Source organism: Hemiscyllium ocellatum, chromosome 28 (assembly GCF_020745735.1).
Source record: "Hemiscyllium ocellatum isolate sHemOce1 chromosome 28, sHemOce1.pat.X.cur, whole genome shotgun sequence".
Classification (NCBI taxonomy): domain Eukaryota; kingdom Metazoa; phylum Chordata; class Chondrichthyes; order Orectolobiformes; family Hemiscylliidae; genus Hemiscyllium; species Hemiscyllium ocellatum.
This window is the reverse complement of record NC_083428.1, coordinates 5111906-5256084: the sequence shown is the minus strand read 5'-3', so window position 1 is coordinate 5256084 and position 144179 is coordinate 5111906. Positions and strand designations below refer to the sequence as shown.

Here is a 144179-nt window from a genome sequence, read left to right as displayed (position 1 = left end):
TAGGGAGACCACCTCCATGCTTCTTTGAGTAGTTCCATCCATTTATTTTACTTTCATGCCAACATAGTCAGCGATGTAATGCTCCCTCAGTACTGGAAGTCTCCAAACTGGACTTTAATGTTCAGCTCTGAGAACCCACAACTTTCTGACTTGGAAGCAACAAACTTGGCTTTACCTGACAATAAGTAACTGTACAGAGTTATAAGATTAAACAAAGTAGAAAATCTCTGAAAAAAAGCTGTCTGTCCAAAGTGGCAGCGTGGAGTGACAAGGATGACGGAAAAAGTTGATGTCTCCAAGAAGTGGTGTCCTTTCTGCTTGAAGACCAGAGCAAAAAATGAAGCTGTCATCTTCAGCAGGCAGTAAACCATCCATTGGTAACCTACTGATATAAGGACAACAGGTACGACAAATGATAAGGAAGGCAAGTAGCATGTTGGCCTTTATGGTAAGGGAATTGCAGTCCAACAAGAATAAAGAACTCTTGCTACAATTGTATGATGAGAGATGGTCTATGTGTGGGACTACAGGACATGGGAGAGATACTAAACGAATATTTGCTTCATATTTTTATTGTGGAGAAAGACATGGAAGCTCAGAACGCAGGGAAATAAATATTTATGTCTTGAACACAGTCCACGTTACAGAAGAGATAGTTCTGGAGATCTTTCAAAAAGCATAAACGTAGATATATCTCCGGGACCTGATCAAGTTTATCCGAGGACACTGTGGGATGCTAGGGAATTTATTTAAAAGGGATCCGAGGAGTAACGTTATCACATAGAGGGCGGTTCATATGTGGAATGAACTGCCAGAGGAAGTGGTCGATGCAGGTACAGTTGTAACTTTTAAAAGACCTTTGGACAGGTATATGAATAGGAAAGGTTTAGAGGGAAATGGGTGAAACACAGCCGAAATGGATATGTTTAGTTTGGGAAAGTTGGTCAGCATGGATGAGTTGGACTGAAGGGTCTGCTTCCATGCTGTATGACTTTATGACCCTGTAACAATGTGTTCATTTATGAGGAAGACTATAGTTGCCCCAGAGATTCACTTGATGAGACAGTCGTCCTGCAGAGAGAGAATGGATACATCAGGCTTACACTCATCATTGAAATATACAAACATCTTGTTTGTTGGGGTTTGACGGGATGGACACTGAGAGGCTGTTACCCCCATTAGGGAATCTATAAAAGGAGAAATTGATTATTTTGAACTATGATAAAGAGTCATGATTTGGAGATGCCAGTGTTGGCCTGGAGTGTACAAAGTTAAAAATCACACAACACCATATTATAGTCCAACAGGTTTAATTGGAAGCACACTAGCTTTCGGAGCGACGCTCCTTCATCAGGTGACAGTGGAGGGCTCGATCGTAACACAGAATTTACAGCAAAAATTTACAGTGTGATGTAACTGAAATTATACATTGAAAGAAGTGAAACTATCACTGTATTCTAACAGATGAAAGGCTTAACAGACAATCAATTTTTCAATGTATAATTTCAGTTACATCACACTGCAAATTTTTGCTATAAATTCTGTGTTACGATCGAGCCCTCCACTATCACCTGATGAAGGAGCGTCGCTCCGAAAGCTAGTGTGCTTCCAATTAAACCTGTTGGACTATAACCTGGTGTTGTGTGATTTTTAGCTTATGATTAAGAGAGATGTTTCTTCATTCAAAGTGTTTCTGAGTCTATGAAATTCTTTACTCCACTCAGTTATGGATACTCCATTGTTGAGTATGTGCAATACTGAAATTTATAGATTATTGATCTCTCAGAGAATCAATCCAATCGGCTGGTCAAAAACAACCATTTCATTCTTCTAATCCCATTTCCCAGCATTTGGCCCACGATTTGTGTGCCTTGGTATTGCAAGTGCACATCTCAATACTTCTCCCACCCTTGCAGGCAGTGAATTCCAGATTCCTCCACCCTCTGGGTAATAACATATTTCCTCACATCTTCTCTAAAGCTCTGCCCTTTACCTTAAATCTATGTCCCTCTGTCATTGACTCCTTCCTAAGGAGAAAAGGTCCTTCCTGTCTATGCTTCTCATAACATGGTACATCTTAAACACATCCCCTAATAATCTCATCTACTCCAAAGAAAACAACTCCAGTCTGTCCAAAGAGTCTTCTTAAGAGATCTTCCAGCCCAGGCAACATCCTGGTAAATCTCCTCTGCATCCTCTTCTGTTGAGACAGAAGATTGGCCATGATCATATCGAAGGAGCCAATTCATCGACACCTGCTCCATTTTTAATTTGCAACAAATAAAAAAAAATTTCTCTGGAACCCAGAAGCTGATTTTAAATACAGTATTTATTTATGTGAAATTGGGCTTTGGTGGAACTAGATAGAATTGATTTGACTCATTCTACTCTTTGTCCAATTTTCTTTTTGATTGACTTCAGTATTGTTGACATTTTGTTGAGGCCTTTCATCTTGTACTCATCAGGACATTTCGCAAGAATACAAATTCAAGGGAAAAACCAACCAATCAGAGTCAACGTAATAAAGATAAAACACTGCAGTTGCAGGAGATTTGAAATATAAACAGAAAGTGCTGGAGAAACTCAGCAGGTCTGGCAGTATCTGTGGAGAGAGAAACAGAGACAATATTTCAAGTCCAATCACTCTTCTTCAGAATCAGAGTCAAATTGCCTGTTCAAAATTTAAACAAAGCCAGACTGTTAACTGTCAATCAGCATTAATGGATGCATTCTCCATGACAACATCCCGACAAATCAGAATCTACTTGCCAAACACTTCCAGTTGCCTCATGAGGAAAGGCTAGACTGTATCCCCTATTGCAGAGAATCTAGAACTAGGGGTCATAGTTTAAAACTAAGGGGTTTCCCATTTAAGTCAAAGATGAGGAAATGTTTTCTCTCCCAGACAGTTGTGAGTCTTTGGAATTCCCTTTATCAGAAGGCAGAGATCACAGTCTGTTTAAATATTTTTAATGCAGAAGCAGATAGGTTCTTGATTACCAAGGAGATGTAAGATTGTTGGGGATGTATGGGAATGTAGAGTTGAGGTTAAATCAGATCAGCCATGACCTTATTGAATGGGGGAGCAGACTTAAAGTGGCTTTCTCTTGTTCCTTTCCAATTAGCACATCAAGTATAACTGTTGGCTTCTTCTTGCATTAATATTCTTGCAAGTTGTCTTGACGAGTAAAAGATGACAAAATCTGCCTTTTATCAGCAATGCTCAATTTCTGTGCTACCAAATGACTAGCTATTGATTTCATTGGTGTTCAGTTAAAAATCCTGGAATTCCCTCCTCAACAGGACAGTGTGAACTGCCTGGTGCAGACGCTTCCACTTGTTCCAAATGATGCTCGACTAACTTCTCAAGGAGAGCTCATCTGCAGACTGGGCTCAAATCCCATCTCTGTCACTTGAGCACTTAATGAAGGATGAGCCTTCAGGGACAGGACTAAAGGAATGCAACATCGTTAGACATGTTGTCATTCGATTGAGGTGACAAACAGTTCTGTATTACAACTGTGACTGAACTTCAGATGTACATTAATTGGCAGTAATACCGTTCTGGGAGGTCGTGGGGTTGTGTGAAGTGCTATGCCAATGCAAGTCGCTCTTGCTTTAAAACCCAACAGGTTCATAAAGTCCTTTAGGAAAGGAAGCCTGAGTCCTGAGCTGGCCTGCTGTACATGTGACTCCAGACTCACACCATTGTAGTTGACTCAGAAGCACCTGGGAAGTGGCCTTAGTCAGGGTGAGTAGAGATGGACACTAAGTGTCAGCTTTCCCAGCAATGCACACTCACTGGAAATGAATAACCAACAGAAATTGTGTGTGGTGGGGAAGGACAAAGTGGAACTTTCTGCTGTGTTGACTCTTAAGGTCCATTGGTATGTGACGACACTCATAGTCTAGGCTGATGCAGGTGGGTCAGGAGGTAGTGTGGGTCTTAACAGAGAGCTGAGGAGAGGATGAAGAAGAAAGATGTGATGGGTGAGTGCTGTGTGTGCTGGAGGGTTGTAGGGAATGGTTGGGAAATGTTATTTCTCAGGAAATTGTACAGAAAAAGAAAATTCTGGTGATAACTGTTCTCAGGTTGCGCCCAACCTATAATACCAAGTGCTCACAAACATTCACAGATGGCACAGCTCAAAGTGTGTGTGTGTATGTGTGTGTTTTCCAAACACTATATGAGAAATATTGTGCTGGGATATTAAATTATTTCAGTAAAGAGTTTAAACAAGACCGGACTAAGTTTCAGCTTGTTATGCTGACAGAGTGGGGAATGGGGAACTTGCTATTCAGGAGGTTGATGCAGGGGTCTAAAGGTGCATGGAGTTCACAGGGGCCTCTTCTTTGTCATGTTAATATTCCAGAATATAAAAAAAACACGCAGACTTCATTCAATAGACCATGAAATACAAATGATTTCTTAGGGAATGTCCATGAAAAAGTTAAAAATATGCAGCAAGAGGGAACAGAGAAAAAGAAACTGAATTGAAAACAGGAACACTGGCTCAAGTTTTGCGTTGAGAAAAATAACTTAAACTTGATGAGGGAAAGAATATGCTTTCAGTGCTTTTGGCGAGGCAGTGTTTGGAGGTGCATATTAAAGACATGCTGCACTGTGTATACAACTTACACAAAGGATGCTATTATAATCACTGGAACTAATGCTGGGCCTTGAGAATTTAAGGATCTCCAGACAGTATAGCATTTAATTTTGCACCAAGAACAAAGAGAAGATGGATGGACCATGGGCATGTGCAAACAAAGAGCCTCCAGAATCTATTTTACATCAAGTACAATTCATAAATTAGCATCCATGAACTGCATGAACTAGATCTTCCACTACAGTCGCACCCCCTACTGAGTCAGTTTTGTTTCAGCTCCCAATTTTTCTTTTGAAGGGAAGGGTTTGTTGTGTTATGAAATTCTGCTATGCATGATGTCTAACTTAATACCTAGTGTTAAACTCTAAAATATTTTAACAAAGAACTGTACCAGATGGTCATGGAATGCAGAAGTCTATAAGTTTTGTCAATACAAAATAGTTTTGTACAAATCTGATAAAAAGGGAATAAGAACCTGAAGTTGGAAGTGGATATTTTGTTTTTTAAGCTGTAAAATACAAGATATAAATAAATGTAAAAGGGAGAATTCCGTGTTACAGTTCAGTTAGCCTGCTTGATTGGCACCCTATCCACTATCTTCAAGATCCACTCCCTCTAATACCAGCACTCAGTAGCAGCAGTGTGTACTATCTACAAGATGTGGATGTGTTGGTGTTGGACAGGGATGGACAAAGTTAAAACTCACACAACACCAGGTTATAGTCCAGCAGGTTTATTTGGAAGTACTAGCTTTCAGAATGCTGCTCTGAAAGCTAGCACATACTTCCAAATAAACCTGTTGGACTATAACCTGGTGTTGTGTGATTTTTAACTCTATCTGCAACATGCACTACAGAAACTCACCAAGCATCCTGTAGCAGCATCTTCTCAACCCATGACCACAATCGCATGGAAGGACAAGAGTTGCAGATGCATGGGAGATCCACCCCATTGCAAGATCCCCTCCAAGCCACACATCATCCTGATTTGAGCTATATCGTCATTTCTTTCACCATCACCAGGTCAAAATCCTGGAACTTCCTAAACAATGTTGTTGATGTACCGACCACCAACCACAAACACTGCAGCAGTTCAAGAGGCATATCACACGACCTTTTCAAGGGCAACTAAGTCTGGGCAATAAATGCTGGCCTAGCCAGGAACACCCACATCCTATGAACAAATAAAGAAAATTATAATTTTTTTTCAAATTAATTCTTGAGATGTTAGTGGTGCTGACAAAACCTTTAGCACCCATTACTCAGAAAGTAATGGTGAACCATTTTGAATTGTTAACATTTTCATACAACTGAATGACTTGCTACTTCAGAGGACAGTTAAGAAAGAACTGCATTTCTGTGGGGGAGTTATATGTAGGTTAACCAGGTAAGGACGACAGATTTCCTTTCTTAAAGGGCATTAGTAAACCAAGTAGGTATTTATAATATTGTTACATGATCTCCATGAGACTAGTCTTTTTAAAAAGTCCAAATTCTATTGAACGCAAATTTCGCTGGTCATGATGAGATATGGCCTAGACATCCCAGACATTCACCCCAAGTCTGGATTACCGGTTTGGGGCATTACAACTACACTAGTGCCTTGCCAATGGAGTGACCAGGAGTCCACAATCTGGTTAGCCATGATTTTATCAAATGACAAAGCAGACTTAAGGGGCCAAATGGCCAACTTCAGTTTATAACTTTGTGTATACAATGCCAAACCTAGTGAGGATGGCATATTTCTTCCCCTAATGCACATTAGTGAACCACTTGGATATTTAAATATAACCCAACAGTTTTATGGTCAATTTAACCCAACAACTTTATGGACTGACTTGTTAGTAGTCGGGTATTTAATACTGAATTTTAATTTTCATGATGGGATTTGAGCTGATGTGCTCTAGATTACCCAGTATATAACAGGCTACACCACCATATCCTAGTCAGCTAAAAGCTCCATGATGTATAGCAACAGGAGCCACTGATGGATGTGTGAGAGAACCATTCTGGAAACTGTAGCAGGTTCCCTCTAGTTGGCACTGTAATCTGCTTCTAAAAATACAAAAGAGCTTTCAAATGCAGAAAGCAATGCAACGTTTCCAAGGTTTCAAAGTAGGCCTTAGGCTTTTAACTCCCACCAAACCCCAAGAGTTGAACATTCACATTGGAGAATCTCTTCTAGAAATCCTGTAATCCTTGAAAAAATGCGACAAAAAACCCTCTGTTGAGAATTGCCTGTTACCCTCCAGCTGCCGTGCTATCTCTTTAATGTCAAAATATGTGTGTCTTTTCTAAAGTCAAGTCAATATTGTTGTGGTCACCACTCCTTCCTTGTTCCTTTACACCCTGCCAATCCTTCTGACTCAAGATACTGACTTGAAAGTCAGTATTACACTACTTCCTAGCCTAACTCATGCTTTCTTGAGGTCTGTTAAAAAGAATTCTTTGGCTCCCTCAGTCTTCCAGAAAATAGGAAGATGGAAATTTCCAGACAAAAATAAAAGGCTGCAATTCATTTATTTTGCTTTCTCCCACTTTTGTAGGAACACAACACTACAATTGTCTAAGGAAGGGTCACTCGACATGAAACGTTAACTCTGATTTCTCTCCATACATGCTGCCAGACCCTGCTGAGTTTTCTCAGCAATTTCTGTTATTGCTTCTGATTTACAACGTCTACAGTCCTTTTTGGTTTTTACCACAATTATCTAAATATAGCAACAAATCTCTATCAATGCGTTTACAGCAGATTCAGGTATGACCTAAGGAAAAGGATCTGTGATGGTTTGCAAACTTTACCTCAAAGTTGCAACATGTTCTATCAATCATTCAAGCTGTCTGCACTCAAACTTCAAGTCTGGCCATTTGTTATTCTAAAGCTTTGAATTCAATTTTGGGTTAATTTAAAACATTGTAAAAAGGAAGCAATGGGCTGAGGCCTCTCATCCAGACTAGCACTCAAGACGGAGACACCATGTTAAATATTACCTAATCTACCATTCAGTAATGTTATTACACAGCTCTGGAATGGTTGGGACTTGAATCCAGGCGTCCTAACCAAGAGGTAGGGACACTACCATACTGATGCTTGAGCATAGGTATTTATCAATCTGAGACCAATCTGGAAATTAAAAACCCGTGTCAGTAAAATGTGGACATGATTCTTATGAAAAGCCCAGGTGGCTCATTCAGAAAGATGATGGTGATGTCATTAAATTGATGTCAGCATCTGCAGACCTCACTTTTTACTCATTAAATTGACAGTCTGGGAGGTCCATAAGGACTATCTGGAATAGACAGTTGTTCTTGCAGTGACCACAAAACATTTGCATTGAAAACCCACCTGGTTCACTAATGTCCTTAAGGGAAGGAAATCTGCTGTCCTCACCTGGGTAAAAACAATGACTGCAGATGCTGGAAACCAGATTCTGGAAGAGCACAGCGGTTCAGGCACCATCCAACGAGCAGCGAAATCGACGTTTTGGGCAAAAGCCCTTCACCTGGTCTGGCCCACAACAATATGGTTGACTTGTAACTTCTCTCTGGGCAATTAAAGATGGACAATAAATGCTGACCTAACCAGTGACAAACACAACCTGCAAAATAAGTTTTAAAAACTAATATTTCTAAAGAGAGTAAATCTTCTGCCCTTGCCCTGCCTGGGCCTCCATGTGACTTCAGTCCCACACTTACTTAAATGCCCTCAGATGCAGCTAAATAAGCCTCTCAGTCAGGGAAAGCCAGTCTGGACAATAAATTCCAGCCTTGTTCTCACCCCAGGCATGAACTCTTTTGTACCGAAAAGACAGAGATGAAGACAGAGGACATCTGGTAGAAAGAAAATACAGAAGGCACTCGGATGAAAGACATTGAGGAGAGAGTATGAAAGAAATGCTGGGGTGTAGGGGGAGAGATGGAGAGGAGTCGAGCAAACTGGACTTTGAGGGAGAGGAAAGAGAGAATGTAACAGAGAGGGAGTGAGGCACAGAGAGATGTTAAAAGAGACAGAGAAGAGAAAGGAAGGGGCCTGTCAAATATTATTTCATTTACTGGATGTTCAGTCACCTACAGTGTTCTGGAAACATCTAAGAGACAGCCCAGGGATTTGATACTCCTTTGCATAGGCAGAAAGAGAGAGAGAGAGTGAGAGAGCATGAATGTGTTTGAAGAAGCAAGCAATTACAGATAGGCTTCCCAGTGGCGAGGGCACTGATTCCTTTTCATGTTGACGGGATGCAAGGACTACATTCTAACACTTTCCTATAGGGCTGTACCTGTCACTAAAATTTCAGATGAACTGTGCTTTCTCCCCACTTGTGTTTGTGTGCGCACATTTTTGAATTTTCTCTGTAAATGGCCTAAAACATCTGAGGAATGGGCTGAATGAAACTAATCTACATACATTTGTACAAAACTGCAGGATCAGGCAAAAATCCTGATGAGATCTTGCTTCACAGCCCTTTCTGTTGAAAGTGTCATATTATATTATGAGGAGCTCTGCTGCTTTTGTGTTTTTACCCACCTTTGTTTTATTCATCTGGGTTTCTTCAAATATCATTTTCAGCTTTCATTCTCTCTTCATCACTGTATTTGTTTTCAAATCCCTTCATGTACTTAGCCCTACCTCTCTATAACCTCCTCCATCTCCTTAACCCTCCATTTATTTGTAACTTCCTCCAGCCCGACAACCCTCCCTATTTCTGTCAATTCCTCCAGATTCACAAGCCTGCATTCCTCAAGTCTGATTTTATATATTTTTCAATATTATTTGATCCACTATTGGCTATCTGCTTAGGCTGTTAGCTCTTGAGCTTCCTCCCTAAATCTCTCCACATCTGTTTGCTCCTTTAAGATGCTCCTTATAATCCATCTCCTATGTCCTAATATATCTTTATATAATTTGTTTTCAGGATTCACATCCAGGTCCCCAGAACATTATCCGGGTCTTTGGTTTTAACAGGAGAAAGTGAGTACTACAGATGCTGGAGATCAAAGTCAAAAAGTGTGGGGCAGCAGGTCAGGCAGCAACCAAGAGCAGGAGAGTCAAAGTTTTGGGCATAAGCCCTTCATCAGGAATGTCCTTTAGGGAGTGCAGAGGAGATTCCTCAGGATGTTGCATGGAATGAAGCATTTCACCCCCACACATTCCTGATGAAGGGCTATGGCCGAAACGTCGACTCTCCTGCTCCTTGGATGCTGCCTGACCTACTGTGCTTTTCCAGTGCCACACTTTTTGCCTCTCTGTATTAATAGTCCAGCGATAATACCACTAGGCCATCGAACCCCCACATGGCTTTGAATGTTATGTCACATTCAAGTACTTTTTAAAGTTTTGAGATTTCCTGCCTCGACTACTCTCCTGGGCAGTGCATTCCAGATTCCCACCACCTTCTGGTTGAAAACACTTTTCCTCAAATCCTCTCTAAACCTCCTGCCTTGTATTTTAAAATTATGTTTCATTGTTATTGATACGTCAACTATGGGAAGTAGTTGCTTTCTAACCACCTGTCCACACTTCTCATAATCTTATACATCTCTGTCATGTCCCCTCTCAGCTTTCTAAGAAACAACTTAAGCTTATCCAGTCTCTCTTCATTGCTGAAATGCTCCATTCCATGGAAAGTCCCGATGAATCTCCTCTGCACCCCCTGCACGACAATTACATCTTTCCTATAGTGTGGTGACCAGACCTGCGCACAGTACTCTGGTCATGGCCTAACCAAAGTTTTGTACAGTTCCAACATAACTTACATGCTCCTATAATCTATGCCACAATTGATAAAGGCAAGTGTCCCGCGTGCCTTCTTAACCACCTTACTAACCTGTCCTGCCACCTTCAGAGATTTTGTGAACAAGCTCCCCAAGATTCCTCTATTCCCCTGAGGTTCCTTGTGTCTGCCATTCATTGAGTACTCCCTTATCTTGTTACTTCTTTTAAAGTGCATCACCTCACATCTTTCCATTTGCTCATCTGACAGATTCATCCACATCCTTCTGCACAACCTGAGACCAATATATCACCCGTGAGATTCAGCATTGTATTGACCATTGGTTTAATCTTTTTCTCAAGAGAATCTTGCAATGGGAAAATTTCAGTAAGGTCATATCAAGGCACAATCCAAATTGAACTAGAAGAATGGTTGCAGTGGAGTAAATGCTGTTGTTGATAAACTACGTTACTTCTACTGTGTCTTAAAAGCAATAATAGTGAGAATTTTGTAAAGCATCCCTAATGCATTCTTACATAGGGGCAAAAAACTAGCAGGAAGATCATAAAGAATAGTTGGGTGGCCAAAATATTTACAAACAAATTTCTTTCAATGAGATTTAAGATGAAGTGCATTTCATATTTCCCCAAGTTTTAATGTAAACACTGATTTTAAAAAAATCTATTTATAAATGGCACTATCCCCTTAAACTTTAGCCAAAAATAAATCAGGCAGTGCGACTTTAAATGCTCCTCAAAGCTTTCCTTTTATGGAAATTTCAAAGATACTATACTAAACAGTTGCAGTTATTGAGGCAATGCTGTTCCGTGCAAATTAATTGTATTGGTGCAACATTGAGAATAAGCTTGTCAAAAGTTCGCAGAAGTTTTATTTAAGTTTCATCCAAATCTTAATAAACAGGCTGGAGTTTGAAGCAAGGGTGTACAGCAGTGGGGTTAGCGCAAGGGGTTCTGGATGTTGTAGTTCTCCATGTGACGCCTCACGCAGAGCGTCACGGGACGGATCACGTGAAGAACTACAATTCCCAGAATCCATACGGCACGCGTCCGCGCAGCTCAAGCGCTCTTGATAGCATCGTGCGCCTAACCGCATGCCGATTGGTCAATAACGTAAAGTCCCACCTTCTCCATGAGTCTCAGTTGGTTTATCTGCCCCGATAACAGCCAATCAAACAGACGAACAGTCTGACAGGTCAGAGTCACGTCAATCACTCTGAGCCCACCGTGCGATTGGTGATTCGGTCTGTCAGTCATTGCTCAAGCTAGGTTGAGTTTAAAAGCGAGCGATGGCGTTAAGGCGGCTGAGAGGAGAAGGTTTAATTCAGTTTTGAAGTGAGATTGAGTTGGCAGAGAGATGGTAAGGAGGGAGATCTTGTGGCACGTAGTGCTGCTTTCACCCTTGCCACCTTCAGCACGGTATAACAGTGGCATGCTTCAATTATCGTTGCTGCAACTAAAAATAGTCTTTGGGTGGGGGAAGGGAAGGTGTTCTGACCCTGTTCCCCCCCACCCCCCCTCCCCCACTGTGGGGTAACGGCAAATCTGAGACTTAGGCCTCGATCTAGACCTGGGAGATCGAACAAGTTGTTATTGCAAGCTTCCAGTGTTCATTTGCAGCAATACTCTTAAAGGGGGTATTGGGTGGTGGGGGTGTTCCCCATTGACAGGTCACAATATGTCTCTGGTTTGTCATCATTGTAACAGTTTCCACTATTCCATGTGGTTGAGTATTGATAGGCTATTCGACCATCGGGGGGCAGTCCTCATCCTTGCATTGCCCAGTGTCCAAAACCTTCCATCCAGGTTGTCATCACCCTCCTAGCTCTAAAGTTACCAAATGGAAATGATGCATGTCTTGATATAACGTATTTGCATTTATATAGTACCTTTCAGAAGGGCTGTTGTGGGTAGTGCCCCTATCTCTGACCCTAGTTTCAAGTCCCACCAGCTCCAGAGGTGTGTAATACTACCTCTGAACAGGTTGGTTAGGAAAGTTATCCAGCATTTTTCAGGATGTCCCAAAAAGTGTTAAAACCACTGTTTTGAAATGTAGTCATTGTTGTAAAGAAATCTATCATGACAGCTAATTGATACACACTACTCATGAACAGAAGCAGCCTGTGTGCAAATGTAGAAAAACCTGGATTATAAGTGGCAAGTAATATTCACTCCATACAAGTGCCAGGCAATGACAATCTAAAACAAGAGAATCTTATCAACCATCTCTTGTCATTCAATAGTATTACCACCGCTGAATCCTCCATGATCAGCATTCCAGGGGTTACAACTGACCAGAAACCAAATTGGACTAACCATATCAATGCTGGTGAATAGGTCAACCCCATCTCTCCAAAGCTTACAACGTTCAAGCTAGAAATGTGATTTTTCCATTTCCTTTGAGAAGTGCAGCTCCAACAATACTCGGCTCAGTGGTTAGCACTGCTGCCTCACAGCACCACGTACTTGGATTTGATTCCAGCTTTGGGCGACTGTCAGTGTGGAGTTTGCACGTTCTCCCAGTGTCTGCGTGGGTTTTCTCCAGGTGCTGTGGTTTCCTCCCACAGTCCATAAATGTGCAAGTTAGGTGCATTGGCTATGCTAAATTGCCCACAGTGTTCAGGTGCATTAGTACATGTGTACATTAGGTGCATAAGTCAGGGGAAGTGTAAAGTGATAGGGTGGGGGAAAGAGTCTGGGTGGGCTACTCTTTGGAGGGTCAGTATGGACTTCTTGGGCCAAATGGCCTGTCTCCACACTGTAGGGTTTCAGTGATGAACCCTCAAACTCAAAACCATTGTGGACCAGGCATCACATCCATTTCAGTAAAGTCTTGCCATTTGCATGTCTGTTTTGTAATTTTTGCTTATGTGCATATAATATACTGCACGTTTCTGTTCCATTCAAATCCATTCTTTGCTCTTTTGCAGCTGTAAATAAAATAAATGAAAAGCAATCTTACTTCCTGGAGCAGAAAGTGTGCACTATGCATCTATTGTAAATCACAATTTACAAAGTTTTTTTTAGGAGTGTCACCACGAGAACCAGCAGGACCTTAACTGTACCTTAAACATTCACTCCCTCCACCACTGATACTTAGTAGCAGCAATGTGTACCATCTACAAGATGCACTGTAGCAATACGCCAAGACTCTTTCAACTCTTTCAGCACCTTCCAAACCCGCATCTCATAGAACTAGGGCAGCAGGTGATGGGAGCACCATCACCTACAAGTTCCTGTCCAAGCCTTGCACAATTCTGATTTGCAAAAATATCTTTCATTGTCACTGGGTCAAAATCCTGGAGTTCTCTTCCTAATAGCACGTGGAGTGCAGCAGTTCAAGAAGACAGCTCACCACCAACTTCTCGAGGGCAATTTGGGATGGGAAGGAAATGCTGGCTTAGCAACTGGTGAAGGGAACAGCTTAGGATCTCGAAGGAAAGAGACTTAACATCCAGTTCTTCCCAAAGTCTTGAGCTATGTCTATCATTATTGGTGTAACTTGTAATATGCAATAACCTATATCTTGTTAACCAGAAGAGACTCATCTAGTTAGACCAGGGCCTTTGCCTGAAATGTCAATTTTCCTGCTTCTCGGGTGCTGCCTGACCTGCTGTGCTTTTCCAGCACCACTCTAATCTAGACTCTGATCTCCAGTCTAGACTGCAGACTCCATCTGCAGTCCTCACTTTTGCCTTGTAGTTTTCCTCTTACCCTATTAGATCAGTCAGGCTGTGTAGTTCGCTGCATATTATAAGAGAATGTTGACAATAATCTTCACCATGAGCAGCAGCTCACACATTGCAAGGAGCTGATATACCCATACTCCAGGGTGAAGGATAAATGTTGGCACAAATTGAGGAGAATTGCCCTTTTGCACCCACCATTGGGGGTAGCCAGAACTTTAGGAAAAGGTAGCACCTTTGACATTGCAGTGTTCCTTTGGTGCTGCACTAAAATGTCGTCCCGGGTTTTTTGCTTGACTCTTTACACTGGTCTCAAATCCAAAGCCCTCAGACTCAATGTAGAATGTTGCATTGAGCCACGACTGAAACCTGTTTTAAAATGTGGTTGATTGTAAGAGAAAGAGAAACTGAGAAGTAAAAGGTTCCTCAGTTTTGGGTTTCTGGGAAAGGATAAGTTGCTGTAGGAGACAGGTATGGTGCAGTGAGTGTTAACATGGGGAGGAAGTGAGTGTTAACATGGGGAGGAAGAACATAAAGAATAAGATATGAAGAGTGAGGTTTACAGGAACAATTAATAAAATACAAATGAGAAAATTGTGGTAAGATTAACAGGTGCTGACTGAATGGAAACTCTGTTGTTATTATTGATGATTTTCTTTCTCTCAGGGTGTTATTGGGGTTCAGCTGGTTGTGAGTTTGCTGATGGCGACCCTAATGCAGAGATTAGCACCTCATTACTCCATAGGTCGCTGGCTGCTCTGTAATGGGAGGTAAGATATCTAACTTGGTTAAATTACTTTTTGCCCATTTTAAAATCTCCTCTCCGGAAGCTGCTGGCTGTCTCGAGGAGACAGGTCACACGGATACCGACAACTCTCTGAAACCTACATGAAACTGCCATTCTTTGTGAGTTTTGGGAACTGAGTGCCAATCAGTTACTGTGCTACAGTCTGCTCCACTCCTACATCCTTGATTGGCATCCCCATTCGCTCCCATCGTTCAGCAGCAGCAGTGTGTACCATCTACATGTTACACTGTACTAGCTCACCAAAGTTCCTTGGGCAGCACCTTCCAAACCCATAATCTCTATCATACAGAAGGATAAGGACAGTAGATACAAGGAAACACCATCACTGAAGTTCCCCTCCAAGTCACATGCCTTCTGAATGTGTAATATGGCTGTTTCTTCAGTATTGCTGGGTGAAAATCCTGGAACTTGTTTCCTACAACAGCCCCAACAACTCAAGGACGACAGAAGTTTAAGATGGCGGTCATCAGCACCTTCTTCAGGGTAGTCATGGGTGGACAAGAAAAGCTGTCCCAACTAGCACCACGTCCTGTGAACAGATACATTTGAAAAATCTAAATGTATAAACATAGTGTGGGAGTGGGACACAATGACCACTATAATTGTCCATTAAATCCCAAACATTTCACTAATGTCCCCTTATTGTTGCATCCTCACCCAGACTTCTCAATATGTGACTGCAGCTCCACACCCAACATTTACAAAACTCAGTCTCTCAGGGGCATCACATTTTAGAAACAATTAACTGGATTGCTTTTTGAAAGATCTGTATAGACACAGTGGGCTGAATGGCCTCCTGTGCTGTACTGTTCTTGGGATTTTATGACTTTTGGCTGCTCTTTGAAGTGGCCACGGGTAGTTGTGTCAAGCTACAGTCACCAGGTCAAATAAAGGTCACTCATTGCCTTCTCAAGGGAGACCATGTGGAAGGCAATAAATGCTGACCCTGTCAGTGATGGTCCTTCTGGGTAAGTGTGTTAAACAGTGGGTCTGACTAGTCTCAGCCTTTTTCTGTAGCAGGATCTCACTCTGCGTTGATGCCTCTGTCAATATAAACACTGACACAGACAATAAAACCCTTCCTGGAAAATGTTGACTGTTTTGGTTTATAAATGAATTGAACCAGTCGGGATGTGAGAGTTCTGGTGACTACCTGGTCTGTTTTCTTGGCAGCCTTTTCCGATATAAACACCCATCGGATGAAGAACTCCGAGCCTTGGCTGGAAAACAGAAACCCAAAGTGAAGAGAGACAGGTGGGTCGAAAGTTTTAATGCCTGCCTTTCAGTGGAAATAGTTTCTGTGTGAGATTATTCTGCCTGAATCTCAGTATTTTTGAGCTGTCTACTATTTTTCCTGGTCACTGGCATGGGAAATGCAGGGTTACAGGGATAGGGTAGAGAGATGGATCTGGGTGGGATGCTGTTTGGAGGGTCGGTGTTAACCTGATGGGCCAAATGGCCTGTTTCCACATTGTAGTAATTCTGTGGTTCTGTGAATAACAATAGGAATTTTGATTAATCACAGCAATCCATATCTTCTCACATCCAGCACTTAAATGTGAGGCAGGAAAATCCCCATTAGTGGCTGTTCATATATAGCATAGAGAATATTTTAAGGTTACTGATATTTTAAAAGGACAGGAACATAAAACACAGAGCTATAATCTAGATTCTGAGTTTCAGTGTACATTTAATCCCAAAGTGGAAACCACGGGATACAAAAGTGAAGAAATGCGGTGGAAAATTTCACACTGAAGAATCTGAACAGGGCCAAACCAGCACAGCAACTAACTTGTGTGTGTGGAAGGAAAATGGGATGAGCGGCAAATTTTCGGCAAGTTGTTGATGATAATAAAATAGAGAGGAATGAGACAGGATAGTTTTCACTGCAGGGAGACGAGGAAAGAGTGGAGATTTTGTCAACTCACCCCCACCCCCTTGCCAACAATGAAGAGCAGCAGGACAGGTGGAGAGTGCAGTAAATAAACCACACACTGTTTTCAGCCTTACAAACAGAGGCATAGAAAAGATCAGCAAGGAGGTGATGCTGAAACACTTGTAAGACGTCACCTTGAGTACTGTGCACAGTTGTGGGGCGCACACCACAAGAAATTTGTGAACGCATTAGAGAGAGCGCAAACCGACTTACTAGAATGATTCCAGATGATGTTAAAATAAGCAGAAAAGTAAGTTGCAATGAAGAAACAAGAAATTTATAAATGGATATGGATGGGTTAGGTGAAAGAGCAAAGATTTGGCAGATGTAATCTAACGTGGATAAGTGTGCGGGTATCCATTTTGGTCAGAGAAATAGAAAGACAATTTATCTAAATGGAGAGAAACTTCAGAGTGCTTCGGTGCAGAGTGTCATCATGAATGAGTCACAGAAAATTAGTATGCAGGTACAGCAGGTAATAAGGAAGGAAATTGAAATCTTGCCAATTATTGCTAAACAAATCAAGTATAAAATTAGGGAAGTGTTGCAGTAACTGTACCATGTGTAAGTGAGACCGCAGTTGGAATATTGCAAACAGTTGTGGTCCCCACACTTGAGGAGGGATGGAGTTACATTGGAGGTAGCTCAGAGGAGGTGAAGCTAAGGCCAAGATGTGATCAGCCAGGTTTGCATTAAAGGCTGAGCAGGCTTGGACTGAACTGTGTATTGCTGTTCATAGTTTTTAATGTTCTTATGTGTGAGAAGCTTCAGCTTTGAGGATCATTTGAAGAAGTTGGGAATTTTTCTTCCTGGAGAGAAGGCTGTAAGGAGATCTGATTGAGGTTTTCAACATCATGAACAGGCTGGACAGAGTAGATAGGTGAAGCTGTTCCTGCTCATTGAAGAAACAAGATTGAGAGGGCAAAGATTGAAAGTGATGCGCAAATGAAGGAAGCATGAGATGAGAAAGAACTTTTTTAAGACATCAAGTAGTTAGGGTCTGGAATGCAATAGCTGGAAATGTGATGGAGGCAGGTTTAATTGAGGCATTCAAGAGGTGCATTAGATGATTGTTTGGATAGTAATGATGAGCAAGGATATGGGGAAAAAGGCAGAAGATTGGCAATAGAGAATAGAGCTGGTATGGGCACAACAGACTGAATGGCCTCATTCTGCACCCTAATACTTCTGAGAGTCGGGGATAAATGCATGCCGAGCTAGTGATGCCAACATTACAAGAGAAATTCAAAAAAAACTCTCAGAAAAACACTATTCCCATATGCAAACAGTGATGTAGGATGGGTGCTAGCTGGACCACGTCAAATATGACTTAGACGGACTTGGACATTATCAAGAGAGAATTGATGAGAGAATCTTTTTGCATAAGAATCATGTGACCCAGCGTCTTGAAGGCAGCTTCAGGACCACAAATCATGTAGGAATTTGATTTGAGAGCAAGATCAAGAAAGGAAGGATAAAATGTTAAGCCAGCAGAGTCATAAAGGTTTAGATGCTGGTTGGATTTGAAACAAAATACAGAGAGAAAGATCATATGAGCAGGAGTAGGCCATTCAGTCCCCCAGCCTACTGCACCATTCAATAAGATGGTTGACCGTAGCCCTGGTCAATCAAAGTTCTGACTGACTGAATCCTGAACTATATTCAGTGACCCAGCCTTCGCTGCTCTGCGTGGGAGAGAATTCCAAGTACTAATGTGAAGAAATCCCTGCTCGATCCTGTCTAAATGGGAGACCACTTATTTAGAAATCGGACCTTCTCGTTCTGTACATACTCCCCCCGCATGAGGGGAAACCTCCTCTAAGCATCCACCCTGCCAAGCCCCCTCAGAGTCTTGTGTTATTTTGTTATGTTTTAATTACCTTAATTTTCATGATGTTGTGTATTAATAAGTCATTGGTTTATTCTGATTTTCTGTACACTCTTACTTCATTGTCTTTTGCTGACAGGAGGCAAAATGGCATGACAGAAACCAAACAAGAGAGAGTGCCCAAGGACATCAACCTGTGTCTGGAAGCAAAACCAATCACTCCTCTTGATGCCCTGGGTAAGGAGCATGTGACAACCTGAAATTATCACTATTATAAGGGTTAGCAATGAGAGTTAGACTGAATAAATTGGGTGATAATTCATCTCCCTTCTCCTGAACCTAGGTACTGACAGTTCCACTGATACTGGCCATATCCTAACTTACACCAATTCCATTAGCTCATTTCACCCTTTTTTTGTTTGTGGACCGTGATTGGCTCTCTGTCAAGGAATGCCTCTATTGTAAAATTCTTACCCTTTGTTTTCAAATCTCTCCATATCTTTACCCCCCCCCCCCCCCCCGCCCCCCTCAAATCTATGAAATTTCCTCCAGCCTTACAAAATTTCTGCACTCCTCCAATTCCGGCCTCTTGATGATCCCTTGTCGTCTTCGCCCTGCAATGGATAGTTGTGCCTTCAGCTGCTTTGGCCCCAAACTCTGGAATTCTTTCCTAAAACATCTTCGTCACTCTATGCCTTCCATGGCTTAGTCTCACAAGCCGCCTGATACTCACTTGGTCATACAACTGAAGCAGGCACCATGGTAACTTTGAAGAACACATTAGAAAACTAGTTTGAAGGAAAAGCAGCTGAAGTATTGCGGGAATGTGGTGAACATATGGAATTAGGTTACAGTTGCTATGGAGAATGAACACTATCACAGTGGGCCAGATGTGTGTAATTTTGGTGATTTTGTGAAACAGAACTAAGATTAATTTGTTAAGTCATTTGGTTGTACAGATATTGCGTGTAACTAAAAAAGACGTTTTGTCGAAGCGTTTCTCTTACACTCACAAAATCACAGATATATTAGGATGCAGAAGGAAACTATTCAATCATTGTAGCTGCACCAGCTTGTTAAATGCGCATCATTCCTCATGCTCATCTGCTTTTTCTCCAGAACCTTTTCTGTCCAAGTAATTACCCAACATCCTCTTGAATGCCTCAGATGAACCTATTTCCACCCCCTTTCCAGGCAGTGCATTCCACAGCCTAACTACTTGCTGTTGAGAACGCTTTTTTAATAACATTTAGGGCAGAGTGATGGCTCAGTGGTTAGCATCTGGGTTCAATTCCAACCTCTGTCTTTGTGGAGTTTGCATGTTCTCCCCATGTCTGCGTGGGTTTCCTCTGGGTGCTCATGTTTCCTCCCACAGTAAAAAGTGAGGTCTGCAGATGCTGGAGATCAGAGCTGAAAATGTGTTGCTGGTTAAAGCGCAGCAGGTCAGGCAGCATCCAAGGAACAGGAAATTCGACGTTTCAGGCACAAGCCCTTCATCAGGAATGAGATTCCTGATCCTTGGATGCTGCCTGACCTGCTGCGCTTTAACCAGCAACACATTTTCAGCTCTTTCCTCCCACAGTCCAAAGATGCGCAGGTTAGATAGCTTGGCCATGCTAAATTGCCCTTAGTGCGCAGGGATGTGCAGGCTGGGTGGAATAGTCATAGGAAATGCAGAGTTACAGGGATATGGATATGAGTCTGGGTGGGATACTGTTTGAACTTGATTGGCCAAATAGCGTGCTTCCACACTAGAGGGAGTCTATGATGCTTCACATATCACTTTAATCAGGATCATTTGCAAGATATATCAAAATAAAAGAAAAAAAATGCACTGTGAGTGGAAAGTGTTAATCTTTATTTCCTGTTTTTCCCTTCTGTTTAGTTCTGCGTTACTTCCTAGACTACCTGTGGCTCATGGATTTTGTCTTGTATGCGACTCTGGTTTACATATTTACTGAGGCCTACTACAGCCTGCTCCCTGTACAGGGAGAGGTGAATGTCGGTGTGCTCTGGTGCCTGCTCACGTTAGCCTTTAGCATGTATCCTTCTTGTCACACCCCTGCATCCCCCAGATACAACATGCATTAAACAAACTAACGTGAGCAAAGGGGATGCAGACTTATCATTTAGGTTCAGTGTCAACTAAAGTTCATTTGGTAGCTCACTCACTTAAAAGTCAAAACTTCTTTGGTTAAAGTGCAACTGCAGACCCTCTGGATAAAATCTAGGGTGATATTTCCCATGCAATACTGAGGGAGGGCTGCATTGTCAGAGGGTTAGTACTGAGGGAGTGCCATAGCGTCGGAGGGTCAGTGCTGAGGGAGAACAGCACTGTCGGAGGCTCAATACTGAGGGAGTGCGACACTGTTGAGGGTCAGTACTGAGTGAATGCCACACTGTTGAGGGTCAGTACTGAGTGAGTGCCACACTGTTGGAGGGTCAGTACTGAGGGAATGCAGCACTGTTGGAGGGTCAGTACTGAGGGATTGCAGCACTGTTGGAGGGTTAGTACTAAGGGATTGCTGCACTGTCGGAGGGTCAGTACTGAGGGAGGGCTGCAAAGTTGGAGGGTTAGTGCTGAGGGAGTGCCACACTGTCGGAAGGTTAGTACTGAGGGAGTGCTGCACAGTCGAAAGGTCAGTGCTAAGGGAGTGCTGCACTGTCGGAGGGTCATATATAGCAAATGTGGCATGCAGTCAGCGCACAACAAGATCCCACTAACTTAAAGGGGAATGAATGACCATTTTGTGACCTTTTTGATGACATTGGCTTTGCAGGGAATATTGTCCACCACGCTACTGGTAACAAGGAGCCTCTGTGAAATGGAGACTATCTTGCCCCCAGCCAAAAGAGCTGACCATACCTTGGTTTAATGCTTCATCGGTAAGCAAGCACAAGTCTACAACAGTCCGTAACTCCCTGAGTGCTGCAGCACAGTGTCAGCCTGGATCATGTGCTCTGGAGTGGTTCTGATCTCCCAGGATCTTCTGACTCTGAAGAACTGAATGCTGCCAGCTAAATTAACGAATATTTATTTAAAGGAAGGACTAGTTCTCAGATTTGAGGCTGCTTGTTGTTTTAGGAGAACTGTAGGGCTTGTTATTGTTACAAATTATTGCTGTTCAGGTGAAAAGATTCAGTTTTTTTATAGAGAAGATCTCTCCAGTGGGTTTCTGATAAGTCCATAAAACTTATTTGCAGTTCACATCAAGGAGAGAGACTGTCACCATCCTCCCTTTCAGTCAGTTGAAATGTTTTAATTTATTGGATAACCATTGACTCTCTGAAAAGCAGTAAAAGTGGTTAATGGCATTGTCCCCTGCTGAGAGCTGTCGGAGGGATGAATTGAGTGTTTACAGCCCTGCTAATCTTCCTCCTCAAGTAATCAGTGGGGATAAACAAACTGACCTGCTGCTACATAAAAAAGAGCAGTCAACTAGGACAGCTTTCTGGGTCAGAGCCCTCTCCTCCTCCAGCCAGCAATCCAGCCACTTCCACAGACACGTTGGAACAGCTGTTGGAGTTGTAACAACCAGAGGTTCCAACAAGTCTCCGCAGCTGGTCAGGTACAACTGGAATTGGGCAGGAAAAAGGGAAGTGTGTGATTTTACAAGGCAGGCTGTTTCGGGTGAAACTAGCAAGTTTTGTTTTACACAAAGGGTAGTGGATATCTGAAGCTTTTGTTCCCTAAAAGATTGGCTGGGGGTGGGAGTGGTCGATTTAAATTTCCAAGATTTTTGTTACATAAAATAATTAAGGGATGTGGAGTCAAGTCGGGGTAAATCGAGTTAAGGTGCAGATCAGACATGGTCTGATTAAATGGTAGCCATGATGTAGAGGTGCAGGTGTTGGACTGGGGTGGACAAAGGCAACAGTGAGGACTACAGATGCTGGAAACCAGAGTCTAGATTGGAGTGGTGCTGGAAAAGCACAGCAGGTCAGGCAACATCTGAGGAGCAGGAAAATCAATGTTTTGGGCAAAAGTTCCTTAATCAGAAGTGGAGGGGTGGACAAAGTCAAAAATCCCAACTTGGGACTGTCTCCTTTAATAAAATGAGAATGGATAAGTAACACTATCTTAAACTGACAGTAAATCCCATAAAATGGGCTGTGTTTTGATTCAGTTCTAATGTGAAACCCCTTTGTTTGCCTTGACACTATCTGCACAGTAAGGTTCTCTTCTCTCTGATGACACATTACTTCAGGACAGAGGAAGGAGGTGAGCGCTCTGTCTGCCTGACTTTTGCGTTCCTCTTTGTCCTAATTGCGATGCTGGTTCTGGTCGTGCGGGAGGATTATCTGGAGTTTGGCCTTGAGCCTGGTAAGTCTGTTGGAAGTTTTTCACTTGTATCCGACACGCTGAAGGGTATGATAACCAGGTGGTCAAATGGGCTTGTACCTGGCATTTCATTGAGTTCCAAAGGCAAATACAGGAACAGCCCAACCCAAACTCAGCACCTCCACCACCAGAGAAGACAGGGACAGCAGGCACATGCTTCCCCTCCAAGTCACACACAATCCTAACTTGTATGTATACTGGCTGTGCCTTCATTGTCACAAAGTAAACATTCTGGAATCCAGATCATAACAATTGGATATCTCCTCACCACATGGTCTCCGGTCCCTTGAGAAGACAGTCACCACCACATTCTCAAGGGTATAGCTTGGCCTCAAATGCCAGCCTTTACAGAGATGCCCATTTGCTGAAAACTACTATTTATGTGCAGTAGTTTGGTAGTTATGGTACTGTTCTAAAGATTGCAGTTTAAATTCCACCCACTGCTAGTGGTGTACCATAAAGATCTGTGCTTTAGTCCCAACTATTCGATACATAGAGAAATGAGCTGGATAAAGGAAACAAATGCAATATTTCCAAATTTGCTGACAACACAAGGTGGGATTGTGAGTTGGGAGGAGGATGCAGAGGTGATCTATACAAGTTAAGTGTGTGGGCAAACACGTGGCAGATGCAGTACAAGGTGGTTATATAGTTTGGTGTGAAAAATGAAAAGGAAGAGCATTATTTAAAGGCTGATATATTGGTAGTTGTGGATGTGCAAAGAGAAATGGATGTCCTTTTGGAGTGGTTAATGGAAGTAGACCGGCAGGTGCAGCAGCAGTTATGAAGAAGAAGATGTACTGGTCTTCGTTACAAGAGTATTTGAGCTCAGAAGTAAGGGTGTCTTACTGTAGTTATAGAGGGCCTTGGTAAGACCACCTGGAATATTGTGAGCATGTTTAGTCTCCTGATTTAACAGTGGATACATCTGCCATAGAGGGAGTGCAGCAGACGTTCTCCAGGCTGATACTGGGGATGGCAGTACTGTCCTATTTGGAGAGAGTGGTTCGTCTGAGCCTGATTTCATTAAAGTTTAGAAGAATGAGAAGGGAAATGTATAAATTCTAACAGGACTGGACAGACTGGATGGACAGAGGATGCTTCCCTGGGGGGGGAATCTAGAACCAGAGGATACAGTCTCAGGATACAGAATAGCCATCTAGGACTACACCGAGGATGGTCAGTCTGTGGATTCACTAGCACATAAGGCCAGGCCACTAAGGAGCACTTAGTGAAGAAAACATTCCTATTAACGAAGGAACACTTGTCCTTTGGGGAACAGAATTCAGCCAGGCAAGTAGTCTCTGACTTTGTGGTTGACTTTCATTTCACTCTGAAGTGGTTTGGCGAAGCTAATGTGTTACACAAGTAGTGTCGAGGAACAAGAAAGCCATTACTGAAAAGATGATGGATGGACAATTGATGCTTCTCCAGCATGGTTCACATCCACAGAGTGAAACCACAATTAAACAAATTGCAGAGTGAAACTTCACTGGCTTGCTTCAGATACCCCTGTGTACAGAACCAGCAGTCTGAGCGTCTCTCTATGTCTATCTCTCCAATGTGTTGCACAGAACACCTTGTGGAGACCCTTGGATCAAAAATCTATTGATTTCAGTTAATTTCCAGTACCTGTCTCCCATCAACCAGCTTACTCCTAGGAATATCATATCCAAACTAACACTAGCCTCTTCCATGCTAATTGTATGCACATATCCTTGGAGCACATTGGGTTAGGATAAGGAGCTGAGACTCTGGCTTTCTGTCTCCTCTCCCTACTGAGCCTCCCTCCAATCTCCCTGTCAATGTCAGTAGCACCGAGGTCATTGTATAGCCCTCTTGACTGAGATTACTAAGTCAGTAGCAACCCTGGGCAGCGCATTTACCAAATAAAGTCCGTGACAAGTTGACACTGTGATAGTAGAAGTGGGTCGACAAGCAGGGGTATCTGTGGAAGCTTAAACAAAAGTAGAAGCTAAAATAAAATGACAAAAAAGCACAAATGCTGGAGATCTGTAATAAAAACAATGTGTTGGAGAAACACAGCAGGTCTGGCAGCATCTATGAAGAGTGCAACAGTTAACATTTCAAGTGTGGTATAATTTCTCTTGCAGTTTCTCCAGCAATTTATTTTTATCTCTGTAAACGTTGCCAATCTCTAAGTGTCTCATTTCTCTTCTCTAGGTTTTGCCAATTTGTATGAAAATGTGGAGGTCTTTCTAAAGCAACAGGGGGTGGACATCTGGCCGTGAGTATTATTTCTTTTATTTAATATTGTATCATGTCATTATAAATGTTTCTCCTTAAGTTTTCCTTGGTTCAGTGGGTATCCCTTCAGTCAGAAGTTCAGATACCACCTTAGTGACTTTAACCCATAAATCCAGGCTGACCGTCCCAGTGCAATACTGAAGGAGTGCTGCATTGTCAGAGGTGTGATTCTTTGGACAAAAGTTTAATCTGAGGCCTCATCTGCTGTCTCATGTGGACTTGAAAAATGTCATGTTTCTCATCTGTGAAAAGCAGGGACACTATCCCTGAAATCCTGACCAACATTTATCCCTCTATCAATATCACTGAAGCAGATTATCTGATTATTACTACATTGTTAATTGTAGGAGGTAGGGTCAGTTAAGTCAGATGATGATAGTGAGTTTGAGGCTTGATGACTATGATGGTGTAGGTTCAATCCTGAGACTGGCTAAGTTAGTCTTGCAACCTGACACCTGTACTTGCTTCTTTCCTAATGGTGGTGCAGCAGTAGTGTCACTGGCCTAGTAATTCCAAGACCAGGCTAATGCTCTGGGGAGACAGGTTCAAATCCTACCACAGCAACTATTGGAATCTAAATTAAATTAATAAAATCTAAAAATGACCACGGAACTGTGATTGACTGGTCTTTTTTGCATACACTAATGTCTTTTAGAGAAGAAAATCTGCCCTCCTTACCCTGCTTGGCCTACATGTTACTCCTAGGAATATCATATCCAAACTAACACTAGCCTCTTCCATGCTAATTGTATGCACATATCCTTGGACATGTGTCCAATTTTTAACTGCCCTCTGGAATGGCCAAGCCAGACATTGACTTCAGAAGCAGTTAGGGATGGGCAACAAATGCTGGCCTTGCCTGTGAAAGAATTTTTTAAAAATTGTGATAAATTTGCATTATTTGAACCACAACCAGCGAGCATCAGACAATGGGGATTCTATCTGGAGAGAGTGAGAATTATTAGAGGTTGCAGTGTGCAGTATTTGCCTCATTTCCTACAAAACAACAACTTCAAAAGTCCTTTGTTGGCTTTAAAGTATTTTGGGACATCCTGAGGTAGTGTAGCAGCCAGGTGGTTAGCCAGGAGGCTGCTGAGATGAAGGAATTAAACACCACCCAACCTGAGTAAGTACCAATGGAATAACTACATTGATCAGTGCGATATTGAACCAAATTCCACTTGCCGATAGATGTAATCTCATGGTACCGCTCAAAGGGGAACAGGTACCATTTATCTCTCAACAAACACCTATAAAATAAAAGATGATTAATGCATCATTTGTCTGAAGAATAGAACAGATTTTAGGGGCTGAATGGCTTCTCCCTGATCCTACAACAATAACTGCAACAGGAAGTGGCTTGAAAGAGGGTGTTTGGTAGCAATGTGGGTAACAACATTGAGTTTGACTTATTGCAGTCTCAGTAAGGCCTATACAGTTGCTACAGGACATCCTCGTTCTTGTACACAAATCCTCTTGCACTAAAAACTGACTCACCAGTAACCTTCCTAATCACTTGCTGCCTCTGCACATCAACTTTCAGTGACTTAGGAACAAGGACGACCAACTATATCCTTCTGCTCATCAGCATATTAATTGCTCATAACTGAAGAAATACTTAATCGCAAAATAGTATGGATCTGACAGATGTCATTTATCCCATTGTACCTGCACTGGCCCGTCTGCTGTTTATTCTGACCGTAGCCCCTTTTTGAAAATGCCTGGTCAAGTCTGTTACCCTTCTCCTATCATTTATCCTGTGCTCACCTCTAACTCTCCATTCCACTGCCATCAAATTTTTTTGTGGTGACATATCCACTTGGTGGATACAGGCTGATATGTATGTGTTTCGGTTTCAGTTACTCAGTCTCCAGACTTGTCTTTAAGCTTGTAATAGTTGGACTTTCGTCATTTATTGGAGCATGTTTAACCTTCCCGGGCCTCCGATTATCACAGACCCATTTAGATGCCCTCAAGATGACTGCGGACAAACCTCTGATACAGTGAGTAATTCAGCAGAGCATAAATATTATTGTGGTGCTTGACAGAATGAGTGTTGTAATGAGGTGCTAATGGAGAAGAGAATGGAGCAGGATCAAAGGGTTTTTATGGCACAGAATGGGGCTATTCAGCCTATTATGTCTGCACCATATTATTGAGTATCATTACTTAGTTCTAATCTCCTGCTATTCCCCATATTACTCTACCCCATTTTTATCCAAATAATCATCCAATGCCCTCCTGAATGCCTCAGTTGCACCTGCCTCCACCATATTTAAGGGCAGTGCGTTCTATACCCCAACTACTTGCTTGGTGAGAAAGTAATTCCTGTTTTCCTCCTTGCTTCTTTAGCAGATGATTGCACCATGTTCAGCACCATTCGTGACTCCTCAGTTACTGATCAGTCGATGTCCAAATGCAACAAGACCTGGACAATATCTAGGCTTGGGCAAGTAATATTCGAGCCACACAAATGCCAGGCAATGACCATCACCAATAAGAAACAATCTAACCACCGGCCCTTAATATTCGATAGCATTACAGTCAATGCCTTCTCATTGTTGTTCCATTTAAGAGTGGGAACAGTTTCTCCCTACCTACTATATCCAGCAAGCTCATGATGTTGAAAAGGGCCCAGCGTGTCAATTCCTTCTGCAGCACAGTTCTAATCTTTCTCAAACTAAATCAGACGGCTGAAGCATGGCATTCCAACTTCTAAAAGAGTCAGAAGGTGTAGCCATTGCATGAGGAAAAAAAAATCCTGATTCCTGAACTTCACTGGTCCCTCCCTGCAGCACAGAAAGAGATGAAATGTTAAACTGGGATCACCAACAACCAGTTTGGGAGATGGAAAAGATTTTGCTCAATAATAACTCCTTTGCAGCTCCTTGAGATGTTTAAGAATGAGATAGATGTTTAAACTGCACACACTATCCAAAGTTTTAGAATACCTCTCCCTAAAGCTTTCTCACTTTGTCTCAGCCTTTGTTAGCTCATTGGTGCCATTGTGCAGAGTTGCGACACTGGTCGAGTTTTGTTTCATGTTGTTCTCATTATCTCTTATTTCTGCCCTCCTCCCAGGATCCTGTTGCAGGCCAACTTCCTGTCTCCCATCATAGTGTTGCTGCTGTGGGTTAAACCAATCACCAGGGACTTTGTGATGAAAACTCCACTTGGAAAAGAGCAAATACAACTGTGAGTGTCCAGCAATGCCTCACAATATTTCAAAAGCACCTTCCTGCTTTCCCATCCTCTGACAAATAACCACTTCTTCTCATCAAAACAGCATTAGTTCCAAAACTCTCAGTATTGCTTCAGCAGTGAGCGATTACTGTATTGATGTGCAGCAGGACCTAGTTGGTCACCCTTGTTCATAGGTCACTGAAAGTTAACGTGCAGAGGCTGCAGATGATTAGGAAAGCAAATGGTATGTCGGCCTTTATTGCTAGAGGATTTGCGTACAAGAGCAAGGATGTTCTGCTGCAACTGTATATGCCTTACTGAGACTGTGTTAAGTCATTGTTACCTAAACATCTGCCCAACCCCTCCCCCAAGCCAGTTGTACTTCCTGCTGCAGTCTTTGCTTTAGGATCAAGGGAAGGCCATTCAGCCCTTTAAACTTGTTCTATCCTTCAGACAGATGGTTAATTTTTTCTCAACTCCATCCTTGGTCACATAACCCTTGATATTGTTACTCAATAAAGTTTTATCACTTTGGCTTTGATATTTTCAGTCAAGCCCAGCAATCTGGGGGAGAGAAACATCTAAACTTCCACCGCTTACAATATGAAGTAGTCTTTTCTTGACATGACCTCTGAATGACTTCATTTAAATTTTAAGATTCAGTCCCTACCTTCTCCCACCATCCCCAGCTCCCAGCAGAATATATCGTTTTTTTCTCTCTCATTGTCTCTCATTCTCTCACAACTCCACCCTTCTCAATTAGATCTTCTGTATTCGAGCAAATACTGAGTAATAATGTTGTAATGCTGTACTGTTCTGAGTTTGGGCTCCCTTGTTCATTTGATTCTGAAGGATGTCTGACACAACATACAACACGGTGCGTCTGTGGATAATCATCGTGCTGTGTGCCCTGCGTCTTACCATGACCCGCTACCATCTGCAGGCGTACCTAAACCTGGCGGAAAAGGGGGTAGACCTAATGAAGAAGGAGGCTGGAAACATTCCCATGATTGAAATCCAGAGGAAGGTATGTCTCAGGAAATATGGGAATCGAGCAAAAAGCTGCAGATGCTGGAAATCTGAAACAAAAGCTGTTAAGTGCGAGAGAAATTCAGCAGGTCTAGCAGCACTTATGGATACAGATATAGAGTTAACTTTTCAAATCCAAAGTCTCATCTTCAGAACACATTTCCGAAGCAGAATCGGATCATACTTGAAAGGTTAATTCACTTTCTCTCTCTCCACAGATGCTGCCTGACCCTCAATTTCTCCAGCATTCTTCTGTTTTATTGAAGAGGATTTATTTGGTCCTGAATGACTGTGTGTGTGTGTGTGTGTGTGTGTGTGTGTGTGTGTGTGTGTGTGTGTGTGTGTGTGTGTGTGTGTGTGTGTGTGTGTGTGTGTGTGTGTGTTGAATAATAATGTACCGTGGAGATGGGGGAGTTAAAATTTTAAACTTTAGTATCAAATATCCAGTTTAAGTTTTCTAAATTAACTTTTGGTGCTTGAATTTCCTATACATTTTCAAACAAGTCTCAGCAATGACTTGAAAGTAATTAGCTTCTAATTTATACACAGACTGGAATCTAAATGGAGCAACTGGATGGCTTATGTAGAGAGTAACATACTCAGAGTTGGAATAGGATGGGATTGTGATTTTGGTCTCAGGCAGCTGTGACTTTGGGATCCTCTAATGTGTAGATTATAAACATGTCTTGATCAGGTTGGAACTCTGTTGTTTGTGACTGATGGGATGTTGTTGCCCCCTGCTGCAGGTTTCTCGAGTATTCTGCTACCTGTGTGTAGTCACCATGCAGTACTTGGGCCCCGTAATCCTGCTTCTGCACTCCACTCTGCTGCTGAAAGTGTTGGGTATGTAACTGACTTAACAATAAACTAATTCTGTGGTCTGAAACAAAAACAGCAAATTGCTGGAAAAACTCATTAGGTCTGGCAGCATCTGTGAGGAGAAACCAGAGTTAATGTTTTGGACCTGAAACTTTGACTCTGATTTCTCTTCATAGTTGGTGCCAGACCTGCTGAGCTCTTCCAGCAAGTTTTGTTTTTGTTTCTGAGTTATAGCATCTGCAGTTCTTTCGGTTATTAATACCATGGCCTCTTACATTGAGCACAATTTCAAATTGATCCAGCACTTGTGGACATATGAATAAGAATAGGCCATTCAGCCCTTCGAGATTGCTGTGCCATACAATAATATTGTGACTGATGTGATTATAGTCTCAAATCCACATTCCTGCCTGCCCCTAATAACCTTTTGTTCTTTGCTGAACAAGAATCTATTCACCTTTGCTTTGAAAATATTCTGTTTCCACCCCCTTCTCAGGAAGTGAGTTCTAAAGACTCACAACCCTCAGAGAAAATAATTACACCTCATCTCTGTTTTAAATGGGCGAGCCCTGATTTCTAAACAGTGACCTGCCCTTAATTAGATCATTGCTGATTTTAACTTCAATTCCAATTACACCCCATCCCACCTCTGCTCTATTTCCTTGATACACAACAAATATCGATCAGTCTCTGTCTTGAAAACTTCTATTGACCACATCCTCAATAGCAGTGTTGTTGGCAGATGAATTCCAGATTCTCACTGCTCTTTGTTAAACATGGAAGTGTTGCTTCCTGACACTTCTGAACAGCATTGCCATAATTTTGTCCCTGGACCACCACCAGTTTGCTCTGTTCTACTGTTGTCCGAAGGTGCACTCATTCAGGAGGGCATTTGTCTCTGAGTATGAGCTATGTGGATTGGAGGGACCCACCGTAGATCTGCCTGTGCTGGAGGGAGCCAGTTGTAACAGCACTGGGTTAGTAATCTACAGGGGCCTTAGATTCAAACCCCACCAGGGCAGACAGTGAAATTTAAATTCTAATACAAAAAAAAGCTATCCTAATGTGATCATGTAACCACTGTTGTTGTAAAAAAAACCTGCCTATTCACTAATGCCCTTCAGGGAATGAAATCTGTCATCCTTATCTGGTCTATGATTCCAGATCCACAGCAAAGCGATTCACTCTTAACTGCCCTCTGGGTAATTAGGAACGGTCAGCAACAAATGAATGAATAATACAAAATGATAACACACTAAATGCACTGCATTCAGTCAGACTTACTGTCTAGGTGCTAGAAGTATATGCAGCACAGCACAACAATGTCACGCTGACACAAACCTCATGCCTTAGTTTTCCTTGTTCACTTGAATAAAAGCAAATATTGAGGAAGCTAGAAATCTGTAACAATCATAGAATGCTGGAATAACTCAGCAGGTCTGTGGAGAGAGAAACAGTATTAACATTTCAAATCCACTATGATTCAAAAATGTGAAGAAGAGTCATACTGGACTCAACTATCTGTCTCTCCCTATCTGCAGTTGATAGCAGATCTGTTCAGTTGCTCCAGTATTCTGTGTTCCTTCCTTTTCCCCTCATACTTCTGTAGCTTTTTTTTAAATGCATACTGTCAGCATGGACCACTTGGGTCGAACGTCCTGCTTCAGTTCTGTCGATTCAGTGCGGCTCATTGCGTGCTTGTTGTTCTTAGGTGATTACTCGTGGGGCTTTTACCCAGAGTCCCCTCAAGTGTCTCCAGCTCTGGATATTACCTCGGAATTCTCTGGAACAGCTCCCAATGAGGAGGAGAGATACGAAGTGACAGTCTCTCGGATCAAAGCATTCCTGAGCACCGTCTTTCACATTTTCACACCCCTCTTTTACCGTGGCCTCTTCTCCTTCCTGACATGGTGGCTGGCGGCCTGTCAAGTGGTGACAAACCTGTTCGGTCTTTACTTCCATCAGTACATGATGACCTCGTAGGAAAACTGAGACTGGGACATGAGAATGAAACACACTGGAAAATATTGATTCTCCTGTCGTGTTGGAGAATGAGTGAATGATGATGAGTCCAAAATATTTCCTTTAATATATTCAGCTTTTTTTTAAAATCCACTCCAGCTCCCCACATCCAAATCTTTTCCACTTTTTTTGCCCAAAGGTGCTGACATCTACCATCAACGAGCTGCCTGCAGGCTGTTCTATACCTCACACCTGTTTGGCTGCTTTAGATTAGATTATATTACCTACAGTGTGGAAACAGGCCCTTCGGCCCAACAAGTCTACACCAACCTGCCGAAGCGCAACCCACCCATACCCCTACACTTAACCCTTCACCTAACACTTCGGGCAGTTTAGCATGGCCAATTCACTTGACCTGTTTACCCGGAGAGCAGGTACAAACGAGGCTTTGCAGCTCTTGATCTTTTTCCGTTGATGCTCAGTCAGGACAGGGTTGAGCTGGAGTGTGATGCCTCCGGTGTTGAACAATCTCCCACCTTGGCATTGGGACAAGGTACCAGAAGGCTTGCTGCTGTGAAGCTACGCAAGGCGTGGGGAGAGTGGCAGAAAGCTAGCAGGAGGTAGACTGTTCGGCATCCTTTGTCACAAATATTATGGTCCTGTATCTGAAGGGCAGGGGTCAGTTAGCTCAGTTGGCTGGTCAGCTGTTTTGCAGTAGAATGATGCCAGTGGGTTCAATTTGTGCTCTGGCATGAAGGACTCTTTTTCTCAACCTGCCCCCTTGGTTGAGACATGGTGATTCTCAGGTTAAACACCCACCAGTCATCTCTCTCTAATGAGAGAGCTGCCCTGTGGTCCTCTGAGACAATGGTAACTATCTGAAGGCCAATCGAATAATTCTCAATTTTTCATCAATTGTTTAGTGTCCTAATTTGGGAACCTTTCCCAGTGCCCTTTTTCATCTTCCCTAATCCTTCACTTGCAGAGGGAAAATGCCTAAATTATTCTATCTCAGAATGGAAGGTCAAAAGATGATATTTAAGGATAAATCTCCCTAAGAAATAGACATTAAGATGGGGATGAAAATCTTGACCGTGGGTGGGGTGCAGCTCAAACTGGAGTTTGGAAAGAAGGATCCAAATTTTTCACGTTACCAACACAATTAAGCAAATTGAGGCAGATTAGATTCCCTACAGTGTGGAAACATGCCATTTGGCCCAACAAGTCAACACTGACCCTCTGAAGAGTAACCCACCCAGACCCATTTCCTTCTGACTAATGCACCTCACACTATGGGCAATTTAGCATGGCCAATTCAACTGACCTGCACATCTTTGGGCTGTGGGAGGAAATTCACACAGACGTGGGGAGAATGTGCAAACTCCACACAGACAGTCACCAGAGACTGAAATCGAATCTGCGTCTCTGGCGCTGTGAGGCAGCAGTGCTAACCACTGAGCCACCATACCACTCTAAACTGTTAGTGTTTAAAATCTTTGCAACCCTCCTCTCCCTACATCCTTGGAAAAGCACCTCTCTGAGGTGACCCAAGGAATTCCGATCACGCTCACAAACAGGTTAAGCACTGCTTTGTCCATCGATAAGTTGCCTATTTTTAATCATCAGAGCTACGCCCCCACCCCAGGCAGATCACCCAGACATCTCTAACCTTAAAAACCATTCTGGAATTTTGGAAGGGGCAGAGGAGGGGGTGGTGAGTGGTAAGGGGCTTATTACCCTCATGGGTCCCCTCCCCTATTTCTCAGTTCCAGGGCGAAGTGGGGTCCTGGATCAGTGTCAGTGCCTAGATGTCCTGTGTTAATCATAGAATCTCTGCTCTGTGGAAGCAGGCCATGTGGTTCATCAAGTCCATACCAATCTGCTGAAGATCATCCCACCCAGACCCAAACCCTGTAGCCCCACATTTCACATGGCTAATTCTCTTACACTGCACATCTGGGGTGGCACAGTGGCTCAATGGTTAGCACTGTTGCCTCACAGCACCAGGGACCCAGGTTCGATTCCAGGCTCGGGCAACTGTCTGTGTGGAGTTTGCACGTTCTCCCTATGTCTGTGTGGGCTTCCTCTGGGTGCTCCAGTTTCCTCCCACAGCCCAAAGATGTGCAGGTCAGGTGAATTGGCCATGCTAAATTGCCCATAGTGTTAGGTGTGTTAGTTACAAGGAAATGGGTCGGAGGGTTGTTGTGGACTTATTGGACAGAAGGACCTGTTTCCACACTGTAGGGAATCTAATCTAATCTTTGGACAGTGCAAGGAAACCAACACAGACAATGTGCAAACTCCAAGAGTGGAATTGAACCCGGGTTCTTGGGTGCTGTGAGGCAGCAGTGCTAACCACTAAGTCTCTATGCTGCTGTCATTGGAATGCCATTGTGAGGTTCTTGCTATTAAACATGACTGAAGACATTTAAGGAAGATATTCTGCCCATGAGGAAATATAGAAGTCATCAGTAGGGCACTGGCGAAATGGGGAAATGGTAGAGAGGGGAGATTTATGGGTGGCATGGTGGCACAGTGGTTAGCACTGCTGCCTCACAGCGCCAGAGACCCGGGTTCAATTCCTGCCTCAGGCGACTGACTGTGTGGAGTTTGCACATTCTCCCCGTGTCTGCGTGGGTTTCCTCCGGGTGCTCCGGTTTCCTCCCACAGTCCAAATATGTGCAGGTCAGGTAAATTGGTCATGCTAAATTGCCTGTAGTGTTAGATTAGGGGAAAATGTAGGGGTATGGGTGGGTTGCGCTTCGGTGGGTCGGTGTGGACTTGTTGGGCCGAAGGGCCTGTTTCCACACTGTAAGTAATCTATCTAATTGCAGCTCATTTTGACCAATTGATGGTAAGCCAGTGTAAGCAGATTGTGTTCTGAACACATGGAAATACAAGTGAAGTGTGAGCAGAAGGTTTGGGTAGCCTATAAATCACCTTATCGAGCACCATTCACAATTCTGGGGCACTTGACAGGGTTTTAGAATCTAAGAACTTCTGAATTGTGAACAAAGGTAAGAAATGCTGCTGCTGCCAATTAGCACACAGAATATTTCCAGAAACAACAACATGATGACCATCTGTTGGTGTTGGGTGAGAGATGAATGTTGCCTGGGGAAAACTTTCCTGCTCCCTGCTGTGGGATCCTTTACATCCCCTCTTCTGAAAATTGGCATCTCCAACAGCGCAACGCTCCCTCAGTAATACTGCATGAGGGTCGGCTGAGATTTTGTTGTTTAGGTTTCTGCAGTTGGACATGAACCCACAATATTTGGTCTGAAAGGTTCCCCAACAGAGTGTTAGAAAGGTTGATGGCCGAGATGGAGAGCAGCCCCTAATGACATTTAGCATGAGAGCAGAAGAATTGTTAACAAAGTGAGCCGAAAGCTCCTCATGCTGCCATTTTTGTGTTTATCATGCTGCCATTTTAATCAACAGATTAAATAACAGCCATTGCACAGCAAGCCCACTCTACATTATATTCAAAGCAAAATGCTTGTGGACACTGGAAATCTGAAATAGAAAGTGCTGGAGAAACTCAGCAGGTCTTGCAGCATCTGTGGAGTGAAAAATAGAGTTCATGTTCTAAGTCAAGTTGAGTTTCTCTCTACAAGTGCTGCCAGACCTGCTGAGTTTCTCCTATCATTTCTGTTTAAGTTGTAAGATATTATTCCTGTGACATATTTTAAAAATGTTTTAAGAACGGACTGAATTGTTTATATGAACTTATGCATATAGTTAGTCTAAAACAAAGTAATGAATTATCTGTCTTACAGCACAAGATGAAATCACGTTATGAATGTGTTTAAGTAACTGTTACAAAACAATGGTCTCTGCTGAAAAGATAACTTTAAGGCACCTACATTAAACATCACTTTCCATATTCTTCATGGAAAAGAATATTGGGGCATGAAGATGCAACCATTAATTACTTTTTTCAGGGATATGGTGTCCCCTTCAAACACTCCCAGGAAGGACAGCATGGGGTTAGATATAGAGTGAAATTCCCTCAACAGACATTGTCCCCCATCAGACAGTCCCAGGATTGGTACAGCATAGGGTTAAATACAGAGTGAAGCTTCCCCTATACTGTCTCAATGTATTTGAACAAGAATTGTGTGTTGAGGCGACCCAAACTCGTTTTATGTTGGACCTTTCCTGACAGGAGCTCTACTCTATTAGCATCTTAAGTTTTTTTTGTTAAAAATGTAACTGAAATTGTGACCTTTAAATATGGCATCCTCTCCCTGTTTTACATCTGCCTCTCTCATACAATTTACGCCTGCACCCTTTTCTCCTCTCAGACCCTGTCTACTATCATCCCAACTCCCTTTCATAACTCCATTTCCCTAATTAAAAGACATGGTCGAGGCAATTGCCGTAATTGTAAAACCACACACCTCTCACACCCCCTTTTATTGCGGCTAACTGTAAATTGCTTTCAGTTAGGACCCAGAAAACCATCTGATCTAGGTCCCTTGGTGACACTTTTTTTTTGTTTCTCCCAGCCTGTGTGCAAAAGACTCTGACTCCAGCCTTTAATTTGTGTCTGGGGCACATGCTGCTTTGGGGATACAGGCCCCTGCAGACTCCCAGGAGACTCCTAATTCACTGATCTGTCTGATTCCACTCAAATGACTTAATTATAAAGCTGTATGCGTTAAAGGGCTAGTCCACCTCAACCAGATATGAATTAAACACATGAAGCTGGCCTGCTATTCATTTCCTGAAGCCAAATTTCAATCTTAAATATCATTAAGCATAATACTGTTGCGCACTGAAATAGTGAGAATGTTTGATATTTTTACCTACTTGTCAAGCTGTACATTGATACATTTCTGGGGGTAGGGGGGACTTGAACCCAGACCTTCTGGCCAAGAGGTAGGAACACTATCACTGAGCCACAAAAGTATTTACGAGTGTCATATTTAATACTGTGGTTGAGAGCACGAAGAGAAAGGAGTGGGGAGCAAACAGGATTCCTGCTTCTGATCGCCATCTGGTGTTGGAAAGGTTGTGCATACATCAAGTCAAGATTAGATTTTGTTTGTGCCATGATGACTTTACTGTCAAATAGCCTGCCGAAGCTCACTGACTGGACTCTATGTACAGAATAGCAATGTGCTCAAGCTCTTACCAGAGACCAAAAATGGTGCCTGGGGAAAATAAGTCAGTGCCTTCAGGTGATCAGGGGTGACAGTGGAAAGATATAATTATTTTTAAAATTATGTAGAACAGTTATTATTTTTCTGTGCTAAAGTGGAATTGTGTGGTTTGTGAGACTTTATGGAGACAAATTAAAAATTGGTAAAATTAATCACGGGTTTGTGTTTTTGTATGAAAAGATATAACAGGTAATAAAAGAACTTTTACAGCGTCTTCACAGCATCAGAACAGCATCAATAGTGTACTTACTGTTGTAGGAAATGTGGTAGCCAGTTGTGCACAGCAGCCGCTTGCAAGTTGCAAAGTAATAACAACCAGATATTCTGATTTTAGTGATCTTGGCTGAGGGAAGGAGACACCAGGAATAAACTCCCCTTTATTCTTCAAATTGTGGCTACTCTTAAATCTCTTATATCTATCCGACAGATGCTCCCTTTAAAGTTCTGGATGAAAAGGTGATACCTGTGACAGTGCAGCACTTCATCAGCACTGGCTTTGCATTTGTCTCTAACACTTGTCCAAGAGGGACTGAGACAACTTCGCACGGAATAAATAAGTGTCCTAGCAACAGTGGCTTGTGATCTCACCTAAAGAATCAAAAAGTGAGAGAGCAGACTAGGAACATTATTTGTTTCCTGATTTTTAATTTAACAACTTTTCTTGAATTTAGTTTAGGCATTACTATAAATATTTCATCAACCAAGTTACACTGACTCTTTCATTATTAATTCTCTGTGATCATGCTACTAACATGAGTCTTGTTTCTTTGCAATCTTGGCCACTCGCTGTCTCCCAACACTGTCCCTGTGCTCTTTCAGTTCTGATGTCTTGTACATTTCAGAATTTCATCATCTCTGTGCCTTCACCTGTCTGGGCACTAAAACCCTGGAGTATGTTCACCAATTCCTCCTCGGTCCCCTCTCTCATTTTTTATTTCGGATCCTCTTACTTTGACCAAGTGTTTGATCACTTTGTAGAGCTTGGTTTCCAATTCAATTTGGTAATACTCCCATGAAGCTCCTCAGAAAGTTTTACAATGTTAAAAAGGCTATATGCTTTTCACTACTGTGGTAGGCCACTGAGCTACAATAAAATGTACTTTTTAAAATGATGTTTCTACATCCATCTCAGACATATTCCTTAACATACAGGAGTAGAAGAGTGTTCCAAACCTCTTTTGTGTAAATACTGGGCTGGAATAGATCCTGAATTCATAAACAAAAACGAAAGTTGCTGGAAACAGCAGGTCTGGCAGCATCCGTGAAGTGAAATCAGAGTTAAAGTTTCGGATCCAGGTGACCTTTCCTCAGAACGGGATTCATATCCAATCACAGCGAACTTCTGAACTGACCACAAGAATTCTTCTCAAAGTCTGTAAATCTGCCTCTTTCCCCTTGTCCATATGTAACTCCAGTCCCACACTTGCCTCTAGACCAACAAGGGACGGTCAACAAATGCAAATTAACCATTACTCAACCAAAAGAAAGAAAATGGACTCTGCCTCAATGGGCTTTTGATAAAATTTGTTACAAGTTTTTTTTATTATAATTTGTCTTCAGCTGAGTTCCCTGAACGAAGGTGAAAACTGTTAGTGGAGGATCCTTGTGGTGCAGTGGTAATGTCCCTACCTCTGAGCTGAAGCCCATCCCACAGCTCACCTGCTCCACAGGTGTGTAGTAACACATCTGAACAATTTGATTAAATAATAAATAGGTAGCTATGCCTGGTCACTGTCCAGTGACCCCACACTCCACCCCATCCTCACACAATTGCATAAAGCTTGGTTTGGACTCAGGAGGGTAATGGACTGACTATGGTGCCAACTGCAGTCAAATAAGCTACAGAAAATGCTTGAGTTACGTGATAAAAATGGCCAGCTGGTTAAAGGACAGGATTCTCAGTGCACCTTTTGCAATTAGTTCTTCAGGAGATAAAGAGAGAAGATCAGCAATGTGGCAGGTTAGTGGTAACACTGACAAAGTATTTACTGGCATTATTTACAACAGTAAAATAATTTTTGGGTGAGTTGGCAGTGTGGGAGAGTAGGGAAGAAGAATCACAGGGTTGAAGATGTTAAACTCTTATACATTGGAGAATAAAAAGCAACAACTAAAAAATCCCCCCTATTATAATTTGATTGCCAACTCACCCAGTGCCTTTTGTGAGCAGCTGGGGGGGTGCTATACTGACAGGATGATGAACAGGTTGTGACGTAAGGAAGTCATGTAGAATATTGAGCAGTGATGGGCAGTCTAGAGACTCTAAGACCGTGAGAGTGTCTGGGGTGCTCTGATGATTTATAAAGGGGTGTTGTTCAATGCAAGATGTTGATTTAAAGCAACACAATAGTCTAGTCGCATACACACCCATGGAAGGACGACTGTTCTTGCAAATTAATTAGATTACTGGCAACATTTTCAGACAATTTTAACTCTTTCATTCAAAAGCAAACTCACCTAAGGTGCAAATGAATGGTTGTCGACATAGTTTTAATATCGCTTTTTTATTTTTGAACTAAAACAGAGAAACTAAAAATTTTCAGACAGTACCAAGGGTGAAAATGAAAGGTGGATGGAAAGGTGAATCTAATGAGGGGTATGTAATAACAGGCATGGCTTTAACATTATACCATGTTTTCATGTTGTGAGAGCAGATTTTGTTTCCCCTAACTTCCACATTTTACAGATTCATGGAGTCCACAAAGTGCAGGAAAGGCCGTTAAGCTCATCAAGTTTGTACCGACAAACACTACCCCTAAAGGTGCACGAGTCCCAAGTTCCTGCACTTGTCCCATATCCCTGAACATTATGACATTTGAAGTATAGATAAGCAGATGTGTTGAAAGAGCTTGGAAATTACTGTAGGTTCAGCATGGATGGCAAGATCGGCAAACGACAAAGTATGGTAGGCCGGTTTTGACCATCCCACTGGCAAACCATACAACAATTCAGTGGCTGCTGCAAATGAGAAATAAAAATAGAAAATGTTCAGAACACTCAGTAAGTCAGGCAGCATCTTTTGGGCAAGAAACTGAGTTAGCGTTCAAGGTTGATGATCTATTCTGTTGAAAAGATCATTGGTCTGAAACATTAACCCCGTGGATGTAGGTTTGCTCGCTGAACTGAAAGGTTTGTTTTCGAATGAACCTTCCAACTCAGCAAGCAAACCTACATCCAGAACCTCAATCTGAGCTACAAACCTCAAATCTCGCTAACATTAGCCCTGCTTCTCTCTCCACAGATGTTGCCAGATCTGCTGAGTTTCTGCAGCATTTACTTATTCCTTTATAGTATTACTGGCTAGGCTTGCCATATCAGGTTCCTTTCTGAATGTGACCTTGTTCTGCAGCAGCACATCCCAAACACACAATCTCCACCACCGAGGGTAAAGCGTGCACGGGAACATTTGAGCTCCTTTCCAAATCACTCACCTTTCAAACTTTGATATACAATCATTCTTTCATTGGTGCTAGTGCTCTCTCCCGGTGTAAGAGCACTTTCACCCAACTTCTCAAGGACAGCAAGTTGGGACTGTTCAATAGGACAACATTGCATATCTTTGCATGGAGTTGCTTTTCTGGACTGTGCTCTCAGCGAGATGACTTGTGGCAATTTAACCTGAGAGTCACCTCAAACAAGGGGAGAGGTTCTGAAGGAGAGTCCTTCAAGGCAGTTTCAGCCAAGAATGGAACTAAACCCATGCTGATAGTGTTAACCTGCATTGCTAGCCAGCCATCCAGCCAACTGAGCTAACTGACCTCCATCTCTTAATTTAGCAAATTATCATAAGGTGTTCACAGGAATGTTACTGTAACTCAGACAAGTCTCATTCATCCGTGCATTGCCATGCATTGACCCCTATCCTGTAACTCAGAGTTACACATCATAGAAACAAACCCTTTGGTCCAACTCATCCACACTGACATCATATTCTGACCTAGTCCCATTTGTCAACATTTGGCCTTCCCATTCATATACACACCCAGATGACTTTTAAATGTTGTAATTGTACCAGCCTCCACCACTTCCTCTGGCAGCTCATTCCATACAACCTCTGGGTAAAAAAAGTTACCCCTTAGGTCCCTATTAAATCGTTCCCCTCTCACCTATGCCCTCTGGTTTTGGACCCCCAACCACCCTAGGAAGACAACCTTGGCCGATTCATCCAATGCATGCCCCTCATGATTTTATTGTGATGGACCAGACCAACTCCATCAAGATATATTAACACGATCGTCTATATCCTAACATTTTCTTATTTTAAAGACAAGTGTAAGGCATTGTGTGTCGCAGATACAATTTGATTGGTCAAACTACTCAACTTTAAGCAAAACATACTTTATTTTATTTTTATGTTAAAGTACAGACAAAATAAAAACAAAATAGAAGAACTGGCTTAACTGTAACTCTATTAGAATGCTTAACAAAATAATAATATATAATATTTTAACATCTCAGAAACACACCTTTGGCAATGAATGCTTAACAAAATAATATATAAACTGCTATTAATGAACTGTTCCAATATTTTAACATCTCAGAAACACACCTTTGGCAATGGCAAATTCAATAAAATAGATTGTCTCACATACAATTCTAGCAGCAGGAAGAGAACCCCAACTTTTGGCTAGAACAGAGAGAAGAATGAGAGTCTCCACATCCAGCTTCAAGACCCCAACAACTGCAGAAAGCCAAAAGGTAAAAACCTGGTTCTGTGGGAGCTTGACCCCACCCATTCAGACTGCTTCTATTGTTCCAACTTTTCTAAAAAGAAACACCCTGACACCTCACAAACTGTTTATTGGCTTTGAGCAGACCACTTGGTAGCTTTGTCTAAATCTTAAGAAACAGGACAAAATAGACCTCTTAAAGCCATAGTATCGTCACACTGGCCCCCTCCCCCCAAAAAATATACAAATAATGTTTTTAATTTTTAAAAACCTTGCGCCTTCCACTGTTAGCACACTACAACACATACACATTATATTGACTCTAAGCATGCAAACATTCCCTCTGGAAGAAAACTCAGTTTGATAACTTCTTTATTGCCTAATTTAATTTGAATAATGTCCAATCTAGAATCACATTTTGCTTCCCTTCCCAATCAAAATGCCTTTTGAGCATATTCACATGACTCACTCATTTCTGTATATCTAGTATTTTTATCAAATAAGTCAACTCACTAAACTTCCCTGCTTTTAAAGGTTGACCTATCACAGAGTAACATTAACCTCTTACCTCAACTAGCAAAATTACAAAATTTTGATTTGTCTGCTTCCTGTTTTATCACATGTTGTGTTACTTTCAAATGTTATCCGGCCAACTCACCCGCTGTAGTTTATCTTTCCCTAAAATTTGACACATCCAAATATGTGGTCTCTGAACTCGGACTCACCAATTTCTCCTTAATTTCAGTGGTCCTCTTAACTTGTGCCTAAAAACTAATTCAAATGGTGAGTTTAGTTGATTCATTAGGTGCATCCCTAATTGCAAACAGTGCAAATGGAATGCCATTATCTCACACCTTTAGATATTGTTGACTGTAAGTCCTCAACATGGTCTTTAAAGTTTAAACCCACCATTCTAATGTTTCCTGAGATTATGGATGGTACACAGTGGATTTGAATTGTTTTATTTCTAAACTGTCCATAAATTCCTCAAATAATTTTGATGTAAAATTTGAGTAACTCTTCAACAATCCTTTTAGCTGTGATACTATATAATGGAATGACCTCTGGAAATCTCGTGGACACATCCATTCTGGTCAACTAATAGCATTTTCACATTTTGCTTTATGTTGGGGTCCTGCATAAAAGCTCCCTCAAATGTGAGAATGGGGATTAAGGGTGTGCTGGTTTTATCACTGCTTGAGGTTTTCTAATTACCCGACATGTATGACATGTCCAGCAAAAGTCAACCACATCCGTATGCAATCCAGACCAATAAATATGTTTTTCTTCTATTCTGGCTTGAGTTTTCCCAACCTCCTACTGGTAATTCATGTGCTACCCTCAACACCGCCTTTCTAAAACCCATTTGTAATACAACTTGATGAACATCTGCCCATTTTTTATCTGTCTGAATGTGAGTTGGTCTCTATATCCTTATTAAGATATCATTTTTAAGATAGTAACATTCTGGGATACACAGAAGAAGAATTTGAGCGTATGCTTTTTGACATGAGTGATTTAGCTTTTCATCTTTCTGTTATAACTCAGCTAAGTTCTCTGAATTGCCCTCCACCTGTTCTTGTTTTTTTCTCAACCATTTGTTCCAACATAGTGAAGTTTTAATTATCAGAAACTTTCTGTATTCTTCGATTTCTCCTCCTGTTTCCACCAGTGGCTATGCACTTGAATTTTAGCTATTTCCAATGATTCCTTATTACCACAGTCAGGAAATATCTATCTTCCCAGTGCTTTTTCTAAACCACCGACACTGTGACTTCATATGGCCTACTTTATTATAATGAAAACTCCTGAGCTTTTTTTTTACTTCTCTTTCCCCATCATGGGTTTCCTTTTTTTGGTAAACAACCTTTACTATCTTCAATGAAATCTCTTTATCCCTTACCATCTGAGGATTTTCCTTTTCCCCAATTTCCATCCCTCAGATTGAAATTGATGTCAGACGCCAAACTTTGATTTATGAACCAACTCAATCATCAGTCATTTCTGCTGCTAATCTGGCAGTTTTAACTCTCTGCTCTTCCACAAGTTCTCACTACTTCAGAAAGTGAATTTTCCCCCTCTAATGTTTGATCTATTTTCAATGCCCTTATCCACCCCATAAAATTATTGTTTGATTCTTTCAAACTATGTACAATTGACCAGGTTTCTTCCTTAGATTCCTAACACGATGTCTGTAGGCTTCTTGGTAGTAGATCATATGCATTTTATATGGCTTTTTTCACCACATCATACTCCCCAGATACCTCCGCTGATACCTCACTAGCTCTACCTTCCAACTCTGTTTGAATCAACAATACCCACATGGTCACCAGCCAGCTCATTTGTTTCGCCACTTTCTCAAATGAAATGAAAAAGGCTTCTACCCCCCTTCTTGTCAAACTCTGGCAAAGGTTGAACATATTTAAACAGGTCTTTGGCTATGATTATATTGGTCTCCAGCACTATCCTCATCACTACTCTTACTTTTTTTATTCATTTGAGAGACTTGGGCATTGTTGACTGGTCAGCATTGATAGCCCATCCTATATGCCCTTGAGAAGGTGGTGGTGAGCTGCCTTCTTGAATCGCTGCAGTCCACTTGCTGTGGGTTGACCCACAATGCCAGTAAGAAAGAAATTCCAGGTGATCTATTTCCAAGTCTGGGTGGTGAGTGGCTTGGAGGGGAACTTGCAGGAGGTGGTGTTTCCAAGTACCTGCTGCCCTTGTCCTTCTAGCTGGAAGTGGTCGTGGATTTGGAAGGTGCTAAGGATCTTCGGTGAAATTCACCACTACCTCCACCATTTTAAATCAACTTTTGAGTTTTCAAATTCAACCTCAAATTCAAAAACACTTGCTTCCTCCGTTTCTTCTGTTAGGGTCTTCCATTGCTTTTCTGTGTTTTTTTTTCAGGGCTATTATTTCCGATTCCCTCTCTAGAGCTATTCTTTCTTTCTGCTTTCAACTGTAATTCAAACTGTTTCATTTCCTTTTCGTGTTCAAGCTGCTTCATTTGCAACGAATTTTAGCCATTTCCAAAGATTCCGATGGTAATTTCGGTCATTGTAAATGTTGAGCTGTTGCTACAATGACCTCCCCTTTTAGCGCAAAGGCAAGCCCAACTCCAGCTCTGGTCTGCCAACTCCAAATGCTTTGCCTGGCTCACTTTCTGTAAAACTTCCAAAGTGACTTCTTCTAACCCTAGAAATCTCTTAGTGACTGAAACAGCTATTACTACACAAGTTACACACTATTTACCAACCAATACAACACCGAAAAAGAGAACACCAACCCCACTGTGAATCCAATAATCCCAAACCCAATCTGGAATTGAAGATTTTGATTCTGACAAGAGCCCCCAATTTATGATGGAGCAGACCCAACCCTTTCAAAATACATTATGATACCTTTAAAATAAGAAAAGGTTAGTAACAAGGCTAAGTGTTAGGCAACACGTTCCAGACGCAATTTGTTTGGTCAAACAAACTTTATTTCTACACTACATTTAAAATATAGACAAAATAAAAAGAACAGAATCAACTTAATCATAACTCTAATGAAATAGAATCCCTACAGAATGGAAGCAGGTCATTCGGCCCATCAAGTCCACCCTGAACCTCGGAACAGTATCCCACCCAGACCCAGCCCCTACCTGTTCCATGGCTAACCCACCTAACCGGCACATCCCTTAATAATATGGGCAGTTTAGCATGCCTACTCCATCTATCTTGCACATCTTTGGACTGTGGGAGGAAACCCATGCAGACACAGGGAGAAGGTGCAAACTTCACACCGACAGTTACCGAAGGCTGGAAGTGAACCCAGGTTCCTAGCACTGTGAGACAGCATTGCTAACCACTGAGCCACCATGCTGAAATGTTTAATAAAATAATACATATATTAACTACTACTAATTAACTGTTCCAATAAAGTAATATCCCATAAATACACCCTTAGCAAAGGCAAATTCAGTAAAATAGATTGTCTCAATCGAGCCCAGCATGGGAGAGAGATCAGGCCCTGCATGAGGGACAGAAAGTTCGGGCCCAGCGTGGAAAACTCCAGCATGAGCAACTCCAGGCTCATGGCTAAAGGATGACTGTGATTGGAACTTCTAATTTATTTCTTTATTTTTCTACTTTTTACCTAAGTTTTTGTAGCTGGTTACCTTGTACCTATGATAGTGCAGTGAATGGCGACATTGTACACTTCTTAGTGTACTTCTATTTCCCTATACTTGAGCACTTAACAAGAAAACCTAAATCAAAAACCTAATTAGAATTCAAATTCACATGTAATTCTAGCAGCAGGAAAAGAACGCCAGCTTTTAGCTGTAACAAAGAGGCAAAAAAAAAATTTCCACACCCAGCTTCAAGACAATAAAGCAACTGCCCAAAGTTGGGGAGGCATAATGGCTGCGCCGTTAGCACTGCTGCCACTCAGAAGCAGGGTCCCAGGTTCGATTCCATTCCAGCCTCAGGTGACTGTGTGGAGTTTGCACATTCTCCCCATGTCTGCATGGGTTTCCTCCCACAGTCCAAAGATGTGCAAGCCAGGTGAATTGGCGGTGCGAAATTGCCCATAGTATCAAGTGCATTAGTGGGAGGGAAATGGGTCTGGGTGGGTTACTCTTCGTAGGGCCAGTGTGGAATGGTTGAGCTGTGGGGAATCTAATTAATCTTAAAACTAAAAATCCTGGTTCTGTGGGAGGTTAACCCCATCCATTCAGGCTTCTTGTATTGATTAAACTTTTTAAAAACCTCAAGGATTCGAGCAGATCGCTTGGCGCCCATCTCAAACTTTCTTCAAACAAAAGGACAAAATATAGTTCTTAAAGCCATAGTATTGTCACAACATACCCTTTAGAAAAAAGATCAATATACAAAGATAACTTCATTTTTTAAAAAAAACTTATGCCATTAGTACATATTAGTAAATTAGTACTAATAGTAAATACATATACCTGTACATGGATCTCATCCACCCAATGAAAATGGATGACCCAGCACAGCACTGATCTATTAGTGATTGTTTTATACTCAAACCCCCTAGTTCTGGTCTCCACACATAAGTAAAAATTCTCATCACCCTATCTAACATCCTGCTTTATTTGGTGACCCCAACCATTTGCTTGGTGAGAGAAAAGAGACCCAGCTAGTTCGGTCTGTCCTGATTGTTTGACATCTCAGATATGTTGCAATCAGAGTGCTCAGTGTCAAATGATATTGATGATGCTATTGAGAAGAACCTTGAGACGTTTTACTATTTTAAAGATGCTATTTAAAGGCAAGCTGCTGGTAGTGTTATTAAAATGATAGTTTAAAAATGATTTACATGGCCAGATATAGGCAGATAAACAGATTTGGATATTTGCACCATCTTTTTGGTTTAGATCATGCACTTGCTCCTTTATTAAGTAAACAGTGACAATCAACTTGGTTAGAGTTGAAAATTCACTTTCTTAAATTTCAATTTCTACTTTGCAAACACGTAGGAATTTAAGCTCCAAAATTGCAAGACTAGTCACCTTGAATATTCAAAGAATATTATTTAAAACTTTTTGGTGCCTGTGATTTTTTTTCTCTCCTGACTTTGTTCACAGCTCTGTTCAGCAGACTCATTTTTAACGGAGGTTGACTATAGGACAGTCCCAGTCAGCAATCGTAGACCTCCTCTATTCAGCACTCAAAGGGTTAAAAAGAACATACTTCCTCTGTCTAGCCTCCCACATTAAAAAAAAATCAGTGTTTAAGTTAATGAAATGCTAGGATACCAGGCCTGTTACTACACCAAGGTTAAACGGTGCATCTGTTTTTGGGCCTAGTTAGGCCTTCATCATAGCAACGGTTGCTAGGGTGTAGGCCGAGGGTAGTGGCAGCAGACATTTTTAACAGACATCCCAGACAGTATCCCTTGGGGTATAACACAATGAATTATACACTGTCTGGAAAAACTAAAAGAAGGGTTACATTACAATTCCAGATATTCTCATCGAAGCATAATTACAACTCAATGCATGAACTCAAAACGCTTCATCTCCATTGTAGAAAAATTCTTGATCAGAGAGTGCCATTTTCCACGGCAATTCGTGCTTCTCACAATTAGTGAATGGGACCTCATCACACTGATATCTTATCGCACCAGAGACTGTCATAACCCAGTGAATCTGATTATATGCGACAATATTTAAATATCAATTGCAAAGAAGGACAACCCCAGTTGTTAGATCCCCATTAACTAGTTAAATTACATAAAGTCACTGACTAGACTGTATTCACAAAGTAAAAACACAAAAATCCACATGCGGCATATTTTTGGACATATTAAATCGATGCGACTCGTTCTTGCTTCAGTCTGGTGGCTTGACCTCATTTGCTGGCCATTAACTTGATGGTACTGAATACAGTGTCCAACTTGAAATGTTAACTGTTTCTCTCTCCGCAGATGCTGCCAGATCCACTGAGTTTCTCCAGTATTCTGTGCATTTTAGATTTCCAGCGTCCGAAGTATTTTCCCTTTATCCAAGCGTTGCACACATGACAACAATAAATCAATCTATCAATAGATGTACACAGACACAGTGAAAAGTGTTGCTTTGCATACTGTATAGAAAAATTGGACCATACAAAGTACTTCAGGGTAGCAGAACAGAGTGCAGAGTACAATGTTATAGCTGCAGAGAAGGTGCAGAGATAGAGAGAGCGATCAGAATTAACATTTGAGAGGTCTGTCCAAAAGTCTGATAAAGCAGAGAAGAAGCTGCTCTTGAATGCATTTGTGCGTTTTTTCAAACTTTGGATATCTTTTGCCCGATGGAACAGGGTGAAAAAGAGCATAACTGGGGTTATATGTCGACACAAATAAAGAACAGTATTGCACAGGAACAGGCCCTTTGGCCCACCTGAACTACTGCCTTCCAATACTGCTTCTCAACAGTTAGCCCTCTGAGATGGACTAGGATAATACCATAACTGAGATGGCAAAACTGTCAGGACAGACTGAACTAACTGGGTTTCTCCAGACAAGAAAATGTTCAGAAGTCTCATGGAGATCTAAAAAAATTATGAAATGTGCTTTAAACAATAGTGAGAGTTTTTTTTTAAACTTGAGTGGAGACTAGAACTATAACCTGCAAATGTAAAATAGTCTCTATTTAGATCAGTCCTGGATCATGCTAATTCCATCAGCACACAACTGTTGTGCTGAGTCAGCCGTGATCATCAGACAGTTGACAGACATTTATCCTAGAATCTTCTAGATGAGGTACTTACCATTAGGACATAACCTCCTGGATACCTATGCCTCTGCTAGATAGGTGTTTTCCCAATTAACCTGTTCAGAGATATTATTACAGATCTCTGGAGCTGGTGGGACTTAATCCCATGCCTCCTGGCCCACAGCTAGGGACACTCCCACAGCATCACAATGGGCCCTCCCCAAGTCTCCACTACAAGGATACTTGAGAGATCTGGAGATGGCAGACATCAAAACTGACAACCAAGAGACAGTCACTGACAGCCATAACTTCTGGAGGCTGACTGCCCACAGGGATTTAAGAAGAGGCAAGCAGAAATGAAAACCCCAGCTAGCTGAGAAAAGGACTCAGAGAAAACAGAGATCCTTGAGTTGTGTAGCTTTTCCCTCTGTCTCCCCATTGCCTCCCTCTGTGCCAATGCCAAAGAGATGGTCATCCCAGAGTGAGACTCCTGAATCACGTCAGGTGATACTCAGTACAGAGCTGACCCCTGCAGAACAAACCATCAAAAACAGAAGGCTGCTTCTAACAGCAGGGAATCTAGGACAACGAGGTAAAAACAATGACTGCAGATGCTGGAAACCAGATTCTGGGTTAGTGGTGCTGGAAGAGCACAGCAGTTCAGGCAGCATCCAATGAGCAGCGAAATCGATGTTTCGGGCAAAAGCCCTTCATCAGGAATAAAGGCAGTTCCTGATGAAGGGCTTTTACCCGAAACGTCGATTTCGCTGCTTGTTGGATGCTGCCTGAACTGCTGTGCTCTTCCAGCATCACAGATCCAGAACCTAGGAGAACCTTCATTAGACAGAGGTTGGTGACTGCACAGTACCACAGGGAGTGCACAAGGTAAACAGCACAGAAGTGTTTAAGGGAAGTTGGATATATACCAGGGAGAAATAAATAATTTTGTGCTGATAGGCTGAAATAAAGTGGGTTTTAAAGAGGCTGGCATGGATCAAACATTTAAAGGTCAACTGGGCTGAACAGTCTATTACCAAACTGTTATGTTCTATTTGAATGAGAATGATGCCATTCAGTGGCTCTTCTAAGAACTGACAAAAAGTCTTTACAACATGGATGATAGGCAGATCACTGGGACTTATTTAGAAATTCTCAATCACTTGTAGCATGAGACCAAAGCAATATTTTCTCCCAAAGTACTTTTCCGATATAACTGTGGATGGCACGGTGGCACCGTGGTTAGCACTGCTGCCTCACAGTGCCAGAGCTGAAAATGTGTTGCTGGAAAAGAGCAGGTCAGGCAGCATCCAAGGAGCAGGAGAATCAACGTTTTGGGCATGAGTCCTTCTTCATCAGGATTTCTGCTTCTTCTTTTCCGAAGGACTCAAAGCCCTCTGCTTCTTCCTTTCCTGCCGTACCAACCAGTACCTCTCCTGCCCCTTGGATGCTGCCTGACCTGCTTCGCTTTTCCAGAAACACCTTTTCAGCTCTGATCTCCAGCATCTGCAGTCCTCACTTCCTCACAGCGCCAAAGACCCAGGTTTAATTCCCGCCTCAGGCGACTGACTGTGTGGAGTTTGCACATTCTCCCCGTTTCTGCATGGGTTTCCCCCAGGTGCTCCGGTTACCTCCCACAGTCCAAAGTGAATTGGCCATGCTAAATTGCCCATAGTGATAGGTGTAGGGGTATGGGTGGGTTGCGCTTTGGCAGGTCGGTGTTGACTTGTTGGGCCGAAGGGGCTGCTTCTACATTGTACATAATATAGTCTAATCATAACTAGTCAAGCTTTCGACATGTTGCAAGACCACAAGTGAAGATAGTTGTGTTGTGGGAGGGAGGTAGCTCAGTCAATGCATAAAGGCACAACTCAGTTTTTAATCATACAAATACTTTTATTGTGTAGTGGGCTGCACCTCCTGACACAGGTTCATATTGCAGGAAGTTCTGCATTTGTGAAATGCTCTGCTAGTAAAAAGCAAAGTTGTCCTCAAATAAGCACAGTAAATATGTGAACAGGACGGAATCACATCACTGGCAGTAGTGGCAGAGGGGGGAGTTAAAATATTCCCATCATTGGTTGGTGATTCTGGAACTGGGGACATAATCTGTGAATTAAGGACAGACAATTCAGGAGAAATGGACTTCTGCACACAAAGGAGGCAGATATTTGGAACTCTCTTCCACAAATGGCAGTGGATGCCGGATCAGTTGTTAGTTTTAAATCCAAAATAAATTTTTGTTAAGTAAAGTTATGAAGGGATATGTGACAAAGGGAGGAATATGGAGTTAGGCTACAGATCAACCATGATCTCATTACTTGAGAGAGTAGGTTCAAGGGACTGTGTGCACTTTGCAGGTGTAGCAGGCATTCTCTTTGTAGCAGTGTATGCATCAAGTCAGTGAAACAGTAGCAGTCCCTTACATAATGCAGGAGGGAGAAGCAGCACTGAAGTCATGTAGAACCACCACTAGTGGGAGGGAGTAACGACAGCTTGACATGTTTACATGGAAGGTGTCCATTGTAACATAGATAATGTGGTAATTTATAATGGAAATGAAAGACTATAAAAAAAATTGAGAGCAGAAAGTGCAGAGATGTAAAATGTTTAATATATTGAGATATTCAATATTTTACTACTACTAATTCATCATTCATGTGCCTCTTCTATACACCTCTATTAACTTGCAACTAATTCAAGAGAATAGATTCTCCTCAGTTTAGAACCATGAACACAGTTTATTTTGTTTTGTTTTAAAAAGAGTCAGTTTTATTATTAGCATAGATTATGTCAATTTTCATTTCTTGTTGCAGACATCTACTTCACAGGAATCAATGAGCAGCAGAACTGGCTACTGGTGAGTGGGATTTCTGGTCTCAATCACTCAGAATCACAGCAGTCGGAAATTAGTGAGCAACAGTTCTTCACTTGGTTAGCAACAATGCAGAGATCATAACTCAATGACAATTCACATTTATGTAGCACCTTTAAGGAGTCTCTTCAAGGGAGACAGATAGGGAGTTTCAGGGTGGGAATTAATTAGCTTAGAAGCTAGGAAGGTGAATGCAAAGCCACCAGTGGTGAAGCACTTAAAACTAGGGCTGCTCAATGACCAGAATTATAGAGCCAGCCAGAGATAGGGCTATGAAGAGATTTTAATATAAGGTTAATAATTTTAAAATCAATCATCAGCACACAGGTGGCACGATGGCTCAGTGATTAGCACTGCTGCCTCTCAGCGCCAAGGACCCAGGTTTGATTCTGGCCTCAAGCGACTGTGTGGAGTTTGCACATTCTCCCCATGTCTGCGTGGGTTTCCTCCCACAATCCAAAAGATGTGCAGATTAAGTGGATTGGACACACAAATTGCCCAGTGTTAGGTGCATGAATGAGGGGGAAATGGGTCTGGGTGGGTTAGTCTTTGGAGGGTCTGTGTGGACTTGTTGGGCCGAAGGGCCTGTTTCCACACTGTAGGGAATGTGATAATCTAACAAGGTTGATAGGTGAGAAGGACTTGTTGGAGAAAGTTTTAGACGGCACATAGTTTAGAGAGGGGAGAATGAGGAAGACCAGCCAGTCAGTGCACTGGAGTAGTAAAGAAGAATTAATAAAGCCAAGAATGAGGTAGATGAGCTGAGAGAAGGGTGAAGATGGGAAATGTTACAGAACTGGAAATAGGCAACCTAGGCAGCCTTCCTAATGCTAAGAGAAAGTGAGCACTGCAGATGCTGGAGATCAGAGTCGAAGAGTGTGGTGCTGGAAAAACACAGGTCTGGCAGCAGCCGAGGAACAGGAGAATCAAAGTTTCTTCATAACCTCTTCATCAGGATGAGGGAGTGGCCCAAGGGGGCTGAGAGATAAATTGTGGAGGGGGTTGTTGGGAATGTGTTAGGTAGATGAAGGTGGGACATGATGGTGATAGGTCAGAAAGGAGGGTGGAGCGGATGAGTGGGAAGGAAGATGGACAGGAAGGACAGTTCAAGGGGGCGGTGCTGAGTTAGAAGATTGGCTCTGGGATAAAGTGGGGGGTGGGAAAATGAAGAAACTGATGAAATCTACATTGATCCCATGTGGTTGGAGATTCCAAGGTGGAAGATGAGGCATTCCTCCTCCAGGCATCAGGTGGCGAGAGTTTGCGAGTGGAGGCGGCCCAGGACTTGCATGTCCTTGGTGGAGTGGGAGGGGGAGTTGAAGTCTTCAGCCACAGGGTGGCGGGGTTGTTTAGTGCATGTGTCCTAGTGATGTTCTCTGAAACATTCTGCAAGTTGGCATTCTTAATGTAGAGGAGACCACACCAACAGCAACAGAATAGATGCGTGGAAGTACAGGTAAATTTCTGTTGGATGTGGAAGGATCATTTGGAGCCTTGGATGATGGTAAGTAGGGAGGTGCATGGCAAGGGAGGGTGCCGGGAGTGGGTGCCTTCATAATGCTATGAATGCTGGTCAGAAGCTTCATTCATAAAGAATGTTGTGGTTCTGTTCGTCGAGCTGGGAGTTTTTGTTGCAAACATTTCGTCCCCTTTCTAGGTGACATCTTCAGTATTATGGCACTCATCCACAAATTCTATCAACAGACACATCGACCCAGACCCTATATACCGGCCACTGCAGCGGACAGCAACTGAGAACCGGAAACGGCAGATTCAAACCATTATAAATGCCGGAGGAATCAGCACAGAAGCGCTTCACAGGAGGCTCCCAAGCACTGAAGATGTCACCTAGAAAGGGGACGAAACGTTTGCAACAAAAACTCCCAGCTCGGCGAACAGAACCACAACAACGAGCACCCGAGCTACACATCTTCTCACAAACTTATTCATCAAGAATGCTAGCAGACTGATTTATTTTCAGCCTGTTAGCAGGGACAGGAAACAGAGTTGGTAACTAGGAAATATTCCTAACTGTTCCCAATGACCGAGGATTCCAGATCTAGATGTCACAGTCTAAGGATATGGGGGTAGGCTTTTAGGACTGAGATGAGGAGAAATATCTTCACCCAAGAATGGATAACCTGTGGAATTCTCTACCACAAAGTAGTTGAAGCCAAAACATTGTATGTTCTCAAGGAGTTGGATAAAGTTCTTAGGGATCAAAGGGAGTGAGGAGAAAGCAGGAAGAGGGTACTGAGCTGGGGGTGGGTTGGAGGAACAGGTAGGAAATGAGAGTTGCATCACAGGGAGAAATCAGTGAGAGTCAGATGGTGGATGGAAAATGAGAGTCGGACTATAATGGCAATTAAGAGGGGCAAAGGGCATATAGTCAGGGCATCAGGGGACTCCTGCTAATCTCTCTTTCCCAATTACTGGCACTGATTAATATTTCACTACCTTGATTGGTCAACTTGACGGCAAACAGCCATGGAATCACCAATTAAATAATGTTCAGTTTAAACTCTCCTCCCATACTTATGGCAGACTGGGAATTCCAGTTCAGAAGAGAGACAGAGAAAAGAGGTTGTGGTTGAGAAAGTTGAGATAGAAAGGAAGGAGGGGAGAGAAAATGGTAGGAGTAAACAGAGACTGGGTTGGAGAAGAGTGTGAGGTGCATTGACCAGAAGGATAAACCACAGGCTGAAAGTCAGCTCACTTCTGATACTCACTTTCATGTGAATATTACTGAGATTAGCTCTCAGCTTGCTCCACCAAGACAAGCGTTCGTTAAACCTAACTCCTTTCCTCAGCGCATGTCACCTGCCCTTTCCCAAGTGATCATGAATTTGGGCTGTTTTTCTCACTCTCGTTTTGCTTCTTAAGAAAATTGGCTTTATTAAGTTTTGCTGCTTGGTATTTCTTAATGGTCATTTCTATTAATTACTTGTTTAAATTACAAAACAAAATCTAAACCAATAAATCGATGAAGTTCTTGTTGACTTCTGTGGCAACCCTTACCTTGCTGAAATTTGCAGGGCTGCGAACTGTGGAGGTGGGATGATGTGAAGGAGACATCTCCAGAGGAGATAAAGTTAGTGACAGTCCTGGAAAATACAGCTCCATGTTCAATAATAATCCATAGTCCAGGGGGAGATAGGACAAAGTGCCTAAGAGTTGGCATTCATTCTCTGCCAGGTGTCAGCCACCAAAACCACCTTTACTGGAAAGTTTGATAACAAAATCGAAGTAACAAGGAGCTGAGGGAATACAGTGCAGCAAGTTCTGAGGAAAATAAGTTAGTGTGGGAAGCACATGCCTACGATGGAGCAGAGAGCAGTGCCATCACTTCATGTTGAAATATTTTGAAATTTACAACTAAAACAGTTCACCCACAAAAGAAAGTTGCGACAGTAATGAATTATTGTGTTGTTTCCTGCACATATACCAATTATTTCACACTCTGCCCTCATTATAGTAGTATCTTCACAAAAACCACTTCAGTCAACTCTTCAAACTATCGTCTGTGAAACAGCACCACCTGCCGTCAAACATAATTACTGCAGAATTTTTAGAAAACAGAATTCAATGTCGGTGTACATGTCCTACCTCAGGAAGGTTAATGAGCAGATGATGCAAGATGATGGGGTCTAGCTTGTCACATCTGGCTGGTGCTCCCTATGTAGGATGACACTCCTGAGAGGACAGTTGACTGACATTGGTCGAATGGCTCCTGATCCAGGATCACACCAACAGGAAAGGAGGTGGAATCGGTTTGGAACATAAAGGTTCAACTTCCTCCACAATTCTTGGGACTCCAAAACAAATGACAGTCTTTTTCTTTCATTAAAACTTAAATAATTTTATTTTTCATTAACAGATTTACTCAAATAACAGACTACAGTTCAACATCTTTCAATGAAAGTCACTTGCAAGAAAAGGCAATTCCGAGGGTCACATCAGGTCTCAATGCATATTGGAATCCGGGCTGTGAAGGATGGCAAATGTGACTGAGTTGACCTTCACTCCATCATCCTTTCTCTCCCCTCATGTACTGTGCCCAGCCACACCAGGTATCTAGTGTGCTATAGCCGCTGGACACAGTGATTTATACTTGTATGTTTGGTTAAAATGGACAAAACCCCAGAGTTCTCAATGAACCCCTATAGCTGAGGTCCATTCCCTATTGTGCGTGGTGACCTGGAGTAGCAGGATAATGTTATAGGAAACAAATTATAAATTTCATAAGGTTTTAACAAAACAGAATTACTACAATATTGAATGAGCTGGACTTGAGAGCGTTATTTAAAGTAGGCTGAGGTATGGCAGAAGACATTCGTTTTGAAAAGACTGTGGTCAAGACACAATGGATGGGATGGGATGGGATGGGATGGGATGGGATGGGATGGGATGGGATGGGATGGGATGGGATGGGAAAAGGGGCAGGGGAGAAAATCAATTTGCTCCAAAGTTCATCATCTCTCATGGGACCTCCAGGAGATATCCTTTTCTCTCTGGAGGTTTATGCTAGACCACTTTTGAAACACACCTTTAATAATGTAATTAAAATGGAAATATGTTATAGGAAGAAAGAGCAATCATTTTCTTTGTTTTTGGTATAAACACCTCTCCCTGATTTCTAAGCTTTCCTAGTCTGTTTGGACATAGTTGAATGTGTGCCAGTTCCCAATTTACACTTCATCTGAGTTCTTATAAACTAGGAGCTCAACTTCAATTTGGCTTTCAGTTTTTGTGTTCATCGTCAAGGTAAGGAACCAAACTATTTCAGACATCTATATCAGCTGAGAAGCTCCAGACAAGGTAGATCAGTTATATAAAGAGTAAAGCTCCCCTGTGTCTCCAAATATTCTCAGGACAGGAAAAACATAGAGCTAAATATAAAGTAAAGCTCCCTCAACAACGCTTTCATCAAACACTTCCAGGACAGGGACAGCACAGGGTTTGGGAAGGGAAGATGTATATTCCCTAAAAGGACATCACTGCCTCAGAGATACTGGCCAGCTAAACAGGGAATCAGGTGGAGATCAGGAGCTTCTGTGTTTCACAAAATCTAAATATTGTATTAATAACTCTCCCTTTATAAAAATGTTAATACTTATTTGTGAGATATTTCAAATCTTTCAAATGAGACAACTAAAGGCTTGGCAACAAAAACTAAAAGAGACCCCTTCGCAAAAGAGATTAAAAAAAAGTAACAGCTACTAGTTAGCACATGACCATTCCAAACAGTAATGGGTTAAAACATCTAATGTAATGTCACAATTTCAGAGTGTAGGGGAAACCTGAATATTTTTACAAGAGATTATTTTAAAACCTGAATACATGCAGCTGGGGACTTCCAACCAGCAATTTTCATCCGGATAGATCTCAGATTGTGAATATGACCCAAACTTTGTTTGTATAACATTCTCCCAAAGAAATCAGTTCCAGCTCAATACAACCTGATCCGTGGCTCTGCTCAAGCGACTAATCTTCAAAGGTGAGGCAGCATAACTTCAGACCTTCTGTACCGATGCATGGGGCAACCTGAATGTGGGGTGGGAGGGGGGATTCCAGTTCACCTGAGCCTGCTCCTGCTCTCTCGGTCTGTCAATTTAGTGACCCTGCTGGACACCAATCAGGAAGCTTGTGTGCTCCCCCCACCACCATGTGCCTCCACATTCTTCAATGGAGGGGCTAATTGTGGGAACAAGATTGGTACATTCCAACATGCGTGTCTCAATTGCATTCTCTCTGTTGCTGAAGGGAACGTTATTCATGTACACTGACACAAGAAGCCATACAGGACATGGACAGCACTCCAGAGCAGTGTAGACCCATTTCAACTTTATGTTGAAAAGCAGACAACTTAAAAATTAATATTTAATTAAATTATTTAAACAGTTTGAGAGAGAATGTGAGGCGCCAGAGTTTCAACTGCTATTATGGCACGGTTAACCTCTGTGTCACACTATTATTCCAGCTTGTAAATACTTGTCCAGCAACTGTCAATTCCCATCCTGGACACTTATTAGTGAGATACAATTTTGTTCCATTCATTTAGACGTCAGGTTCCAGATCACCCGTCCTTGTAGTTACTACCTTTGTAAGGTACCGTAGTCCTGAATTTTCCGGAGGAGAATCTGCATGAGGTCGAAGGTGGTGAAGCTGGTCCCCACGGCAATAGGGCCCTTGATCCAGTTCATGCTCAGGCCTTTGTACAGGCCACCAATTCCACCCTCTTCCACAATGATCTGACGCATTGTCTCTAAAATGCTTGTGTACTTGCGACACTGCACTCCTGCCGTCTGCATTCGCCGTCGTACCACATCCAGTGGGTAGGAAGCTGACTGGCCTATTAAGCCAGCACATGCCCCAAAAAGTAGCCGCTCATGAGGGTATGGATGGGCTCGCTCTGTTAACTCTGAAACCAAGTCACATGCATTAGAGGTACATGCTGACTAGAACACATTATTTCCTAATGATTACCTCACAAAGACACTTATGAATGAGGAACACCTTTCAGCCCATTTTAATTAACTCATGCAGGACTTCAGTGACAGAGATTGGAGAAGCTGAAATCATTCTGCTTTGAGCATAGATGGATAAAGGATGTTTGATCTACACTCAGAATTATGAAGGGTTCAGTGGGAGATAATGTTTTCACCAGTAGGAAGATTAATAACTAGAAAAGACAGTTTTAAGAGAAATTAGAGAAAGAAACAGAGGTAAAATGAGACAGAAGGGCTAGGAACCAAAGGGTAAATATTTAAAATAGTTTGCAAATGAATGACAGCTGAAATGGCAATAATTTTTTTAAACAGTGGTCAAGAGCTGGTAAGTACTGCTTGAAAGACAGTGGAAGCAGATTCAATAAGCTCTTTCAAAAGGGACATTGAAGGGGAATGGTTTGCAGGGATGACTCCATCAGAGAGCTGGCACAGGAAGGATGGCTGCATGGCCTCCATTTTATCACCGGACTCAGGGTATTGCTTTTTTTTTTGAGAGTTTTAATTTGATTTCTGGGGCTACTCTTTCATTCTTGTTCTCTTAGATGATGCAGTCAAGTAGTAGCTACCTTCTGTATTTGTTTTTTTTTATGGTTTTCTTCTTTAGTTACAAAAAACACAAATATCATGGATTGCACTTAAATACACATTATTAAACGTATTAACCTAGAATTATTCTTATTATAAAGAAATTTATTATAAATAAATCTCCACATGGTATAATGCACAGTGAAAGTGGTTATCTACAAGTACAGTGGGATTTTGATTAACTGGGCCAGTGAGCTGAGGATTGGCAGGTGGGGTATAATTCAGATAAAGTGTTGCTGGTTAAAGCACAGCAGGTTAGGCAGCATCCAAGGAACAGGAAATTCGACATTTCGGGCCAGAGCCCTTCATCAGGAATCAGGCTCTGGCCCGAAACGTCGAATTTCCTGTTCCTTGGATGCTGCCTAACCTGCTGTGCTTTAACCAGCAACACATTTTCAGCTCTGATCTCCAGCATCTGCAGACCTCACTTTTTACTATAATTCAGATAAATGCAAGGTGTTGTGTTTTGGTAAGATCAGCGAGGAAAGGGCTTACACAGTTAATGGTAGGGCCCTGGGAAGAACAGAGACACCTAGGGGTGCACATACATAATGGTATCACAGGTAGATAGGATGGTGAAGGTGACATTTGGCATGCTTGTCCTCATCATCAGAGCATTGATTAACATCATGTTACAGCTGTACAAGACACTGGTAAGGCTACGTTTGGAGTACTGTATACAATTCTAATTGCCCTGATTTAGGATGTTATTAAACTGGAAAGGGTGCAAAAAAGATTTACTAGGATGTTACCAAGACTGGAGGGTTTGAGCTATGAGGATAGATAGGCTGGGACCTATCCCCTGGCCTGCGAGGTGACTTTCTAAAGGTTTATAAAATCATGAGGGGCACAAATAAGACAAATAGCTAAGGTCTTTTCCCCAGGGAAGAGGAGTCCAAAACTAGAAGGCATAAGTTTAATGTGAGAGGAGAAAGACTTAAAAGGGACCTGAGGGACAAATTTCTCACACAGAGGATGGTGCGTATATGGAACAAGCTGCCACATAAGTGGTAGAGGCAAGTACAATTACAATGTTTAAAAGATATTTGGACAGTTGCGTGGATAGAAAAGATTTAGAGGGATATGGGTCAAACACAGGCAAATGGTACTAGTTCAGTTTAGGAAACCTGATCGGCATGGACAGTTACCATACTCTATTACGCTATGACTCTATATTGGAGCTCTGAGGATAGACTGGTAACCTGAAACATTTAGTTTTTAAAGAAATTAATTAATGGGATGTGGGTGTCCATCCCGAGTTGCCCTTAAGGTGATGGTGAGCTGCATTCTTGAACAGCTGCGGGTCTATGTGCTGTAGGCAGAGCCACATACTTGGAGGGGAAATTCTAGGATTTTGACGACTGACACTACAAAAATGACAATCTACTTCTAAATCAGGATCGGGAGTAGCTTCCCACTTATCGACTGCCCTTGACTTTCTAGATGGTAGTGGCCGTTGGTTTCGAACTTATCATCTAAAGCCTTGGTAAATTTCTGCACTGTATCTTGCAGATGGTACACACTGCTGCTACTGAGCTTCAGTGGTGCAGAAAGTGAATATTTCTGTGGAAGTAATGGCACAGTGGTATTGTTACTGGGTCTCTACTAGTCCAGTAGAGGTCCAGATTCAAATCCAGATGGTGGAATTTGAGTTTTAACACATTGCAATTAAAAGTCTAATGATGACCATGAAGCCATTGTCAATTGTCATAAAAAAATTATTTGTCTCATGAACATCCTCTAGAGAAAGGAATCTGATGTCCTCAGTTGCCTATTGTGCCAAAAGTTTTCAGCATCTTGCATCGTCATCATAGAGTCAGAGTCATACAGTAGGGAAAGAGACCCTTCAGCCTAACCCTCATAATCAAAAATAATGCTAGAACAGACAAAAAAAAACTGTCAAGTGAAAAATGCATATAATTAACTTGTACATGAAATAACAAGGAAAATAATCAAAATTATGTCTCTCACAAGGGGTAAGAGGCCATTGAGACCTTTCTGGAACACGAACCAGGATAGTCCAAGAGGCCTCCTTCAGCTATAATGATAATGTCAATAGTGTAAAATCCCATTTGCTGATTGGGAATAGAGTTTGGGATGAACACAAACCTGGGTCAACAGCCTGATTAACAAGGCGTGATCTGGACACTCCCTCTAGGGATCACCATACTAACAGCTACTGCCATACCTGCATGTAATTTCTTCAGGGTTTCGTAAGTGAAGAAGCTGAGCCCGGCATATGGAATCACCCCAAGGATAGTGGGTGTGAATCCACTGTACAAGGTCTTGATTCCTTCATCTCGAGTTATCCGGATGAAGACATGCAAAATATTACTGTACCTAATAGCACAAAAAATATGTAATACACCATCATTAGCAAGAAGTGCACTCAAAATATCTCCATGGAATAAATAAGCAATCACTTCCAGTGGCAGAAGGGTTGGCAACCAGAGTCTGCAGATTTAAAACAATCAGAACTAGAGTAACATGAAGAATTTAAAAAACACTATCTGAAAACATAAAAGAAGCAGGGTTAATAGCATTCAGTGATATTTTCCAAACTCATAACCTTCGTAACTACCTGCAAGGACATGCAAGGCAACACTTGAAGGAAAGAAACAGAGCCGTGGGAAAAGAGCAGTGGGTTCTGATTAATTTGATTTCTCTATCCCAGAGTCAAAACAGAAATAATGGCAAGGTACTCTCCTTCTGTGCAGTGTAACTCTACTTTTTTCCAACACACACAAGTGACCAAAGAAATCATGTTTCTGTGTATACTTCAATATATACAGAAATATACCATTGCAAAGTGTATCCAGCAGAAAATTAATTGCCTTCTATGCATTTTAAACTCAGTTCTTAAAATAAAAACAACAAATATTGGAGCCTTCAGTGTTCAAGAAGCTTAACACTATCCAGGATAAAGACAGACTGCTAAGTCATCCATCATAAAACAAGACACAGAAGCAGAATTGAGCTATATGGTCCATTGAGTCTGCTTCATCATTCAATGAGATCTAATAATCCTCATCCCCCCACTCCTGCCTTTTTCTCGTAACTCGCTTCCCTTTTAATTAAAAATCTGCCTATCTTAGCCTTTAATATCCTTAATGACCCACCCTTGACAGCCCTTCGGAGTGAAGGATTCCACAGATTCATGACCTGCTAAACAAGTTCCTCCTCAGTTCAACCTGAGTAAGTGGCTAAGATGATGCCCTCTAGTCCTAGACTCTCCCACAAGGGGAACTATCTACATCTGTCCAGTTAAACCTCAAAGTGTCCGACCCAAGTTTCTCTCACTGAAACTGAACGCTAAATTCTACCATGTAATGTCACTGTTCTCTAGGGAATAATTTATTAAACTTGCTTCATTACGCATCACCAAGTCCAAAATTGACTGGATTCTTGGTTGCACAACAACATATTGTTCTAGGAAACTGTCACAAACACACTATGAATTCTTCCTTTGTAAATCTGATGTCGCCAATCTACAAGAAGATTAAAGTTACCCATGATTAATGTACTGACGTTTTTTCAATGATGTCCTCACGATCTTCTGATTTATTCTCTGTCCTACAGTACAGACACTGTTAGAGACTACCTCCATAGTGTCTTTTTGTTTTGCTTAACTCCATGCATGGATTCCATATAATTCAGTCCAAGATCATTTCTTGCTACTGTTCTTATCCCATCTCGTACTAACAAAGTTATCCCAACACTTTACTCTTCCTGCTTGACCTTTCAAAAAGGTCATATACAACCGATCATCTATTGCCCAACCTTGACTGCCTTGCAACCATGTCTCCAAAATGGCTAGAAAATTATGGCTGACCTTGGGTTTCAACTCCAATTTCCTGACAATCTTCAAATCCTACAGACACCAAAAATCCATTTATCCCAGCCTTAAATATATTCAATGATCGAGACCTTACAATTCTCTGGGGGTAGGAATACTAAAGATCAATGATGGCCTCTCCAAAAAACATACCCCAGCATTTGTACCATATTCTCTTTTTTATTCCTTTCAGTATTTGGATGTTGGCCTTTAATGTTTTGTTTTATCTGAGTAGCACATGTGCAATAGTGAAATCTTGCTGGAATTCTCACCTGCATCCCCACCCTCATTCCCATCAAATTGAATGTTTTGAACTTCAGTTTATGTTAAGCTGCTGCATGGTTTCTTATGTACATAACTGTGAGGGAACAATCTCAGCACTGGGCACAGTCAATATACAGGGGTAAGACCTGGTGCAGATGAGGTGACTAGCAGAGTTTTGAATGAGCTCACCTTCATAGAAGATGCAAGTGGACTGACTGGGGAGCAGTTTCAGTACAGTTTATGGAGGGCTGCTTTACTCAAACACTGTTGATGCTGCTGCTCTGAATACTTACATTTCCTTTGGAGTTACGGCCATTCGTGCTCGCACCAAGTCTAGTGGATATGTCAGCGTGGTGGCTGTAATACCAGCCATTGAGCCAGCAAGCAGCCGTGGGAGGGGTGGCAAAGGTCTGGCAAAGAGAGAGACAACCATAGAGTGAAAGTTCTGCAGAGAGAAAAACAAAAACCAGTCATAACAATGGGTGGGTGCTCCACACACAGCTGGACTTGAGAAAAGGATGTGCAGCCCAATAGCACAGGAGGCTGCCGTTTGTTCCATCTTGTCTGAACCATCTCAGATAAGCACTATGACTTATTCTTAACTTCATCTTTTCCTCATACCCTATTAAATTGTTTCTAGTTATGTAATCATCTACTGCTTTCTCGAATGCTTCAAAGTGACTATGTCTCCACTATACTTCCAGGCAGTCCATTCCACACCCAAACCATGAGCTGTATGGAAAAGGCTTTTGTCACTTCATTTTTGCTACATTTGTAAATCACTAAGTTTATGCCTTCTTGATCTTAATCCTTTTACAAGAACAGTTTCTACCTACCTACTCTATCCAGACCTTCGCTATTTTGGAAACTTCTATCAAATCTTCTCTTAGTCGCCTTCTCTTGGAGAGGACCCTCAACTTCCCCAATTTATCCTCAACTTTAGTTTCCCATCTTTGGAACCATTTTGTAAACCTCTTCTATACTTTCCAATTTGTGTACATCCTTCTATAGTGTAGCACTCACAATTGTGTACAGATTCCAGCTGAGGCCTAACAAGTACCTTGTATAATTGGTGGTCATTCTGCATTCAAGATTTTGTGTTCTGAAATAAGTTTTTTTTAAAAAAAGAGTGGGAAATTGTGGTCTTTTCTCTAAAACGTTTGAAGAAACTGATTTTAAAGTGAGAGTAAATGCAATGATGTGAGGGCACATTGGAGCACTCATTACTTAAAAGAAATTGGTTAACAAAATAATAATAATTCAGTAAGTAAAACCTATAAGCCAAGACAGCTATCTCTTTGCCCTATTACATAAATTAAGTTGATACAGCTGGCATCATTGTGCTTGAGCATGTGCATTCAAACCCTAAACTTGCCCTCGAGTGTGTTATTCAAGGCTGATGTTCCAATACACTACTGAAGGGATATCATTGATGCTCTTCGCATAACATGATAACCTGAGCTGTGGTCTGCACTTTCGATGATGAAAGCTGTACCATGATGCTGTAGGGTTGGCAAAAGGAAAGTGGGGAATGTCACCACCACATGACCATAGTGTGTAACTACACTGTCACAAGTGGCTTAGCAAAACTGAAGATGTTTACATGGCAATTTATAATGGTCAAGAGAGATACACAAACAGAAACATTGGGAAGTCAGATTTGTTGACAGGTATAGGAGACAATAAAAGACTATTAAATGTATAGATACTGGTTAGTCTTCACGAAATCTCCAACCATAAGCAGGAGCAAAACAAATAACCAGCCAATTAAACAAAGTGCTGGAGGAACCCAATGGGAATGACATCAACTGAGGACAGAGAAACAGTTAACTCTTTGAGCCCAATAACTTTTCTTCAGAATTGCGGTTTTGTCTCCACAGATGCTGCCAAACTAGAGTTCCTCCAACATTTTGTTTTTATTTCAGATCTCCAGCATCAGCAGTATTTTGTTTTGAAGAAAACGGTCAAATCTCTACACCTTTGTTTTGGTTATCTAGCAAAACCATTTCTCACTGAATTCTCACAATTCAACAAGCCTTTTCCCATCTCTTCAACTATCGCATCATTTAAATAACGTTTCTCCTCCCGTGACTCCCAAGTCACTGCAGCTATTAAATCTATTCTCTCTACCACATCTACCTTGCTGGGATACACCAAGCTTAAAAATTAGCAGTGGGATCCTAAACTGAAATCAGAAGGGTCAGTTACCACTCAAATATTATTTAATAAATCCAAGCATATGGTGGCACAATTAATTCATTAGAAAGTCAGACAAGTGGAGCTTCAAAGCAAAGATTACAACATTTGCACAAAATAATCTCCATTTTCCAACATCAACTCCAGACAAGGCCATAAATCCACAGCCTTGTATCCCAAGCAGAAACAGTTTCTACCATCTGCGGCAGTTAAATTCATAGAGTTTAGAGAAAAGGAAAGGAGTTGGGGATAAGAGAATGGCCTACTTTGTGAGCTGATCTGAATGGGATGATCCAAATGTTGCTCCTGTATACTGACCTTCCATGAGTCCCACAATAGGATCCCAGAATCTGTTTGTACTGTTCATGAGAGCAGAACTGAAGTGCAGCATAAGGAACAACTCGGACCATGGTGGCAGAGTTACCCCGCCAGAGGCTGAAGAAACCATCCATCCGGTAGGTTTGGTAAATCAGCTTCACAACTTCCTACGGCAAATGTGAAGACAAAACAATTACTCTTTGGTATGAAACAAACATTTCAATCAACTTGGGAAGACAGAGAAAGTGTTTGGGGGAGAGAAGGCACACTCGAGGAAAGGGAAAGAAGGGTATGGAAAACAGGTGCTCAGAAAAAATATTCAGGGCATTAAGAGTCACATAGCACAGAAACAGACCCTTTGGTCCAACCAGTACATGCCAAACATAATCTCAAGCTAAACTAGTCCCACCTGTCTGCTCCTGGCCTATATGTCTCCAAATCTTTCCTATTCATGCACTTAATGTGTTGCTGGTTAAAGCACAGCAGGTTAGGCAGCATCCAAGGAATAGGAAATTCGACGTTTCGGGCATAAGCCCTTCATGATGAAGGGCTTATGCCAGAAACGTTGAATTTCCTATTCCTTGGATGCTGCCTAACCTGCTGTACTTTAACCAGCAACACATTTTCAGCTGTGATCTCCAGCATCTGCAGACCTCACTTTTTACCCGACTATTCATGCACTTATCCAAATGTCTTTTAAACGCTGTAATTGTACCACGCCCACCACTTCCTTCAAGTTCATTTCACACATGAACGACTCTGTAAAACATTTGCCCCTCATGTCTTTTTTAGATCTCTCTCCTCTCACCTTAAAAATGTGACCCATTGCCTTGAATTCCCCCACCCCAGGGAAAAGACAACTACCATTTACCTTATCAATACCTCATTATGTTACACATTTCTATAAGGTCGCCTCTCAGGACTACAGGAAAAAGGTAAAGGAGTGGCATGAGATGAATTATTTACGCAGCGGGCTCACAGAGACGTGATGGGCTGAACAATTTCATTTGGTGACATAATTTTTCTGAGAAGGTGCATCCATGGCTAAGCTGGAGGATGAGAGGGAGTGTGTGATCAAACAGCTATGGAAAAAATTATCAAGGGGGTTAAAGAAACAGAATGGAAAGGAGTCACATTTCAAACATTTCCTTCACAACCTCAGAACATCACAAACATTTCGTAACTAATTAAATAATTTTTGAAGTGCACAATATAGCAATTTGTGCACATCAATTCCCACCAACAAGGGAGGCCAACATGCAAATATTCCAGTGACATCAGTCAAAAAAGTAAAGTTTAGTCAGGACACCTGCAAGAGCTAAGCAATTGCCCAAAAAGTGCCTTGGGATCTGTTTGAATGTTTCATCTGAAAAGCAAAGCCTTAGGACAGTGCTACACTCCTTCAGCACTGAACTAACCAGAGTTTGTCTGGATCAAATACACAAAACTGGCACGTGACCTATCAACCTCTGATGCAAATGTGCATGGAGGTTTCTTCCCCAGTCAACGGCATACATGAATTTGCTCCATCTCACCACATGGGCATAACTGTGGCACCATCATCTATGGCCAACAAAAATCTACTGAAATTGACTTGAAAATTCTCAAAAATATTCAAACATGCACAAATGTCTGGAAAAGAATTTTTCATCAGCCTCCAAGGTGCTTCGTACATTTGCTTCTGAATAGTCTAGCCCTAATTTTATGATGGTGTGTCATTTGGTTGTGATTTCTCTGTGAGAAGTAGATTCTCTTTCTCTACTCCTTTCATTGTTTTAGACATATCAGTTAGATCATCCACAAACTTGAGCACATAACCCAGGTTTACACTTATGGGAGATTGTTGTACTGCAGGAGGTGCAGGTCTTTCCTGTAAAATGTTAGCTGAAAATTTGTTGCTGATTAAAGCACAGCAGGTCAGGCAGCATCCAAGGAACAGAAAATTCGACGTTTCGGGCAAAAGCCCTTCATCATTGCCTGAAACGTCGAATTTCCTGTTCCTTGGATGCTGCCTGACCTGCTGTGCTTTAACCAGCAACACATTTTCAGCTCTGATCTCCAGCATCTGCAGACCTCACTTTTTACCTGTAAAATGTTAAACAAGGGCCCATTTATCATCTTAGCTGGATATAAAGGAATTCATAACCACTACATCAAAAATGAACAGAGGAGTTCTTCCTGAAATCCTGGTCAATATTTATAGCTCAACCAACAAAATATTACCTATTAGTTGCTGTGCAGAAATCATGGTATATGTAAATTAGCCTATGTTTCCTATATTACAACAGTGACTACACTTAACTTTCATGGGATATTCTGAGGCCATGAAAGGGCTTTTGTAAATGTTGTAGTTTATTCATTGGAAGTTAAACCAATTTTTCGTTATAATTGGACACACTAACCCCTAGCACCAGAGCACAATCTAGTTAATATTTACATTCCCTTATGTTGCAGGAAGCAATGGCTTCTGATAACAGCTATGCCACTGGATTGAATAGCATTTTAAAATATCTCAAAGCATGCCAATCCACTTCACCACCACAAGAGTAAGGCAGACTTCTTCCTCCAATCACAGACATCTTCTGCCTCTCATTTCACCCATGGCATAGCTTTCAAAGTGCCACAGTTGAATTTTTTGCAAACCTGTCTCAAAATCTATTAACTCTGAACAAATTTCTTGGATCAAGCTCTTAGACATTCTCCTCTGTCACGATTCAGCAACTGCATTTTCTTTGCCAAGCCTCTTGGGGCATTCAAAGCAATGGTGCTGTATGAAGAATGAACTGATGAGCATTGATAAAGCTCTTTTGATCTTCCTCAGGGCATGCCAAAGTGCTACACAGACAACAGATTACTTCTGAATTGCAGCCACTGCTCTGCAGACAAAACAAAACAATTTGCACACAAACTCCCAAAGGCAGCAAAGTGATAAATGAACAGTTATTCCTTTCTGGTGTTTTAGTGAAGGTGGACTGTTGGCTAATACACGGAGCAGACTCCTTCAATTGTGACTTTTGCTTGTTCCAATATTTGGTGCAATCCAAACCAATCAAAATGTTAAAACTTAGCTCAAGAACTTGCTTCCTACATATTCTGATCATTTTCTATTTTAAGATACTTCGCAAATCCAAAGTTGTTGAGTAAACTTTTGATTGTCTGCCCAAACATCTGTATGGCTGAGTGTCAAATTCTGTTTGAAAAAGATCTGGTGAGGTATCTTAAAATAATGCAAATCACTAGTGCTATTTTAACATAGGCTATTAGTGCATGGCATCATGTGTTTGCGTAGTAGCAGTGTTTCTAGTCAAAGACAAGACAGTACAAACTGAAGTGTTGAGTGGAGAATACTATTAACAGTGCAGCTCATGTTACAGATTCCGGGTGCCAGCAACTTCTGAAACATTTCACCCCTGCCACGGCACTGGTTCACATTGCTCCATAATCCCAGAGTGAGATCTCTCAAAGTGCAAGGCCATTTCTCCTGCTAAAGGCCATGTGAACACCACGGGACAGATGGCCTCCTCCTGTTTTGTAAATATTCGAGTCTTATCGAAATATTACTTATAGGAGCTTTCTTGGCACAAATTGGTTGGCAGATTTCCTGCATTACAACAGTAATTACAATTCATAAAATACTTTTTGACTGGAAAGCGTTTTGGAACATCCTGAAGTCAAAGGTGTTACTCAAATGCAAGACCACCTTTCTGTGTAACCTCAGACAAGCGCATCTCAAACTAGCCATCTGAAATATGAAGCAGAAATGCATAAACTTTAACTCGTCCCTACACAGTGCTACATAGCCAACTTTTGAACTGCTAGTTATTCACAAGTATTATTAGAGCCCAACTAACTTTCAGAGCATCCGATAGCAGAGGGCACAGAGATTGTCAGATGATGCAAGCAGCTAAAGCTAGATCAAAGAACTCATAGCTCACTTGTTACTTCCCTTGGACAAACTACAGAGGGATGCAATGGAAGAGAGCAGGATGATATTCATCTTAAAATTATAAATCATTTTCATGCTTGAAGATCCATCAACCATAATACTTTATGGTATAGAAGGCAGAAATTTAGTCATTCACACGTAAGCCAACTCTGTGAAAGAACTTTAATCCCAAATCCCACTGCAGTTAGAGTCATAGAAAGATACAGCATGGAAACAACCCATTCATGCTGACCAGATATCCCAACCCAATCTAGTCCCACCTGCGAGCATCCAGCCCATATCCCTCCAAACCCTTCCTATTCATATACCCATCCAAATGCCTCTTAAATATTGCAATTGTATCAGCCTCCACTACTTCCTCTGGCAGCTCATTCCATACTACACGTACCACCCTCTGTGTGAAAATGTTGCCCCTTAGGTCTCTTTTATATTTTACCCCTCTCACCCTAAACCTATGCCCTCTAGTTCTGGACTCCCTGAACCCAGAGAAAAGACTTTGCCTGTTTTCCCTAGCTATGCCCCTCATGACTTTACAAACCTCCATAAGGTCACCCCTCAGCCTCCGACACTTCAGGGAAAACAGCCCCAGCTGTTCAGCCTCTCTCTGTAGCTCAAATCCTCCAACCCTGGCAACACCCTTGCAAATTTTTTCTGAACCCTTTCAAGTTTCACAACATCTTTCTGACAGGAAGGAGACCAGAATTGCACGCAATATTCCAGCAGTGGCCTAACGATTCTCATTATCCTTCAAATTAGTGCTCTTCAAAAATACACATTTGGTGAAAATGCTTTCCAGGAAATTGCTTGTTTTCAAACAAAATTTCTCAAACTTTTATTAGAAACAAATGGATATTTAGTTGACAAACAAGAAAACAAGGATTCCCTATTTCATTTATGTTGGTAGTTCTGTTCCAAATGATATAAACAAACTTTTTTTAAGTTTAACTTCACACCAACTGAGCTAAAAAACTTCCTCCAGTCAAAGTAGAAAGACATACAGCACACAGGTTCACAATGAAAAGAACTTGCACTTATACACAGTGCTTTACATGAGCTCAGGAATTGCTCGAATTTACGGAAATATTTAAAACATTAATTTTAAAATGTAGCCACTGTAATGATGAAATCTAGTTAAATTAGAAATGTTTCATTTACAATCTTAAATACCTGCACAGCCTGATATTTGCTTTACAAACATTATCAATATTTAAATCTGTTTTACAAAATACTGGCAAAAAGAGTGCCATCAATATGCAAGAATCCGCAATTATGGGACTGAACATTTAAAATCAGGAACTTTTTGGTATTTTAGAAAAAAATCAGATCAGTGCTAAGACCATTCCCCAGACAGTTACTTGCTTATTGTTAATTTTCTTTTTTGCAAAAAAAGTAAATTTTCTATTAAAAGTGTACCCAGCTGCCTTACAGGAAGTCTGTAACTCTCTGCGTAAAACATGTTCCTCACTATTTCTAGATATTTGGTAATAGCTTAAAATTTACGCAACTGGGAAAAAAGCAACTTTCTCATCTCTTCTCCCAATCATCAAAATCCTTCATAAGCTTGAACACTTCCAGTGAATCTCTTCTTAGCCTTTCCTGCTCTGAGAACAATCTTAGGTTCTCCAATCTCTCAATACAAGATCAACCAACTCATCCCTTGGAATCAATAAACCTCCTGTGCAACCTGTCCCAGGCTTTGACATCTTTACTGAAGTAATGGAATGGACAGAATGTTCCAGCTGAGGCCTAACCAGACAAATTTTATAAAGATTTATTGCTCTATTTGTTTTTATGAAAAATTATCAACTTCATGCATATTCTTGTGAGACAACTCATACTGTCTGGTGATGTCTTATTATTGTTCTATTCATAACGCTGGGTATAATCTAAAGCCCATCCTGTTCCCAGTTGACTGGAGACGGATTGTTCTGACACATATTTCAGGTCTTTGAGGGGTTCAGAAGAAACCAACAGATGATCGGCTTACTTTATTTCTCTTCTAAGCACCAAGGCACAAATAATGCACAATATACAGATAGATGGTCAAGTGGGGGAGGCGCAGAGAGCATACGCAGTTAAATAAGAAAAGAAATAACCTTACCTTGGCTGAGAATCCTCTTGAAGATACTGCGAATGCAGGGAAACAAAAAAAAAATCAATTAGACTTGACAAAGTTGCTATAACCATCCCACCAACACAAATGCACAGCTATGCAGGCATCAAGTATTCTTAGGTAGAAGTGGGTATCGCAAATGCTGGAGATTACAGTCAAGATTAGAGTGGTGTTGGAAAAGCACAGCAGGTCAGGCAGCACTGTGATATTCTCTTTTACTTTATTAGAAATATAGAGCACAGCCAGAATAAACAAGGAATTCCACTCTGGCCATCTCCTCCTACCTTGAAATATTATTTTGGTTCTATCCAGCGGTGCTACCACTGTCTTTGCGACAGCTCCAGCAATTGCTCCCGAGATGAGGGAATTAATGATATGTCGCTTCCCTCTCACATCCTAGGAAAGTCAGACAAAAAATACCTCCATCAGGTCAAAATAATCTTTATTTCTTTTAATAAATTTGCAAACTTTTGCATTCCACAAAGTCAGGAATATTTAACCTTGAGAAGGAAAGTTTCCAATTCAGGCACCATGCACAGTGTGGGTTATTTGCAAAATAAAACTACTTCCATCTCACCAAACTACTCACAAGGGACATACAACATTGGCTTGATACAGAGTATGGTTCCCTGCCCACTTGTCTCTTCAGATATTTCCAAGATATGTACATTACTGGTTAGACAACGGAAATCTTCCTTAGTACTGCTAAACATTCTTAAAGCTTTTCTTTTTTCATGCATTGGAACAACATTATCTCAACCAGGAATTAGAGTCCATCACTCATCACTTTTGTGAATATGGCAGCGCGTTAATTTTTGAATCATTGTAGTCCCCACGGTGAAGGCATTCCTGTTAGGGAAGAAGCTCCAAGACTTTACACAATAATGAACAAAGAGTGGTGTGCAACTTAAGAGGCGAATCTGGAGGTCATAATTCTCTCATACATCTGCTGCCCTTGCCCTTCTAGAGGGTGCAGAGGTGGGTGTACAAGAAGCTGTCTAATAAGATTTAAGGAAGTTGCTACAGTGCATCCTGTAGATTGTGTACACTGCAGCCAAATAGCAGAGGACAGCCAAACAGCAAGACTGCTTACCCTGACCAAGGGATGCCTGTATATCATCAAGTATGCAAAATAAACTAGGATGGATGCTCAACATTAGCAACAAAGCACAAGGCTGCAGATAAGAGAGTTTGTTGATATGAGTGAAAGCAAAAAAGCCAGCAAAAGAGTTGCTTTTATATTGTATGTTCCATGAATTGTACTTTTGAAATGTAATCAGGCATGCAATGGAAGAAATACAGCAGCTGGCAATATACCACAAAGAGCAAAGTGACAATGGCCAGTCAACCTGGGTTCTTATGGTGCAAACATTAAGGAAGTCGTGACACAGCCCAATATACAACAAGGAAGATCGGTACCAGTTTCAAGGGTAAATTGACAATAGAATTTTCTGCAAAGAACTTCTCCAAATACATGGCCAGTCGCTTTTGTACCTGGGTTAAATCCATGATGAGTATCAGATTGTGACATTATGATGAACAAATATATTTACTGTTTAAAGTGTTCACTGCTTAGAAAAAAAAGTTACTTGATTTTCAAAACATACGTGAGCAAATTGAAAATGCTCTGAAACAGATATAAAATGAACTCAAAGTGGCTAGAATCATATGAATCAGAATGAACTGTAATACAGATAGGGCATTTTTGTATGCACTTTTGTATCTAGGCTTATTTAGCATAGTCAGGAGTCCTGTAATCTTCACACCAGGATGGTGTGAAGAAAAAAAGCATGTCATTTTCTATCCCAATTTACTAAACTCCTTTTCTGGAAAAAAAAATCATAATACTGCAGTTCAAAGCACGTTTTATTTCTCTCCTAAGATATGTTCATGGAATTGCTCATTCTTAACTTGAGAGGATTCATGATGAGTGCCAGAAGACTTTCAGCAAGATAAAAATTACAGCAAATGCAGTTCTATTCTTGTCTAATGCTCACACAAGATGATGTCCCTCTCCCTTGCCCACTGAAGCCAATTGTAACATCCTGAAGTAACGTCAGCTGTCAATGCACAGGTTAGGGAATCAGACAATACAGTAGAATGTTAGTTGCACAATTTCCTCCCTAGTGGCACAAATCTGTATCCATCAGTAATAGGTCTGCTGCGTATAACACCATGTCCAGTCAGTAACACTCCAGTGTAACAGTGACTTATCTGTACCACCACATACCCACTTCAAATTTAACAGAGATCAATGTGCGCAACACTAACTGGGAAACATAAACATCCTTAAGTTTAGGTGGGTTAATGATATGTCAGGAGCTGCCTTTTCCCACTGGGTCATTAAGTGGATCTTTTGGTTTCTAAGAACTGAGAACGTACACAACTTGCTAATCTTTGCACAATCATAGTTTTCCTTGGCATCCAACATGACCATTCTGAGTTAAGTGTACACTTGCCAGTTTATTCATTGGGGTCTCTGTGTGATGCTTTAAATCATCAACTATATTCTCCATTTTAACTTTTACCTGAGTGGGAGCAGTGTCAAGAGTTTTCTTCGCAACATTCTCCATACCAATCCCTGTCACAGGATGGTGTGAAGATCACAGGACTCCTGCAAAAGAAAAAATTATCAATACTGATTTATCGCTTCCATTAAATCAATGAAACTCATACAAACTCATTTTTGTATTGAATAGTTTAATTATATACATTTGTTCTGCACTCTCAGTTATGTTTTAAAGTCACATTGGTCTGCAGATGTGCTTGCAAATGCACTGGAAATATGACTGAAAGAAACAACTGTCATTTTTTAAAATCTTCATAAAGATGAAGCATTTTCTTCTAGTAAAAGAATTATCAAAATCTTGGAGCCATGGTAACTTTTATTCAGAGTAATCCAATATCTTGCTTGTAACTGGGCTATCCACATTTCTCATTCTTTTCCCAGCATCCTTGAAGCATCTTCGAGAACAAAGTTTCAAGGAGACAGTCTGTGACTCTACGCAAATATCAAGATTTTTAAAATGTAAAGTGCTCAGAGCCTGCAACCGATTATTTTGCTTTCAACTTCATCAATAAAGCGATTCACAAGCAGAACATTCAGACTTTTAACCAAATACCCTTGAGATGTGCAAGATCAGCCTAGCTCATAATAGCTTTACTTTCAGCAAATTCTCGACAATCATAATCATTCACTTTCTGACTTTGCTAATGTATCAACCTTTTTACAGACTACTTGTTTCAAATTTCCCACTGAAACATGTATAGTCTTATATTTGATGCACACGCCATCAGTGGGTGATTTTATACACTCTACCCTTCTACTTTTAAAGGTGAATGAGTTGAAGGTGCATTGTTGATAATGACAGCCTCCATTACAGCAGCTCACTCACATCACTGTCATCAATAGTCTGTCTTTCAACCTAGTAAGCTATGGCATAAGTGATGCAAAAATCCAAAGCATGCAGGCAGCAAACGTAAGGTTCTAAATCTGTCACCAGCACTCATCAAAACACATTGGCCTTGCCCTTGAATTTTGATAAGTTTCTTCTCTTTCCAGAACAGGCTTTCAAGGATTTTTGTATCAGATTCAGCTTCTGTTCTGACAAAGGGTCACTGGTCTCAAAACATTAACTCTTTTTCTCCCACAGATGCTGAATTTCTCTGGCAATTTCTGTTTTTGTTTCAATTTCTGGTGCTGAGTTTAGCTTTAGCCACATAAGCAGTACTTTGAGATTTAAAAGAGTAATTGTATCATTGTCCATTACTGGTTTTAAACATACACTCAGGGGAGCTCAAAACAGATTCCAGATACTTATCTCCAGCACTACAGATTTGACAGAGATTCGTACACTACACAGCAGAGGAGTAATTGGAAACAGCTTAACAAAAACGTTGCCAAACGTAGGTTTAAAGAGGAGCCTCTGATGAGTTTCAGGAGAGAATTCCACAAAATAGACCTCAACAGCTCAAGTGAATGATCATTGGTGTAAAAGGAGGGGATGCATAAAGAGTAGCTTGCCAGTGCAACAGATTATTTGCAGGGTGGAATCATGAAGGATGCTGGATTGTGAGAGGGATTCAAAAAGAGGGGTGAACCTTTGTGTTTGCAACTTCTCCAAAACATTAGATTTGTAGGTCAGAGAACAGCAGGGGTAGATGAAATGAGGATGGGTTCCTGCATGTCAGAAAAAATGCAACTCAAACACTCCTCTGTAGTCATAAACATGATGTCACTTCAATAGGATACCAGCCAGGGGCTGCCAGCTCTTCTGGAAATGCAATGTAAAGCAGCAATGGTCAGCAGCTTCAGCAGGGGAGAGGGAAAACTAGCTGCGGTAACAAAGCAAGAAAGGAAGGAAGCATTGCAGACCAGAAAATTAAATAGCAATTTAAATTGGGAGGGAGGTATTACCACTAGACTGTTGATCCAGAGATTAAAAATGTGCTGCTGGAAAAGCGCAGCAGGTTAGGCAGCATCAAAGGAACAGGAGAATCTTCTTCCCAACCTCTTTGCCCCACCCCCTCTCTGGCCTATCACCCTCACCTTAACTTCCTTCCACCTATCGAATTCCCAGCGTCCCTCCCCCAAGTCCCTCCTTCCTATCTTTTATCTTAGCCTGCTTGGCACACCCTCCTCATTCTTGAAGAAGGGCTTATGCCCGAAATGTCGATTCTCCTGTTCCTCTGATGCTGCCTGACCTGCTGCGCTTTTCCAGCAACACATTTTTAAACTCTGATCTCCAGCATCTGCAGTCCTCACTTTCTCCTTGTTAATCCAGAGATGCAGTAATATTCCAGGGACCCAGAAACCCACCGCAGATTAATAAAAATCTGCAATTCAGAGTCTAAGCGTGACCACGAATTCATTGTTGATTGTCCAAAAAAACCTATCTGGTTCACTAATGTCCTGTAGGGAAGGAAACTATCATTCTTACATGGTCTGGCCTACATGCAATTTCAGACACACGGTAATGTAGATGACTTTCAACTACCCTCTGGCAAATTAGGAATGGGCAATAAATGCTGACCTAGCCAATGAGGCCCGCACCCAATTAGAAATAAAGTGTTCAAACTGTAAACGACATCAGTCACAGTACTAATTATAGAACTTAAATTTCTGCTTTTTTTATTTCAAATTTTAAGCATTCATCGCCCTTTTCACCTTAGCTACACTAATGCTTGATAATTTGACCTCTTTCGAAGCAAACATATTCTTGTAAGCAATCCAACTTGTATTAAGGGTCAGTACTGTCAATGTTTCTCAGCAGCTGGTCAATGTTGCAAGTCCAATGCGCTCAGTTACTGAGTATTTTGAAATGATTCATGTTGAATCACCCTCTGTGTGTCTGGCCTGTGCACAGTCTCACACATATCAGAAACTCCTCCAGCAAAATCCAGCCTTGCCACTAATGACTAAAATCTAACACAGCATTCCCTCACTGTGTTATCAACATAATCCAAAAAAAACCCCCAAAAAATGCAGGAAGCCAGAGATGCAGGAGGAGAAACACACAGATAGACAGTTATAGAGATAGACAGTTATAAAGATAGAAGGCCAGGTGGGAAGAAAGGGGGCCAGAGAAAAAGAGATGGGCAACAGGCCAGCAAGGTAAGGATAGATGGAGACAAGAGAACATCTGGCAGATGCGGGCAGAGATGAAGAATCAGTGAGGTATCAATGTAGCATCCTGCACAACCTCTGGACAGACAATTTGGAATTATTGAACTGCACTTGCTTTTGTACTGTAGGAAACTAAGTTTTCAAAAAGGAAAAGGTCAGTGGAAGTGAATTAAGGACTGACCTTTCTACACCAGGCACAAATCCAGCCAAGGTGCAGGGTAAAGATCTCTGCTTTGCTAACTGCAAGAATACAATATGAAATCAGTTCAAGCACTTTTACCCCAACTGCTAGTGATACTTGGCTTACAATATGAAACATTAACTAACGACACTAAACTATGTATCTGTGTTCCACTAACTCTGGCTTCTTAAGCATCTCCAATTTTAATCACCCCACAATGGGGGTTGTGCCATCAGATTCTCAGGCTTCAAGATCTGGAATTCCCTGCATATAGCTCGACTCACATTTATGTCACTTTTCTCTTTTGAGACACTCCTCCAAACTTACCGTTTTTGACCAAGCTTTTGGTCACCTGATCCAATATTCCTTCTTTAGCTTAGTGGCATACTTTGTTTTACAATGCACCTATCAAGTATCTTGGCCCTTTGATTATATTGAAGGAGCCATATAAATGCAACATGCTGTTAATGGCAATCACAAGGGATGCAGATAATAACTGATGCATGAACCAGAAACATTTAGTTGACACATTCTTGTAAAGCTAATGAAGTGTAATGCAATATACACATGGGACTGTCCATTTAGGCCACAGTCTATCTCCAGCAAGCTCCCACAAACTGCAATATGACATACAAATATACAAAATCAGTAGGCCATTCAGCCTCTCAATGCTGCTCCAAAATAGGATCATGGCTGATCTTACAGTAACTTGAATTCCCCATGTCACCTACCTTGACAATCTAGCCTAATATGTTTAATCTTCTTTTCTCACAAGACAACGCACCCATTTCAGGTACTGGACTAGTAACCCTTCTCTTAACTGTCTTCAATGCATTTACATCCTTCCATGAATACAGTGAGCAATGCTGTACACAGTACTCCAGCTCACCAGCACCCTGAATAATTGAATCAGAACCTCCCTACTTTGGTATTCAATTTCAGTCACAATAACTCGTAATGATCCATTAGCTTTCATAATTACTTCCTCCTGTACCTGCACACTAACCTTTCATGATTCTCGGATAAAGACACCAATATCTGTCTGCATCTTAAAACTCTACAATCTCTCTTGATTTAGAAACATGCTTTGTTATTCTCCCTATAATTGGGAGACAATTTCACATTTTTCCCACATGATACTCCTTTTGCCACATCTTTAACAATTTACTTCACCACTACTTTTTTAAAACCTCATGTCCACTTTATAATATATTTTTCTACCTATTTTGTGCCATTAAAAAATGTGACAACTATATTGAGTCATAGAGCTGTACAGCATGGAAACAGACCCTTCAGACCAACTCATTCATGCTTACTAAATATCATAAATTAATCTAGCCCCAGCATTTGGCCCACATGCCTCTAAATCCTTCCTAATCATACACTCATCCAGATGCCTTTTAAATATTGTAATTGTACCAGCCTCCACCACTTACTCTGGCAGTTTTTCCATACATATACCTCCCTCTGAAAACATTGCCCCTTTGGTCCCTTTTAAATCTTCCCCCTCTCACCTTAAACCTATGCCCTGTGATTTGGACTACCCACGCCAGTGTAAAAACCTTGTCTATTCACCCCATCCATGCCTCTCATGATTTCATAAACCTCAGCCTAAAACATTCAATTCCATCTTTTCACCCAAGCTATTTAGATAAATTATAATCTTTGAAGGCCAAGCATTGAGATTTGTGGCTCACCATTCATTACATTTTGACAGATTGAAAATACCCCCTTACACCCTTCCTCTGCTTCCTGTTAGTCAGTCACTGCTTTCCATGCCAGAGTGCTGCCTCTACTATGTGCCTTCATTGTTTTGCAATAACTTTTGATGTGGACTCTTATCAATTGCCAATTGGAAACCTAATTACAGTACACCACAATTTACTCTGATCCACATCATGTATCACCTCTTCAAATATCTCCAATAGAGTGATCAAACATGATTTCCCTTTCACAAAATCATGTTAAGTCTGTCTGATTATCTGCAAACGTATCTATAGTGCCCTGCTACGACTTCTTGCATAATAGCTAACATCCTCCCCATCAGAGATTTTAAGCTAACTAGTCTGTAGTTTTCTGCTATTGAGATTTCCCAATTTCCCTTATTTAACTTTTACTTAAAAGTGTCAGACCCACTCCTCTCTCTCTCTCAAACTGAATGCAAAATTCAATTATATTATGGTCACTGCTACCTAAGGGCACCTTCACTCAGAAATCATTCATTAGCCCTGGCTCACTGCACAACACAAGATTTAGTTGGTTCCAGAATGTGCTATTCTGAGAAACTGATCTGATAACATTCAACGAATTCATCTAGGCTACCTTTGCCCATTCAACTTTTTCAGTCAATATGTAGATTAAAATCTCCTATGATTTGGAAACTGTAGAATGACTGACCTTGATTGAGACAGGTAGAGGGACTCAGAGGGCATGAACAACTGTTCAACACGTTTGAGGTTCTTTCAGCTTGTCTGGATGTCTTTCTAACGAATTACCATTTTTCCATGATTTATGTCCCCACCCTACATGGTCTGTACACGATTCCCACAACTGACTTCATACCCTTACCATTTCTCCCCAAACTGTTTCCATAGCTCTGTTTCCTAAATGCAGTTCAACTCTCTATGCTGTGCAAATACCATTAGCTAACAGCTATTCCTCCAAATTTTTGACTTGGGTCATTTATGAATGTTCTGATTCCTTTCTGATTTAGATCCCAATGCATGCCATTCTGCAGCTATATCTCTCAGCTACCAGATCGTGCTTGTTCATTCCAGTTTGCATATTAAGTTCATCTGCTTTGTTTTTGCATATTATGTGCGTTTGGATACATAGTCTTTAACTTTATCCTATTACTCACTTTATAAATTCTCATCTCATCTGTTGATTGATTCTTAAAGTTTAGACACTATACCTTGTTATGATTGGTTTGCCATTTTAATATTTGCTCTTTGGCCTTGATTCTACCTTTGATTTATTACATCTGTCCAAATTAGAAGCCTTGCCCCACCATACCGTTGGACGTCTTTTCTATTCCATCAGTTTGCAGTTGCAAGGAATGACCTCACACACCACCCCCCACCCCCAAGGGTGGAAATCACCCTACTGGTATGGATCCTACTTCCTCCAGCACTGCTGCCAGTGCCCCATGAATCAGAATCCACGTTTCCCATACCAGTCTTTGAGCCAGGCATTCGTCTCTCTTTAATCTAATTTGACCAATAGCAATTTACACAACCCTCAGTTAATAGTGCAGAGATTATAAGCTTTGCTACTTACATCCTTCTTAATTTGGGCATCTAGCTTCCTAAATGCACAGAATCTCCTTCTTTGTTCTGTGTATGTCAATGGTCCTGACATGGAACACTATGACTGAATCTTCCGTTCCCACACCAAGTTTCTCTACATCTTGAATCCAGGTAACACAGCCATTTGGATTCATGCTCTGGGCTTAGAAGAAAGTATCAACTCCCTTTCTTGGACTGTCATCTGCTACCATTACATTCCATCTTAATCCCCAGTCAAATGGCTTCCTATACCATGCTTCCATGATCAGTTAGCTCATTCATACCTGTCAGCCTTTATTCTCATCCAGACAAACTGAAAGAACCTCAAACATGTTGAACAATTGTTCCTGCCCTCTGGATTCCTCTACCTGCCTTACTCATGATCAATCATTCTACAGTTTCCAAAAACTGACCAAATTAAAGTATGACTGCTACCTGCTAAGAAGAAATCAATGTAACTTTTCCCTTTCCTGATGTGTGGCAGTGTCTGTAGTTCAGCCTCCAGCTTGAACATTGAGCAAAGACACTCAACCTTCAAACTCTTGCTCTAAACCAAATTGATATTCAGGAACTCCAATATGCTGCATCTGTGACACATCACCTGTCTTTCCATTTTTAATGGGATCTTAGAAACTACTTAGTTATTTTATTAAACTTTACATTTAGTTGTATAAAATTGCTCCTATGTCTTATGGACTAAAGGATTGGGGCTGTGCTGACTTAAGAGGTTAACATTCATAAAGATGTGATCATAAATTGTAAGTGGACTTCACTGAAACATTACAAGCATGATACATTGAGTCTTTTATGTAAGGTCTGGGCACAGATATTTTTTCGCTTTGGGAATTTGAGTTAAATTTGTTCAAAAGCACTTGGTAAATCCTGTAGAATTGTAAAATCCATTTGCTGTCAATCAAAGGAGGAATTTTATGAGGGAGTGCTTCACTTAAAGATCTGTTCTAGGCCATCCCTGAGGATGCTGGTGTTGCTATGGTTCACAATTGGAGCTGAGGGAGATTCTCTGGTTTCAGTTTTCAGGATATTTGCTGTGAGTTAGTTACAGCTTGAAGTTGGTGAGTGCAGCTCACTCAAAGACAGTCATATTAAATGACAGTTAGGTTTGTATGGGAAGCAGACAGAAAGCTAACTTTATAATTACCGGAATATTGGTGAGGCTTATTCTCTAGTTGAATGTTTGGTGAGGGAACTGAAATTGGATGATTACCTAGCTTGAAACTCATGAAAGAATCTCGAGTGAAACAGCGAGTCTTATGGCAAAAGAAAAGCACCTCAAAGATTGGCTTAGAAATTTTAAAAGGGCAACCAGAACAAGGGACCAACGTGTCTAAGAGGGAAAAACAGGAACATTTTACATCTGAAAACTGCCAGACTGAGGAAAATTAGTTTTCAGGGGACTGTGGGATATTTTCTATCCTAATATAGAAGCAAATGGATCTAAGACATCATAAAGCATAGGAGATTTCTCGAGACAATTAGAATTAATTCTAACATAGTAACTATATTGTTTATAGTGCATACAATAACCTTTGTTTTATTTTATGGCATTGTTGGTGGTCCTCAACTGGATTATAACTACACGTGTGTCTTGGGGATTTTATAATATGTGCTACATGTTCACTTCATCTGAGCTGTGCACTTTCACTTCCAGGAATTTTTGTTCTTTTAAGAATAGTAGTCCACTACCTCCCTCGCACCTTGCTTCCCCCCTCCCCTTCCCCTACCCCCACCCCTGTGGTAGATTGTGGAACAATCTACCACAGAAGCCTGAAAGCACAGATAGGAACAAACCCATTCACTTAACTGGGAAACGTACCTTCCCGGCAACCTTCTGGTCCCTGGTTCTGGAAGGTTCTCTGGAATATGTTCAGGCCGCGGAAAATGATTCCATAGATACTAAAAAGGCAATACGCGGAGAAAAAAAGAGGTACGAAGGCAAACTGGCCAAAAATATAAAGGAGGATAGTAAAAGTTTTTGTAGGTATGTGAAAAGTAAAAAAAAGGTTAAGACTAAAATTGGGCCCTTGAAGACAGAAACGGGTGAATTTATTATGGGGAACAAGGAGGTGGCAGAAGAGTAGAATAGGTACTTTGGCTCTGTCTTCACAGAGGAAGACACAAGCAATCTACCAGATGTAATAGTGGCTGAAGGACCTAGGGTAATGGATGAACTGAAGGGAATTTATATTAGGCAGGAAATGGTGTTGGATAGATTGTTAGGTCTGAAGGCTAGTAAGTTCCCGGAACCTGATGGTCTGCATCCCAGGGTACTTAAGGAGGTGGCTGTAGAAATCGTGCCCACATTGGTAATCATTTTCCAATGTTCTATAGATTCAGGATCAGTTCCTGCAGATTGGAGGGTGGCTAATGTTGCCCCACTTTTCAAGAAAGGAGGGAGACAGAAAACAAGGAATTATAGACAGGTTAGCTTGACGTCAGTGGCTGAAAAGATGTTGGGGTCAATTATAAAAGATGAAATTATGACTCATTTGGATAGCAGTAAAAGAAAGGTCAGAGTCAGCATAGATTTACGAAGGGGAGATTGTGCTTGACTAATCTTCTGGAAGTTTTTGAGGATGTAACTATGAAGATGGACAAGGGAGAGCTAGTGGATGTAGTGTACCTGGACTTTCAGAAAGCCTTTGATAAAGTTCCACATGGGAGATTAGTGAGCAAAATTAGGGCACATAGTATTGGGGGCAAAATACTGACATGGATTGAACATTGGCTGGCTGACAGAAAGCAAAGAGTAGTGATAAACAGGTTCCATTCGGAATGGCAGGCGGTAACCAGTGGGGTATCATAAGGTTTGGTGCTGGGACTGCAGCTGTTTACAATATACATTAATGATACAGATGAAAGTATTAAGAGTAATATTAGCAAATTTGCTGATGACACAAAGCTGGGTGGCAGGGTGAAATGTGAGGAGGATGTTATGAGAATACAGGGTGACTTGGACAGGCTAAGTGAGTGGACGGATGCATGGCAGATGCAGTTTAATGTGGATAAATATGTGGTTATCTACTTTGGTGGCAAGAGCAGAAAGCAGATTGCTATCTAAATGGAGTCAAGTTAGGTAAAGGGAAGTACAACGAGATCTAGGTGCTCTTGTACATCAGTCAATGAAAGTAAGCATGCAAGTACAGCAGGCAGTGAAGAAAGCTAATGGCATGCTGGCCTTCATAACAAGAGGAATGGAGTATAGGAGCAAAGAGGTCCTTCTGCAGATGCACAGGACCCTAGTGAGACTGTACCTGGAGAACTGTGTGCAGTTTTGGTCTCCAAATTTGAGGAAGGACATTCTGGCTATTAAGAGAGGGCAGTGTAGGTTCACAAGGTCAATTCCTGGAATGGCGGAACTATCATATGTTGAAAGATTGAAGCAACTGGGCTTGTATATGCTTGAGTTGAGATGGATGAGAGACGATGTTTTGAGACGCATAAGATTATTAAAGGATTGGACACTCTGGAGGCAGGAAGCATGTTTCTGCTGATGGGGGAGTCCAAAACTAGAGGACACAGTTTAAAAATAAGGGATAGGCCATTTAGAATAGAGTTGAGGAGAAACGTCTTCACCCATAGAGTGGTGGATATATGGAATGTTCTGCCCCAGAAGGCAGTGGTGGCCAAGTCTCTGGATATTTTCAAGAAAGAGATAGCTAGAGCTCTTAAAGATAGTTGAATGAAGGGTTATGGGGATAAGGCAGGAACAGGATACTATTGTGGACGATCATAATGAATGGTAGCACTGGCTCGAAGGGCCTACTCCTGCACCTATTTTCTATATTATTAACCTTACCACCACCTGCTGTATTACTTTATTCCTTAGAAATAAAATAAAAATTAATCACTTTCCAGATACTCATCTATTAACCAGATTCTTCTCCTGTAGCAGCAGCATCAATCCATGGAGGCTAAAATGGTTTAGGCAACAGCAAAGAATGCCATTTTCCCTTCTTCTGCTTAACCCCTCAAATAAATGAACTCTAGCACACTATTGTAAGGGCATGTCACACCAAGCTTGCTATGTTAATTCGCTCCAAACACAAAGGTCTATCTGACTCCATTGATAAGGATCCAGTTTTAACCGGTTCTGAATTAAATTGCTCTTTGCCTGGAGCCCTTGGGGAAAAAAAAGCCTGTTTAAGGCTGGCAACTACAGAACTTTAACTGTAGATTTTAGTTTAATGCCAACAACAAACTAAGTTAAATTTGTATAAAGTTTAAACTTTCATACCCAACAACTGCATGCACACAGCGATCAAATAAGATACTGTGCATTAATCATTTAATGGTGAGGAGAACTAATAAAACTATACACACAAATAAAAAACAATTAAGTTTAAAATACAGACTGAAATGTTTAACACGTGCACATGGATAGCAGTGAGTTGAGGACTGCGTAGGTTAAGTTATTATATTTTACATTAGAATTAAATCTCGGCACAACATCATGGGACAAAGGACCTGTTCTGTGCTGTACTTTTCTATGTTCTATATCAAGTGCCTAAAATAGAAGGTATCCTCTCCCTAATAACATACATTACTTAACGAATCCAAACCCTCAGCTCAACAGTTAAAATTAGTCTCAATTACTCCCATTAAGGTTACTTATATAATGCGAAGATGGTTACTATTCAATATGGTAAAAACAATGACTACAGATGCTGGAAACCAGATTCTGGATCAGTGGTGCTGGAAGAGCACAGCAGTTCAGGCAGCATCCAAAGTGCAGCGAAATCGACGTTTCGGGCAAAAGCCCTTCATCAGGAATAAAGGCAGTGAGCCTGAAGCGTGGAGAGATAAGCTAGAGGAGGGTGGGGTGGGGAGAAAGTAGCATAGAGTACAATGGGTGAGTGGGGGAGGGGATGAAGGTGATAGGTCAGGGAGGAGAGGGTGGAGTGGATAGGTGGAAAAGAAGATAAGCAGGAAGGACAAGTCCAGACAAGTCATGGGGACAGTGCTGAGCTGGAAGTTTGGAACTAAGGTGAGGTGGGAGAAGGGGAAATGAGGAAATTGTTGAAGTCCACATCGATGCCCTGGGGTTGAAGTGTTCCGAGACGGAAGATGAGGCATTCTTCCTCCAGGCATCTGGTGGTGAGGGAGCGGCGGTGAAGGAGGCCCATGTCCTCGGCAGAGTAGGAGGGGAGTTGAAATGTTGGGCCACGAAGCGGTGTGGTTGATTGGTGCGGGTGTCCTGGAGATATTCCCTAAAGCGCTCTGCTAGGAGGCGCCCAGTCTCCCCAATGTACAGGAGACTGCATCGGGAGCAACAAATACAATAAATGATATTAGTGAATGTGCAGGTAAAACTTTGATGGATGTGGAAGGTTCCTTTAGGGCCTTGGAGAGAGGTGAGGGAGGAGGTGTGGGCACAGGTTTTACAGTTCCTGCGGTGGCAGGGGAAAGTGTCAGGATGGGAGGATGGGTTGTAGGGGGGCGTGGACCTGACCAGGTAGTCACGGAGGGAACGGTCTTTGCAGAAGGCAGAAAGGGGTGGGGAAGGAACTATATCCCTGGTGGTGTGGTCTTTTTGGAGGTGGCGGAAATGTCGGTGGATGATTTGGTTTATGCGAAGGTTTGTAGGGTGGAAGGTGAGCACCAGGGGCGTTCTTTCCTTGTTACGGTTGGAGGGGTGGGGTCTGAGGGCAGAGGTGTGGGATGTGGACGAGATGTGTTGGAGGGCATCTTTAACCACGTGGGAAGGGAAATTGCAGTCTCTAAAGGAGGAGGCCATCTGGTGTGTTCTATGGTGGAAGTGGTCCTCCTTGGAGCAGATACGGCGGAGGTGGAGGAATTGGGAATACGGGATGGCATTTTTGCAAGAGGTAGGGTGGGAAGAGGTGTAATCCAGGTAGCTGTGGGCGTCGGTGGGTTTGTAAAGGATGTCAATGTCAAGTCGGTCGTCATTAATGGAGATGGAGAGGTCCAGAAAGGGGAGGGAGGTGTCAGAGGTGGTCCAGCTAAATTTAAGGTCAGGGTGGAATGTGTTGGTGAAGTTGATGAATTGCTCAACCTCCTCGCAGGAGCACGAGATGGAGCCAATGCAGTCATCAATGTAGCGGAGGAAGAGGTGGGGAGTGGTGCCGGTGTAATTACGGAAGATCAACTGTTCTATGTAGCCAACAAAGAGACAGGCATAGCTGGGGCCCATATGTGTGCCCATGGCTACCCCTTTGGTCTGGAGGAAATGGGAGGATTCAAAGGAGAAATTGTTAAAGGTGAGGACCAGTTCAGCCAAACGAATGAGAGTGTCAGTGGAAGGGTACTGTTGGGGACGTCTGTAGAGGAAAAACGGAGTGCTTGGAGGCCCTGGTCATGGCGGACGGAGGTGTAGAGGGATTGGATATCCATGGTGAAGATGAGGCATTGGGACCGGGGAAACGAAAGTCTTGGAGGAGGTGGAGTGCGTGGGTGGTGTCTCGAACATACGTGGGGGGTTCCTGGACTAGGGAGGATAGGACAGTGTCAAGGTAGGTAGAGATGAGTTCAGTGGGGCAGGAGCATGCTGAGACAATGGGTCGAATGGGTCGGCCAGGGTGGTCAGGCTTGTGGATCTTGGGAAGGAGGTAGAACCGGGCAGGGCTGGTTCCCGGACTATGAGGTTGGAAGCTGTGGGTGGGAGATCTCCTGAGGTGATGAGGTTCTGTATGGTCTAGAAGATGATGGTTTGGTGATTGGGGGTGGGGTCATGGTCGAGGGGGCAGCAGGAAGAGGGGACCTCGAGTTGGTGTTTGGCTTCAGCGGTGTAGAGGCCAGTGCACCAGACTACCACTGCGCCCCCTTTATCCACTGGCTTGATGGTGAGGTTGGGATTGGAGCAGAGGGATTGGAGGGCTGCGCGTTGTGAGGGTGAGAGATTGGAGTGGGGGAGGGGGGTAAACTGGTTGAGGCGGTTAATGTCCCGGCGGCAGTTGGAAATAAAGAGGTCAAGGGCAGGTAATAGGCCAGCGCAGGGTGTCCAGGTGGATGCAGTGTGTTGGAGGTGGGCGAAGGGGTCCTCGGAAGGTGGGCGGGAATCCTGATTGTGAAAGTAAGCTCAGAGACAGAAGCGACGGAAGAATTGTTCGACGTCACGGCGTGTATTAAATTCATTGATGCGTGGACTGAGGGGCATGAAGGTGAGTCCTTTGCTGAGGACTGATCGTTCGTCCTCAGTGAGGGGGAGGTCTGGAGGGATGGTGAAAACTCGGCAGGGCTGGGAGCTGGGATCTGGTGTGGGTGTGGAGCTGGGAGTGGGGTCGGAGCCAGTAACTGGAGTGGGTGTGATGGTGGAGGAATGGGGGTGGAGTCATGAGCAGGGGTGGTGTTTTCCTCGGGATTCTGGAGGGTGGGGATAGTGTCAGTGGGGTCTGTGGGGGGGGCGTGTCAGCAGAATGCAGGTGAGTAGTGCTGGTGGGGGCGGAAGTGGTGGTAGAAACGGCAGTCGGGGTGGCGGAAGTCATTGAGCTTGTGGCATCAGCGATGATGTGAGAGGCGGCCATGATGTCACGTGTGATGCATGAGAAATTGTGAGGGGCGGAAGTGGTTGTGGGAGTGGCCATGATGAGGGCAGAAGTGACATCATCAATCAGCGTGGGGGTGGTAGCTGCATTATCTGCATGGCTAATGGTGTCTGAGTCGTTTCCGAGGCCAGGGGAATCTTCTGGAATGTTTGAGGAGCCCTGGTTATGGAGGTGGGTAGATAAAAGTTTGTACTAACAGTTTTTAATGTTTGAGATGGAATTGAAATACTGTTTGTTGAGAGTATGAATTCTCCTGAGGATGTAGTACGGAGTGGGTCCTTTGCAATTCTGAGAGAGTGTGGCCCTCAGCTGAGGCAGGGTATGCCATACCAATGCTGGTTTATTAAAAGAGCTTTCCAATTCATTTTCATACTTCAGCCTTATCATAATTCTGAAAATTATTTCTCAATTACATGCCCAAATGCTATTTGAAAGTTACTATGAAATCCTTTTCAGGAGTTAATTTCAAATTTTAACAAACTCCTGTTGAAGAAATTATCCTAATTCGCCATTTAGTTCTTTTGCAAATCATTTCAAAATTACATAATCACGGATTGGGTATAACACAGAATGAGGCCACTCATCCAATTAATTTTTCCAGAGAGCTGGCATGTACATAAACTAATTCAATCTTCCCATCTTTTGAGGTCATGCAAACTTTCCCTCCTCAGACAGTTATCTAATTTTCCTTGAAAGCCACAATCACATCTGCCACAACCTCCTTCTCAGGTAGTACACAGCAGATTAAATGACTCACTTTGTAAAAACGTTTCTCCCATGTCCAGTTCTTCTGGTCACTGCTCCATTTGGTAAACAAAACAAATTTATCCTTATTTGCTTCAACAAAATCCTACTTAAAAAGTGAATACATTTGCTAGATCTTCCTTTAGCTTTCTCTGTTTCAAGGAGAACAATCTCAAATTTACCCAACTTTCCTCTCATTTAGACACCTGCTGCTTGAGATAGAGGCAGCATTGTAAGCTCACATGGCCTGAGACATTGTCCAAAAGAGAAATGAAGAGTGGAGAAGAAAATATTACAAACTCTGAAGTAAGCAAAGCTAGCAAAACACCATGTTTGTAGTCCTCACATCAGAGAGTGGGAGGTATGATAGGCTGGGAGATTACGAATCAGTTATGACAATGTGTCAAATTTCAGACATTTTCAAGGATCATTGGATGAGGGGAAAGAACAGAAAATGCTGAAAATACTCAGTGGATCAAGCTGCACATGTGGAAAAAGAAGCAGTGAACATTTCAGGGCAATTATTGGTGGAGAACATAAGTGGACTTTTAAATTTTTATAACATCAGGCCAAGGTCGTAATTCTTAAAAACAACTTATTCAGAAGAAATAAGAGATTGACTTTAGGAATTTACTGGTATGTGTGGCTCTGTGCCCTCATGGGCAATATACTTACAAATTAATATATTTTAGCATTAGCAAAGATTTCAAATCCTAAACTAATCTAGTTTGATTAATTGCAAATTGACCATCTTCATTTTAATCAGATTAAATTAAAACCAACATCCTTGGAGTACTATTGCTGCAAAGACAACTCTCTCAGCAAACAATCTCAAGGGGTAGGCTCTGGAAGTTTAAGAGCAATGTGAATCAGTTTCAGGTTTCTAACGATTAAACACCAATGGAACTTAAAACAGTTATCTAAGCCCAAGTCTTGCATTGCTTTGTTACAGCAGCAGGTTGGACCTAGTCTATGGGTTCAGGTATATTTCAGTAGCAGAAAAACTGCACGCTGCACAGTGGAAAGGGACATGCACCACCAGCCTTAAAGAACGCCAAGTTAGATAACAACTGGCTTTTTGAGCACCTCAAACATGGTAACGACATCCTAAGGCACTCCAAAAGATCATTATCAAAAATACATAGCACTGAGCTACTCGAGGAAGCAGGACGAAATTGAAGACTTGGACAAAGAGGGAGATTTAAAGACAGCTTTAAAAGAATTAGTGAAGAGAATTGTAGAGCAGGGGAGGTTGGGAGTCATTGAAAGAGGTGGAAAGGAAGAAGAGGGAAATTAATAGAAAAGGCAAAGTTAAACAAACAAAGTTGTGCGGAAAGTAGAATACAAGAAAGAAAGAATTAATTTGCAAAGAAAATTTAAAAGATTATGTATCCAAAGAATTATAGTTGGCTTTGAAATGTTATATGGGAAAAAAAAATCATTAAGATAAGGACTTTGCATCTTTTAGATCACAAGTGCAATAGTTAAATAATGTTCAGTGACAAAAGTAGCAATTTGTGCTGTGAACACTAACGGAGAATGAGAATTGTAATTTCAGTCACAACCCAAGGATGCAGACACACAGATGCCCATTACCTAAATTTTCACGTGTATTTACGCACCTGCATATTTGATTCTGTTAAACACTTGAAACTGCAAATGATATAATCTCTTGTCCAGGTGAATGCAACAGCCCTTTGAGCACTAAGATTCCATAAAGCACAACTGCATAGATCTGTAATTTTCAGCTGAACCCTGGAATAGACAGAGACTTAATTTCTCTTTCAAAGAGTCACACCCTCAAAAAAAGATGCAACACTCTCAACATTGCACGTGTCATCAGTCCAAACCATTAACACCCCAGCAAAGTTATGCAGGAGTATTACACAGTTGGAGAATAAGTGACCATAAGACATAGGAGTGGAAGTAAGGCCATTCGGCCCATCGAGTCCACTCCGCCATTCAATCATGGCTGGTGGGCATTTCAACTCCACTTACCAGCATTCTCCCCGTAGCCCTTAATTCCTTGTGACATCAAGAATTTATCAATCTCTGCCTTGAAGACATCTAGCGTCCCGGCCTCCACTGCACTCTGCGGCAATAAATTCCACAGGCTCATCACTCTCTGGCTGAAGAAATGTCTCCGCATTTCTGTTCTGAATTTACCCCCTCTAATTCTAAGGCTGTGTCCACGGATCCTAGTCTCCTCATCTAACGGAAACAATTTCCTTGCGTCCACCCTTTCCAAGCCCTGTATTATCTTGTAAGTTTCTATTAAATCTCCCCTTAATCTTCTAAACTCCAATGTATATAATCCCAGGATTCTCAGCCGTTCCTCGTATGTCAGACCTACCATTCCAGGGATCATCCGTGTGAATCTCTGCTGGACATGCTCCAGTGCCAGTATGTCCTTCCTGAGGTGTGGGGACCAAAACTGGACACAGTACTTCAAATGGGGCCTAACCAGAGCTTTATAAAGTCTCAGTAGCACAACGGTGCTTTTATATTCCAACACTCTACACCTTTCACAATTATATACTTATTGTAATCTAAAATACACAGCAGTTTATTTATGGAAAAGAAAGATCCACAAATTGGCAACATGATATTCATAAGATAAAGTATTTTATTAAGAGATAAATGTTTAAGGGATATCTATAAGCATGGACATCAGAAGGAATTCCCCCTTTATTCCTTCTCAAAATGGTGCTAAGGAGTCTTTTACAAGAGTCAAACAAGTCTTAGTTTGACAACACTGCATAAGCTTTTAAAAAGAGGCTTTGGAACTAGTAGAAGGCAAAGGGTGGTAATAGCAGGAGGCGAATACATGGGCTTACAAAGCAAAAGGATATGGTGGCATTGCACGGTCACCATTTAAATAACGACACCCAGAGTGGGACAGGAAGATCAAAATCAGAAAAATAGCAAAATGTTCAAAAAGAGCAGAACATGGTAAAAAGGCAAAATTAATGGTTCTTTACTTAAATGGACATAATATTCAAAACTTAAAATAAATTAAAAGCATAAATAATATTAATGGGTATTAGCTTATAGCCATTACAGAGACATAATTACAATGGGATTGAAGCCAGGAATTAAACATTCAGGGATGTGTGACTTTTTAAAAAAGCATGCAAGGGAAGGGTGGTGGGTAGCCTTGTTGGTATAAGATGGAATAAGGATGATAGCAAATTTAGCAGAAAAGTCAGCTGAAGAAACTGCCAGACATTTAAGAAAATAATTCATGACTCACAGCAAAGCTGCATCCTCGTGAGGAAGAAGCATCAGAAATAGTGGAATTGTAGGGGTTCCTCAGAGTAGTGTCCTAGGCCCAATTATCTTCAGCATAATCTTCCCTCTGTTACATGGTCAGATATGGGGACATTCGCTGACAATTGCACAATGTTTGGCACCATTCATGACTCCTCAAATACTGAAGCAGTTCAAGTTCACATGCAACAAGACCTTCATAATATCCAGGCTTGGGTTGAAAAGTGGCAAGTAATATTTGAGCCAGAAAAAAGCCAGGCAATGACCATCTCCAATAAGGGATAATCTAACCACCAGCCCTTACATCCAATAGTATTACCATCACAGAATTGCCCATTATCAACACCCTGAGAGGTAACATTAACCAGAAACTCAACTGGACTCACCAAATAAATACAGTGGTTACAAGAGCAGGTCAGAGGTTAGGAATGCTGCAGCGTGTAACACATGTCTCAACTCCCCAAAGCTTGCCCACCGTCTACAAGTTAGAAGTATTGTGGAATACTCCTCACTTTCCTGGACAAGTGCAGCTCCAACAACACTTGAAGCTTTATAACATGCAGGACAAAACAGCAAGCATGAGTGCACTACATTTACAAACAACCACTCCCTCCACCACCAATGCACATTACCAGCAGCATTTACAAGATGCACCACAGAAATTCAAAGATCCTTAGACAGCATCTTCAAAGTCACGACCATTTCCATCCAGAAAGTCAAGGACAGCAGACACATGGGAACACCACCACTTGCAAGTTCCCCTCCAAGCCATTCATCACTCTGACAAGTATATTGCTGTCCTTCCAGAGTCACTGGATCAAAATCCTGCAATGCCCCTAATGGCATTGTGAATCTATCTACAGCACATGGATTGGAGCAGTTGAAGAAGGCAGCTCAACACCACGTTCTCAAGGGCAACTAGAAACAGCCAGCAACACCACTAATATTCCATGAGAGAATAAAATAACTTTTGGCTCCCTTTTCCAAGGAAAGATATATGAGCACTGGCAGCAGTTCAGAGAGGTTAATTAGAATGATTCTGGGTTTGGAGGTATTTCTTTATGAGGAAAGATTCAGTAGGTTATGCCTGTGCATGGGTTTACAAGAATGAGAAGTGACCTTATTGAAACATACAATATTTTTAGAGGGTATTAACTTGGCAAATGCAGACAAGTTGTTTTCACAGATAGAAAAGACTAAGGCCAGAGTAAGGGGATCAAGGGTTTGATGGAAGAAGGCAGGAGAATGGGGTTGAGAAACATATTAGCCATTATAAAATGGCAGAGCAGACTCCATGGGCAAAATGGCTTAATTCTTATATCTTATAGCTAGGGGACACAATCTCAGAGTAATTATTGCTCCTTTAAGGCAGAAATGAGCAATTTCTTGCCTGAGAAATCTGTGGAATTCTTTACTGCAGAGGTCTGTCAAAGCTGAATTGTTGCTTATATTCAAGGCTGAAATAGACACATGTTTTATTGAAATCATTAAGGGAATCAAGGGTTGTGGGAGAATTGAGTTGAGCATCATCAGATTAGCCGGGATCTCACTGAATGGTTTTTTTTAAGATTAGATTACTTACAGTGTGGAAACAGGCCCTTCGGCCCAACAAGTCCACACCGACCCGCCGAAGCGCAACCCACCCATACCCCTACATTTACCCCTTACCTAACACTACCTAACACCCGTGGCCAATTCACCTAACCCACACATCTTTGTGACTGTGGGAGGAAACCGGAGTACCCGGAGGAAACCCACACAGACACGGGGAGAACGTGCAAACTCCACATGGTCAGTCGCCTGAGGCGGGAGATGAACCCGGGTCTCTGGCGCTGTGAGGCAGCAGTGCTAACCACTGTGCCACCGTGCCGCCCACAAACTTAATTAGCCAAGTGGTATAATTTCTGCTTTTCCATGTAGTGTTTTTACATAGTATTGAAATAATAGCCGAAAAGTGAAGAGACTGTCCTGCCAGATTGGTCTTTTTTTAACGGCCAGCTCAACGCATGAAACATATATAGGTATTTGAATCCACATACTACCACTAGCTAAGAACTACACAACCCAAAGTTGCATACCATTCTGATAAAAACAATCAATATGACACACATGCCATTCTGGACTCTGAACAGAATCTGGATATCTCAACTAAAACAAGCATGACTGATTGGGCTGTTAAATATTGAAGGATGAATACTGAGATGGGGAATGCTTATAGGGCACATAGCAAATTTGAACAAATCAAACCACACTGGACTTTGCGTCACTGATGTCAACACTGGAAACACAGATCAGAACCAGAAATATTAATACGTATGTCATTTTTATTACAACTGAGTGTCCAAGTATTTCATATCTAAGAGATATTAATGAATTGCATTGACATTGTAATTTGTAAATTGTAATCAAATGGTTACGGCAAATAAAGTTTTTAAAAATATTTTGTTTAACTTGTTGATTAGCAGACATTGGAACTCCCTGTCCTTCTGTGCATAGGGTCACATAAACCATAAGGCCACAAGACATAGGAGTGGAAGGAAGGCCATTCGGCCCATCGAGTCCACTCCGCCATTCAATCATGGCTGATGGGCATTTCAACTCCACTTACCCGCATTCTCCCCATAGCCCTTAATTCCTTGTGACATCAAGAATTCATCAATCTCTGCCTTGAAGACATTTAGCGTCCCGGCCTCCACTGCACTCTACGGCAATGAATTCTACAGGCCCACCACTCTCTGGCTAAAGAAGTGTCTCCGCATTTCTGTTCTGAATTTACCCTCTCTAATTCTAAGGCTGTGTCCACAGGTCCTAGTCTCCTCGCCTAACAGAAACAATTTCCTAGCATCTACCCATTCCAAGCCATGTATTATCTTGTAAGTTTCTATTAAATCTCCCCTTAATCTTCTAAACTCCAATGAATACAATCCCAGAATCCTCAAACAATATATTGATTTAGCAGCTTATCGTAAGGAGGATGTCTCAACGACAACTTGTATTTATGTAGCAACTTCAATATTGTGAAATATCTCTTGGTCACAGAATAGCTGAAGTAAGGTAAGCCTAGTATACTTTAAGATGGACTTATGCCCGAAACATTGACATTTCTGCTCCTCGGATGCTGCCTGACCTGCTGTGCTTTTCCAGCGCCATACATTTCGATTCTGTCTCTCCCCAGCATGTACAATCCTCACTTTCTCCTTGAAGATGGATTTGGAGAGTTTCAAACCCAGACATCTCATGTCAAAAGCCATTAACGGCAGAGCATTGAAAAACAGAAAAAGACAAGGGGGCAAGATTTAATGGAGCACTGAAAACACAGCACCTCTTCAACATTGCTCTGGAGCATTCAAGTGCACTCAGGCTGAACTATTGCTCAAGCTCAAATTTTATCCACTGCTGCTTCTTATTCACTCCTCCAAGCTGGTTTACTCACTTCAGGTTTGCCAGAATCAGAGTTCAATCTCTTTGCGTGTGTCATCACTAAATTTTACTCCAATCAAATGGAGAATGAGGTAGAGTATTAACGGAATTCTGGCTTCAAGATATCACAGATTGAAATATGACAACAGACATAGAGACCTGCATAGAAAACGAAGTTGCACTAGCTTCCGGGCCTCTCCACTAAAGTTAAATATAGTGTAAAAAGATTAATGATGCTTTGCAAATATTTTAAAAACTGGATTTCATATCAGTCTAGATTCACTAATAGCTGTAATATAACTATCATAAAGCTACGAAGTAATTTTGAAATATGATAAATAAGTAGCAAAATTTCAGAAAGCTGAGATGAGAAGTTCAAACAAGTTAGACAATTGTAGCCACAAATAAATTGAAGAAAAACAATCTCCTTATAACAGGCACACACTAGTAATTCTGGCATCAGACTCCCAACCTGAAGACAAAAAATAGGAGTGACTAACGGAAATGATAATTTGATGTGATCAATTAATACACTTAATATCCAACCTCAACTGGATCAATTAGCTCCAGTCTGATGGACTCCAATGGATCAAACGTAATGGATTTCTGTTACTTTGTCCTGCAGACCTGCTTCCATCTCAGATGCCAGTCACCGGCATTTACATTTCTTAAAATCAACCTACTTGGCTGCATTTTGACACATCTCCATGTCCACCATATCCCGAAATTAAACTTCAAGCTGTATCTTCTACAGGTAAGGATCCTACTACTACACCACAAAATTGGTGTTTTTTTTAAAACAGTAAGTCATTGTTGGGTTAATATCTTGAAATTCTCTATATGGCTACTCAAGAAAGACGCTGAAAATGTGTGGCTGGAAAAGCGCAGGTCAGGCAGCATCCAAGGAGCAGGAGAATTGACATTTCGGGCATGAGCCCTTCTTCAGGAATCAGATTCCTGAAGAAGGGCTCATGCCCGAAACATTGATTCTCCTGCTCCTTGGATGCTGCCTGACCTGCTGCGCTTTTCCAGCAACACATTTTCAGCTCTGATCTCCAGCATCTGCAGTCCTCACTTTCTCCTACTCAAGAAAGACCCTAATTTTTGGAGCAACTTTTACAACCTCAGTAAGTCCAAATAAATTTTTCAGTCCATTAAGTTCTTGTGAAATATGGGAAATTTTGCCTTGCAAGAACTCTGACAACAAAGTTCATAGAACAGTATAGTTGTCAACCAGGGTGAGAAAATGACCAGATAAATGGCCTTAGTTGAAATTTAAATATTACCAGAACACTGGAGAGGATTCAACTTTCTTCAAATAATGGTATGGTATCTTTTACATGCACTTAAGAGGAATAAACAGAACTGCAGCTTAATATCTCATCCTCCAACAGTGCAGCAAATCACAGTAATACATTGAAAACATCAACTAAATAGTGCTCAAGTCTTGAGACAGAATGGTTATGATTCTCACTATACCTTGGATGACACTGGGTAAGCACCACAAAAGCTGCAATGGTTCAAGGGACAATCCCACAATAAGTGATTCAAGGTATGCTCAACTGGGTATAACCAACAAGTAGAATTGTGTCTCAGTGTTAATCACAATGCAAGTAATAATAAAAATACTTAGACTGCAACTGTCACTATATTTGCTCAATGAAGGAAGTTGCAGAATATCGTCTCATGCCAAAACTAATTATCTTGCTGATAAAGGAACATTCCATTCCTTTGGAGATAATGTTATATCCCAAATCTCAGCAAAGATTTTTGCTGCAATTAAACACCCTCACACTATTGAATCTGTTGGAGCCTTTGACCCACCAAGAAAAAAATGTATGAATTATCCCTCGTCAAAACCCAAAAGTACTGGCACAGTGTCTCAGTGGTTAGCACTGCTGCCTCACAGCACCAGCGAACCGGATGGAATTGAACTCTTGGGCAATGTCTATGTGGAGTTCCCACATTCTCCCCGTATCTGCATGGGTTTCCTCTGGGTGCTCTGGTTTCTGCCCACACTCCAAAGATGGGCAGAATAAATAGATTGGCCATGCTTAATTGCACTTTTGTGTCCAGAATGTGCAGGGTTGTTGGGATTGAATGGGATGTTCTTTGGAGGGTTGGCATGGACTCAATGGGCCAAACGACCTGTTTCCACACCACTGGGATTCTATGACCCGGATTGGAATCAGCAGCATACTCACACTTCCTTTCGGCGATTGGGGTTGCAGTGGTCAAGCTCCTCCCTATGATCAGAAGCAGCAAAGGATTACAGACCACGGCAAGGCCCGGATGCCTGCATCAGTGGATGAGCATTCCATACATCTTTACTGAGGTGGAACTTTAACAAAAGATTTACAAGGATATTGCCAAGGTTGGAGGATTGAACTATAGGATGGGGCTGTTTTCCCTGGAGCGTTGGAGGCTGAGGGGTGACCTTATAGAGGTTTACAAAATTATGAGGGGCATGGATAGGGTAAATAAACAAAGTCTTTTCCCTGGGGTCGGGGAGTCCAGAACTAGAGGGCATAGGTTTAGGGTGAGAGGGGAAAAGATATAAAAGAGACCTCAGGAGCAATGTTTTCATACAGAGGGTGGTACATGTATGGAATGAGCTGCCAGAGGAAGTGGTGGAAGCTGGTACAATTACAACATTTAAGAGGCATTTAGATAGGTATATGAATAGGAAGGGTTTGCAGGGATATGGGCCGGGTGCTGGCAGGTGCGACTAGATTGGGTTAGGATATCTGGTCGGCATGGATGGGTTGGACCGAAGGGTCTATTTCCATGCTGTACATCTCTATGACTTATGACTCTATCTGGACACTTTTCTTTCTTGTAGGTGTGTTTGTTTTATTTCTGTTTTTACAATTCTGGTTTTTGTAACCAAGATGGAACTGGAGAACGGTGACCCTGTACACATTTCACTGTACTCCTGTATTCCTAAATTTGAATTCATGTGATAAAACCTAATTCTAATAAATATCACTAGTAGTCGCCAAAGTCCCAGAAGATCCATAGGGCGGCTGTCTCATTAGAGCAGCAGAACGACGTGGCTGGTGCTAAATTTAGCCTGAGGACCACCACAAATCAGGCAAAGTTGAGATGGCAGAATCTTCATGGTATGGGAATTGAACCTGTACTGTTGACTCCACTCTGCATCGCCAACCAGTTGTTGGTCCAACTCCCCTTTATATTATTATACTCCTTATAAAACACATGAACAAGACATTAGGTGCTTGTTCCACCTACCCATATTCTGGTAGACAGTAAAATGGAGCAAAACACAGTGCTATACTGCTATGTACCCATTCCTCATGCATCTGTGTGGAACTTGTCTTGTACAACATGGTTACCTTTACAAATCAGTGGATTGCTAAGCAATATCAGCAGGAATTAAATTTACCATACACCATTAGGGAGAGGGCAGGTTTTCTTCTCTGAAGAGTGACTTTTCTCTCCAGGTGCCTGCTAGTAATCACAAGATTTATTGACAACTTTTACAACTGTGTAATGAGGACACGAATTCACAACCTTCATTCCACACTTATGTTAAACTAATTACCTAAACCCAAAGCAAATTTTGAATCAACAAACCCAAGCAAGAAATCAAGTATAATTGACTTAAAATACATACACACAGAAAAAATAGTTGTATCTCATTTTTTATTACGACAACATGCTGTCTGTGTATAAACTCTGTTATGCTTCCTAAACATTGCAAGAATGGTCACATTTTAAAAGTATTTAATTGGATGTAAAGCACTTTAAGATATTCAGTGATTACGACTGGCTTTATAAAGATGCAAGCTCTTTACCTCCATTCAGTCTAACCACCATCACATCCTGAGACGTGGTACGATGAATTTCTGGACATACACTCAGCGACAGCTGCTTCCTCGGCCTTCTTGCAGCATGTGTTTTCTAATAACTATATCTCATTCTTCAACGGGCTGGCCAGACAATCCTCTAGCTGAGGCCATTCACTGCAACCTATCCTTAGCACTGAACAGCTACCAAGAATTACCAGTGATTGTCAAGACAAAACTTCCATCAGTTGTCCCTCACCTGGAATAAGTGGGCAAAAGGTCAAGTTGTTACCAAATTGTTACCCGCTTTTACTTTGGCACTTCAAAATGTTCCTACACCAACCTCAAATAATCTACTTACTTGGAAACATTAAAATAAGAGGAGTCGGCCTCCTTGAGCCCTGTTCCACCATTTAATATGACGCCTGATCATCAAGCTCAACACCCAAATTCTGCCTTCCCCTCATATCCTTTGAGCCACTTGAGTGTATTGATGTCCTTGAAAATATAATATTTTGACCTCAGCTACTTTCTGGGTAGTAAGTTACACAGGTTCAACACACTCTGGGGAAGAAAGTTCTCCCCATCTCAGTTCTAAAAGGTTCATCCCTTTTCTTTAAACTATAACCCTTGGTCCTGGACTCATCAACCATCAGGGACATCTTTCCTGAATCTAACCTGTCCAGTTCTATTAGACTTTTACATGTTTCTATGAGATTCCCCCTCATTCTAAGCTCCAGTGAATACAATCCCAACTCAATCTCTCCTCAGATCAATCTTAAACAAAAATGAAACTCCACTCAAAAGATGACAGAATTAAAAAAAACAACAGAACCAGTAACAGAGACACTAGATTTCAAACTATATACAGATTAAACAAAGTACACTTACTATTAGCAGGCTCACAAGTGTAGGTTGAGAGCAGGATAGCTAAAATCTACAGGATTCTCCTTACATGGAGGCTCAGCAAAGACAATACACTTGTTTAAAATGGACTTCACTGCTCAACGTTCAAGTCTCAATTGTTGATTTTATTTCAGTTCAGACTCTTTTGCAGCCTAAGCATTTTAAAAATTATCATATTCTGTCACAAGCCAAACTTTACCCCACCCCTTTCATACATACAAACAAACAAATTAGGAGCAGCTCTTGGAACTGGCTCCTCCGTTCAATAAGATCAGGCTTATCTGATTTTACCACATTCACGTCTACTCCTGAAACCTTTTACCTTTTTAGTTCTCAAGAATCTACGGTTTTAAAAATATTCACAGACTTTGATTCCACCCCCCTTGTAAAAGTGCCAAAGAGTCAAGAATGTCAGAAAAAATAATTGCCTGATCTGTTTCAAATTGGTGATCCATTATTTTTAACCAGTGACTTCTAGATCCAGATTGTCCCACAATAGGAAGCCTTATTTCCACACATCTGATAAGATCCCTCAGGATCTTATATGGAGAAAGTAACAAAGTTGTGGGCAAATTGTTGGAGGAGATTCTGAGGGACAGGATTTACCTGTATTTGGAAAGGCAAGGACTGATTAGGGATGGTCAACATGTCTTTGTGCACGGGACATTGTCTCTCTAACTTGATTGAATTTTTTGAGAAGTGACAAAGAAGATTGAAGAAGGCAGAGTGGTGGACATTATCCATATGGACTTCAGCAAGGTGTTCAACAAGGTTCCACATGGTAAACTGGTTAGCAAGGTTAGATCACATGAAATACAGGGACAGCTAGTCATTTGGATAGAAAATTGACTTGAACGTAGGGACAGAGGGTGGTGGTGGAGAAGGATTGCTTTTCCGACTGGAGGGCTGTGGCCAGCAGTGTGTCACAGGTTCGGTGCTGAGTCCACTGCTTTTCATCATTTATATAAATTATTTGGATGTGAATATCGGAGGAATGCTTAGTAAGTTTGTAGATTACACCAAAGTTGGTGGTGTAGTAGATAATGAAAAAGGTTATGTCAGAGTACAACAGGACCTTGATCAGATGGGCCGATGGTGGAGTTTAATTTGGATATCTATGAAATGCTGCATTTTGATAAGGTAAATCAGAACTTACACACTTAATGGTTCGGTCCTGAGAATATTACCAAACAAAGAGACCTTGGGGTGTAGGTTCACGGTTTCTTGAAGGCAAAGTCACAGGAAGGTATTTGGTAAGCTCGCCTTTGCTGGGAATTGGAGTTGGGAGGTCATATTGCAGCAATACAGAACATCGGATAGCCACTTTTGGAATACTGTGTTCAATTCTAGTCTCCCTGCTATAGGAAAGATGCTGTTAAACTTGAAAGGGTGCAGAAAAGATTTACAAGGATATTGCTAGGGTTGGAGGGTTTGAGCTATACAGGGAGACTGAACAGGCTGGGGCTAGTTTCCCTCAAGTGTCGGAAACTAAGTGGTGACTTTATAGAGGTTTGCAAAATTATGAATGGCATAGAGAAGGTGAACAGCCATGGCTTTTTTCCTAGGGTGTGGGAGTCTTAAAAAAGGGCATTGGTTTAAGGTGCGAGGGGAAAGATTTAAAGAGGACTTGAGGGGTAATGTTTTCACACAGAGCTTGGTGTATATATGGAATGAACTGACAGAAGAAATGGTGGAGGCTGGGATAATTACAACATTTTAAAGTATCAAGATAGGTACACGAACAATAAGGTCAGGTTGGGTTGGGTTGTCTGGTCAGCACAGACCAATTGGACCAAAGGGCCTGTTTCTGTGCTGTATGGTTTGCTGCCTCTAATCAAAAAGCACCATACTTCCAAAAAGGAGAGGTCATGATTGCTACTTTAAAAGGAAAGCAAATCCCTACAATTATGAAAACAACAAATACTGAAATCTGAAAAGGACGACTAACAGGCCTAATCAAAATTTCAGGAAATCACACCATCTTTTCAGATGTTCATTATGATTTCATGTTTGTTAAATATAGCCTTTTCTGATTTTATTGTCTAGTCTTTGAAACCAAATGAAATGTTAAAAGGCCATTTATTTAATTTCAACTATTTTAAAATATCCTCAAAGAAAATCTGAATGACAGCTACAAGCTAGGTGTTGCCTGTAAAAGGGCAATATTTTGCAACATATCCTAATCAAACAAATCCCCCAGCTGCAGAAAATACTGTAATCTGTATAGATTTGTCAACTGGAAGAAAACATTAAAGGCTTTTCAGTAATCTTCCACAGCAACCCCTCTAAGAGAATGTCCTCCACTCATTGAATATATTTATTCAAACCATTAAATATTAAGCGGAATGCAGATGATATAGTATGACATTTTTAACAGACTACAGATTATAGTGGACAGACTTTCACTGTAATTACCTTGGTCTACGTGATCTCTGGCAGTCTTTTTTTTTGCAAACCAGACTCTCTGCTGTCCCCGTTCAGCCCTGCTTGTTCCAGTATATATCTCAGCTTTCCTGGCTCAGTCGACCATTCTGATCCTCAACACTTGCATGCCCAACGTTCTGTTCTACCAAGCTCCTTCAATAACTCTGGCCTGCTACTTATCCCTCAACCCTTGCCTCTTACTCTCTGCAGTCTACTCTTATCTGTCACTTTGCCCCTCACTCTGTGCTTTGTACTGCACTTACCCTCACCGTCTCAGCCTGTTTTATTCGAGAAAACCCTTAGCCTGGCCACTCCTTCCTTCAGGGTGAACTGACCAAGGCTCCCTCCATTTTACCCCGTTGTGGCACTGCCTCAATTACTCTGTCCATGAGTTGCCTGGCCCTCCCTCATTCCCTCTGAGCCCCGACTGCCTGGCCCACTTTCAGTGTTGCCTCCGTTGGCTGCCTAAAACAAACTCCCTCATCCTCTGTACCTTGATCTAACCTGAAGTCCAGGCTCCCTCAGTCCCGCCCTGTCTCCCTTCCCTCAGCTCGTCTCCTCTCAGACCTGTCTCTTGCCCTTCTGCCCAATGTCCCCTCCCTCCTCTTAGCCTTACCACCCCTCCTTCAGCTCCTGTCTCCTCTGAGCTCCTAACCTCCCTCAGTCCTAGCCCCCGCTCCTCAGCTCCTATCTTGCCTCTCCCCTCGTTCCTCAGTGTTGACCTTTCGTTCCTCCCCCTCAGACCCTGCCCTTCCCCACCCTGCCTCTCCCTCCCCCAGCCCCTGCCTCTCCCTCCCCCAGCCCCTGCCTCTCCCACAGCACCTATCCTCCCTAACACTGACCCTCTCCTCCTCAGCTGTCCTCTCGAGTGACTGTAAACTTTGAGCCGGTGGGAAGGGGGTGTGTGTGGTGGTAGTGGTGGTGCTGGGGAGGGAATGCCGGGATACTGGAGGAGCCGCCGCCGGGAACCCTCGCGCCCCGCTGGCGGACAACCGACAGTGCGAGACCGGGCCCCACCCATCAACCCGAATCCTGGATCCGATTGGCTTATCGTACGGGTAGGGCGTGCAGATGACGCCGTCATTTTACCCACAATCACTGGTGATGTCAAGGTGATTGGCACAATCCTTCACCAATGGAACATTAACACCATTTGATGGACGCATCTTAAATCCAATCAGCGCTCAATATATCCGGGATAAACACAAACTAGACCAGTCAAGGAAAGCTTAGGGTGGGACTACTGCCGCCTTCGGAGACTCCGGATCAGTGGTGCTGGAAGAGCACAGCAGTTCAGGAAGCATCCGAGAAACAACGAATTCGACGTTTCGGCCAAAAAGAGCCTGTTCACCATTTGTGAGCAATTTCGTTCACGTCAAACGAAATGACAGAAAAGGTTATGACAGAAATAGATAAGAAAATGTTTTGACTTTGACTCCGATGCAGAATAAATGTCAGTCATTTTACCTCAGGCTCTCAGTCCTGCCGTTAGGGGCGGGTCGCTGCCCTGGCCTGATTGACAGCGTGAGTTACCAATAGGAGATTGGTTCTGGATTGGGGGAGATGGGCACGTGGTGCGCCGGTGGCCGCAGAGTTTGATGAAGTGAGTGGACGTTAATGTTATTGTTCTTCTCGGTGAAGGGCGGTGGCCCACTCTTACTCCGAGCACGGGGAGGGATCAGTGTTAGCGGCTGAAGGCGGTGTGCAAACAACTCTCCCACCACCAACTGCAGCGGCTTCACGACAAAGTATTCAACTCCATTCTCTCACTCTTGTGGCTCAGTGGTAGTGTCCTTACCTCTGAGCCAGAAAAACCCGGCTTCAAGTCCCACTTGCTCCATAGGTGAGTCGTAGCATCCCCCATCAAGCTACTTAGAAAATCTTTCACAGGCTGGCATTTCTCAGACTTCATGAGCAATGTCAGCCTGGATTACAGACCTGATCCTTTGGAATGGGATTTCCTGGTACCAATACTGAGCTATAGTTGACAATCAGACTATTTGTAATAACCCTGCTGTGGCTCAGTTCCATACCAGTCACTTCACACACTCTTTCCATTAATCTGTTTTTCATGACAAAAGGACATGGCCACATAATCTCATAGTATGAGAATGTTCACTCCACTAAACCTGCGTTTGGGGGTGCAGGGATGAATATCATTTGGAAATGTTGGACAGGATCAACTTCTGCCCATTGGAGTTCAGAAGAATGAGAGGTTATTTTACTGAAACAAAGGGTGAGGGAGCTTGATAAGGTGGATTCTGAAAGGATGTTTCTCATTGTTGGGAAGACTAGAACTAGGGGACACAGTTTAAAAATAAAAAGTTTCCCATTTTTGACTGAGATGAGGACTTTTTTCCTCCAAAATTTGAGAGTCTGGAACTCTTTTCCCCATATAGTCGTAGAGATCTGGTCATATTACTTTTAAGGTGGTTGTGGTTCTGTTCACCGAGCTGGGAGTTGGTGTTGCAAACGTTTCGTCCCTTTTCTAGGTGACATCCTCAGTGCTTGGGAGCCTCCTGTGAAGCGCTTCTGTGATGTTTCCTCCGGCAGTTAAGGTGGAGATCGATAACTTGTGACTCCCTTGTTAAGAATTTATCAGGGTAGGCAGGAAGTTGAAGTTGAAGTCAGATTCTGATTAGCCATGATCTCACTAAATGTTGGAGCTGGCTAGAGTGGCAATTCTCCTCCTCATTCATATGTTCAGGTGAAACAGGGAATATTGGTTGATCAGTTGTTAGAAATCCCTATATTGTTGAACGTTTTATCCTTCAGCTGAGGTGGTAAATCAAAGGTGTATAAGGATGTCCTGCTGATACAAGTGATTACAAAAATTTTCTAGCACGATTTGAAGAGGAGGAAAATCTGCTTTCAGATCTGACTGAAATATCATTGCAAGTATTCACCATAAATAGATGAGCTGGTTAGTTATGCAACTGCAGTATGTTGGACTTTGAGGTGGGTAAAATGGTTACTGTATTTGCCGACATTACAGTAATAAATATTCTTTAGGATAAGGGATGAAATGCACCTTAGGTGCAAGTATTATTACATCACGCAGTCATGGATAATGTGTTTTTACCCATACTCCACATTTTTCAATGCAATTGCATCAGACCTACTTAAAATCTTTGGCTGAGGGAAGTTTGGTCAAATTTGTATAATTCAACATTTAAACGTAATAACAGGAACTTGCCAAGGAGGCCTGAAGCTCATTCACCAATGGAGACAAAAAAGCTTGAACAAGTCTGCATTAAGTACATCAACTCAATGAACAACAGAACTAACATAATCAGTAAGTTATCCAAAAGATTATGGGGACAACCCCTGCTCCACAGATCACAATTGATCTGGGACTCAAATCCATCTATACCCTTTGCTGCAAATCACTATATATCTTTACTTAACACCAATCTACTCATCTCAAAACTAACAGTCAATGTTCCCAACTTATTTAGGGGAGAAGTCTTAATTTCCTCTACCTGGAGTATGTTGTCAAACAGAGAGAGAACTTGGGATGCAGGTTCATAGCTCCTTGAAGGTAGAGTCACAGGTAGATGGGATAGTGAAGAAGGCATTTGGGAAGCTTGCCTTTAATGGTCAGCGCATTGAGTATAGGGGTTGGGAGGTCATATTGTGGCTGTACAGAACATTGGTTAGGCTGCTTTTGGAATACTGCATTCAGTTTTGGTCTCCCTGCCATAGAAAAGGTGGTGTTTTAACTTGAAAGGGTGTAGAAAAGATTTACAAAGATGTTGCCATGTGATTGGAGGGTTTGAGCTATAGGGAGAGGCTGGGGCTGTTTTCCCTGGAGCATCGGAGGCTGAGGGGTGACTTTTAAAGTTTTATAAAATTATTAGGGGTATGAAGAGGGTGAAGGGATTTTTCTCCAGAGTAGGGGAGTCCAAAACTAGAGGGTATAAATTTAAGGTGAGGGGGAAATGATCTAAAAGGGACCTAAGGGGCAACCTTTTCACGAAGAGACTGGTGCATATATCGAATGAACTTCTAGAGGAAGTGGTGGCTGCTGATACAAGTAGAGCATTTAACAGGTATCTGGACGGGTACATGAATAGGAAGAGTTTAAAGGGATTTGGACCAAATGCTGCCAACTGGAACTAGATTAATTTAGGATATTTGGTTAGCATAGATGAGTTGGATCAAAGTCTGTTTCCATGATGCACAACTCTGTGACTCTATTACTCTGTGAAGGGATGTTTCCTAATTGTATTACTAAATGGAATGGCTTAAGATGATGTTTTGATATTATAATTCCCATCGAAGAAAACTGTTTCTCTTTTTAGGGTGGTAGTGTCATAGTGATAACGTCACTGGACTAGTAATCCAGAACCGCAGGCTCACATCCTGGGGACTAGAGTTTGAATCTCACATAACCTCTGTTGACTTGTGTAAACCTGTTTCACTAAAGCCCTTTATGCAAGGCAGTTGATGTCCTTACCTGGAATAACTCCAGTTGAGATGTTAAGGGGTTAATTTGCTCTGCTGGCCTGTAAGAAATTGGATGCTGTGGGGTAGGGTGGTATGTTTCTCTGTTTTGCAGGTACAATGTAAAAAAAATTACATCATCATCTATTATTCAGAGTTTAAAAAAATTACATTATCATCTCCTATTCAGAATCAATAAGAACATTGCAATTAAAACTCGGACCACATCCTGTAGTTAAAAAAATGATTTACATCAGCTCTTGCCATTAAGGGATGATTTACATTACATTGTTTCTGCAGATGATCAGGTCATTGCATTGTGTCTTGGATGGCATGTGACATTGGGAGAGTGGCTGGGGGTTGTCTTGTGGGCTTTATGGACTGTGATGTGAGATTTTTTGTAAAGGAAGAACTGGTTCCTTTGTTCAGGGAGATCCCTTGACACAGCTTTGCAAGCATTGTGAAGAGTGTTAGGGGTCCCTCCAAAGCTTGTACTTGCTTAATAAATTTTGACTTCACAGAAGTTGGCATATTGCAGTAGCATCAAAAGTAAGAATCTTAAGAAAAAGAACCCAACATTTGGTGGCAGTGGTGGGATTTAATATATATGGGGCTTCTAGGTGGACTGAATAAGTGATCATCTGAGTACCGGTTGCATGAGACTGCTGGTAAGATTTACCCACGAGGTAAGATTTACCCACGAGGTAAGATTTACCTTGATCTCGCTCCTTAACCTATCACTCAGTTGACTCCTCATTCCCTGGGATTCTGTGGTGACAGAACCTCTGAGGTAAATTACGCATTTGCACACCATAAGTTCACTGCAAAGGGAGGTTTGAGTCCTCGGAATCATAAGTTCACTGGGAAGGGAGGTTAGAGTCTTTCTAATAGTAAGGTTTAAGGCTCCATAGCACAGTGCATAAGAAAAAAAGATAACTACTGTACTGTCTGTCTCAATCACCTTGCCTTAGACAGTTGTTAAGAGGGGAAAATCCCCCATGCAAAGATCAGGACCCTGAAGTGGGTGTGGAGACTGAAGACATTGAACTCATATATAGAGATAAGTTAGGAAGTTGAGACTTTAAAAATGGGACAAACATTCCTACTACAGGTTTTAAATGCAACAGTCTTTTATTTGCATAAGTCTAGTCAGACTCTTGATTAACTTTGTTATTGTAGCTTAAACAATAAACTATTGATATGTGAAAGTAGATAGGAAATTCACATGGAAAAGGTTGATGATTAAATCATAATGGGTCAATCAAGACCCAGATTTGTTCCTGAAGTACTAAGTAATACCTCTTTGCTGGTTTAAGTTTAGTTGTCTGTGTTCATTGTGTATGGTCAAAACTTGAAGATGCTTATAACACCAGTCAAACTTGCAAGGGTTGAAACTATTGAAAGATATAAGGGAAAGCCATGCTAATGACTTCCAGTACTTTTTAAAACCCAAGAAGAATGATGATCTGATACAATAAAGCATTGTCTTTATTCAGGGAATAAGGAGTGAATTGGGACAATATTTGTAATTACTGGTAACTGGTTTTATTTTGTAGGGAGCGTGGGGGTGGAACCCAAAATCCCTTTATTTAACTGTTTTGCCTTATCTGAATTAGGATCTCAATTCAATATGTTTTGTAGGCTATGTAAGTGTAGATTTTGATTTTATATTAATATTATACAACGTTAAAATGATCAAACATGCAACCTTAAAACAAATTGAGGGCCTTAAGCCTCTGATTTGTTTGAAATTCTACAATGCCTGTTTCAAACAACAATTGTGTCAGTGGTAATGTTTTAGCCAGATCAGAGTATTGTATTAAAATATCATTGCTTTTTAATGCAGAGTGTTCACGAAAAGAAGACTGCATTTTAATTTTGATATTTTAAGATTTTAGAGAACATTAGAACTTGAAGCTGAGCTGTTTAAGTTCTGTCAATTATTGTTAAGACGTTATAGGTCCCCTTCATATTGCAAAATCAAAGATTGTTGATCTCTACCAAAGTTGTATAGTTACTGGTCTGTAACCACTATAATTCTGACTGTTTTATTTGGGAAGTTAAATTTACAATGTCAGTTTGTCAGCAATCACACATTCTAATTAAAAACACTGATTATGAAAAAAAAATTAGGACCATTTTTTGTCATTAATGTCAGGCCTATATCTATGTCTGAAGTTAGATTTAATATATGGCAGTGAGTTAATGTTTGCTTTAACAGAATTTAGAGAGTTTTCATTTGGAGAATATATATTAATATATTCTGCATTTGTTTCCCACGAATATTTGAGATTTAAATCTGAACTGATTCTGCCTTTTCAATGGCGAAAGCACAGGAAAACATTTTATTGTTATCTTGCTGTTTCAGATTTTTGAAATACTTTTTGTGACAGCTTTCATGTTAGCCAAGTCAAAGAAATTAATTTTGAATAATCTGAATGGGGTCCCCCAAAGATTTGATTTTAGGACCACTGATTGTTGTTTATAACAATTTTTGGGCGGCACGGTGTTTGTGAGTGGCACGGTGGCACAGTGGTTAGCACTGCTGCTTCACAGTGCCAGAGACCCGGGTTCGTTTCCCGCCTCAGGCGACTGACTGTGTGGAGTTTGCACGTTCTCCCCGTGTCTGCGTGGGTTTCCTCCAGGTGCACCGGTTTCATCCCACAGTCCAAAGATGTGCGGGTCAGGTGAATTGGCCATGCTAAATTGCCTGTAGTGTTAGATAAGGGGTAAATCTAGAGGTATGGGTGGGTTGCGCTTCGGTGGGTCAGTGTGGACTTGTTGGACCGAAGGGCCTGTTTCCACACTGTAAGTAATCCAATCTAGAATAACTGACTGAATTGTTTAGGCATGGATTGTCTAAAACTTAGAAATAACATAAATAGTGAAACACCACATCTACAGTTTCTCCATTCACAGGTAAAGCACACCTTCGGACCACCACCTGCCCCTTCACAACCTAATCCAATGCATTCAAATCAACTCCTCAGTCATGAGCACGAAAAATGAAGAAGCTAACAATGGTGAAGAGAGGTCCGTACGCTTTTTGTCAGTGGTATTCCTATGGATATTAAACCACATGAGCTTTACCTTCTCTTTTGATCGTTTAAGGGATATGAAGGTTCATAGATCAAGCTAACATTAAAACAGCCAGTTGGCTTTGTTACCATTGGTAGCAGAGTGGAGCAGCAGCAGCAAAGAATGCTACGTTCCTCTACCCTGCTACTACAGATGCACAGGTATCCTCCATCTGAAGCATACCCGCAAGAATGGAAGTCTCGTCAGTTTTGTTAAGTATATAACTGCCCTTATCCAATAATTCAGATTTCTCCATGGAGTGAAGTGCAAGGACAGACAAGATTTTGCTTTTAGGTTGGAGTTTACTGAAGGAGATTTTGGATAACTGGTTTATTTCCACTCAAATTGGAGAGGGTGAAGTGGTCATTAAGGACTGTGGATTTAAGAACTTTACTGGTGAACACTTTCTTTCTATATGGAAAGATCCTATCTACTGCATAGGTGAGTAATTATTATTGTTATAATCATTGCACGCTGTGTGTCAATAACTTGCTAAAATACTGGCTGTCAGCTTCTTATGAATAAGCTGATAGTGCCTTTTTAGGTGGTTATCATGGAATGATAAAAAGAGGGAATGAGATGTTAAGGGGTTAATGAGATGCTGACCTGTAAGACGTTGGATGCTTTGGGTTAGGGTGGTATGTTTCTCTGTTGTGCAGATACAATGTAAAAAAAAAACTACATCTTCATCATCTCCTATTATTCAGAGTAAAAATATTTACATTATCATTTCCTATTCAGAGTATTAATAAGAACATTGCAGTTAAAATTCTGACCACATCTGTAGTTAAAAACAGTTTACATCAGATCTTGCCATTAAGGGATGATTTACATTACATTGTTTCTGGAGATGATCAGGTCACAGCATAGTATCTTTGAGGGAGTGGCTGGGGATTGTCTTATGGGCATTACTGACTGATGTGAGATTTTGTATGAAGGAAGAACTGGTTCCTTTGCAAGCATTGTGAAGTGTTAAGGGTCTCTCCAATACTTGTACTTGCTTAATAAATAGATGTAGGTTTGTTCACTAAGCTGTAAGTTTTGGTTTCAAACCTATATCCAGAACCTCATCCTCAGTTACAAATCTTCTCAAAACCCATTGCTTAATAAAGTTTGACTGTTCATAGAAGTTGGCATATTGCAGTTGCATCAAATGTGTAAGAATCAAGAAAAATAATCCAACACAGACCAAATTTGTCCTCTGAGTAATCAGGGATAGGCAAGAAACTATGACCGAGCCACATCTCAAGAACAATATAAAATAAATTACGCTATAAAATTATTTTAATCATCTCAATCAGATCATCCCTTTATCTTGTACTCAGTGAACACAGCCAACTTGTCACAATATACTCTTCTAAACCTGACTGCATTGGCAGAAACAGAGGAGAGGGATACTGTATTTTCAACCTCTAGATGTCCTTTTCTTTTGTCTCCACACTTTAATATGGGAAAATTCCCTAAATCTAGTCGGTCTGGTTTAAAACTCTCTAGTCACTGGTTGTCCTTTTCATGATTTAAATGTAGGCAGCAAACTAGCAGTAACATTACCAAGAGGATGATTTGAACCATGGAATAATTGCAATAGAAAATGGACCAAATCCTCCAGTCTCCACATCATCAGACACTGGTCATAGAACTGAAAATGTAAGTCAGGACCTTGTGGATGTCCTAATGCACAAAGCTATGTGAGAATGCTTGGTAAATTTTAGTTTCTGATAGGTGATTGCACTACAGCTTGGCACCTTGAATAATTGTTTCTGTCTGAACTAATCATCGAGTCATAGAGATGTACAGCATGGAAACAGACCCTTCGGTCCAACTTGTCCATGCCGACCAGATATCCCAAACCAATCTAGTCCCACCTGCCAGCACCTGGCCCATGTCCCTCCAAACCCTTCCTATTCATATACCCATCTCGATGTCTTTTAAATGTTGTAATTGTACCAGCCTCCAACACTTTGTCCGACAGCTCATTCCATACACGTACCACCCTCTAGTGAAAAAGTTGCCCGTTACGTCTCTCTTATTTCTTTCCCCTCTCACCCGAAAGCTATGGTCCCTAGTTCTGGACTCCCCCACCCCAGGGAAAAGACTTTGTCTATTTATCCTATCCATGCCTCTAATGGTTTTATAAACCTCTATAAGGTCCCCCTCAGCTTTCGACACTCCAGGGAAAAAAATTTCCCTAAAAAAAGTAGCCTATTCAACCTTTCCCTCAGGATCTGGACCAGATGGGCCAATGGGCTGAGAAGTGTCAGATGGAGTTTTATTCAGATAAATGCGAGGTGCTGCATTTTGGGAAAGCAAATCTTAACAGGACTTATAGACTTAATGGTAAGGTCCTAGGGAGTGTTGCTGAACAAAGAGACCTTGGAGTGCAGAGTTTGTGAGAAGATTTGTAGCTCGGGTGCTCATTGTTGTGGTTCTGTTCGCCGAGCTGGGAATTTGTGTTGCAGATGTTTCGTCCCCTGTCTAAGTGACATCCTCAGTGCTTGGGAGCCTCCTGTGAAGCGCTTCTGTGATGTTTCCTCCAGCATTTATAGTGGTTTGTCTCTGCTGCTTCCAGTTGTCAGTTCCAGCTGTCCGCTGCAGTGGCCGGTATATTGGGTCCAGGTCGATGTGTTTGTTGATGAAATCTGTGGATGAGTGCCATGCCTCTAGGAATTCCCGGTTCTTCTCTGTTTGGCTTAGAACATAGAACGTTACAGCGCAGTAGAGGCCCTTTGGCCCTCGATGTTGCACCAACCTGTGAAATTAATCTGATGCCAATCTGACCTGCACTGTTCCATTATTATCCAAATGTATGTCCAATGCCATTTAAATGTCCTTAACATTAGCAAGTCTACTACTGTTGCAGGCAGTCTGTTCCACATGCCTACTTTCTGAGTAAAGAAACTACCCTTGATATCTGTCATAAATCTATTTCCCTTCAATTTAAAGCTGTGTCCCTCATGTTAGCCTTCACCATCCAAGGAAAAAGGCTCTCACTGTCCACCGTATCTAACCCTCTGATAATTGAGATTAGATTAGATTAGACTTACAGTGTGGAAACAGGCCCTTCGGCCCAACAAGTCCACACCGACCCGCCGAAGCGCAACCCACCCATACCCCTACATTTACCCCTTACCTAACACTAACGGCAATTTAGCTTGACCAATTCACCTCACCCGCACATCTTTGTGACTGTGGGAGGAAACCGGAGCACCCGGAGGAAACCCACGCAGACACGGGGAGAACGTGCAAACTCCAACACAGTCAGTCGCCTGAGTCGGGAATTGAACCCGGGTCTACAGGCGCTGTGAGGCAGCAGTGCTAACCACTGTGCCACCGTGCCGCCCACTAATGTATGAGATAAAGTCACCTCTCAACCTTGTCTTCTCCAATGAAAACAGCCTTAATTCCCTCGCCTTTCCTCCTAAGACCTTCCTTCCATACCAGGCAACATTCTAGTAAATCTCCTCGGAACCCTTTCCAAAGCTTCCATATCCTTCCTATAATGCAGGGCCCAGAACTGCACGCAATACGTCAGTTGCAGCCTTACCAGTGTCTTGTACAGCTGAAGCATGACCTCGTGGCTCCAAAACTCAACCCCATTACCAATAAATGCCAACACACCATATGCCTTCTTAACAACCCTGTCAACCTGGGTGGCAACTTCCAGGGACTTATGCAACTGGATACGAAGATCTCTGTTCAACTACACTGTCAAGAATTTTACCAATAGCCCAGTTCTCTACATTCCTGTTACTTCTTCCAAAGTGAACTACCTCACACTTTTCCACATTAAGCTCCATTTGCCACTTCTCAGCCCAGCTCTGTATCTCCTCTATGTCCCTCTGTAACCAACAGCACCCTTCAGCATTATCCACAACTCTGCCTATCTTAGTGTCATCCACAAATTTACTAACCCATCCTTCTACGTCCACCTCCAGATCATTTATAAAAGTGACAAACAGCAGTGGCCCCAAAACAGATGCTTGCGGCATACTACTAGTAATTGAGCTCCAGGATGAACTTTACCCATCAACCACCATCCTCTGTCTTCTTTCAGCTAGCCAATTTCTGATTCAAATCATTAAATCACCTTGAATCCTGAAACTCTGTATTTTGTGCAATAGCCTACTGTGTGGAACCTTATCAAATGCCTTTCTGAAGTCCATAGACATGACATCAACTGCCTTACCTTCATCCACCTGTTTTGTCACTTTCTTGGCCCAGTCAAACTCATGTTGCTTGTCATCTGCGTGTGTGGCTACTAAGGATAGCTGGTCGTGTTGTTTCGTAGCTAGTTGGTGTTCATGGAAACGGATCATTAGCTGTCTTCCTGTTTGTCCTATGTAGTGTTTTGTGCAGTCCTTGCATGGGATTTTGTACACTTTTTGGTTTTGCTCATGCTGGGTATCTGGTCTTTTGTCCTGGTGAGTTGTCTGAGAGTGGCTGTTGGTTTGTTGCTGTTATCGTAGTAGTCTGGCTGTTTGTGGTCATAGTAGTCAGTTCAGAAATGTTCTTGATGTATGGTAACGTGGCTAGTCCCTTGGGTTGTGGCATGTCCTCATTCCATTGTCTTTCCCTTAGGCATCTGTTGATGAAATTGCGGGGGTATCTGTTTTTGGCAAATACATTGTAGAGGTGTTCTTCCTTTTTTTGCAGTTCTGGTGTACTGCAGTGTGTTGTGGCCCTTTTGAACAGTGTCTTGATGCAACTTCTTGTGTGTGTTGGGGTGGTTGCTTTCGTAGTTCAGGACTTGGTCTGTGTAGTTTTCCTGTATACCTTTGTGGTGAATTCTCCATTCGGTGTTCTCTGTACCATCATGTCTAGGAATGGGAGTTGGTTATCCTTTTCTTCCTCTCTAGTGAATCTGATTCCTGTGAGTGTGGCGTTGATGAGCCGGTGTGTGTTTTCTATTTCTGTGTTTTTAATGATTATAAAGGTGTCATCTACATATCTGACCCAGAGTTTGGGCACTCATCCACAGATTCTGTCAAGAAACACATCGACCTGGACCCAATATACCAACTGCAGCAGACAGCTGGAACTGACAACCGGAAGCAGCAGAGATAAACCACTATAAATGCCGGAGGAAACATCACAGAAGCGCTTCACAGGAGGGTCCCAAACATTGGAGTGCAGGTTCATAGCTCCTTGAAAGTGGAATCGCAGGTAGATAGGATAGTGAAGGTGGCATTTGGTATGCTTTCCTTTATTGGTCAGAGTATTGAGTACAGGAGTTGGGAGGTCATGTTGTGGCTGTACAGGACATTGGTTAGGCCACTGTTGGAATATTGCGTGCAATTCTGGTCTCCTTTCTATCAGGAAGATGTTGTGAAACTTGAAAGGGTTCAGAAAAGCTTTACAAGCATGTTGCCAGGGTTGGAGGATCTGAGCCACAAGGGGAGGCTGAACAGGCTGGGGCTGTTTTCCCTGGAGCGTCAGAGGCTGAGAGGTGACCTTATAGAGGTTTACAAAATTGTGAGTGGCATGGATAGGATAAATAGACAAAGTCTTTTCCCTGGGGTCGGGGAGTCCAGAACTAGAGGCAGAGGTTTAGGGTGAGAGGGGAAAGATATAAAAGAGACCTAAGGGGTAGCTTTTTCACGGAGGGTGGTACGTGTATGGAATAAGCTACCAGAGGATGTGGTGGAGTCTGGTACAATTGCAACATTTAAGAGGCATTTGGATGGGTATATGAATAGGAAGGGTTTGGAGGGATATGGGCCAGGTGCTAGCAGGTGGTACTAGATTGGGTTGGGATATCTGGTCGACATGGACGGGTTGGACTGAAGGGTCTGTTTCCATGCTGTATATCTCTATGACTCTATAGTGGACCCTGCTAAGTCGTTCCCAAGAACAAACTGGCTTCCTGGAACTGACACTGTCAATCACTCCCACTGTTACTTGATGATGTTGAATGGCGAAACAGGTTCGAGGGGCCGAATGGCTGACTCCTACCCCTGTTTTCCATGTATCTATTACTCCAATCAGATTCTTGGCATTTAAATAGAATACATCAAGAGGCCAGAATGATGCTGCCGCTCCAGTGTGAGACACACCTAGATAACAATAGACAATAGGTGCAGGAGTAGGCCATTCTGCCCTTCGAGCCAGCTCCACCATTCATTATGATCATGGCTGATCATCCAAACCTAGGAGGGTTAGAAACTTTACACTCAGGGAAGTGTATCTCAACAGTTCAACTTGAAGTACTCAACTTTCCTAATACTGCTACTGATTAAAAATACATTGTGCAAATCAAATTGATAATTTTCAAAATTTTTGGCGTGGCTAAGAGAAGATAATAATAGTGTCATGAAGAAATCCTGATAATCGGAGACTTCAAATAGTTTCAGTGTTTATTTAGGTAAAATATAAAAACACACAAAATGTAAGCAGAAGTAGGCCATTCATTATGGTCATAGCTGAGCATTCAACTCATTAGCCTGCATTTCCCTCATATCCTTTGATCCCTTTAGCCCCAGTTGCTGTATCCAACCCCCTCTTGATATCATACTTTGGCCTGGTTTTCTATGGTGGCAAATTCTACAAGTTCACTACTCTGTGAAAACAAATTCTACAAAATAGTCTGCCCCTTATCTTCAGACTGATACCCCTAGTCCTAAAGTGGAAAACCTCACATTTACCTACATTGTACGACATCTGCCATGCACTTGCCCACTTACTCAGCTTGTCCAAATCACTCTTAAGAATCTCTGCAATCCCCTCACAGCTCACCTAGCCAGCTTTGTGTCATCTGCAAATTTGGAAATATTACATTCTGTACCTTCATCAGTAATCTTTAATATGTACATTGTGAATATCCGGGTAGTCATTCATGAAATATTGTGAAAATTAGTTCAACCTCTACGTAATGACACAACTGACCTCCAAAACCGAACTCTCCTGACCTAGACTACTGCTGCCGACTAATCTGACTTTAATATAACCCCTGGTCAGATTAAACCATCCTCTTGACATGAATCCCCACACAACCTGACAATCCAACTACCCACCCTGCAGCTGACTATCCCTGCAATTCTATTACTTTCCGGATGAACCCCTGACTCCCTGACTAGTTGGCCCACATCGCCCGTTCACTCACCCATGCATTCACTAACATTCAAACTAGACCTTTAAACCTACCACGTCAGCTGGTGCTGTAAAAATGGGGTTTATGTCCTGTCATACTCCGACTCTCTCTCGCTCCAGTGGAGTTCCCTGATGGATGCTGATGCATGTTTTTCTGTGAAAGCCTGATAGGTGTGTAGCAGTGTAGGGTCAGAGGCATTTACAAGTACACTGAAAATCTGAAATTGTTCTGCAGATTGGAAGACTTCTTTTGAAAACTGGAGAACTGAAGCTGTTCAAGAACAGCATTAATTGCACTTCTACTCTTTGCCTTTAATATCCTGTCTTTGTGTTCTGTATGCAATAGAAGGCGACCATTCAGACCTGAACTCCATTGCCTGCCTTAGCCCTGTAAACCTGACTAACCAAACATCTACCAAATTAGTTATGAAATTTTGCATTTTATTTCCAGCATCAAAAGTTGTTGGGGGAAGAGAGTTCCAGATCTTTATTCCCCTTTGAGTGAACAACTACTTTGTGATACCACTCCTGAACAGTCTCTCTCTAATTTTACAGTTAATCCAGTCTTGCTGTAGCTCATGGGTCAGAATGACAATGCTACTGCAAAAGAAAATAATATTTACCAGCTATTACAATTATCTGCAAGTCTAACATTTGCCCACTCCACCCACCTCAGTTAACAGAGATAGATAAGACTTTGCTCCTTAAGTTATTTTTGCTAGTCATGTTGACAACGCACTAATGTTTGGTTCAGAGTTAATGCTTCCAGTTCTTCCCAGCACTGCAGTGAAACACCTTCTGTTTCTATTTTTAGTCATATTACATCTCCTGTTACAACACTTCATCCTTCAGTATTGACCAAGAGAGGCAGGTGTAGTGCAGAAATTATTGGTATTGGAACAGGAGGCCTTTCAGCCCCTTTGTCATGGAACGATCTGTATTTTAATCCCATCTGTGAATCACAGAAGACCAAGGGACATTTCTGCCTATCTTGTCTGCACCAGCTCTTTGAGTATATCACTTCGTGCAAATCATAGTCTTCTCTTGAAATTTTTCACATTTTTCCTTTTCAAGTAACAACCAATTTCCCTTTTGAATATCTCCATTGAACCTGTCTCCATCTCACACTCGGCTGTGCATTCCGGATCTGAACCAGTTGCTGTCTGAAAATGTTTTGTTGTATAACAGTTGCCCTTAATTCTCTGATTAAATTGTGAAATTATGCTTAACCTAAACAACCTTTTTGGAGAGTCCCAGATTTCTGTATCCCTTTGTATGAGGAAGTGCTTCTTAACATCACCCCCAAGTGAACTGGCTTGAATTTTGTTTTTCCCTCCCTTGTATTACACGTGCCACCTTCCTTTCCGCTGCCCCCCACCCCCCACAATCTCTCTTAACCATATCAACTCCGTTAACCATCTTAAACACGTCAACTAGATCCCCCCTTAATTTTGCATTGTTAGGATAATGCAATCTAATCTATAATATTGTCCTCATACATTAACCCTTTAGCTTCTATACCATTCTGGTCAATCTGTTCTGGACCTCTACAAGACTAACTAATTCTTCCTGAGATGTGGCATCAAGAAACCTTCCTCCCCCCATCTTTTAATGGAAGGTGCCTTCAGGAAAATAATTTCACCAGTAAGGTGAAAATGGGAAACTTCTGCCCCAGTTTGCAGGTGGCAGTACAGTGGCCCCCTTGCCGGAAGATTGTAATTACTATGTGGCATGTTTACATAAACATTTTCATTTTAAATGGGATATAGGGATTTATAAAAGAAAAAGAATTGCATGCACACAACACTTTTAATACATCAAAAACATCTGGGCTTGACTGACAAGATAAAAAATACATTTATGGAAATATACAATAGGTTTATGACCTCAAAGAGTAATGTTCATGTCAATGCTTTCAGAGTGATGCATTTTAGGGTCACATAACATTGCTGATGTGTACAGTGGGATTATACAGTCAACCTCTGACTCACTGCAACAGAACAGGAGGGACAACCTCACTCAAGGCAGACATTGCTTCCAACTGCAAGACAATAATATTGAGTGGATTTCAAATCCAGGGTCCAATTGTCTAACAGAAGCACAGGGGATTTGCCAGATCCGCTGACATGCTTTCATGATTTGCACAGGACATGACTAACGCAGAGTCACAACCAAATCTCAACTATCTAGCTGTGATCTCTATTACACATAAGGATTTCCTCAGTTGTTAGAACCTTAGGTGCATGGGGAGGTGTTTGCTTGTGCATGTACACTAAATAAAATGTGTAAAATATTGTTTTAAAAGGTAATGATAGGAAACTCTAGTTGTTGGGTTGTAAAGAAGTGTTGGATAGGCTCTTTTTCAGCATCAATTCTATCATCAAACAAGGATGGAGAGAATCTCCTCTCCATTGCTAATAAAGATCTCATTGTGGGAAACAATGGTGTCATTCCTATTGATCAGACAAATGTCCTTTTAGATATTTTGTAATATTCTGTGTGTCATCAACTCAGAAGAAATCACTGCATCTAAAATTAATTGTTTGGGGTAATGTATGCTTCATTTCATTTACAGACCCTGTGAGCACTATGGCACTGTAAAACAGGTTTTTTTTTAAAAGATGAAACAGACAAAAAGGGAAAGATGAAACAGACAAAAAGGGAAATACACAGCCTATATTGTGTCATGAGGTGGTGATTAAATTATTAACTGATGGGATGGGATGGGGCATGTTTAATTTCAGATTCATAACCTGCTTCAAGATACAAAATCTATCAAGTTTGGTGTTAAACACTCTAATATCCTCTTGTGGCACGTTATGAATAATGTGACAGAACAATATTCAAACCGCTTGTCTAGAAACACTTTCCATTCTGCTGCTGATATTTTGGCAAGAAAAATAACTCTGGGTAACATAACAATGGAATTTCCAGAAGCCTATTACCTGTCAAAGTGCAAAAAAATTCAGAGATGGCCATTCTTAGTGGAAGGATCCTTGGTGAGTTTGGTAGTGATCATCAATCAACAGCCTGCTCCCTGTACCAATGTGCATTGTGGGAAGTCCCATTCATTGAAGTGGAGGTGAGAGTGGTGGCATCTCATAGATCCTCAACTCACTGCAGCTGAAACAGACACCTCAGAGGTTCTCTGGTCACTTGTACAACGTCTCCGATGATCACAGAGGGGTTAAATATTAGAACAATCCAGAAATGTGCAACCAAACATGACGTGTGCTTTTGAGGTCCATCTCCTAGTCTTGTCCCAAGGTGGCAGCTAACGGGAAATCCCAGCTTTCTGCCCTGTCCAGAGCTCCTGAAGCTCCACTTTGCAGCCAAGATCCCGCAGGGCAGCTTTTGCCAAGTCCTCACAGTCTTGGTGTGTGGTCTTTGCCTGCAGGATAAGCACCTCTGCTCCCATCTCCAGGATCAGCTGGGAGAAGTCAGGATTGCGGGCCACCAGGTTACGGAGTAACATGCAGGCCTGCTTCTGTAATGAGAACAGTGTTAGCTGCATATCCATTTCAAAATCAATCCACTCAAAGGTGTCATAACATCTCTGGGGCAGGTGGGAATTGGACCTGGACCTGCTTACTCAAGGGCAGGGTCACTATCACTGCACCACAAAAACCTCGGAGTCTTAGCTTTTTAAAAAATTAAGCTATTCAGAGATATTAGGACACATCCCTGAGCAGAGGGGACTTGAACCGAGGCTTGGAGAAAGTGAGGACTGCAGATGCTGGAAATCAGAGTCGAGAGTGTATTGCTGAGAAAGCACAGTAGGCCTGTAGCTCTACCAATGTCAATCTATTGCAACCATTGCGCTCAACGTGGTCTCTGTATATCAGGGAGTCAGGATGCCTTCTTGCAGATCGTTTCAGAAAACATCTCTGGACACTTGCACCCATCAACCCCACCGCCCTATGGCTGAACACTTCAATTCTACCACCAAGCCATTACCACCCGATGCCTGCAGGAACAAAGCTTCATAATCCGCCTTGTAACCCTGCAACTACACGGGATAAATGTGGATTTCAACAGCTTCCTCATTTCCATTCCTCCAACATTATCTCAGTCCCAAGCCTCCAACTCGGCACTGCCCTCCTGACCTGGCCATCACTACCCCCTTTGACCTACCACCTTCTCCCTCACCTTCAACCACCTATCATTTTCTTAGCTACCTTCCCCAAACCCACATCCCTCCAATTTCTCTCTCAGCCCCTGGCCACAAGCCTCACTCTTGATTGAGGGCTTATGCCTGAAATGTTGATTCTCCTGCTCCTTGGATGCTGCTTTACCTGCTTTGCTTTCCCAGCAACACACTCATGACCCAAGCTTCCTGGCTTAGAGGTAGGAATACTACCACAACAGCCCAAGTGTTAGCTATGTATTTTATTTTTAGTGCATGAATTGAGATATTTTCTAGTCAAGCTGTTCAAAGATATTGCGGCACATCTCTGGGACAGGTGGGACTTGACCTCATGCATTCTGGCTCAGAGGTAGAGTCATTACCACTGCACCACAACAACCAAAGTGCTAGCTGTATTTATTTAAAATTTTAACCGATTTTTCTAATCAACTTGTTCAGAGATGCTATTACACCTTCTGGAGCTGGTAGGACTTGAATGTGGGCCTCTTGGTCCACAGGTAGAGTCACTACCACTACACTAGTTGAAGTGGTGGCTGTATATTAGTAGAGTGTTTAATACTATTCAGGTCGTAGATGTTTACTGAGAATTGACTCATTCTTCCACATCTAGGAGCAGAAACTCAATATTACACTTTTAAGATTCAGTTATTGTTTCCTTTTAAAGTATTGATTTGTTTCTGGATTAGTGGTGCCTCTCACAACAACACATGAACAAGAGGAGTTGATGGTATGGCTCACCAACCTTGTTCCACCATTCAATACAACCAAGGCTGAGCAAGGACTTCACATCATTCCCTATATTGTTCATTTCCCTGAAAGACCACAATTCTGTGCATCTCAGCCTTAAGGTAAACATAGGAAGGATGTTCCCAATAATTTGGCAGTCCAGAAACAGGGGGTATTGTCCAAGGATAAATAAAAGGCCATTTAGAACTAAGGTGAGAAGAAACTTCTTCATCCAAAAAGTGGTGAGCCGGTGGAATTCTGTCACAGAAAGTGGTTGAGACCAAAACACTGAATGTTTTCAAGGAAGAGTTAGATATTTGTTAGGACGAGAGGATCAAAGGGTAATGAGTTGGATGATCGAGTATCATTATATTTGCAGAGCAGGCTTGAAGGGCTTGAATGGCTTACACGTGCTCCTATTTTCTAAGACAGTTTTAAATGTATTCAGCAATGAAAAATCCATAACTCTCTCGGTAGAGAATTCCATAGAGACAAAATCCTTTGAGTGAGGTCATTTCTCCTCGTACCATTTCTATATAATCAGCCCCTTACCTCAACATTGTGCCCTCACGTTTTAGATTCCCCCCCCCCCCAAATAGTGCAAAGAATCTCTCAGGATCTGCTCTATCAAGCCCCTTCAGAATCTTGTATATCTCAATGAGATTACCTCCCATTCCTTTACAATAAGTCCAATTTTTTAGTGTCTGGTTAATGACATTAAGATTTGTTAAATTTTTATTCAAGACTAAGAGAAACAGGTGACAGCTATTAATTGTCGGAGCACATAAATAGGGAACAGCTGTCACATGGTTCAGAGCAAGACTGAGAAAGTTAATAAAATCACTTCACAAAAGATGTGCATGTTTTGTTTCAATCTCATCAACTCATTTGGAATCTGCAGACACAATTTACTCAGTTTTATTTTCAAATGGGGCAGTTGGGTTCACAAAAGAGATACAAATTGGAGCAAACTGAAGCTATATTTGTTGGGTTTTAGATTTGTCAGTTTCAGCTGAAACTGACAACCGGAAGCGGCAAGGACAGACCACTATAAATACCAGAAGAAACATCAAAGAAGCGCTTCGCAGGAGGCTCCAAAGCACTGATGATGTCGCCTAGCCAGGGGACGAAACGTTCGCAACAAAAACTTCCAGCTCTTTGACAATGAACTAGTAGTATGCTCTTTAACGCATGCCTCCACCCCCATCCTCGTACATTCATTTCCTCTCCCTTATATCTTCCTCACTGTCCCGCCACTTCCACAAATCCCCATCGCCTTCTTCAACTATCCCACGTTTCCACATTCTCCACTTCCTTACTAACTCACTCAGTAATTTTCTCAAATCCCATCCCCACTTACTTTTAACCCATCCATCTCACCTGTACGTTCACCTCAGCTGGATGTGCCTTCATTGCCTGCAGCGCAATCAGTGCTCCGCCACCCTCCATGATCACACGACAGTTTTCCGGTTTCCGTAAGGCAAACATCCCCAAGGCAGCACATCCCTGTTCACAGATCTAAACCAACAGATAACAGAATCAGTGGTGAAATCCCAGTGTCAGCCTAACAGACTCTGGGACAATTATGGAACATTGTAGGAACAAGTAAAACTGGTCTTACTATGACTTTGACAAAAATCTTCACTCTTCATTTTGAAGGATTTTGGACTTCTAAAAGAACTATAAGAATAAGCTGGAAACTATGGATTAATTACTGGTTTGATTCCCGCCTCAGGCAACTGTCTGTGTGGAGTTTGCATATTCTCCAGTGTTTGCGTGGGTCGCCATGCTAAATTGCCCATAGTAATAAGTGCACTAGTCAGGGGTAAATATAGGGTAGAGGAATGGGTCTGGGTGGGTTACTCTTTGGAGGGTCAGTGCAGACTTGTTGGGTTGAAGGGCTCATTTTCATAATGTAGGGAATCAAAATCGCTGCAGAAAGAGAGGCCATTTGGCCCATCGAGTCTGAACCAACTTTCCAAAGAGTCTCCTGCCCAGGCCCAGCATCCCCACTCTATCTCCAAGACCCCACATTTACCATGGCTAACCCATCTGACCTGTACATCTTTGGACTGCAGGAAATCCACATAGATACAGAGGGGGCAGGTTCAAACATCACACAGTCAGTCACCCAAGGCTGGAATTGAACCTGGTCCCTGGAACTGCAAGGCATTAATGCTAAGCCACCTTGCCACCCACAGTGTTAACATAAAACATTAACTTTGTTTTTGTTCTTCACAGATCTGCTTGGCACTTCCTGTTGTTATTCCACTCCACTAACTCTTGGAGGTTTCAAAGCTGTGTACCTGTGGTGTTCCCAAGTGTCGGTTCATGGCTAACACAATTAGGTCTGTTCCACCAGCATTGATGATTGCATCTTTTACTTCATCATTACCTGCGATCGCTCGGAAGGCACCCAGTACCTGCTTCACCACTTCCTGTAATTTAACAGGACAAGAAAAAAATTAGGTGTTGATGTACCTCAACATTGGTATATCGACAGTTGTTTTAAAAAAATGTCTTTCATAGGAGTGGGCATCATTGGCCAGACCAGCATTTACTGCTGATTCTTACGTAGCCTTGAAATGAATGGCTTGCTTGGCCATTTTTGAAGGCAGTCAACCACGTTAGTGTGGAAACGGAACAACATATTAGATTAGATTCCCTACAGTATGGAAACAGGTCCTTCGGCCCAACAAGTCCACGCTGACCCTCCAAAGAGTAACCCTCCCAGACCTATTCCCCCTACCCGATAGTTTGCCCCTGACTAATGCACCTAACACAACGGGCAATTTAGCATGGCCAATTCATCTGACCTGCACATCTTTGGATTGTGGGAGGAAACCGGAGCACCTGGTGGAAACCAACACAGACACAGGGAGAATGTGCAAACACCACACAGTCGCCCAAGGCGGGAATCAAACCCAAGCGAGGCAGTAGTGCTAACCACTGAGGTACTTTGCCACCCTCAGACCTGGTCAGGATGGCAAATTTCCTACTTTTCTAATCAACCTGTTCAGAGATGTTATTACACATCTTTGGTGCAGGTGGGACTTGAACGCAGGTCTCTGGATTTAGGAGTATGGACACTACCACTGCACCACAAGGCTATTAATGAACATTGTTTTTTTACGGCAAACAATGATTACGTTGTCACCACATTACCAGGATTTGTTTTTAACTTTCCAGATATTGTAATATTGAATTCAATTTCACTATCTGATTCAAATCCAGGAGCCCAGTGATAATAAGAATCTGAATTACTAGTCCATGATATTAACACCACAGCACGGCATCTCCTGTATACAGTGGTGTAAGTGAAGTTACGGGGCTGTATTGGTCAGTCATAATCGTAGGGTATCTTTTCAGAAGTGGAAAGTACATTGCCACTTGCAGTGAGAGACCATGTGATCAAGTTGCAACCACAATTAATGTGCATAATAATTGGTATGCACCAATTCAGATAATTATCCATGGTGTCATAGACTCCTATCCTGGAACTCAGTCAGCCTCTTGACTCTGAACATGGAGCCAGATCTTGCCCCACAAAAAGACTAGCAGACCAACTGCATTCAGTTAGCCCACTGCTAACAGCTCATCCTACACATCTTAGAAGCATTCATCTTCAAAATCTTGTATAATCTTCTTCAGGCTAGCATACATTCAGTTGTTAGATGATCCAGAGTTTAGATAGTTCAAAAGGCGTAGGGGAGGAGGTGAAAGAGGTGAGGGAGTGGCATTGCTAATCAAGGATAGTATCACAACTGCAGAAAAGGAGGTTGTCGAGGAGGGGGAGGTTGTCGAGGAGGGTTTGTCTACAGAGTCAGTCCGGGTACAAGGCAGAAACAGGAAAGGAAAAGTTACTTTTTTGGGAGTTTTCCACAGTTCTTCCCCCCCAACCCCCCCCGCCCCAAATAATTTGCCCACCATAGACACAGAGAAATTTGGCTGTCTGGCTACAGAATTGGCTGGTTCATAGAAGACAGAGGGTGGTAGCTGATGGCAAGTATTAAGCCTAGAGCTCAGTGACCAGTGGTGCTCCATAGGGATGAGGAAGTGGAAGGGAGGATTTGTAAGTCTGCCAATGACACAAAGGTTGATGGAGTGGTGGATAGTATGCAGAGCTGTTATAGGTTGCAACAGGACATTAACAGGTTGCAGAGCTGGGCTGAGAAGTGGCAGTTGGAGTTCAACCTGGAAAAGTGTGAAGTGATTAATTTTAGAAGGTTGAATTTGAATGCAGAATACAAGGTTAAAGGCAGGATTCCTGGTAGTGTGGAGGAACAGAGGTATCATGGGGTCCACGTCAAAGTTGCCACCCAAGTTGATCGGGTTGTTCAGAAGGCGTGTGGTGTGTTAGCTTTAATGAGCAGGGGGATTGAGTTTAAGAGCCGTAAGGTTATGCTGCAAGTCCATAGAGCCCTGATTAAACCACAATTGGAATACTGTGTTCAGTTCTGGTTGCCTCATTATAGGAAGGATGTGGAAGGTTTAGAGAGGGTGCACAGGAGATTTACCAGGATGCTGCCTGGACTGGAGGGCATGTTTTGTGAAGAAAGGTTGAGGGAGATAAGGCTTTTCTCATTGGAGCGAAGGGGGAGGTGTAGAAGATGATAAGAGGTATAGATAGTGAGTAGTCAGAGATCTTTTCCCAGGGCAGAAATGGCTATCACAAGGATGCATAATTTTAAAGTGATTGGAGGGAAGTTTAGGGGAGATGTCAGAGAGTGGTTCTTTACTCAGAGAATGGTGGGTGCACGGAATGCACTGCTAGGGTAGTGAAAGAGTCAGATAAATTAGGGACATTTAAGCAAATCTTGGACAGGTACACAGATGATCATAAAAGGGTACATGGGTTAGTTTGATCTTAAAGTAGGACAAAAGGTCAGCACAACATCAAAGATGAAAGGGCCTGTACTGTGCTGCACTGTTCTGTTTTACACCAATGTCAACAACAATGCCTCTTGCCACCAGACCCTTACAGTCTGGCTAGAGCTCCATCCTACTCTTAAAATCCTCTTATAAAACATAATCCTTCACACTAGAAAAAGACAATGTGGTCGAGGAGAACACTGAGACGCAGGCTACTTGACTGGATGGGATTGAGGTTCACAAGGAGGAGGAGTTAGCAATTCTGCAAAGTGTAAAAATAGATAAGTCCCCTGTGCCGTATGGGGTTTATCGGGAAGTCAAGGATGAGATTGCAGGGCCTTTTGCTTTGATCTTCATGTTACAAAGGGATATAGATAAGCTGCAGAGTTGGGCTGAGAGGTGGCAAATGGAGTTTAATAGAAAGTATGAGGTGAATCGCTTTTGGAAGGAGTAACAGGAATGCAGAGTACTGGGCTAATGGTAAGATTCTTGTAAGTGTAGATGAGCAGAGAGATCTATGTACACAGATCTCTGAAAGTTGCCATCCAGGTTGATAGGGTTGTTAAGGCAGCATACGGTGTGTCATGAGGTCATGCTGCAGCTGTACTAAACTCTGGTACAGCCACATTTGGAGTATTGCGTACAGTTCTGGTCACTGCATTATAGGAAGGATATGAAAGCTTTGGAAAGGGTTCAGAAGAGATTTACTAGGATGTTGCCTGGTATGGAGGGAAGGTCTTATGAGAAAAGGCTGAGGAACTTGAGACAGTTTTTGTTAGAGAGGAAGAAGTTGGGAGGTGCCTTAATTGAGTCATACAAGATAAATCAGAAGGTTAGATAGGGTGGACAGTGAGAGACCTTTTCCTCGGATGATAATGGCTAGCACAGGGGACACAATTTTAAATTGAGCGGTGATAGATATAGGACAGAAGTTAGAGGTAGTTTCTCTAGTCAGAGCGGTAGTAGGGATGAGAATGGAATAGTGTAGGTGAGACAGGCTTCAGATTGATTTCACAGGTCGGTGCAACATCAAGGGACGAAGGGCCTGTACTGCGCTGTAATGTACGTACAAATCAACCTTTCAGTAACTCTCGAAGACCTCTCTGCTGCACATTCAAGGTACGCATTGGGTGAAATTATACTTGTAAATACAAGGTTTCCAGTTAAGTAGAAAAGTCAGCTCTTTGCATAAACTAACACAATTTTACGGGTAATGTACAATGGTTAAGGGCTTCCTACTCCTACGTAGGATGTCAAGATACTTATTTAATACAAAGGAAAGTAGAGTGAAGTTATAAGTAGCAGAGCTAAAGAAAAAATCTTTTAAAAGAAATTACTTAAAATTTACGTCATAGAAACTGTTAATCCTCAACACAACGTTTTTGTGCCTTAATTGATATTACAAATGTATGAAGGACAAAAGGGTCACTAGGGAGAGAATAGGGCCCCTCAAAGATCAGCAAGGCGGCCTTTGTGTGGAGCCACAGAAAATGGGGGAGATACTAAATGAATATTTTGTATCAGTATTTACTGTGGAAAAGGATATGGAAGATATAGACTGTAGGGAAATAGATGATGACATCTTGCGAAATGTCCAGATTACAGAGGAGGAAGTGCTGGATGTCTTGAAATGGTTAAAGGTGGATAAATCCCCAGGACCTGATCAGGTGTACCCAAGAACTCTGTGGGAAGCTAGAGAAGTGATTGCTGGGGCTCTTGCTGAGATATTTGTATCATCGATAGTCACAGGTGAGGTGCCGGAAGACTGGAGGTTGGCAAACGTGGTGCCACAGGGAGATAGGATAGTGAAAATGTTTGGTATACTTTCCTTTATGGTCAGAGTATTGAGTACAGGAGTTAGGAGGTGATGTTGTAGCTGTACAGGACATTGGGTAGGCCACTGTTGGAATATTACATGCAATTCTGGTCTCCTTCCTGTCAGAAAGATGTTGTGAAACTTGAAAGGGTTCAGAAAAGATTTACAAGGATGTTGCCTGGGTTGGTGGATTTGAGCTACAAGGAGAGGCTGAACAGGCTGGGGCTGTTTTCCCTGGAGCGTTGGAGGCTGAGGGGTGACCTTATAGAGGTTTACAAAATTATGAGGGGCATGGATAGGGTAAATAGACAAAATCTTTTCCCTGGGATCAGGGAATCCAGAACTAGAGGGCATAGGTTTAGGATGAGAGGGGAAAGACATAAAAGAGACCTAAGGGGCAACCTTTTCACGCAGAGAGTGGTATATGTATGGAATGAGCTGCCAGAGGACATGGTGGAGGCTGGTAGAATTGCAACATTTAAGAGGCATTTGGATGGGTATATGAATAGGAAGGGTTTGGAGGGATATGGGCCAGCTGCTGGCAAGTGGGACGAGATTGGGTTGGGATATCTGGTCGGCGTGGACAGGTTGGACCGAAGGATCTATTTCCATGCTGTACTTCTCCATGACTAAGTATGATCAAACTCTTCTCCTCAACTATTCCATGTGGTAGGAAGTTCCACTTTCTCACCACTCTCCAGGGAAAGAAATTTCTCCTAAATTCTCTGTTGGATATATTAGTGATTATCTTATATCTTTGGCCCTTGATGTTGGTTTTGCCTACGACTAAAGACATCTTCTCCACGCTTACCCTAATGAATTTCTTTATAATTCTAATGATTTACATCAGATCACCTCTCAACCTTTTTTCTAGAGAAAATGAAAGGATCTGTTTCGCACCTGATGTTCAATGCAGTCTGCCAACAGGGCTATCATGAAGGTGAGACCTCCTAGATCCACAATGTCCTGGCAGAACTCATTCCTGACAGCAAGACGAGACAGTGTGGAGCACAGTTCACTCAGTACTGATGGGTTGTCTGTGAAAGCTGAATGAGAAAGGAAAGAATTTACATTTAAACAGAGCTTTTCAAAAAGATGACAGTTGTACAGGATGTTGGTGAGACCTCATCCAGAGTACTGTGTGCAGTTCTGGTCACCCCTCTATAGGAAGGATATTATTAAACTGGAGAGAGTTCAAAATAGATTCACCAGATGTTGCCAGGAATGCAGAGTTTGATTACTAAAAATACGCTGGATAGGTTGGGACTTTTTTTCACTGGAGTGTATGAGATTGATGGGTGACCTAAGAAGTTTATAAAATCATGAAGGGGCATAGATAGGATGAATAGCAAGGGTCTTTTCCCTGGTGTGGGGGTGAGAGAGTTCAAAACTAGGGGGGGGGGGGGTTTGGAAGGTGAGACAAAAGTTGTAAAAAGGATTGAGGGGCAACTTTTGTTTTACCCAGAGAATGATTTATGTGTGGAATGTACAGCCAGAATAGATGGTGGATGCATATACAGCTAAAACATTTGGATAAGTACACGAATAGGAAATATTTGGAGGGATATGAACCAAGTACAGGCAGACTGGACTAGTTTACTTTGGTCAGCATGTACTAGTAGGATAGAAGGGTCTGTTTCCATGCTGTATGACTCTATGGTACTTTACAGTTATCGAAGTTGTAGTCACTGTTGCAATGTGGCAACCAAATTGTACACAGTAATTAGATAATGGCTAGGTGGTCTGTTTTAATACGTTAGTTGAGGAATAAATATTAAGCAGGTCAATAGTGAGAACTCATTTTCTCTTCTCCAGTATGGTGACTGTGAAATGTTTTATCGTCACTTGAGGGTAGACAACCTCATTTTTAAAATTCATTCATGAGGACATCGCTAGTGAGACCACCGTTTACTGCCAATCCCTAATTGCCCAGAGGGCAGTCAAGCGTTAACCAAATTGCTATGGGTCTGAAGTCACATGCAGGCCCGACCAGATAAGAATGGCAGATTCCTTCTCTAAAGGACATTAGAGAGCCAGATGAGTTGTTCTGACAATTAACAATAGATTAGACTCTTAATTCCAGATTTTTGTTGAATTCAATTTCCATCATCTTCTATAGCAGGATTCAAACCTGGGTATCAGAACATTTCCTGAGTCACTTGTGACAATACTATGGCTTTAATAGTTGTATTTTGTCCTGTTTGTTTAATGAAGAAAGGTTGGGACAGAGGTGCTGAGCAGTCTGCTTCAAAGTCAATAAAATAAGCAGCTTTTGAAGCCTTGTAGTTTTGGTTTTATAAGGTTGGAATAGAAGGAGTCTGAATAGATGGAGTTAAGCTCCCACAGCACCAGGTTCTTTAGTTTTAGCCTTCAGCAGCAGTTGCAGGGACCTTGAAACTGGGATGTGGGAGCTCTTATTCCTCTCTCTGTTATAGCTAAAAGTTGGGGTTCTCTTCCTGATGCGAGAATTGCAAGTCAGAAAATCTATCCTACTGAATTTGCCTTCGCCAAGGTTGAGTTTATGGAATGTTACTTTATTGGAACAGTTAATTAGTAGCAGTTAATATATGTATTATTTTGCTTTTTGTTAGGAAGGCAAATGCAATTTTGGCATTTATTTTAAGAGGACTTGAATATAAAAGCAGGGATGTACTTCTGAAGCTCTCTAAGGTTCTGGTCAGACCACATTTGAAGTTCTATGCACAGGTTTGGGCTCCATATGTCAGGAAGGATGTGGATGAGAGGAGTTTCATGAGAATGGACCCAGGACTGAAAAACTTAACATATCAAGAACATTTGAGGACTCTGGGGACTATACTCAATGGAGTTTAGAAGGATTTGGGGGGGGGGGGCGGCGCGGAAAGAGAGATCTAATTGAAACATACAAAATACTGAGTGGCTGAGACAGAGTGGATGTTGGGAAGATGTTTCCATTAGTCGGAAAGACTAGGGCCCAAGGACACAGCCTCAGAGTAAAGGGAAGACCTTTCTGAACGGACATAAGGGAAACTTCTTCAGCCAGAGAGTGGGTAATCTATGGAATTCATTGCCACAGAAGGCTGTGGAGGCCAGGTCATTGAGTATATTTTAAGACGAAGATAGATTGGTTCTTCATTGTCAAGGGGAGAAAGTGAGATAACGGGGTTGAGAAACTTATCAGCCTTGACTCAATTGCGGAGCAGACTCTGAGTTGAATGGCCTAATTTCTGCTATATCTTACGATCTTAAGCATTTTGATAGAGTTAGTTAATTCTTTTAATTTCATTTGTTTGTATTTTAATTATAATATCTGAATAAAGTGTTTTGTTTCAAGCCTGGTAGTTTGACCAATCAAATTGCATCTGGAGCACAACACCTTAAACTTACCTTTAAAACAAGAAAATATTAGGGTCGAGACTATCTTCTTAATATGTGTTGAGGTGGTTTGGTCTGAACTATAACAGTCTGTATTAGCAGTCCAACGATAATACCACTAGGCCATTGCCTCATATGAAAAAAGGCACCTCTGATGTACAACACTTAGAGCATGAACCTAGATTTTGAACAAGTCTTTAAGCCCACAATGTTCTGATTTCGGAGAGGTATCCCTATTCAGCTGAAAGAGACAAGGCTAAAGCAGTAAATCCAAACATTGTTAAATACTTGTTCAGTTTGTGGCATATGCAGAGCTAGATTTATTCAACTGGTTGGAAAGATGTTATTCTATCATGAGACTGGAAAAAGAATAATTTCCTTCATTCAAATCTTGCCCCGAAGCTTAAAACTCTCTACAAGCTGTTATGAAGGCTCAGACAGTGATTCCATTATCAATGAGCAAGCCTTGGATTATGCTGATTATGGGAGGGGTGTGATGGTAGGGCTGCCTACAACAGGTCTCAGACAAGGTCAGGATTGAATAGCACCGGTTTCTCAATGCAGAAGATTTGCTAGATCTCACTACTTAGCCTGATTCTTGAATATCCATTTGTCTAAAAGACAACAGGCATAGTCAGGAGACAAATCTGACACAGACACAAATCTGAAATAAGATATATTCCAAAATATAGATGACAATCTAACATATGCATATATTCAAGCAATGACACACACACACACACACACATCAAATTTTCCCAGGGCAGGCTTTGCACATAGAATCATACAGCACGTCTAACCAGTCTCTGCTGAACCAAACTAAAAATGACAAACAACAGTGGACCCAAAACGGATCCTTGCGGTACACCACTAGTAACTGAACTCCAGGATGAATATTTCCCCATCAACCACCACCCTGTCTTCTTTCAGCTAGCCAATTTCTGATCCTAACCACTAAATCAACCTTAAGACCAGGCCTCCGTATTTTGTGCAATAGCCTACCGTGGGGAACCTTATCAAACGCCTTACTGAAATCCATACACATCGCATCAACAGCTTTACCTTTTTCCACCCGTTTAGTCACCTTCTCAAAGAACTCAATAAGATTTGGGAGGCACAACCTATCCTTCACAAAACCATGTTGACTATCCCTAATCAACGTATTCCTCTCTAGATGACGATAAATTCCATCTCTTATAACTTTTTCAGATACTTTAACCACAACTGAAGTAAGGCATGCAGGTCTGTAATTACCAGGGCTGTCTCTACTCCCCTTCTTGAATGAGAGAACAATATTTGCTATCCTCCAGATTTCTGGCACGATTCCTGTAGACAAAAAAGATCAAAGCCAAAAGCTCTGCAATCTCCTCCCTGGCTTCCCAGAGAATCCTAGGATAAATCCCATGCAGCCCAGGGGACTTAACTATTTTCACACTTTGCAGAATTGCTAACACCTCCTGGTTGTGAATCTCAATCCTGTACAGTCTGGTAGCCTGTATCTCACTATTCTCCTCAACAACACTGTCTTTTTCCAGTGTGAATAGGAAAAGGGCTATCTCCTCTGACTCCACACACAACTTCCCACTACTATCCTTGATTGGCCCTAATCTTTCTCTAGTCATTCTTTATTCTTGATATACCTGTAGAAAACTTTGGGGGTCTCCTTGATCCTATCTGCCAACAACTTCTCGTATACCCTCCTGGCTCTTCTTAGCTCTCTCTTTAGGTCTTTCCTAGCTCTCAAGTACCCTAACTTCATGTCTCATCTTAACATAAGCCACCTCCTTCCTCTTGACAAGAGATTCAACTTCTTTAGTAAACCACGTCTCCCTCACTCAACCACTTCCTCCCTGCCTGAACAGGTACATACTTATCAACGCAGCAGCAGTTCCTTGAATAACCTCCACATTTCAATTGTGCCCATTACTTGCAGTTTCCTTCCCCTTTCTATGCATCCTAAACCTTGCCTAATCGCATTATAATTGTCTTTCCCCCAGCAATTACTCTTGCCCTGTGGTATAAATGTATCCTTTTCCATTGCTAAAGTAAACATAACCGAATTGTGGTCACTATTACCAAACTGCTCACCTACCTCCAAATCTTATGCCTGGCCAAGTTCATTACCCAGTACTAAATATAATGTAGCTTTTTGGCTTGTCTACATACTGTGTTAGGAAACCATCCATCCCACATTGGATAAAAACTGACCCATCTAAAGTACTCAAACTATAGTATTTCCAGTCAGTATTTTGAAAGTTAAAGTCCCCCAAAACAACTACCCTGTTACTCCTGCTCCTATCGAGAATTCTTTCCTCTACTTCTCTGGTAAGCCTAGAGAAAACTCCCAACAGGGTGACCTCTCCTTTCCTGTTTCTAACCTCAGCCCATAATACCTCAGTAGGAGAGTCCTCAAATGTCCTTTCTGCCACTGTAAGGCTGTCCTTGACTAACAATGTCAGCCTTCTGGTTAAACCATCTAAACCCCGGAACCTGCAACAAACATTCCTGTTCCTGTTCTATCCATGTCACTGAAATGGCCACAATGTCGAAATCCCAGATACCAACCCATGCTGCAAGATCACACACCTTATTCCAGATGCTCCTGCCCTTGAAGTAAACACACTTCAAACCACCTTGCTGCTTGCCGGTGAACTCTTGCAACCTCGAAACTCACTTCTGACCTCACAACTCTAAACCTCCCAGACAGTGAACTACAATTTAAGTTCCCCATCCACCTGCTGAATGAGTTTAAACCCTCCCGAAGAGCATTTGCAAATCTCCCCCACAGGATATCGGTACTCCTCTGGTTCAGGTGGAGACCATCCTGTTTGTAGAAACCTCACCTACACCAGAATGAGCCCTAATTATGCAGGTATAGCAAACCTTCCCTCCTGCACCATCCCATTAGCCACGTGTTCAACTGCTCTCTATTCATTGCCACGCTAGCATATGGCACAGGCAACAAACCAGAGATAACAAGTCTGTTTGTTCTCTGACTAAACTTCCACTCTAGTTCCCTGAATTTCTGTCTTAAATCCCCAGCCCATTTCCTACCTACATCGTTGGTGCCTATGTGGACCACGACTTGGGCTGCTGTCCCCCCATGATCCAAGACATAAGCTCACCTCTCAATCTCCTACACTCCAGTGAAATAACGTCCAGCCTATCCAAGAAACATTCCCAAGGTACAATAACCAAACTGAGGAGGACTCTTAACAAGGCACTACTGGAGCTCTATGTAGTATACAGTTTTTCTATTTCACAAATATTCAGAGCAAAACGTGGATACAGATTCAATTCCCCAACCTTAATAAAGCCAATCCCTCCAATCTCCATAAAATGACAGTATTCTGACTGGTTCTGTGATTGTAATGTTAAAATCATTTGGAAATTATAGGTGGGAAACAGGCCCTTCAGCCCAACTGGTCCATTTATGTTCCATTTGAGTCTATTTTTCATGCTACTTTACATAACCCTTACAGCACACTCTTGATTTCCTTTCTTCCTTCTGTGTTTATCAAGCTTTTCCTGAAATGCATTTAAGTTATTCCTTGCCACACTCTAATCTGTAGCAACTCTTTTGGTGTAGAAGTGATCTGTACAAGAAGGACGGATTGCACCTAAATTGACAGGGAAATTTGCTAGAACTGCTTGGGAGGATTTAAACTAGTAAGGTCGGGGGGTGGGGCACTGGTGGCAGGACCCAGGGAGATAGTGAGGAAAGAGATCAATCTGAGACAGGTACAGCTGAGAACAGAGGTGAGTCAAACAGTCAGGGCAGGCAGGGACAAGGTAGGACTAATAAATTAAACTGCATTTATTTCAATGCAAGGGGCCTAACAGGGAAGGCAAATGAACTCAGGGCATGTTAGGAACATGGGACTGGGATATCATAGCAATTACAGAAAAATGGCTCAGGGATGGGCAGGACTGGCAGCTTAATGTTCCAGGATACAAATGGTACAGGAAGGATAGAAAGGGAGGCAAGAGAGGAGGGGGAGTGGCATTTTTGATAAGGGATAGCATGACAGCTATGCTGAGGGAGGATATTCCTGGAAATACATCCAGGGAAGTTATTTGGGTGGAACTGAGAAATAAGAAAGGGATGATCACCTTATTGGGATTGTATTATAGACCCCCCCCAATAGTCAGAGGGAAATTGAGAAACAAACTTGTAAGATCTCAGCTATCAGGGAAGTTATGGTATGGGATTTTAACTTTCCAAACATTGACTGGCACTGCCATAGTGTTAAAGGTTTAGATGGAGAGGTATTTCTTAAGAGTGTACCCGACAATTTTCTGATTCAGTATGCACATGTACCTCCTAGAGAAGGTGCAAAACTTGACCTACTCTTGGGAAATAAGGCAGGACAGGTGACTGAGGGGTCAGTGGGGGAGCACTTTAGGGCCAGCGACTATAATTCTATTCGTTTTAAAATAGTGATGGAAAAGGATAAACCAGATCAAAAGTTGAAGTTCTAAATTGGAGAAAGGCCAATTTTGACGGTATTAGGCAAGAACTTTCAAAAGCTAATTGGAGGCGGATGTTCGCAGGTAAAGGGGCGGCTGGAAAATGGGAAGCCTTCAGAAATGAGATAACAAGAATCCAGAGAAAGTACATTCCTGTCAGGGTGAAGGGGAAGGCTGGTAGGTATAGGGAATGCTGGATAACTAGGGTTTGGTTAAGAAAAAGAAGGAAGCATATGTCAGGTATAGACAGGATAGATCGAGTGAAGCCTTAGAAGAGTATAAAGGAAGTAGGAGTATACTTAAGAGGGAAAGCAGGAGGGCAAAACGGGGACATGAGATAGCGTTGGCAAATAGAATTAAGGAGAATCCAAAGGGTTTTTACAAATATATGAAGGACAAAAGGGTCACTAGGGAGAGAATACGGCCCTTCAAAGATCAGCAAGGTGGCCTTTGTGTAGAGCCACAGAAAATGGGGGAGATACTAAATGAATATTTTGTATCAGTATTTACTGTGGAAAAGGATATGTAAGATATTGACTATAGGGAAATAGATGGTGACATCTTGCGAAATGTCCAGATTACAGAGGAGGAAGTGCTGGATGTCTTGAAACAGTTAAAGGTGGATAAATCCCCAGGACCTGATCAGGTGTACCCAAGAACTCTGTGGGAAGCTAGAGAAGTGATTGCTGGGGCTCTTGCTGAGATATTTGATTCATCAATAGTCACAGGTGAGGTGCCGCAAGACTGGAGGTTGGCTAATGTGGTGCCACTTTTTAAGAAGGGCAGTATAGACAGGCCAGGGAACTACAGACCAGTGAGCCTGACCTCTGTGGTGGGCAAGTTGTTGGAGGGAATCCTGAGGGACAGGATGTACATGTATTTGGAAAGGCAAGGACTGATTAGGGATAGTCAACATTTGTGCGTGGGAAATCATGTCTCACAAACTTGATTGAGTTTTTTGAAGAAGTAACAAAGAAGGTTGATGAGGGCAGAGCAGATGATGTGATCTATATGGACTTCAGTAAGGCATTTGACAAGGTTCCTCATGGGAGACTGATTAGCAAGGTTAGATCTCATGGAATACATTGAGAAATAGCCATTTGGATACAGAACTGGCTCGAAGGTAGAAGACAGAGGGTGGTGGAGGGTTGTTTTTCAGACTGGAGGCCTGTGACCAGGGAGTGCCACAAGGATCAGTGCTGAGTCCTCTACTTTTTGTCATTTACATAAATGATTTGGATGTGAGCATAAGAGGTACAGTTAGTAAGTTTGCAGATGACACCAAATTAGAGATGTAGTGGACAGTGAAGAGGGTTACCTCAGATTACAACAGGATATGGTCCAGATGGGTCAATGGGCAGAGAAGTGGCAGATGGAGTTTAATTCAGATAAATGCAAGGTGCTGCATTTTGAGAAAACAAATCTTAGCAGGACTTATACACTTAATGGTAAGGTCCTAGGGAGCGTTGCTGAACAAAGAGACCTTGGAGTGCAGGTTCATAGCTCCTTGAAAGTGGAGTCGCAGGTAGATAGGATAGTGAAGGCAGCGTTTGGTATGCTTTCCTGTATTGGTCAGAGTACTGAGCGCAGGAGTTGGGAAGTCATGTTGCAGCTGTACAGGACATTGGTTAGGCCACTGTTGGAATATTGCGTGCAATTCTGGTCTCCTTCCTATCGGAAAGATGTTGTGAAACTTGAAAGGGTTCAGAAAAGATTTACAAGGATGTTGCCAGGGCTGGAGGATTTGAGCTACAGAGAGAGGCTGAACAGGCTGGGGCTGTTTCCCCTGAAGCATCGGAGTCTGAGGGGTGACCTTATAAAGGTTTACAAAATTATGAGGGGCATGGATAGGATAAATAGACAAAGTCTCTTCCCTGGGGTTGGGGAGTCCAGAACTAGAGTGAGAGGGAAAAGGAGAAGAGGGGAAAGATATAAAAGAAACCTAAGGGGCAACTTTTTCACACAGAGAGTGATACGTGTATGGAATGAGCTGCCAGAGGATGTGGTGGAGGCTTGTACAATTGCAACATTTAAGAGGCATTTGGATGGGTATATGAATAGGAAGGGTTTGGAGGGATATGGGCCGGGTGCTGGTAGGTGGGATTAGATTGGGTTAGGATATCTGGTCGGCATGAACAGGTTGGACCGAAGGGTCTGTTTCCATGCTGTACATTTCTATGACATTATGACTCTATAAGTTCCCCAACCTTACCACTCTCTAGATAAAGACTTTTCTCCCAAAGTTCTGATTGAATCTAATTACAGTACCCCAATTCTGGTCTCCCCAACAACTGGAAACAACCTGTCATGATCTTATCCCATAATCTCCTTCCATCATTTTAAAGACTTGTATGAGGCCATCACTCAAACTTTGCTTTCTTTGGGAAAAAAGCCCCTGTCAGTTCAACCTTTGCTGATGGTTGTAATCTTTCAACTTTTGCATGTGTCACCAGCAATATTACCACATTAGGATAGGGCTCCCCAACACAGTTCTGTCCCCTACCTTTTGCGGCTTCAATGATAATCCGAAGTCCATCGTTCTCCAAAACTATCAGTTTGGCGTGATCGTGAGCACGCCCAAAGGGCACTCGGATATCGTCGTCATAGGTCATGACCCTCAGGGCTCTCCCTGCCTCTCGAACTACATCTGCCTGATTACCATGGTTCACAATAGCACCAGTCAGCAATGCCAAGACCCCAAGTTGCACCAGGTCTTGGCGGTTCTGCTCATGTTTCAGACAGCTGTGACGGATGGTGCGAATGGTCATTGCGTTCAGGGCTGCATGGTCCCGGTGCTGCCGCAAGATCTCGAGGAGGAGCTGCTGGCCCTCTTGGTCGAGGAGGTCCGGTTGACCATCCAACAGATTACCCAAGGCCTGGACTCCCTTCAGCAGATAGGGCGCATTGGACATCAGCTGTCTACAGGAAGAAAGGACTGTGGGATAGGCCGATTTTTCGGCTGCCAGATGACGGTGAGCAAAGTCGAGGCTGCATTGCTCACTGAAGTTAGTCAGGTGATCCCCCATTTCATCCACAGCCATGAGATCCAGGGCGCTACGAAGCTCATCAAGGGCCTAAAAAGACAAGTAAATCATTTGCTATGCCAATAACTTGTGTTTTTATAGTGGGTGGTAAACCATCCAAAAGTGCTTTGCGGGGCAGAGATCTCAAACAATTGTGGAGTTGTAGGGGATTACGGCAATATAGAGGGCCAAGGATAGTAAAAAAATCTTAAAACCACGATTAAGGTATTGTTCAACTGCGAGCTAAAGTTGATGTGCACATAGCGAGCACAGGGAGGACACATGAATGAGGCTCAATGAGAGCTATATCCACCCTGTCATTTCAAATTACATTTTAAAAATATTTCGCTCAATGTCTCAGCCTCTTTGGATGGCTGTTGCTGAAAATCCATGTCAAAAGTACAGGAAATTAAGCAACTTGGTGGACTGATGGGATTCAAGGTATGAATTATTTTGTTACTCCCATCTTATATCTCCCTCCCCCTGGGGATCATGTATCAAAATATCACCAGCCAACCAAAAAAAGTGACAACTTGAACTAGACCGGGCATGAGACAGTATTAAGGCAAAGGAGCAGACATACTGTACAGAATTTCCTATTGTCTGCTTCCAGCAAGACAGAATTATGATTGAAAATTCATAGAAATGCAAGTTGATGCTGGATAAACATTTGACTGGCAAAATTGGTTTGTTCATATATGGACAGCAGGCTGAGAAAGTTGTCGTCAAGTGGACAATATATGGATGAGAAATAGGAGAGGAACTATGAGCATGCCCAAGAAATTGATGCAGGGAGGAAAATAGAAAATATAGCAGATCACTGATTACAATGTGATAGCGTGGAAGTAGAGGTAAACAAGGTCAATGGAACAGAAAACAAGCAGTGAAAGAAAATAAAATGTGCTAAAGAACACATGGAACATCATGGAAGACAAGTGGGCGGCACGGTGGCACAGTGGTTAGCACTGCTGCCTCACAGCGCCTGTAGACCCGGGTTCAATTCCCGACTCAGGCGACTGACTGTGTGGAGTTTGCACGTTCTCCCCGTGTCTGCGTGGGTTTCCTCCGGGTGCTCCGGTTTCCTCCCACAGTCCAAAGATGTGCGGGTTAGGTGAATTGGCCAAGCTAAATTGCCCGTAGTGTTAGGTAAGGGGTAAATGTAGGGGTATGGGTGGGTTGCGCTTCGGCGGGTCGGTGTGGACTTGTTGGGCCGAAGGGCCTGTTTCCACACTGTAAGTCTAATCAAAAGGAGGAATTAGGTACCCAGTCCCTGTCATAAGAATGGCATTGGTGACTTGGAACACAACAGTCTTAGAGCAATGACCAGGCAGAAGTAGACCTAAAAAGACTTGTCCAGAAACTGGAGAAAGAGGGGAGTTGTCAAGGACTCGAGGAGCAAAGATTAGAGATAAAACAGTAATTAGGAAGTGCTAAAGGTGGAGCTTTTAGGTGGGGTGAAAATATCATTTTTGAAGGGGAGGTAAGTAGTATCTGTGGAAATGGAGTTGCTGATAATTCAGCAAAAGATATTGGCTGGTGGTCAGATCTTTAGTTTAAAGGGGACTAAGAACATAGAAGATGCATCATCTGATGAGGTGAACAGTTTCCAAACAAATGTAATTAAGTCTTAAAAGATAGACATCACAGGTGTTTACTAATTGAGAGCTTCATTTTAAGAAGAATTACAAACAGAGATTTTGAAAAACTACATCACAGCCATACAGCCTCCCATACATTGCTATCACCTGCAGGACAATGTGCTTCTGATCACTGGCTTCTGTAGTTGCATTCCGGACAGCCTTCACTATGTTGATGAGGTCAACACCTGCAGAGAAAGTGAAACAGATCCAAATGGAAATGAAACATTTCCAGTTCTGTTAGTTGCTTTACTCAATCATGTTAGTGCAACAGGACCCAACGCTTCTTTATAGCCATTCTTGGGACATGAGCATTTCAGGCAAGAGCATGTTGCCCATTCCTAATTGCTCTTGGCAAAGTGATGGCAAGCCACCTTCTGCTATCCACGGTGCAAGTACACCCACAACATTTTCTGTACTAGTTTAATATAATTGAAAGTCTTCCTAAGTCATCTCCAAGTTAATGGTCAACAGCATTGTTGTACATCTCTAATCACACGCAGGCCAGACTGACAGATTTCCTCCCTGAAGGACATTAGTGGGTATAGAAGCGTGGGTTTTTACAACAATCCAGCAGATTCATGTTTGCAAAATAAATCAGCATTTTGGTTCAGATTTATTGGATTTAAGTTCTGTCAGATTTTAAGGTAGGATTTGAACATATGTCCCTGATCAAATCTGTGAATTACATTCCACTAATAGTATCATGCTAATCTCATCATGCATTAATGCAGTATGCCTTGTGTGAACTCTTCCCTGTGAATATTCAAAGCATCACCCACCTTGTGACTCAAACTGTTGTATCGCTTCACTCAGAGCCTCTTCTGGGTCCATTTGAAACTCAGTTATATTTTCTTGCACCACAGAATCAAAAGTCTCCTGAGTAATCCGCCTGCTCGCCATTCTTCTGCAAACTTAACTTCTCTTTCTAAGAAATAAGTTGCAGGTTAACTTGAATTACATGGACTTGGGGCTATTCTTGTCTCTCAAAAGGTTAGAGTGTTCATAAAAATTAGAGTTTTGATTAGTTTTCCCCAGAAAAGAGAAGCTGACGTGTGATGTGATACAGATATTTAAATTACACTAGGGTTAACATTGAGATGTCTCCTCTTGTGGTTGAGACTGAATATATGATGGACACTCATAAAACAAATAGGTAATTCAGGTAGAATATTCTGCCCTTTTGGCAGAAGAATATGGAGCTGTTTGAAACAAATATTATAGTATTTTAGGGAAAGCCTGATAAGGAAGGATTATGCTGATGTGATGAAATAAAGCAAGGAATGTTTGTGTGCTGCATGGTCACCCTGGGGGCATAATGGTTTTAAACTATTCTAACAATTGATAAATTCAGCTCAAATCTTATTTTCTTGCCTCTCCCAAGAGTATTATGTGATTCAGGAGGCTGAGCCCTCCCAATGGAAGGATAGTCCCAATGTGACCATTGCTGCTCTTCCTTCTCTCTGTTTGAAGTTAGCCTGCTCCCTGACAAAAGGTGACTGAACAGAGTATCACACGTTGCCACAGCAGTAAACTGGGGCTAGGAAGGGAGAGCCCTGCTTGGTGTCTGGGTATAACAGCAGGAACATCCTTAGATACCCACCTTCAAAACCAAAACAAAAAGGATTTTAGTTTCTTATAACCAATACATTAAATTATTTAACAGATTGCTCATGCAGTTAACGATTTTAAAAATCCAATTGGTGTGCTAACAGCATCTAAATTTAAATATAATTATAACCATAGATACCAAGCTTAATCTTCCCTCCCACCTACCTGCACCCTGCAGCTCCTCCGTGTCTCACACCATGATAAATCCCCCGTTACTATGGCAGCGGAGAAGATTCGTTCCTATCCCCTTGGAAACAGAGACGGAAGAGTTTTACCCGCACACATTCCAGTTAATCTTCTGTTTTATGAATTTCTTTCCTTCTACAATGAAGAGGAAGGGAGGGTTTACATTCTATTTCATTTAAACACTTGTCACTCGTAATTGTTGGCTACACAGCAAGTAACCTGGTTTTCCTTCAAATACCCACCAACTATTCTTTTCATTTTTATTAAATAAACATAAGTTGTGCAGAAACTCCTGTAAAACAAATTTATAACTGTAATTATAAGTATTTGCATCCTCAGAGGGAAAAAAATACAATAAAAAGACCAGTAATATTTGGAAATGGGCATACTGGAGCTCTGTTCTGAGGTATACAAGGCAAGTCAGACCAGGGTGGGTCAGTCACAAGTTTCACTATTGTTTCCTATTGGGTCAATCCTACATGTTTGGTGGTATTTAATTGTAGTGTCCACTCTGTTTTGCAACATGTCCTCAAATGTAATTGTTTTTTGTTTAGACACAGAACCCATTAAAATTAAGGCCTGAAGTTTTTAGAAGCACAGGTAGGGGAAGGTGAATTAGGCAATTGAATTTTTATCACCATCCAATGATT

The 144179-nt window shown here is 41.9% G+C and overlaps 3 protein-coding genes and 1 long non-coding RNA gene across 10 annotated transcripts; 2 read left to right on the top strand and 2 right to left on the bottom strand.

The window, feature by feature from the left end:
• Positions 1-11610: 11610 nt before the first annotated feature.
• Positions 11611-37503, top strand: tmem161a (transmembrane protein 161A). Its single transcript, XM_060846124.1, has 12 exons — positions 11611-11697; positions 14690-14793; positions 16005-16085; positions 18735-18832; positions 20481-20637; positions 22768-22919; positions 25122-25185; positions 27065-27208; positions 28287-28400; positions 29241-29415; positions 30164-30260; positions 31948-37503. Exons 1-12 carry the CDS (start codon positions 11695-11697, stop codon positions 32217-32219), a joined length of 1461 nt encoding a protein of 486 aa, XP_060702107.1. The 5' UTR covers positions 11611-11694; the 3' UTR covers positions 32220-37503.
• An 18491-nt stretch (positions 37504-55994) lies between these two features.
• slc25a42 (solute carrier family 25 member 42) lies at positions 55995-103728 on the bottom strand. 5 transcript variants are annotated; one of them, XM_060845986.1, is made up of 8 exons: positions 103069-103728; positions 74416-74501; positions 72172-72283; positions 71876-71901; positions 65829-65995; positions 63608-63724; positions 61404-61555; positions 55995-58542 (listed from the first exon to the last, which is right to left on the bottom strand). In XM_060845986.1, exons 2-8 carry the CDS (start codon positions 74458-74460, stop codon positions 58217-58219), a joined length of 945 nt encoding a protein of 314 aa, XP_060701969.1. In that variant the 5' UTR covers positions 74461-74501; positions 103069-103728; the 3' UTR covers positions 55995-58216. The 5 variants fall into 5 exon arrangements, with proteins under 5 accessions (XP_060701969.1, XP_060701970.1, XP_060701972.1 ...); XM_060845987.1 differs by lacking the exon at positions 103069-103728 and adding an exon at positions 100639-100751; XM_060845989.1 differs by lacking the exon at positions 103069-103728 and adding an exon at positions 99757-99836.
• A 609-nt stretch (positions 103729-104337) lies between these two features.
• LOC132829021 (uncharacterized) lies at positions 104338-130105 on the top strand. Of its 3 annotated transcripts, none has more exons than XR_009646192.1 (3): positions 104338-104680; positions 110428-111042; positions 124802-130105. It is a non-coding gene; the product is annotated as an uncharacterized LOC132829021 (long non-coding RNA). The 3 variants fall into 3 exon arrangements; XR_009646190.1 differs by having other exon boundaries at positions 104338-104920; XR_009646191.1 differs by lacking the exon at positions 124802-130105 and adding an exon at positions 115580-115663 and having other exon boundaries at positions 104338-104920.
• Positions 119478-143535, bottom strand: armc6 (armadillo repeat containing 6). The gene is made up of 8 exons (XM_060846288.1): positions 143509-143535; positions 142515-142660; positions 141841-141920; positions 139576-140146; positions 130149-130294; positions 124867-124998; positions 123941-124078; positions 119478-121174 (listed from the first exon to the last, which is right to left on the bottom strand). The coding sequence occupies exons 2-8, from the start codon at positions 142633-142635 to the stop codon at positions 120962-120964; spliced, it is 1401 nt and encodes a 466-aa protein (XP_060702271.1). The 5' UTR covers positions 142636-142660; positions 143509-143535; the 3' UTR covers positions 119478-120961.
• Between the last annotated feature and the right edge of the window lie 644 nt (positions 143536-144179).

Excerpts from the sequence above, each read along its gene's own strand:
- tmem161a (XM_060846124.1), top strand. Across the intron at positions 18,833-20,480 it reads CACTCCTCTTGATGCCCTGG|TTCTGCGTTACTTCCTAGAC; the intron begins GTAAGGAGCATG and ends CCTTCTGTTTAG. Across the intron at positions 22,920-25,121 it reads GGAGTTTGGCCTTGAGCCTG|GTTTTGCCAATTTGTATGAA; the intron begins GTAAGTCTGTTG and ends TCTCTTCTCTAG.
- slc25a42 (XM_060845986.1), bottom strand. The coding sequence starts at position 74,460 with ATGGAGAATGTTGCGAAGAAAACTCTTGACACTGCTCCCACTCAG. Across the intron at positions 72,284-74,415 it reads TTGACACTGCTCCCACTCAG|GATGTGAGAGGGAAGCGACA; the intron begins GTAAAAGTTAAA and ends TGACTTTCCTAG. Across the intron at positions 71,902-72,171 it reads AACCAAAATAATATTTCAAG|TATCTTCAAGAGGATTCTCA; the intron begins GTAGGAGGAGAT and ends CTGCATTCGCAG.
- armc6 (XM_060846288.1), bottom strand. The coding sequence starts at position 142,635 with ATGGCGAGCAGGCGGATTACTCAGGAGACTTTTGATTCTGTGGTGCAA. Across the intron at positions 141,921-142,514 it reads ACAACAGTTTGAGTCACAAG|GTGTTGACCTCATCAACATA; the intron begins GTGGGTGATGCT and ends CTTTCTCTGCAG. Across the intron at positions 130,295-139,575 it reads TATCATTGAAGCCGCAAAAG|CTTTCACAGACAACCCATCA; the intron begins GTAGGGGACAGA and ends TTTCTCATTCAG.